Source organism: Haliotis rubra, unplaced genomic scaffold (genome assembly GCF_003918875.1).
Source record: "Haliotis rubra isolate DU_JTF1 unplaced genomic scaffold, ASM391887v1 Scf1185, whole genome shotgun sequence".
In the NCBI taxonomy this organism is placed as follows: Eukaryota; Metazoa; Mollusca; class Gastropoda; order Lepetellida; family Haliotidae; genus Haliotis; species Haliotis rubra.
Window position 1 is genome coordinate 88,340 of NW_025765098.1, and position 107,104 is coordinate 195,443.

The following is a 107,104-nucleotide window of genomic DNA, read 5'->3' on the forward strand; positions in this document are numbered from 1 at the left end:
ACATCGTATTAAATGTCTCAAAATATATAGGTGACATGACCACCCGAAGATCGACAGGACTGGATATTATTTGTAAATTGTTATGACATGCCGATTACTTCCCCAGTTTAATTCCCCTAAAGGGTTATCTCATCTTAGCGGATATCACTATCCCCAAGCCCGACCCCAACCGCCGTCTGCGACACCCGTCCTGGTTTTGTTTTTGAGACGACCCCTCCTACCTGTTTCTTTTTATAGTGATAGTGAGACTCCGTGGTAGCTGCATCCTTAATAGTTTCAGTCTTAAAGTTATTATTTTTTACGTCAGCTATCGTTTATAATGAACTATAACTATCTGTTATAGTTTAACAGATATTTCACATTTTCACATATTAACTACATAAATTGTAGATATAAATGCGAAAAAAAAACGTTTTTTCTACTTCCGACAGTACTTTAACACCTGTTATCGTCACTATCTGATACTGATTCATAAACACATTCTTATGTGATAATGACAGATTTCCTGTGGATATGGAAAGGGTTTTTATCGCTTATATATCTTATAACATACATCAAGACAGGTGGTATTTCGTGATTGGATGGCATGGGCACACATCACGTGCAGCATGGCCGACGGTCACTTGTGTTATGTAAATACATGTATGTTTAATAGCTGTGTACAATATAAACTGTTAACTGTTATCTCACAGCTGGTTGGAGGTCTAGATGTGTGCTATGTATCATGTTTACTCCGAATGCTTTGTATGCAGGCTCCTCACTATCTGTAATAAAGTGTTATGAATTAACGAGATTATCCAGTATCATCCGAGATTACTTTATGATGTCCGAGAGCGCAAGGGGTGAGCAAAATTATCTCACTTAATAATGGACTGACAGCGCCACAAATAAAAGATAATTCTGTGAAAATTTAGACATTGATGAAGAATGTCACTCAGATGTTTCATGCTTTTATATTCTCTTTTAATTTCGACTGTGCTGCCTGTCTAAAAAGTACACTGACTTTCCTCGTACTGTCTTGAGGAGTTGAGGTCTCTAACGTAGCTCTTGAAATAGGAGGTTATGATTAGCTGAGCTTTCATGTGAGCTTAGCAGTGTGCTACATTGTGTAACAATGCTCTAGGTGTACGAGACTGTACGGAGATGGGTGGATGGGAATGGTCTTCTGGTTTAGCCAGAATTCTGGAAGATACTACATCTCTGTAGGCCTTTCTTCTCTATTCTAACCTAGGATGTTGGAGCATCTTCTAGAGCCTTTTTCTTGGGCATATAAGGGAGCTACTTCATGCCTCATTTCGCATTACATCTCAACCTACAAGAACACCAGTAATCGTGCTGTTATTGTATCTTATACTCAGGATATTTTTGGAAACTTGACCATTGTTTCAGTGAGCTGAATATTGCCATATCTCTCATTATTGCTATAATCATTGCTTTTGTATTATACAGCGTTTGAATTTATGCTGGCACTTTTATGCCTTTGTAGTGAATCTATTGATTTGTAAACTTTGAATGTATAATACAACTATTAATTATATCACCTTGTTTTGTTGTTTGCTGTGTTGACTCCGAGTTCGTTTTCAGACTGCTTCTCGGTTAACGTTTAGTCCCAACTTTTGGATCAACACGTATACCTGTAAAACACAGTCTGATCCACTGGTTAAAAGCAAAAGCGAAAGTATATCTTTTTAAAACCACGTTACATGCACTTTCATTACTCCGTTGCTGTACTAGATAGTTTGTAGGCAGCGGAATGTGCCGAACGGATCTGAATGGCTGGATGTTAGACCTTGATTTCAAGGATACTCAACTTCCGATAGCGAGCGTCCTGTATACCAGTAAATTCATATAAATGTCATAAGAGGTCCATGTGTACATTCTATGTCTGGAGGGCGACCTTTCTGATAAAGACAAACGAGTCTGCCAGACATCAGCCCTACTCACGGTCATGAGACATCCATTCACAGATCTTGAAGATAAACGCTCAACAATGTAACACTTAACACAGCCCTATCTCTCAATGACTGTGTGTGTTCCTGGTAGTTGACACACTCGACCGTCGTGTTTGATTTACTTTCAGTCTCCCTAAAATGAAAGTGGGGTCAATATGACAGGGCATTGTGTTCATAAGTGAAAGAGTTTAGAAGGATCGGTGGTGTGGCCTGCTATAAATATATGCATTATGACACCATATAATCGCTGGGGTGAAATATCTTTTTGAAATGTTCACGTTTTGTAACAACTATTTTATTGGATTACACTTTCTCAGTAAAATACAGATTCTAGTACTTTATTGGGTTGCGTCCTGTCCGGGATTTGAACCCACACTCTCAGAGTCAGGCACATAATCGTCAGCACACAAAATCAGCGATCTAGCCCAGTCAGCCACCGCTGCTTCATCTACATTGCTGAGAATCCCAAATATTGCGTATGTTACGACCACTTTCTAAAACGTCATTCTAAAACAAAGCTATAGCGTAGGATGTCAATCAGCTGTGATGGACCTGTTCAGAAAAGCTACAGCATAAGATGACGTACCTGCATACAACGTAGGATGACGTACCTGCAATCAACTGTGAACCTGTTCAGAAAAGCTACAGCATAGGATGACGTACCTGCAATCAACTGAGATGGACCTGTTCAGAAAAGCTACAACGTAGGATGACGTACCTGCAATCAACTGTGATGCACCTGTTCAGAAAAGCTACAGCATAGGATGACGTACCTACAATCAACTGAGATGGACCTGTTCAGAAAAGCTACAGCATAGGATGACGTACCTGCAATCAACTGAGATGGACCTGTTCAGAAAAGCTACAACGTAGGATGACGTACCTGCAATCAACTGTGATGCACCTGTTCAGAAAAGCTACAGCATAGGATGACGTACCTGCAATCAACTGAGATGAACCTGTTCAGAAAAGCTACAGCATGGGATGGCGTACCTGCAATCAACTGAGATGGACATGTTCAGAAAAGCTACAACGTAGGATGACGTACCTGCAATCAACAGTGATGCACCTGTTCAGAAAAGCTACAGCATAGGATGACGTACCTACAATCAGCTGTGATGGACCTGTTCAGAAAAGCTACAGCATGGGATGACGTACCTGCAATCAACTGAGATGAACCTGTTCAGAAAAGCTACAGCATGGGATGACGTACCTGCAATCAACTGAGATGGACCTGTTCAGAAAAGCTACAACGTAGGATGACGTACCTGCAATCGACTGTGATGCACCTGTTCAGAAAAGCTACAACGTAGGATGACGTACCTACAATCAGCTGTGATGGACCTCTTCAGAAAAGCTACAAAGTGGAATGTCGTACCTACAATCAGCTGTGATGGATCTCTTCAGAAAAGCTACAAAGTGGAATGTCGTACCTACAATCAGCTGTGATAGACCTCTTCAGAAAAGCTACAACGTGGAATGCCGTACCTACAATCAGCTGTGATGGACCTGTTCAGAACAGCTACAACGTGGAATGTCGTACCTACAATCAGCTGTGATGGACCTGTTCAGAAAAAGCTACAACGTGGAATGTCGTACCTACAATCAGCTGTGATGGACCTCTTCAGAATAGCTACAACGTAGGATGTCGTACCTACAATCAGCTGTGATTGATCTGTTCAGAACAGCTACAACGTAGGATGTCGTACCTACAATCAGCTGTGATTGATATGTTCAGAAAAGCTACAACGTAGGATGTCGTACCTACAATCAGCTGTGATGGACCTGTTCAGAAAAGCTACAACGTAGAATGTCGTACCTACAATCAGCTGTGATTGATATGTTCAGAAAAGCTACAAAGTCTGATGTCGTACCTACAATCAGCTGTGATGGACCTGTTCAGAAAAGCTACAACGTAGAATGTCGTACCTACAATCAGCTGTGATGGACCTGTTCAGGAAAGGAAAGCTACAACGTAGGATGTCGTACCTACAATCAGCTGTGAAGGACCTGTTCAGAAAAGCTACAACGTAGGATGTCGTACCTACAATCAGCTGTGATGGACCTGTTCAGAAAAGATACAACGTAGGATGTCGTACCTACAATCAGCTGTGATTGACCTGTTCAGAAAAGCTACAACGTAGGATGTCGTACCTACAATCAGCTGTGATGGACCTGTTCAGAAAAGCTACAACGTAGGATGTCGTACCTACAATCAGCTGTGATGGACCTGTTCAGAACTATTATAGAGGTTTTTACCAGCAACTAAATGTGCTAGACTTACCTTGAAAAGCTAAAACGAGCTTCTTGCCCAACCAACTGTAATGTACCTATTTAAAACACCTACAGCATGCCACCCATTGCCTGCATTCAGATTTGATGGACCTGTTCAAAACCATACAGCGTGATGTCCTTTACCTGTAGTAAGAAAACCAGGACATCACTGCATGTCACAATGTCTCTTACTTGCTACCAGCATCGCCAAGGGAGGACAACGTTCTGTGTCCTTGAGTTACTTCATATAGCTGCATTGAGTTTTGATTCAGAGTGCAGCCTTGTCCTTTCCTTTAATCTAGAGGTTCGTTCTTGGAACTGAATATACGTCACCTTTGGTTTACCTGGGACCTAACTACAGAAGCTGTAATGTGCATCAATAGTTCCACCTGTAACTACCAAACCGATAAACCATCCACTCACATCGCTGTACCCTCAAGAAGTGTAGTTGATGTCACGCTGCTCTGCACTTATTTTATAACGCTGTTGACACCCACGAACACTGGTTGGTGCTGAAAGACCTTCAACCATCATTACGGCCAATCTGGGATTCGAACCAGTGACCAGAGGCTTCTAGCATGATCCTGCACAGCGAATCTTCCTTCCTTCCACAGTTAGATTACATATCACACTGATGTCAAATACTGATGACTAGGCCAAAAATATACTCATTAGATCAAGATCAAGATCAAGATGGTTTATTGTACATAAGGCCTCTGGCCCGTATACATAGTATTGTAATGACAGGCAAGGTATGGACATTGCAAACAGTGGAAAGCATCATAACATTGTTAGATTAGTTGACAGGAGAAATTAGACTCTTCCTTAAAGACAGCGAATGTGTTAAAAACAGGGCTAATTTTACATGGACAGATTCGTCTTTTGATGATAAAATTCATTAGGACATTAGGGGCGGCGGGCTAGCCTTATGGTGATAGCGTTCCCTCGTCACGCCGAAGATCCGGGTTCGACTCCTCACATGGGTACAATTAAATGTGTGAAGCCCATTTCTAGTGCTCCTGCCGTGATACTGCTGGAATATTGCTAAGGTCGCGTAAAGACTCTCACTCACCAACTTACTTATTCACTCACTTACACACTCACTGATACACTAATCTACATATCCCACCAATTAACGCCAGACACTGAGGGCTATTATATACGCTGGGTAACTTCCCGACTGAGGGAGGGGATAAGCGAGGTAAAGGGGTAATGTCAACGCGTCGCGTGCTCGAGCCGCTCGGGACTGCCTGGCTACTTTGACAGGATCATCGGGAACGTCGGAACACATATTTTGATCTTTTTTTTTCTAACGGTAGATTGCTGATTCATGTGTTCATAATCTCTTTGATTCTTTCTTATTTGACAGGCGATAAGCCTTTAAGCAAACATGTACGAAGAACGAGTGTTTTAAAATGGAACAGCGATTTAAACCTTGTTATTTCAACACCTCAGTCTTACTTTGTAGTATGACGGATTGGGATGTAGGTCCCCCATTGAGGGTCCCGGCGTTCAAACATTAACGCGGGGGTAAAGATCACGGTGCTGCCCCCATGATATGTGTCTCACATGTTTATTTCTGTCACCAGTATCACGTATGGGATTTGGGAAATTAATTTTAGATAAAAAAAATCCGGATTGTGCAAATCCTTAATTCGATCATATCTGCGTCCGATGACAGTTTCCTGTTGACTGAGTTTGAATAGGGAACTCTTGGGATAATTTCTTGGAATACAGAGCCCTTTCTAAACAATGATAGATATATTACCTGTACCGTGTGTTATGTTTTGGATATTGTGGATTCGTTAATAAGGGTACTTTACCTATTGGGGATACTTCACTAAGAGTGTGTAATCCCGAATACAACATAGGTTACATTTGACCACTATCTTAAAGGCACTGTCTATTGACCTACGTGATATACACAGATTCAGGGCTGAAGATCAGTCATCATACACTTCCTTCAAAGTCACTGTCAATCTGCTACGCTGCCATTGACCTAACCATTTCACCCCGACCCGTAACTAATACGTACTGTGGTACTATTCAGTCAACACATACCGGTATTAATTGGTTACATATCTACAATTTGCTGCGTTTGTGATATTGACAGTGTTGAACTGGGTAGAACATAACCGGCGCAGAACTTTCAATAACCCTAACTTGAGATAAAATTCACACACAAACACACACACACACTCTGTCTGTCTCTCTCTCTCTCTCTCTCTCTCTCTCTCTCTCTCTCTCTCTCTCTCTCTCTCTCTCTCTCTCTCTCTCTCTCTCTCTCTCTCTCTCTCTCACGCATGCACACACGCAACACACAGCTTTGTGAAAGGCTTTTTCACACATGTATAAAACACACACACGCTCGCACAAACGCACACACACATGAGCTTATTACGGGAAGAGGAACATATTTACATGAGCATGTTTTGCTTTTTCACCGATCGGAATGCACGCACATACACCGCCGTCATGAGTAATTCTACGAAATTAAACAACTAACGACTAATTTTAAGTCTTATATATACCAGACTTTATTATTTGTATACTTAAACATTGAGTTTGATAATTCAGGGTGGCCAAATCAAAGCGTTGTGTAAGAGAACATCTATCAAATAAAGCGGGTACAGGAAGACACCATTGCCTACCGCCTGTCGTTAACTACAAGTTGTCCGTGTTAATCGGACAGGTCAAGAATGTGGACTGAAAAGAGAGATTAACTTGAAGTTGTCAGTGACGTATTAGTGTATCTGACACCTTGGTATAATATCTGCCAGCAGCACAGATGATTAAGTTGATAGTGAGTGTGGTACGTGACATCAGCAATGCAATTAATATCGCCAGTGTATTTGTTTTCTAACGCTATAAGACGGCGTAAACAGTAGAGACCTTTAAGAAAAATCATAAAATCACAAAGTCTGAAAGGGTTTGTATATATTATAATTTAAACAATGTCGAAGATCTGTACCATTTCACCCTGATATGTCCGTCCATCCTTAAAGACTGACTGACTGAGTTTGGTTTTTACGCCGCTTTTAGCAATATTCCAGCAATATCACGGCGGGGGACACCAGAAATGGGCTTCACACATTGTACCCATGTGGGGATTCGAACCCGGGTCTTCGGCGTGACGAGCCAACGCTTTACCCATTAGGCTACCCCACCGCCCCCCATCCTTAAAGAACATTCGATAGCAAAGCATACAAAATAAATATTTAATTCGACCTTTAGTACAATTCGTTCGCCTTATGGCAACCACAAACTATCAAGATATAAAATGTGTTATGTTATACTTCAAATATGCCTTCAAGAGTAGAAATGAAATGTGCACCTTTTGTTTACTTGATCCTATACTGATCCTATACTGTACCATGGGCGTATGGCCTTTCACACAATAAACATTTGAATTTGAAAATGCAGTGATTGACAACAACGTTGCAACAACTGCAGTCTTAGAGATAAAAGTGTGGGAAACAACTCTGTCATTAATTTTCTTGTCAGCCAATATCAGTTGTCCTGTCTATATTTAACGGTACATTTAAAGTCTTACACATTTCATAACAGAATCGATATGACACAATGTCTTTGTATAACAGTTTCAATGCAACACAGATCAGTTTAAAAAACACAGCGAGTCGAGCGGACGCTTTAACCATTAGGCTACCCCACCGCCACTAATCTGAGCAAAACACAATATACTCGAAAATTGGCTATTATATAGTACGCATCTGACTAATATTTACTCAATGGACACAGATCCTGGTGTAGTATATACACAAAGAAAGGTGTTACAGGGGCTGATAAAAACACGTGTAAACAACCCTTCAAAAGAAAGTATACACAAGAAAAGTGGATTTGACAAAAAATATAAACTGAGTTTACAAAACGTTACCAGACTGAAAACAGTTGCCGAAAAACAGAAACATTAGGCCCAAACACAACCATGACGCCTGTATCAAACACACCACCACTGAATAATCAGTACATGTTTGATTAATTTTAGGTACCTTCAAATATGGCTATACATACTCTTAGTTCAGATCTGGGTATAACAAATTTCACATAGCAAAGTTCAAATTTTATCACACATTTACTGATAGTGTCACAAGTTTATGTTGCCCACGTCAGTAATTTGACGTACTTGAAAGTTTCATATTTATTCCTTCAAAACAGTTTCTTTGGTTTCAACTTTGATATTTCAAACGCGGGGAATTAGGACCATATCCAACCTTGTCAATCAAATGAGTTATCTCCCTTCGCTTTAAGTCCGAGGTGACTGTGATGATAGTACTTCATTCCTTGATCTATTGTGTTCCTTAACCTGGGGACTATAGACAGAATTAAGCAAATGTCAAACAGTATGTGATATGCTGGTATTCCCCTGAGATAGCATGGATTAGATGAAGTGTCCCCATGGACATCAGTTGTGAGATCCGGGTTAGGATCTTAGCAACCCATGCTTGGCTCCCCGTGAAGATCCGGGTTAGGATAGATCTAAGCTACCCATGCTTGGCTCCCCGTGAAGATCCGGGTTAGGATCTTAGCAACCCATGCTTGGCTCCCCGTGAAGATCCGGGTTAGGATATATCTTAGCAATCCACACTTGGCTTCCCGTGAAGATCCGGGTTAGGATAGATCTTCGTAGCCCATGCTTGTCTCCCCGCGAAGATCCGGGTTAGAATTTCTCTTCAGCCACCCATGCTTGGCTCCCCGTGAAGATATTGGTTAGAATTGCTCTTCAGCAACCCATGTCTGGCTCCCCGTGAAAATCCGGGTTGGGATAGATCTTAGCAGACCATGCTTGGCTCCCCGTGAAGATCCGGGTTAGAATTAGTCTTCAGTCACCCATGCTTGGCTCCCCGCGGAGATCCGGGTTAGAATTGGCCTTCAGCAGCCCATGCTTGTCTCCCGGTGAAGATCCGGGTAAGAATTGCTCTTCAGCAACCCATGCTTGGCTCCCCGTGAAGATCCGGATTAGGATAGATCTTAGCAACCCATGCATGGCTCCCCGTTAAGATCCGGGTTAGAATTGCTCTTCAGCAACCCATGCATGGCTCCCCGTGAAGATCCGGGTTAGGATAGATCTTAGCAACCTATGCTTGTCTCCCGTGAAGATCCGAGTCAGAATTGGTCTTCAGTAACCCATACTTGGCTCCCCGTGAAGATCCGGGTCAGAATTGGTCTTCAGTAACCCGGGGATCTTGTGGCCAGGCTCACTGACTTGGTTCATACATGTCATCGTATCCTAATTGCGTTAATCGATGCTCATGCTGTTGATCGCTGGATTGTCTGGTGCAGATTATGTAGAGACCGCCGTCATATAGCTGGAATATCGCTGAGAGCAGCGTTAAGCAACAAACCAACAACATCAGTTGTGCTCCCGTTCTTGTTGAGTGAGTGAGTGAGTGAGTTTGATTTTACGCCGCTTTTAGCAATATTCCAGCAATATCACGGCGGGGGACACGAGAAATGAGCTTCACACATTTTGCCCATGTAGGGAATCGAACCCGGGTCTTCGGCGTGACGAGCGAACGCTTTAACCACTAGGCTACCCCACCGCCCCGTTCTTGTTGATCTCGCGTTGACAAAACATTGGAATTTGGCCATGAAGTTAAACATAAGCCTCAGGTATTTAGAGAATCTTTTACTGATGTAACCTTGGCTTCCTCTGATGTACCCACCTGGACTGATAACAAAATAAACCAGTGACACCTATCTCTATTTCATATTTATATCATAAGGGTTTTGTTGATAAAAACAGAAACCTCTGTACAAGGCTGTATGGTAGGAGGGATAAATTCGACATTCCAGTTGCTAACTTTCTCTTTATATCGAGCAATATTCAAACAGCTATGGCCTGTAATTTCAAAACAGTTAATGCACAATCGACGTCGCTGTTTCTACGAAGATTTCAAAGATGGTCTTGTTAAAAACTGTTCGGGGTTACGGCATTCAAAACATCAACCAGGTTGTAAAATAAAACCATTCTAAACATGTGAATAACTTTTAAATCTTTCACTCATCCGTGACCCAAAAGGATGCAGTTTCCTAATTTAGTGATACTTCCTATTTATTTCATGTGTTTTTAAGATGAACAACTGTCTTCATGGCGGTTAGTACAACTCGATCATCTTCTTGTGAACACCTGGTGTCATCCCTATTTGATAACGACTGATAAACACCTGCTCGTGACATAGTCAGAGTTGCACAATGAACTTTGACAACAGATTTTTTAGGATTATGTTTTTCATAGCTATTACGTTATTGTTAAACTGCTTTTTAAAGTACATACCTCCAAACTCCTTACAGGTGAGTTAAAATTGCAGTTGTTTAATATGGGTGAAGATATACCTCAAGAATATCGAAAGCAAAATTCAACAATGTTTCTAAATTCATTTAAATTGCAGTTGTTTGATATGGATGAAGATAGACCCCATGAATATCGAAAGCTAAATTCAACAAAATTCAACAATGTTTCTAAATTCATTTAAAGATTATGTAAGATGTAAGTTACAATTACGGATATGCCCAGTCTTCAAAGTAGACAGACAGACGAATAGAGGTTTGAGGTGTTATTTCCAGTTTGACGGGGCGGTGGAGTAGCCTAGTGGTTAAAGCGTTCGCTCGTCACGCCGAAGACCCGGGTTCGATTCCCCACATGAGTACAATGTGTAAAGTCCATTTCTGGTGTCCCCCGCCGTGATATTGCTGGAATATTGCTAAAAGCGGCGTAAAACTGACTCACTCACTCCAGTTTGATCTATGTTTTGGGTGGGTATCCTAGCCAAATATATAGCTATGTAGCGAAACCACTACTAAAACCAAAGGGGGCGGTGGGGTAGCCTAATGGTTATAGCGTTCGCTCGTCACGCCGAAGACCCGGGTTCGATACCGCACATGGTGAAGCCCATTTCTGGTGTCCCCCACCGTCATGTTGCTGCATTATAAAAAGCGGCAGAAAACATTATTCCCACAAAACATCTGGCTGCCAAGCTCTTATCTCTCTATTCTAAAATGGACTCGTCTTGCGCTATACACATACGAAAACACAATTGTTTAAGGAGGTTAAAAAGGAGGTTTGGAGTCCTGAAAACCAAACAGATAATTACAATAGTCATCATAATTATTAATGGTAATCAATAGCAGTCTATTTATATGTTGCAACTTATTAAGGGTGAAAATACAAATGGAGAAGATATTTTTTCATAAATGTTACGTGTGACGTTTCTCCACTCCCACACTGCACGAGAAGCCATCCTAATAACATTATCTCAGAGAGGGTCAAGTGAAGCCTTGATGTCAGAAACACTCTTCAGTTTTATCTCAAGATTCGACAACGCACAAAAAAGTTCATTCACCTCTATAGTCGGTACAGCGTTCGCTCGACACACAGGCCTGATTTGCTCTGAGGCGGTGGGGTAGCCCAGTGGTTAAAGTGCTCGCTCAATCACGCCGAAGACCCGGGTTCGATTCCCCGCATGGGTTCAATGTGTGAAGCCCATTTCTGGTGCTAAAAGCGGCGTAAAACCATACTCACTCTGATTTGCTTCCGTACTCAAACTGAAAGCATTTATGACATTCAAGTATTATTTTACATTTGGTAGAAAGCTGAAAGATTCTATCAATAACACTAAGTATTTAAGTATATGGCTCACTGACGCATTGATGCCAGATCGATGCTCATTACGTCTGGTCCAGGTCGATTGTTTAAAAATGCTGACAAACAAAATGGCCGAATGACACTGCTTATACCATCAGACACCAGTTTATCTGTCTCTGTGTTATTTTTTACAGTTCGTCGTTTTATTGTTTATGTTCATAGATTACCAAGAATTACCTTAACCGCATCAAAACTATTATAACCCCTCCCCCAACATCTCCCCATCCTTTCGTCTCCATCACCTTCAACAGACCCTAATGAAATGTATCGTAGAGTTGCTAAACTTACAAACCCTCATTCACGAGCTTCAACACAAAAAATTATCAACCTTTGAGAGGTACATTCTTGTCGGAAGGTTTGAATGATTTAAATCCCCGTTTCATCTTTCACAAATATACAACTATATACATACACTTGAAGCGGTGTGTTTGTTAATTGCAGTAAAAGCCATGTCAGTTACACTTGAAGTATTTTGATTGACACATGTCAAACAACATTGGGCTTGTGATAGACTACACAAAAAACAGGACTAGCTTTCACACGAAAACGGAGTGTAGTTGAGCGTTATGCAGTGTCATCAAAAATGTCATCCGCTGGATTTGTTATATGAACAGTTGAGATGAAGATGATTTGTGGAATAGGTTCAAATGACATCATTATTTCATTTCATGTTATATTCACCGCTTTACCAAACATCCCGTAAACTGTCTGCAAGCGACCACCCAGGAGACATCTCAACTCCGGACCTGTAAATTCTTATGGCAGATCAATTACCTTAACAATAATAATCAGACCCTGGCTCTCGCACAACAGTTACAGAATGAAACAACAATTTTGTTATTTTCATATTCACATACAATTTCATATGATAAACATGTTTATAAGATAAGAAACTGCGATTGAAATACATGGTTCTGGTTGAACAACACAATAACACCCAATAACACCCAATGTGAAGAAACAGTATTACAGAGTGGACAATGTGCGTGGTAAACAATGCTAAGACAATAATACTAAGTGTTAAATCCACTTGTGTTGTTTCATTGGTCCCCAAACCGCCTCCGTGGTGTAGTGGTTAGAGCGTCCGCCCGGAGAGCGGAAGGTCGCGGGTTCGATCCCCGATCGCGTCATACCAAAAGACGTTTAAATATGGTACTTGTTTGTCCCTGCCTGGCGCTCGGCGTTAATGGGTACAACAAGGACTGGTCGGCTCGGAGTCAGTATAATGTGTCTGAGTGGGGTATTCATGCTTCACTGCGGCATGGGCTAGCACTATAAAACCAGCTTAAGTCTGGGCTAGTACAAGCAGCCGCACATACACATACACACGCATGCACGTCGTCATATGAGCGAAATATTCTCAAGCACGACGTAAAACCCAATTTCACCTCACCTCACCTCACCTCATTGGTCCCAAAGAATATTAAGCAAAATGGCTACCTCCTAAGGTGACAGGCAGCCCGTGTTATTGGAGTCTGTTCAGACCGAGTTAGACTAACAACTAGTCTCTGAAATGAACATATTTTACAGAAAAAAAGTTCATAGTGAAAAAAAAATATATAATGAAAAGGAGCCCTGAGACTTTCTTCATTTTCAGAAGCTGAGGAAATCTAGACTTGCCACATTTTCTAGACTTGTGTGGGCTTTCTTGGATATATTTGCTTCAGGGTCTGTACGAGAGACTAAGACCGAGTGAGTGAGTGAGTTTTTACGCCATTTTCAGTAATATTCCAGCAATATCACGGCGGGTACACCAGAAAAGGGCTTCACACATTGTACCCATGTGGGGATTCGACAATCCAGTGATTGACGTCATGAACATCGGTCTGGGTAAATGGAATACGATGACATGCCCCAACTATGTCAGCCCCAGGGCCATATATAGTTTCCACTGCATGCACTGACCAGATCAGAACCTACCACAATGGATGGCCGTGTTTCTTTGTTTGTTTTTATAAGCCACACTCAGCAGTATTCCAGCTATATGACGGTGGGCTGTAAATAATCAACAATCCAGTTGCCGAGGCCAACCGCCCTATCCTATTAGTTGACTCTTGCGACAAGCATGCGCTGCTGAAGATCTATCGTAACCCTGATTTTGACGGATTACGATGCTGTTCTGTTTCACACTTCCCAGTGTTCTGTGTGCCAAAGGGGCGGTGGGGTAGCCTAGTGGTTAAAGCGTTGGCTCGTCACGCCGAAGACCCGGGTTCGGATCCCCACATGGGTACAATGTGTGAAGCCCATTTCTGGTGTTCCCCCGCCGTGATGTTGCTGGAATATTGCTAAAAGCGGCGTAAAACCAAACTCAGTCAGTCAGTCAGTCAGTGTGCCAAAGGAATCAAACATGGAACCTTTTGGGTTTTTCTTCAAGAAATGGTACCAAACTGTGATACAGAGCCCCCTGCCAACGCCCCCATATCTCGTTACGTCACCTCCAGGAGGTCATGTTGTCTTGCAATAAATTGTTTACTTCGATGTTCGATATATTTTATTGCTTTTTGCTATTGGTGTAAGAAAATGAAACCCGAACATTTAAATATAAATTTAATTTGACATGCAGCTACATGTACTTGAAACATGGGCGCGGTCACCTCCCACGCAGACTTACCTTCAACTGAATTGCCTACTAACTTGACACGACAGATAGTAAACTGGGCATTTACAGTGAAGGGTGTAACTCCCAATCTGCTAAAAAGGCAGTTGCCTGCACATGATTTTGTTAAAAATAACAACAGTAAGTTTTGTGTGAAGAAAACTTCATGCACATTTTATTGTGATGTTTCGATCTTCCCGCCATCCTGTAATCCGCTTGATGTCTGTAATCTACTATCACATGTGTAACCCTTTCCGTGTTTGCTTTATCAACAACATTTTAAGAATCTGCATTGAAATATGGCATGAGAATATACAGGACATTGCCATCCATAAAACATTCTCTTTAATTGAACACAGTACCAAATCCAGCCCAAAACAGACAATATGTTTGGGGACTTCTTTGAGAGGCATTTAGACTGACTGACTGACTGAGTTTGGTTTTACGCCGCTTTTAGCAATATTCCAGCAATATCACGGCGGGGGACGCCTGAAATGGGATTCACTCATTGTACCCATGTGGGGATTCGAACCCGGGTCTTCGGCGTGACGAGCCAACGCTTTAGCCACTAGACTACCCCACCGCCCCGAGAGGCATTTAGAAGTTGGAACAGTAAGGAAGGATAACAATATATGGACGAACAACTTCTTTATTGCTGTGAGAGCGATGTTTCGGTGTAGGTTATAACACCATTATCAAGGAAGTGATTCAGTTGTTCATCGATAATTGTTATCCTTCCTCAATATTTTGGGGTACTAATATTTTAAAGCGTTCGCTCGTCACGCCGATGATCCGGATTCGACTCCTCACATGGGTACAATGTGTGAAGCCCATTTCTGGCGTCCCCCGCCGTGATACTGCTGGAATATTGCTGAAGGCGGCTTAAAACCATACTTACTCACATTGAAGTTGTCATGGAGAACCATGGTCACTTATGTTTGGCATGAAATTAGCCAGGGATGCATATTGTGTGTATGTTACGAAAAGAATCAAATTCGGTTAAATTTGAACGTTTGTAGCGGCCATCTTCAAACATGTATCACACCAGATTTTTTTAATCGTTAACAAATACGATTGTAATTTTGAGTTATGTGTTCCTAAAAACTGTCTTAATATCATTCCACGTGCGGCGTGTTTATGAAATATGTCCTACCTGGGTATACAGTTATATATTATTTGATAAACCAACACGTATTCTGACATCCATGAACAGTTTATCTCATCAGCAAACAGTTTCACAGTATCCTCTATCTAATCGCCTGCAACGACTTGAATATTTATCTTGCTGGAATTGCGTAATCATCTCGTGAAATTTAACCGTTACACAAGTGCGCTGTTATGTTTGATCGCAATTCATTCACCTGGCCAGCATTGAAGCGTCTGATCAGATTTGTGAATGTAGCCACTCAGCCAATGAAACGCCGATACCAAAAATAGCAGCCAATCAGCTTGAGGCAATTACTAAGCACAACCGCAAGCAATGCAGACGACTTAGATATCAAACAGGTAGTCGATCGGTTCCCAACTTTAGCCGTGGAGGAAGCAATCTGACCGATTACCTATGTAGCTATGAAGTGGAGCTGCTTTGGGGGAATTACCCTTCTTCTGGGAGTAATTGGAGTAATTTCGGACACTCAACACATCCTCTGGGGCCAGTGTTACTCGAACTGTCTCTCCCAACATTTGGATATCGCACAGGTGAGTCCCGAATACACTCGTTATCACAAAACGACCGTTCGAGTCTAACTTTCGGTTTCCAACACGTGTTAAGGGCCGTCAGTTTATTATATGCGTTGTGTTTTCAAAACAAGGACGTTTGGTCGTGCTTGTATTGTCATAGGGGTTTGACAGCTCTATATAAACGTTGCGAGCGATCTCGCTTTAGGTACTTCCTGCCCTAAAATTGTTTATTGTGGACAAGCGTCTGCTAGCACGCTGCGAGATAGCCTGTTGACAAGCTTGGTCCGGGAAGGTTGGTTGTAAAGTCACATGAGAGAAGCTAGACCGCATTACGCATCAAAGGACATGAACAGTCGGCTGGAATGTATGTTTATTGCAACAAACAATACATCTTGCATTTGACAGTGTGGCGGTAAATTATCCAATCGACATAATGGAGACAGCAATGAATGAAATATTTACACACTTTTTATTTCACTTGAAAATCTACACTGTCACTTCTGCAAGAACCTTTGTGGGCTAATTACTTTATTTCATGCATGGAACCGATCACCACCCTCATCTAAGATTTAATTTTTATTTGAATGAGAGACGGATACAATTGCCTATCAAGTGTCTCGCCATGACATGGTCACGTCTTATATTCTTCAGCATTTTTATGAATGTGACATTTTCAATTTGGAATCTAATCACATTCTGTCAGACGAGCTACACTCCACGGTCCAGATCGCAAGGACATTGCCTGAATCGTAATAGCGTCTCAGCACGGATGTCGCCAAGCATGCCTAAGTGGTGTAAAATTTCAAGAATCAAGCACTTTTCGATTGTCGGCCATACATTTGTATGTATCGCATGCGTTCCTTCCCAGAAATAATGTTTCTCCTGTTGCCATGACTTGCATCTCTTTACACAGCCCGTAAATTGTTACAAAAGAATATCACTTTGTGTTGAAAACCCATCTGGCTAGGTCACTCATACAGAACAAACACTTCAGCCTAGCTGTCTTTTCCTTAGGCGGAATTTAGTGTTGACCTCGTGACCCCTGGCGTGCCACACAACAGCATACTGCTATCGTGGAGACAATCTAAATGCATCGCTGATGTAATTAAAGATATAGATAATTATTTGTAAATTTAGCTGACAACGCAGATGAGATTAACACACCTATTCCGGCGAAACTTTATTATCGACTATCACTATCGTCATCTCTAGGACAGAGTCTAATCCGTGTCGGTGTGATTACTGTTGATAGTGGGCCACGGTTATATGGAAGTTATACAAGTACCAGCCAATGTGCTGTCGGAGAGATACCTATTTACACCAGGGCCTAGATTTTCGAAGCTCTCTTAGCGTTAAGATAGTCGTAAGTTAATGTTAATGTATGGCACTTACGACTATCTTAGCGCTAAGAGAGCTTCGAAAATCTGTGCCCAGTCCTGCAAGAGCCAAGTAACGTTAAAAACAATGGCATGTATTTTACAAGGTTAAACTATTCTGGGAGATATGAAATTGATGTTTTGTGCAATGTTACAGATTAGTTTTGTAAAGAAAACTTCACGATTGACAGGGTATTATTCAATATATGAAACAATGAAATCAGTAAGAGATACAAATATTTCATCAGTTTCCATGGATTTGTCTAGACTTGCTTGAGGACGACATTCAGCCCAATGTCTGCAGCAAAGGCCATTAAAAATTCACAAAATGGATATAAAGTTTCCCAATTTAAGTTACCATGTATAACAAATAGTTAGATTTAATGATTTGTAGAAATAACCAGTATTTCACCGATAACAGGAAGAACAAATAGAAGTTGAAATCCGTATATCATTGCTTTGAATGTAGTCTCATGCAATACAAGCCTACCTCTGTATGTAAGAAAACAAGAACAAGTAATCCCAATTCTGAACAATATATGGAGTTTTCTTCCAGTTTCCTGTCAGGGGCACTTAAATTAGAATCCTGGATAAATCTCTGGTTTCTATTCTCTAAGTTACAAGATAGTTGCTTGTCAAACCAATCTTTGTGTACTATATATTCAATTCAGACGATGTATTTGCCAGATATTGAAAATTCGATGAAGATCAAACTGTCAACAGTTGATGTAAGTTCTGTTTAAGCAATCATTTTGGCTATTCTAGTGTCAATGACAGATGTATAACTGTTGACGTAATTCTGACATCATCAAGTAATATAAACCTAAGAATTTCTTTGAGAGGCATTTTAGAAGTTGTATAGATGAAGGAAAACCAAGTTCTATGTATAGTCAACTTCTTTATTGCAATGAGTGCGACGTTTCGGTGTAGGTTCTAGGTACTAACATCGCTTGCTTGATAACGGTGTTAGTACCTACACCGAAACGTCGCACTCATTGCAATAAAGAAGTTGACTATCCATAGAACTTGGTTATCCTTCAGCCTAAGAATTAATAATGGAGCAGTAGTGTAGATGTATTTAATTATTACGTGGCCAGAACACTTAATCCTATGGTAAAATAAGGCTACAAATACATTGAGATGATCGTGCTTATGGCAGATTTCTTAACATATATCCATTGACAGTTATTGATTGCGTATGTCGCTATTTAATATTCGGCTGAAATAACACATGAACTCTAGTGTTCTGGACCAACAGATCTAACTGCCACTGCCTTGCACGAAACATGATGACATTCACACCTCCCCATAGTCCAACAACCTTCCACATAAGGATTACATTGACTGAAGCATGTCCTTCTGCAATGGTACCTAAGATCGTGAACACACGCTGGTGATCAAATGACGTGTTCTCGGTCCCCACCCGTAATGTATACAGGTGCTTCTTCTCTACATTGAACACAAATCTAACCATTTCAACAGAACTATAAGAGCCTTTAACTGTAACAAATCTATAGATAGCTTACTGAGGATACCGACATATGCTGGGAGTAGGATTGTAAGATTCTTAAGTAGCTGTACCACATACTTCCACCCGCCTGACTGATCTGGGAATGTGGTTGTGCGTGTACCAACTCTATAACATTGAGAGTTGGACATCGTCCCTATTGCCCAAAGGCATTAGTATAAAGCGTGTCTCTATTGACACGTTTGCGGTTTGTGCCTAATGCGATTGCTGGTTATTGTTTGGCATATATAAACAAATCTCATACATGATAAATTGTGAAGGTTTAGTGTAGTTTGTTGCCAGGTCAGCACATTGTGTGACCTTGCTGGGTGACCCTGGTGTGTATGACAGGAACAATCAGTGTCACCTTAAAGGGGCACTGCCGTCATCATGATCGCCCTATCCAGGATCGAGTTAAATATAGGCTGTACCTCATTGAAAGATATGGAAATAATATCAATGGTGGAAATATTCTTAATATAAGCCTGGCTAATAAGATCGATATTGGGAAATATCGTTAAGAATTATTAACGATTTTCGATGTGATAATTGTGGCATCGATAATATCGTACTTAAACTCTTCTGATGAAATATAGTTTTAGTTTACTCACACAAGTTTAACAGCAGTTTTGAAGGTTAATGTTTTGCGCAAAACGGTGGGTGATTAATCAACCATTAATCACTAAGTATTAGGCAGCAGTGTTTTATTAAAGGAGAATATAAGAAAATGGTATATAATTTCCTGGTATTACTCATCACTCCATAGTCACAGTCTCGTCACAATCATTAGTCATAACCTGACCATAGGGTGCTTGTTGTCTAACAACATGCAACTGGATTACTGTAAGGGGTGGTGGGGGACCGTAGTGGTTAAAGCGCTCGCGGAAGACCCAGGCTCGATTCCCCACATGGGTACAATGTTTGAAGCCCTTTTCTGGTGTTTCCCTCCGTAATATTGCTGAAATATTGCTAAACTAAACTCACTCAAGAAATATAATATGGTAATGTGCAATTAGGTTAATTCTTGAGTGTTAGGCAGTTACATAATAATACGCTCCTTTCTCCGCGGTTAACAAAAGATAGAACTACCTCCTTCCCACTTAAATACAGTTCCATTTGGCGTTTTCAGATGTATATGTAGCCTTGGGTAAATAATTTAAGTGTTTCTTATCTATCATGTGTACGTACATTAGGCATATATATTTCATTGTTTGCAGAGTGAGTGAAGTTGTAATGTTGTTTGTGAGTGTGTGTGTAAAAAATGCATTTGTTCAGATTGCCTTTCAAGATGCTCTAAACATGTACCTTATTATTTCTACACAATACGGTCGTAGATAACACGGATATGAACATGATTCGGTTTCCGGAAGACAGTAGAGCAGTCTTTGACACATTGGGAATAAGGTTTTGTTTGTTTGTGCTCATTGTGAAAAGACATTAATATGATATATTTGGGCGGGACCGTTCTGTAAGAGGTTCAGAAAGTTTGACCTTACGCTTCTTCTGAGAGTTGCTGATGCGCAAGAATTCTCACGCTTGACTGGAGAATAAGAGAGAGGTCTTTGTACTTGTGTTCCTCAATGGCCTCCCAACATTATAAAATATTTACTCCTTTATATGTTATTCCATTTTAGTTACGAGCCCAGAATACGTAATTATTTAAGTAATAGAAATACTACAATCTGTTTGTCTTTGTGGGGGAGACCACAATAGAATGACACAAAGGCTTGCCTGGTTTGCACTTGTGGGCGCTGTTTGATGTGAACTCTAGAACAATGCTATCAGGAATTGCTTGGGAATTATTTTCAGCACTCATGCCAGTGTTCAATGGGTGAAACTGTTGAGAATGTTTTGAATTATGCATTTGCCTCATTTTGTCCTACTGAGACAAGTACAATCAATGGAACCAAAGATAGAACAAAACCAACTTTCAGGTATCAGTTACTCCACTCATCTGAGACATGAGAGCCAATCGGAAACAAGCATTGGTGTTGTGTTAAATACTGGACTGGAAGTCAGTTGACTGTGAAACACGGAGGTAGTCGTCATCCTTGGATTTTTGGTTTGCTTGTTGTTTAACACTGCACTCAGCAATATTCCAGTTATATGGCGGTAAATAATCGAACCTGGACCAGAAAATCCATTGATCAACAGCAGTTGGGATACGATGACATGTGTCAAACAAATCAGCGAGTCTGAATACCCGATCCCGTTAGTCGCCTCTTACGACAAGCATTGGTTGCTGAACACCAATTCTAACCGGGATCTTCAAAGATTTGAACTTTGGAAAACGACAGCACAATGTTGAACACCCAGGCCATGTTGTGTAGTGACTACATGGCCTACACTAACTGGTCATGGTGGACAACAGACTCATCGAAATCCGAAATGATGATCAGAGGAGCCGTTTTCAAAAATACCCTGTCGTTACAATTTGCTGAATGTTTTAATCGTCAAATTTAAAATATTCCCTGACTCTTTTATGGTTCTTTATCAATAATCAGGGTCTATCAAAAGGTTCATATTATTTCGTTTCACATTACATGGTCTTCATTTAAATACCTATCACACAATACTGATGTGTTTTCGCATATTCCACCTTTGATGTTTACGGTAAATATACAGTTGATCCAACGATAGTTTTTCCCAGCGTCTGTTGAAAACTGTATTATGCACCATCCGCTTTTCAAACTTAAATTCTCCTTATTCGCCTCAGCAATTAGTATCCCGAAAAAACAACCTGTCTCGATGGCTTTTAGGCTCCTTTACCCAATAGTTTCGGGTCTAGACCCTTCATTGTTAGGGAGTAGGTACCCTAACACGGTCCGCCCCGCACCCCTCGCCCCTGACTCCGAGGCAACTAGTACTGGGCGCCTATTGACTGCCTGGCATGCACCCTCTGCCTTCCGAGTTACGCATTCTTCAGATGTCCTTTATACTAAAACATAGGCAACTGAGAGTCCCTGTCGACACTTGAAACGTTTGACAGCATGGCCAAGGAGACCACGGTCGCCTGACAGCGACGGAAGCTATTCAGCGACTGGGACCCCTCGTTAAAACCACATAACTCTCGTTATGAAATCCTCATTTAAATCGGGGTGTGTTTCTTCCTAAGATAAACATGAAAAGGTGAAAGCTAGCGCCACCTGCAGTTACACGCATATAATTCTTTTGGTAGTCGTATTTCCATAAATGCTTATCATTGCGTGAGCTTTCATATTCAATCCGTAATTTATCTGTATACGTGGAGGAGGAAGGCTTCTATGGGTCCATTAATGTTTTTTGCTTATTTGAATGATGTCCAGAGAAAGCCACCCAGTTATATATTTCTAGTTGTATGTTGGAAAGAAAATCTGCATTATGTATACGTTGCGTGTTTGAATCTGCATGGGAGATCCGTATCTCACATTGTGGTTGCTGTGTCTCGTCCTTGTTTGATGCTAGTTTATATCCGCGAATTATTCAGATGAAATTCATTGCTTTTAGATCAACCCTCGGTCACACCCATTAAATCGCCCTTAGAACGTATGCCAAACGCTTGGGAGAACATTTGTGTCACGTCCTGTGCTGGACAGATGGTTTAATTCCTGGGATGCTGGAACTAGCAGGGAACCAGGTTTTCCCCCAGCCGATGTTTTGTGTGTTTAAGTAGAGATATCACAGGACATGTGTATGAAATAAGCCAAAAACCCAGCCAGACATCTGGGCTGGTAACTTCAAAAACCTACCAGCCCAGAAGAGATTTAACCAGTCCATCTTAAGTACTAAATAGACAGTGCCAGTGGACACGTTATCAGAAATTTTTTTGCACCCGTCCATCGGGCAGGCTGGCTGTATAATTAGACCGTCGGGCAGAAATCTGCGGTCTCGGGCGGTCGGACGGGCCTTATTTCATACACTGACAAGACACTGTGTGTGAAATACAGGGCTTCCTGATGTTCTCTATTCGCCCACATCCCATCTCGCCCACAGTTTTAAAACAACATATTGGTTAGGGATTACATAATGATCAACTTGTGTCATACCTATGACTGAAGAATGGACTCTCCTATTTTGAAGATGTGGGCGAATTGAGATGTGGGCAAATGAACAAAAGTAATTTACATTTTGTTTTTATTTCTGTAACAAAGTTTCATAATGTTCAGTTCAACTTGATCAGGTGTCCAGCCGCGTCCAGAAACTGTAGCGGTGATCTTCTGCCAGTTTCCAGTTGCTGCTGCAGTCTGTGCAGGCGGCTGTCAGGTTCTTGTAGAGTCTGGATCTTGGGCGGACAGCTGCTCCATGCTCAATCTGTCTTCTGGCCACTCTGTTTGTTGTCTCGAGCTTCTTCATTGTGATCACAAACTCGTAAATGTTCGGGTGGTGCTTCTGAACCAGCTTCTTAAATCAAGGTGGAATCCTCCAAGTGATTGTTTGTTCTTGGCCCAGTGTTTCCATGTTGATTCCAAATGCGAGGTGGGAATCTTGCGTCGTAGTCAACCCATGTAGATGTGATGTAGTCGTTGAACTGGCCGATTCCGTCAACGTCGGGAGACTGGTTCAATACTTCCATCCAGGCATCTTGGATCTGATCCACTGGGAGGAGGGGGAGTGCTGCAGCACGTCGCACGTGGGTGTTGAAGGCACGGTTGTCCTTGTAGGTTTTCACAAGGCCTTTCTCTGAAACCTGCCGCCAAACCGCCTGGGTGAAGTGGAAGTAGCATCCACGGACTTCTGCATCGGGGAAGACTCTCTCAGTGGCTCCAATAGCAGCAGCTTCGTAGTCAGTCTGTACAACGGAGGAGAAAGTTCAACGCCGACAATAGCAAGCACAGAGTCCTTCAAGTAGTTAAACAATCTAATGTATGTATCACGAGACTTGCTTGGCAGCAGGGGAGAAGGCGACTGGGAACATCTGTCCATCCACAAGGCAGTGCACAATGTAGACTTGTTGCCACAGGCTGGGACACACAAAAAATGTTCCGTCCATGTAGATGGTTTCTGCATTGGCGAGGATGTCCAGCATCTCTGCGGTACTGAAGATCAGGATCCTGTCTTCATCTTCGCTGTCTACAACCAGGAACTGTTGTCCGTCTGTTGTCTCAGTCCAGGAACCTTAAAAACAAGCAAGTGTGTTAGACGTTGTTTTGATGAATGAATGAATGAATGAAGTACACTGTCAAGAAATCAATTGAGCATTATGCAAATATCAGTAGATAAGTTAATACTTAAAAAGGTACCTGTGAGGTCTACATCAGCACGGGTACGTGGGACTGGTGGAAGAACCTTGGCACGCTGACGGTAGAGTCCAGACTTGATACTGTAGAAGGAAGCAACAGTAGCAGCAGCTTCTTCGTCTAGGTTCTGGGTCTCTTCATTGTAGATTTGCTGGACAGGCTTGATCTCTTCTTGAACGCGTTGTCTAAGTCTGGTGAGAAGTCGACTCTCTTCTTCATTCACTAGTGGAGGATGGTTGTGTTCTGATACTGAAGTGATGTGATCCCCAATGGTGCTGCATCTACCCTTGCACTTGTCGATGATACACTTCCAGTGAGTGGCTACCTGTCTGTCAACGTGCAGTCGATACTTGTGACCTCCGTGTAGAACCTGTTTTCCTCCTCTCTGCGACAACGTGAACTCTGCTTTCTGTAGGTTAGCCATTGCGACTGCCCATACTTTGCAAACTACCATACTTATAGGGTTGCAGTGAGTTACTAAATTGAAAGGAGAGAGAAGTTATTTCCGATTAGTAGATACATTAATTAATAATACTCTCTACTTTATTTAGACAAAATTGAAATATACTTTAAATCTTCTCTAAGTTTCCTTCTCCATCCTGTATAACTACCACAACACTGAAACAAGAGCACTTTGTCAAGTAACTCAGAGATGTATGTGATTTTAGACTAATCCCCCCCTTGTCAGGACACCCCATTATGAGAGTAGGGGTGCATTGTCTGACCCTAATTAACCTCTGATGTTTTTGTGGGCCAATTGGGATGTGGGCAATTAGGGATGTGGGCGAATAGAGACTAAGCCAGCCAGCCCGACCACATGATCCTGTTGGTCACCTCTTAGAGAAGCGTGGTTCTTCAGAAGCATCTGGTTTTGAGATTTGTACATGAGACCATTTGAGACAATCTTTTATTCTACCTTTTCACGATATATATTATATATACATATATTGAACTCACACCAGACAAAAAAACCCAAAAAAAATCCCTCATTAATATCCTGTTGGATCCTGTGAAGTTTGTTGGAAGTGAATACAATGTGGACATTGTCCTTTAACCAGGCACACCCACACAGACACCTGAATATCAAAGGGTGTATTCCAAAGCTCAGAAAATCGTGCTAATTATGAATCTGACTTGTTAACCCGTGCAAATTGGAAGCAGACAATGAGCTGTAGACAGTGGATTAGGACAGAAACAGTATATAATTCTGTTGTCCTAAACTACTTATACCCACCCAAGTCTGGTAAGATACAAGATAGTGAGAGTGAGTATTGCCCCTCCCCTCTCAGCCTAACCTTAACCTTTGTTTTTTACATGGAAATCTCCAACCTCCGTTTGTTCATTCATACTTACGTGCTTCTGTTCAGTCATGGGCCTTTTTGTGTCTATTTTCTTTGTCAAGCACGTCGCGTGTATTTGTTTTACTCGCTCATTTAGGAACAAAAGCACACCTCGCTTGCAGATAATTGTTTCGAACTTGATCCCAGCGTAGGTAGAAGGGAATTGGAACCTTTTATTTCCAGCCCTCATTCAGCTGCAGGTCTGGTCCTGTCATTATTAGGCGTAATCTCCTCACAAGACCTGAAGTTTTAACAAAAGGACAATGGATGTTTAAAAAAGTGTCTGTCTGTCGGGTTTCATTCACAGGTTTGGTCCAACTAGCTTCAAGGGAAGCGAAAACTATGTGCATGTGTTTCGTTGAGTCAGCGTTGGTCCTTCATCTATCGTCTAGCCCCCTGAAACAGATGAAAGACTTCCGGATAGAGTGACTGTTCTTTGTTTTACTGAACGCGCAGACAGTTTGATAAGTTTTTAATGTTCGTAGTTGTTGTTTCTATAAATTATGCCCGGAAAGGTAGTGGTTAAAGTGTTCCCTCGTCAGACCGAAGACCCGGGTTCGATTCTCCACAGGGGCACAATGTGTGAAGCCCATGTCTGGTGTCCATCGACGTGATATTGTAGGAATATTGCTAAAGGCGGCGTAAAACCTTACTCACTCATTTCTGTAAACTCATTTCGTATAAAACCTCGACAGTAACCGATTCTGACTAAATGTGCCTGCAGAGATAAAGAATATGCAAAAGGAATCCTTTGCCTGTCAAGCGATGGGAGTGTCTTTGCATACGTGGGTCGACAGAATGCTATTTTACATTTGAGAACAGTTTTGTAAAGATGCATGTGTAAATGTGAAAGTGTTATGTTAAGAATGTACAAGCACTGGATGTTAACTGAAGTCACTCTGTCCTGCATCGTGTCATGAATGCTCAGGACTCGTATAATATACTTGGCATTACCGAGAAGATGACTATACGATAATTGTGCCAACAACGGCGAAGTCAAACTGACTGGACTGCTCTACTGTTTAGTGTTCAGTAGAATCACATCGTCCTGCACCGTAAAAGGCGACAAACGGGATCGGGTGGTCAGGCTCGCTGACTTGGCTGCACATGTCATCGTATCCCAATTGTGTAGATCGATGCTCATGCTGTTGATCACTGGATTGTCTGGCCCAGATTCGAGGATGTACAGACCGCCGCCATATAGCTGTAATGTTACCGATTGCAATGGTAAACAACAAGCAAACAAAGCAACTGTGAAAACTTTCGCCATTCTTTGCATCGGAATAGTCTCTTTAAACGATCTCTGACAAACAACCAAACAAATTTCGTGGTTTTCGGGCATTGGCCAATAGTTCATCTTTGTTACATGCCGTTAGCAATATACTTGACCCATCGCTTCAACTCGTGGGCTATACAAGGGGAAAAGTGGATCCACTACAAACAAACCTGCCTAACAACAGACTATACGTGGAGGCTGCTGTCAGGTTAAAGCTTTTTTGTTCCACTTGAACTTCAACAGACACGAGGATCCGTGTCAAGAAGTGTGTCGTAAATTAATAAAACATTTGTGGAAACACTGTTGAAAATTCGGGGAAAATCACAGTTGATATTCAAACCTACGTTATCGATTAGAATAATGTTAACTTTGGTCAAATTTGAATTTTCTTTCAATGTTTTAGGTTTAATAATATAGCATATTTTCATTTTGACACTGACCCCAGCATCACCCAAGGGCATATGAAGCCCAAACAGTTCCCGCCCAGCAATACATCACCAGCAGGCCGATCTAGGACTGGCATTAATCATTCATGCGACAGAAGAAACTTGGTATAGGTACAGACACAGCAGGACGTTAGTGGAGAAACATTCGCACAGGTGTTGGACGTAGAAGGGTCGTGGCTCCTATCGAGGAAACAGCGTTATGACTGTCGAAATACTTCACTGCATTATTACCGATAATGTTAGAACTAGTGACGGGTAGTGTTAACAAAGATAGCTGGAAAATTGCTGAGTGATGCAGCAAACCAACTTATACTGTGAAATATCGCCATGTTTTGCATTGCAATAGTACATGTTTGAGTTAAAATTGGTCTTCAGCAACCCGTGCTTGTCGTAATAGGAGGCCAAGGGTGGCAGGGGTGGAAATAACCCATTGCCCGAGGTCCGAGTCCAGTGTTTTTTCCCTGTCGGGCAAGCAAATTTGTATATCACACTGTACCGGTGTCCAGTTGACTTTCCAATGTTAATTATGTTGTTTATTTTAAAAAATCAAAAAGAAAACAGCCGGTATAGTGGAAAAATTATCAGGGCAAGTGATTGTACATGTGTCACTGTTCCGGAGTACACTAGCAATTTTAAAGGTATTTCCATCCCTGGGTGGTCAGGCTCGCTGATTTGGTTGACACATGCTACCATATACCAGTTAGGTGCTCATGCTGTTGATCACTGGATTGCCTGGTCCACACTCGATTATTTACAGACCGCCCTCTATAGCTGGAATATTGTAGAGTGTGGCGTTAAACAACAAACAAACAAACAACCCAAAACGTTATGTATTTACACGGGAGAGAATATATGTGTAAGTGAATGCACACTTGTGTGTAACGGTGATATACAACCTAGAACTTGCTGGTGAATACATGTTTGTGTGTGACACTGGTTAAAAACGAAAAACAACTTGTGTCATCTATATGTGTCATTGACATACACATACACATTTGAGCGCTACATTGACATACAAACGATATCCACTTGCTGGTGAATACACATTTGAGCCTTACATTGACATACAAACGATATGCACTTGCTGGTGAATACACATTTGAGCGCTACATTGACATACAAACGATATCCACTTGCTGGTGAATACACATTTGAGCGTTACATTGACATACAAACGAGATCCACTTGCTGGTGAATACACATTTGAATGTTACATTGATATACAAACGATATCCATTTGCTGGTGAATACACATTTGAATGTTACATTGATATACAAACGATATCCACTTGCTGGTGAATACACATTTGAATGTTACATTGATATACAAACGAGATCCACTTGCTGGTGAATACACACTTGTATGTAACACGGATATACAAACGAGATCCATTTGCTGGTGAATACACATTTGAGCGCTACATTGACATACAAACGATATCCACTTGCTGGTGAATACACATTTGAGCGTTACATTGACATACAAACGAAAAACACTTGCTGGTGAATACACACTTGTATGTAACACGGATATACAAACGAGATCCATTTGCTGGTGAATACACATTTGAATGTTACATTGATATACAAACGATATCCACTTGCTGGTGAATACACATTTGAATGTTACATTGATATACAAACGATATCCACTTGCTGGTGAATACACACTTGTATGTAACACGGATATACAAACGAGATCCATTTGCTGGCGAATACACATTTGAATGTTACATTGATATACAAACGATATCCACTTGCTGGTGAATACACATTTGAATGTTACATTGATATACAAACGATATCCACTTGCTGGTGAATACACATTTGAATGTTACATTGATATAGAAACGATATCCACTTGCTGGTGAATACACATTTGAATGTTACATTGATATACAAACGAGGTCCCCTTGCTGGTGAATACACACTAGAATATAGCACTGACATACATACAAGATCCTCTGTCTTGTGTGACACTGATATATATGGTAAGTTAAACTTCCATGTCAACGAGGCCAGAAAGGTTATAATTATAGAAGAGGACTGCCTGCCAAGGAATACATGAACATACCTCGCCATCACAGTTTCTCTCTGGCCGACATAACTCACGGTATCTCAGACAAAGTCCTATCACCGATTATGTGTGTAACGATTAAAGCTCTTCTTATTCTCAGTGGTCTTCCTATGTTGAGTCAGAAGACACCAGGGTCCCAATCCACAAAGCCTTCGCAGCCCTGCGTAATTTGTAAACGCATGATAAACTAAAGTTACGATAGCGCGTAACTCTTCGAACGTTTCGTGGACCAGGGCCTCCTTTCACAAAGCACTAATGTGATCGTAAGTCACTAAGGTAACCTTAGTGCAATGTTAAAGAATTCCTAGTACAGATTGCTTCGTGAAAGGAGTCCCTGGACTCAGGACCGTTTCTCCGAGAAAGGTATTCTTTTCATGATATGCTTGAGTTTCGTGACGCAGCGCTGCGTTGTCGTAAGCTTGAGATAAACTATGGAGTATATACGACAGTACGTAACTCTACGAACGCTTTGTGGATTTGGACCCAGGACCTTCTCTCGGAGAAAGGTATTCTTTTTATGATATGCTTGAGTTGGGTTGTACATTTTATCTCCTTTACTATTCAGCACTTTTCACGTTGACATTTAGTAAATTTGCAAGATGTTTAATTTCTGTTGTAATATCAGTGTTATTACATATCTACTGGAGAATGTTCAAAGCGGTGTTAAATCCACTTCACTCACTCATGTGGAAGACATGCAATCAACACTTTGAATCACTGTACAGGTGGAAGTGTAACCTTTCAAAATCATCTCTTAACTGAATGCAGTAGAATGTTAGTTCTGTCTTAATCCTTCCAGGTGCGCTCCCAATTTGCTATCTGGATGCCCTTTGCACCGGATTTCAGGAAAAAAATGCTTCGTCATCAGTTTAGCATTTTTTTGCAGTGGCCACGTAGGTTACGTCTCTTGAGATAAATTCCTTGAAGTTTTATCACTGTTTTTTGTCCACGCGTCGATAAAAGTAATATACGGCACGCGTCTCTACGCCATAGCGTTTGTTCTAAGCTCCCTGCTCGACATTGCCGTTGTAAATATGTCTAAGCCTGGCCTATGAGTCATCACCCTTGAAGATTTCAAAACACTTCGTACAACTTTTGAATAAATCCACTCCAATCTTCCTGGGTAATAGCAACCCGGAATTTTGCCCCCCTCCTGTTGCTCTTAAGGGCCTCGTCTCCTGATAAGGCAAAGCCAAACCAAGAAACAATTTGATAAATTCATGCTATCGGCGAACTGGGGACTAGGGCGATACAGGGATGTGTTCTGAGCCCTTGTTGATTACACCAAGGTGGCCACAACATAGATTACAGATCTTGTACAGATTTGCCGTGGGGTCGAACTCTCTAGATTAGGTTCACTTGGAATTTTTGAAGGTAATCTTGCGGTTTAAGTTCTCACCCCACATGGACTGATCAGGGGGCCCTTTTGTTGTTTATCTTTGTCTTTGAAACCGTTCAATTTCCTGACTTGGGCCTCGGGAACAACTGTGGTGTATGAAAACAAGGCACCAATAGATCTGTATCGTCGACCCCCGCAGCGATTTAAGGAAACAAATTTATTGAAAGGTCAGAAAACCTCCCTAGACATAATTCTTCTTGACTTGATTTCTTGATCACTAACACAGTACCGCATTGTACCGCGGGCTTCTGGACGGTCGACATCCGTGCAAAATCCGAGGCTTTCGTTCCAATAAGTCATAGCAAAATTACATAAATACAAATCAGCTCATGTTTATGCTCCACGTTGCCTTGAATTAATTAATGTGGAGTTCGCCATGTTGGGATACGAAGGTATGTGCTGTGATACCTGATTTGCAATGACAATGCAGTGTTGTGTGGACGTTTTCCTTTGTTTGAAGGATGGGCGGGGTGTGTGTACATTCATATTGATAACCATTGCATAATATATTCATTCTGAAGCGAACACAAGAACCTGGTTGTATGAAGTAAAAGCGTGGGCAGATTCAATCGTGAGTTCAGACCGGGAGTCAGGTGGATTTGCCGTGTCTCTTAGACTACACAATGCCATCAAAGTTGCGTGTGTGTCTCCATTTGTGGACGTATTTCACCACAACACGACTCTTGTATCTTACATAACTCGGGTCAGAGAAACGACAGAGCATCAAGGGTTTTCAAACTGTTCGGGGAATGTGGGAGTGTTCCCTGTATGTCTGTAAGTGCACATGTCAGGGGGAGTCTGCAAATCACGATGTTGTGCATGACTGTAGACGTGGTTTCTTTTCGAATATAACGAAGAGTGAGTGAGTTAAGGATTTTAATTATTTTTGACCTCGTATTGGCATACATATAGCGACGATATGTATGACAAAGAGTAAAGTTTTACACCGCTTTTAACAATATTGTAGAAATATCAAAGCGGGGACACCAGAAATGGACTTCATACATTGTACCCAGGTAGGGAATCAGATCTTCAGTGTGACGAGCGAACGCTTTCACCACTAGGCCATCCCACAATCCCCGGAATAAATAAAGCAAAACTGATACATGGCAGACATTTTAGCTGTGTCCACGAGCAGGTGAGCGCGCGTTTTCTTAAGAATAATTGCAACACACGATATGCATAGGTTGCAGTGACGTATCTTTCAGTTGTTCCTTTGGATTGTTTGTTATCATTTAAGACAGGCAAATATAGAACTGATTACTGTGGAAGCCGCGGTGGCTGAGCGGTCTAGGCGTCTGACTTTGTGTGCTGGCGATTAGGTGCCTGACTCTGTTACATTTCACCACTTTCTAAAATAGCATTGTGTATTTTCATGGTTACTGACAGTAATTTCCTAATCTACAAACAGATAGAAATATATCAACATTTAAAGAACGAGCGGCAAGTTGTTGCCGGTTGCGCATATGTTGGTGTATTTGTAGACACATTCCAGGGTCGATAGGAACGAAGGTGTAAAGTTTAATTTGATGACGAAAAATAGCAGAACTTTGATTCGTTTTGGGTGAGGTGAGGTGAAATTGGGTTTAACGTCGTGCTTGAGAATAATTTTGCTCATATCACGACGTGCATGCGTGTGTATGTGTATGTGCGGCTGCTTGGACTAGCCCAGACTGAAGCTGGTTTTATAGTGCTAGCTCACTGAGATACCATGCCGCAGTGAAGCATGAATACCCCACTCAGACACATTATACTGACTCCGAGCCGACCAGTCCTTGTTGTACCCATTAATAATAATAATAATGATTAATGCCGAGCGCCAGGCAGGGACCAACAAGTACCATATTTTAACGTGTTTTGGTATGACGCGGTCGGGTATCGAACCCGCGACCTTCCGCTCTCTGGGCGGACGCTGATTCGTTTTGGGGTTGAAGGGGGGGGTGACGTTTGGGTGTTTCAAGGTTCAAGTTGTCAACTCCGCGACGTGGTATGCGCGGTATTGTGACGTTGCACACGTCGGGTTTAAAGTTTATTGAGATGAATTATTCATACATAACATAAAGAACGAACTAGGGTTATTTGTCACCAAGAGAGAGTGTATGGCAGTAGAACACGTGAAGGATTATAGCTCAGCAAAAATGCTATAGTGAGACTTGGCTTTTCAGGAGAGGGTGTCACGGTGGTTTATCTGGATGTGTATTGGATTCAAACCATGAATTGTATTACTGGGATAGAATTTCAGTTGGCCAATGTGAAACTGGTAATCCTGTTTGCCGCCTGTTTTCATAATTCCTCAGGAAACTTGGAGGAAAAGATAGAATACTCTTGAACATTTGATTTGACCAAAAACTTTCAATCGTTTTTAAAAAAGTTAAAAGGCAGAATTGTTGAGAGATTCTTGTTGATTTTAAGCATGTAGCAGTGAGTGAGTGAGTGGGTGGGTGGGTGATTGAATGAGTGAGTTTAAGTTTTACTTCTCATCTGCATTTTATCAGCCATATAGGGACAGACCAAGTTTGCACACCTACAAATTACAAAGTCTAAATGAGTTTCTTAAAATAGATATTCCTTTATTAAATTGTTATCTACAAAGGGAAAATGGCATAGCACCAAAGTTAAAAGCAAACAATTTATCATACACATTACCTAGTCACAATTTAGCATATAGCATTGATCAAGATACCTGTAGCATGTACATCATGGAGCACTCACATTAATCAATACCTGTAGCATGTACATCATGGAGCACTCACATTAATCAATACCTGTAGCATGTACATCATGGAGCACTCACATTAATCAATACCTGTAGCATGTACATCATGGAGCACTCACATTAATCAATACCTGTAGCATGTACATCATGGAGCACTCACATTAATCAATACCTGTAGCATGTACATCATGGAGCACTCACATTAATCAATACCTGTAGCATGTACATCATGGAGCACTCACATGATAGACCAAGTTCTCTTTCTTTCACTTTTATCCACCATGATACATGGGTGTACCTTTTTCCATGCCATATACTTAAAGAGTGAGACTGTGTAGAGTGATTACAGCTATGGTTTCAGTAAACATTGTGGTGGCAGAGTTACTGTGGGCAAAGTTCTGTATACCCAGGGGTGGAAATAACCCATTGCCCGACGTCCGAGTCCAGTGATTTTTTCTGTCGGGCAAGCAAATTTGTATATCACACTGTACCGGTGTCCAGTTGACTTTCCAATGTTAATTATGTTGTTTTTTTTAAAACTCAGCAAGAAAACATCCGTTATAGTGGGAAAATTATCAGGGCAAGTGACTTTACATGTGCCACTGTACCGGAGTACACTATCAATTTTAAAGTTATTTCCACCCCTGATACCAGTTTTAGGAATATTCCAACAATATCAGGTGAGGACACCAGAAATTGGCCTCACACATTCTACCACGTGGGGAATCAAACTGGATTTTTGGCCTGATAAGTCGACACTATAACCACTATGCTACCCCTAATGACCACATATTTAACAGAACATCTTCAGCACCACCAGATAATATTTATCCTGTTGTGTGTCTGCTATAAAATCAGGATTAAAGCTACAGATATACAGATTTCTGGAGTGTTGTACAGTGAAATATGTTATAACAAACTCAACCCACCGGTTTTGTGTTTGATAAAACAGGAATTTTGACTAAATTATACAGCAAATGGCTGGGACCAAAAAATACATTTAGCTATTTTTGCTACCAGCATATGTGTTATAAAGGATGTTTACTGCAAATTCTTTTGTTAGATCTTTTTTTATGAACTATATTCCTAACACCAGTCCCTTTTCATTTGATGAATCCCGCAAATGTAATGCACACCTGGATACTGCACATTAAAGTATGTAACATTACTATGTCATAAAATGTGGTAATGTAACTCAGGTGAATAGATTTTCACAAAACTTATTCACAATAATTGATTTTTGGCAAATAGGAGAAATTATGCACATAAATTGAAATTTATGTTCATGGGGTGACTGATACAGAACTAAGGTTGTGTTGGTGATGAATAAATTTGACAGATATTAGCTTTGAGTGGAATGATTTTACACTTAAATATCAAAATAATGGTGATCCATGATTGAGATTCTGTTCACTTCAAACATCACTGCAGGGGGTGTACAACAAGGTCCCACAACTCTCCCTATTTAATTTATTCATGAATTACAAAAACATTATCAGCACCTCATACATAGTTGAATGACAGAGCATAAACTAGAAATTATTAAACTTAACGTGACATTGGATGTGGTTGAAAGTTCCTGGCTGTGTGAATAGTTCTTGGACGATAACTCACTGCCAGCACCTCAGCATTGTTTGAATGTACATAATTGTCAAGATGTGCTTGAAAAAGAGAAGATATGTAGTCTCTCTCGTTTCACATTCTTTTCTCAAAAGAAATTATTCATAAAATATGCACCAAGCTCTCATAATAAAATCAGAGCGTGACTGCTGTGCTGATAAAAGTGGGGCCTTAAGCCTGGACAGGTATGCACAAACAGGTGTGTGGAAATGAATAAACTTGCTAGAGAGCATGGTTTCTGGATGATGCATCACAGAAGCCAGATTATCCCCTTGTTAGATCGTCATGGTAACATTGATTATTTGTATTACTTGTGCCAATAATAAGACCATTTCTCACAAGGCTCTGACTTTTTTTGTTTTCAGACTTTTCGTTGGGAAGGATTCTGTTTGGTTTGTTGGGGAAAAATTAGAGTAACTTTTCATAGTTTGTGAAAACTTTTCTGAATGAATAAATGTGTGTAAGCTTGTCTCTTCACAAGTGTGGAGGGGCGGTGGGGTAGCCTAATGGTTAAAGTGTTCGCTCATCACACTGAAGACTCTAGTTCAATTCCCCACATGGGTACAATGTATGATGCCCGTTTCTAGTGTTCCCTGCCGTGATATTGCTGGAATATTGCTAAAAGCATAAACCAATACTCACAAATGTGGAGTGGTAGGTGTTATAGTTTGGATGGTGAGTTTAGACTGGAGTTCGAAACCTGATATTGTAAGGAACACATCCATTTTTTGACACCTGTCAGCAAGGATACATACCAGGGTTACTGGTCTTAGAGTTTGAGGTTGGTGTGTAGTTCAGTGTTTGCCTGACTGCCACATGTCTGCCCAACCTGAACACAGAGGGAACAATAATCATGTGTGTGTTCTGCGATTGATCCTGAGCTTCCGTGATGTGTGATAGTGCTGATTGTCCATAGGACAGTCACCGGACAGTACGACATAACAAAAAACTGGCACCTGTCATGCTGCTGTCATGTTTCTCTGGCCAGTGGTTTCCCTTCCAAGATGACAGTGAATGTCCACAAACAGCGGTATACTGTCAGAAGTTAAACATCACCACATTAGCGTTGCTGAGTGCCAATATTTCCCACTGGGCAGGTGATCATTGGGAGATGTCTCTATTGATATGAACTGCCCCGGGACATGAACTAGACTTTGAGACAGGATATTTCAGTCAGCCAATGGATAGATGGATAGTTGAATGATCATTGAAGTGCCATTTACCAGTGAACAGGGGCGGTGGGTTAGCCTAGTGGTTTAAACATTTGCTTGTCACACCGAAGACCTGGGTTTCATTCTCCACATGGGTACAATGAGTGAATCCCATTTCTGGTGTTCTGGTGGATTAAAACTCACTCACTTACTCACTTACTCACTCACTCACTCATTCACTCACTCACTCACCAGTGAATACTCATGCAACATGAATTTTTCAAAATGAACCCTTAGTGAAATAATCATCCTTCTTTGTTATAATTAGTATCAGGATTATCTGCGTACATACGGGTCAGATCTGATGTCGTTTATTTATATTCTCTACATTTTTTAATTAGCATATTTTAGACACTCATGTAAAACATATTCTCTTTTTTTCATGTCAGCAGATATATTTTGTGAAACATTTCTCAGAATAGGATATTTCAACAGATAAATGCAAAACATATACAGAGATTACATAGATTGTCACCTGGAAATATTCCCACATCATAGATAGACTTTTTCAAAAAGTTGCCAAGGTCCTTAGTAAAAGCTGAGGTTGAAGTGTGTTCCCCCCATCCGTGTGACAGCTAACCTGATACCCATCAACCTACCTGCCCCCTATCTTACTACATAATAGATTTCTCAATGAAGGTGAAATTGAATCTTCCCCGAGCAGCAAGCACCTTCTTGAATCAAACAATCCTCTTCCTCAATCCCCGTAATTGTATGTAAAAGCAGTCCCCTACATAAAAGCACCATGTAACAAATATTCAGACATAATTTGTCCTTTTAAAGCACATTTTCGGCCTCCTTGTTCTCCTGTTTGCCTACTTAGGGTTTGTTAGCTTATCTTCCCTGGGACCTTGGACAAGGGCAAACACTTCTGACCTCGCTGATGAGCAAGACCAGAAAGCAAGACCAAAGCTATTGTCAGCGAGTCTCTCCATCTACACAATATTACTTATTGCCTGCCAAAATCAGTAATTTTACACCTGTTAATACTTCAGCTGAAAGGCATTTCTGGGTATAGAAACCACAGCAGACGTCAACCCTCAGGATCTTGGAATACACTGCAGACTCACTTGGGGGTTAAACAGTTTTGGGACTTTCACCCTTCTGTCTTCTCTGTGCATTCATAGTCTTTGAATAGGAACATTACTGGGAGATATGTATAATGTTGTAAGATACAGAGGTCATTGTTCTCCCCATGTATGTCACTTTGTTCGCTGTTCATATACAGGGCCAGAGGTTACTTCAAAATTTTGTCATGTTAGAAATATTTCATCCCTCAAGTGTATCAGCATAATTGTCAGTAGCATGTGTTTAGAAAAGAAAATATACCTCTAAGCATATATTTGTGGTTTGAAATGTTTGACTAAAATCACATGAAAACAGCTTCACCATTTCTGATGGAGTTTGTGATGTGGGACAGGGTGATAAGTGGCATACTGTCATGAATTTTTACGTCATAATCAGTCAGTGATCATCTAGTGTTATGTTTTTATTTCACTTACACCTGTTGTTTTCAAGGCCAAATAAAAAAATGTCAGGTAGGTAGGATCTTTTTTTTTTAACATTTTTTTTAGAAGTAAAGTATAAACTAATAATACATTTATCAATGTATAATTGTTTATTCAATCAAGGTTTCGGCCATCATGTCGATTTTCTCTATCAGAATGTCCAATGTCCGTCGATGCCGAGAAAAGACAATGGTATCGAAAAGCTTATTTCATTTTATACCGCTTTAAAAAATTAGGGTCGGCACCAGAATTCAAGGGTCAGTCGGGTAATTGGAACCACAAAAAAAAAAATTTAAGGCCTAATGAAACTTGTATTCATTTCAAAATTAAAAGTTAAATGCTGACACTTGCCATTTGAATACAAGATGTATGCAATGCAAACTAAGGATTTAAGATGGTTATAGAGTCCCGGGCTATTACCAGTGTTGCAAATATTTGATGTAAATCTGATATTTTCTTGAATTGTAAATATTATCTTGTTCCTTGTGGGTTTTATTCCCAGATGTACACAGATTATGATTTGCCTCTACCATAGCCGGTACTCATGATTGTGTGTTTCTCTCAAATGGTTAAGGCGGCATCCTAGCGATGATTTCGGTTTCCTTCCGAATAAAGCTGATGCATGATGATAGAAATGAAACATTGTTCAAAACCGTAATACCAGCATTGCTTTGGTGGGTTGGTTGGTTGGAGTTTAACGCCAATACAGTGATTGGTTGGTTGGAGTTTAACGCCAATACAGTGATTGGTTGGTTGGAGTTTAACGCCAATACAGTGATTGGTTGGTTGGAGTTTAACGCCAATACAGTGATTGGTTGGTTGGTGTTTAATGCCACACTCAGCAATATTCCAGCAATATGGCAGCGGCCTGTAAATAATTAAGTCTGGACCAGACAATACAGTGAACAACTGCATGAACATTGGGATACGATGACATGTGTCAACCAAGTCAGCGAGCCTGATCACCCGAACCTGTTAGTTGCCCTTTACAACAAGCATGGGTTGCTGAAGATCAATTCTAACCTAATGAATGAAGTGCTTACAACTAAGTATATGGTGTACTATAGGTATCCATTAGGTTAGAATTGATCTTCAGTAACCCATGCTTGTCGTAAGAGGTGACTAACAGGAATTGATGATCAGGCTCGCTAACTTGGTTGACACATGTCATCGTATCCCAATTTCGTAGATAAATGTTCATGCAGTTGATCCCTGGATTGTCTGGTCCAGACTGGATTATTTACAGATTGCCACCATATAGCTGGAATATTGTTGAGTAACACTAAACTCACTCACTCACTCACATTTAAGTTCAACATCAAATGATTTCTCAGTGTGCCGATGATCATAACATCCACCTGGTCGTGTCTCCAAGCAGTGTAGGTACAAGCTGTAGATATAAACAATAGGCTAACCTTGAACCATGTACAAATAGTGTTAAGAAAACAGGCAGGTGTCCCATCTTATGCTGATTCATCTCTGCTTGACACTTAACGATAAAATATGCTACAAATACTTGATACTTTTTTCTTTACACGGTGGCGCTCTTCCTATTGATGATACACATCCTATTTCGTGAGATAAGAATCGGACTGTCACTTCATTCACAGCTTATCTTTAATATCGATGAGTCACTCGGCAGGCATGTTGGAATTAAAGCAGCATATCTTTAAGGTGGTCAGGGCTTTATCTTATGGAATAAATATGGTAATTGATGGGACATTTGCATAATAATGATGAAATGAGGATTTGATTGAGTTACACCTTCTTGTTGGGTTTGTGATGTTATCAAGGCTATGTAAAGTTCAGTAGTTTTATACGGTGATTGATGTTCTTCCAGGTGTCAGGCATGGCATATAGGTTATCTATCACTACAATCATCCATAACGTGGAGGTTTTGCTTGTTTATAGCCGAACTTGCACATATGTGTTGATCCCAAAGGGTGGAGAATGGCTCCAGATATACGATATGATCAACTCTCATGACAGGATACCAGGCTGGAGATTCACCATATTACTAAACCTTAAAATAAAATATTTATTTAGAAGTGATAGTTGTCAAATGATTTACATAAAATAACTGTTTTATATACTATTACATATATTTTCAGTGCCTCAATATGTGAGATCTGCTGGTAGGATCATCTTCACTCTCTAACAAACACTTTATCTCCTTAAATATCACGAAACGTGGTGGTGGTGGAATTGGGTTTAACGTCGTGCTTGAGAATATTTCGCTCATATGACGACGTGCATGCGTATGTGCGGCTGCTTGTACTAGCCCAGACTGAAACTGGTTTAATAGTGCTAGCCCACTGAGATACCATGCCACAGTGAAGCATGAATACCCCACTCAGACACATTATACTGACTCCAAGACGACCAGTCCTTGTTGTACCCATTAATGCCGAGCGCCAGGCATGGACTAACAAGTACCATATTTTAACGTCTTTTGGTATGACGCGGTCGGGGATCGAACTCGCGACCTTCCGCTCTCCGGGCGGACGCTCTAACCACTACACCACGGGGGCGGTCTCACGATACGTACCACCATATGGTACATGAATTGCAATTCATTACAATGCAGTTCAGTTGCCAGTGCACAACCCTAAACAAAGTACATGACCTTATGGATAACAAATTCTTGTTTATTGCACAAGGAAATGTTTTAATCTCACAATAAGTTGTTCTACATGAAGTTGTATGCTCAGTCAAAACAAACTCAGTCAACAACCTATGATGTTTTGTTTACTTTTAACTCAACACATTAATCAGTGAGACAAAATATAGTTTTAATGTTTTTCAGCGAGGGCCTTGTCAGTGATGTTCTCACCAAACACCAAATGCCCCTGCATCCTTTATGACACACATTTATCAACCTTGTATACTTTAGTCCACATCCTAATCCAAATCCTCTCACTTCGGTATAAAGTTTATTGAAAATTTTAATCAAAACAGGATTACTCCAGGATATCCAACATCATGAAATTTCCCCTTACCACACACATGGTCCTCATCGAGCTTAGTAGTCTGTCCCACAGTCCCTGATCCGCATTATTTTCCCTTCTAACCAGCCCTTTCTGTAATGCTTTAGCAAGCCCCAGAGCTGTGAATCTCCCCTGTCACTAGGGCTCGTTTTCAATGTAAAAGGAACTGTTTGTTTTCATAAAAATTATATATATTCAGAGACTAAGCATTAGTTACTGTAATGCTAAAGCCCTAAATGAAGCAAGCCCCAGATTTCTGATTCTGATTAGGACTCGTTTTCAATGTAAAGGGAATTGTTTGTTTCCATCAAAATTATATATATATTCAGAGACTAAGCATTAGTCTGAGGTGTAGGAGAAGTTAAAACTATTACAATTCAATTTCCTTTGTAACATATTCACAGTCATACAGCTAAAAGCGCCATATAGCTGGAATATTGCTGAGTGTGGCGTAAAACTAAACTCACTCACTCACTCATACAGCTAAGGAAATGTGTTGTTCATCCATCGCTGGTATGGAGAAGGCAATTCTCATCCAGCTCATGATTCAGCAAAGTGTAAGGGCCAGTGTCCTTGTGTCTGTTTGCAATCTGACACTCTGTATACAGCAAATCTCTCTCAATCCTGCAACGCTTGGATGACTTGTACCTCCCACAGCTGATAAACTAGATCAAATGTTTGGGTTTGAGAGCACGGAGATAGCCCAGCTTAGAGCGTTGAGGATCCGTTGCATAGTTAGAAAAGTCAGGGTGTCTGCTGATAATGTTGGCATTTGTGATTAAAGGTATATGAATTAGGTTGCTTTGAAATTATTTTTTTTGAATTTTCTATGGCCTTCTTTTTATGCACCGTATTTCTAATTCCGATTTGGCCATCCATCCCCTTTCATTACATGGTGACAATCATGCCTCACATTTCTTTGTAGGCAAGCAAGTCCCTAGCTGTGTGATATGACTGCATTCTCTACAGAGGACCTAATGACTGTATTACACGCTGCAATGAAGTCTCAGGCATTGACTGCTTCCAGACCGCTAGTCTGTCTCACAGTCCCTGAACCACATTAGTTAACCTTCTGTCCTGCCCTTTCTGCAAAGCTCCGCAATATAGCTGGAATATTGCTGAGTGCGGCGTAAAACTAAACTCACTAAACTCTGCAAAGCTAATACCGTAAATGAAGCAAGTCTAGTTTCCCTCAGGTGCGTAATCTTCGTTCTCACTGTGGCTCTTTTCCAAATTAAAAGGAATTGTTTGTTTCTGTCAAACTTATATATATATACAGCGACAAGTAGTTAGCCTACCAGACTGCTTTTGCAGACCTCTTCCCTCATTTTATGTTAGTTTTCTTTTCTTTCCAACACTCAAACCATCCCCGGCTTTGTAGTAACAGGTCAGACTGACATTTAGTCCCAGAAATACTCTTATTTTATTTTATTATTTTAATAATTTTTTTATTTACAGTTATTTTAAAGTTCTTTTAGTGTTTTTTTGGTTAACAGTTATTTATTAAAACAGATGTCTATCTAAAACACAAATCAAAAGGGTGCCCAGAACAATACTTAATATCTGAAGTAATCTAAACTTGACAAGACTCATTCAAGACTTGAAAAGGATTATTATTCAATGTTTTCTTAAATCTGGATGACAGTTTTGTTTGTTTATTTATTGAACAACACCACACTCAGTAATAAGCCAGGTATATGGCGTCAGTCTGTAAATAATCGAGTCTGGACCAGACAGGCTAGTGATCAACAGAATGAGCATTGATCTACGCAATTGGGATACAAATCTCTGGGTGACAGATAAGTAGATTTGATGGTTAGACTTCATTCCATGTCATCTTACTCCAATAGTGTGGTAATTTCTCACAATATCAAAGCATCATCAGGTCCACTTCTTATTATTTACAGGCAGCTGCCATACTGCTTGAATATTGGTGGGGGGCAGTGGGGTAGCCTAGTGGTTAAAGCGTTGGCTTGTCACGCCGAAGACCCGGGTTCGAATCCCCACATGGGTACAATGTGTGAAGCCCATTTCTGGTGTCCCCCGCCGTGATGTTGCTGGAATATTGCTAAAAGCGGCGTAAAACCAAACTCAGTCAGTTGAATATTGGTGACTGGTGTGTTAAAATTCAACAAGTCAAAGTAATGGGAACAAATGAAAAACATTCAGGACAGAGGGCATGATGGGAATATGTAGGATGCAGCAGAGGCCACCATGTAGCCCTGGAAGCAGTTAGGACTATGCATTTTTTAATAAAAGTTAGACTAGTACTATACATTGTATTGTGATTAATGTTATATATTTTATATAGGAATATAATGCAATATAATTATCATAAGGCCACGTAAAATTAATTTCTTGTTTCTCATACCTTTTAAAAAAAAGAAATGAGTAGGTAGGGCGGATTATATGTTTATTTTTTAATAATATTTTTTCTGATTTTCTATACAATGTTAGTCGCAAACTTGGAATGCTGGAAGCTGAGGTGGATTTCAGAAGTCTGCCGGCTTTATACACGCAAATTTACCAGTGCCAAAAATATATAAATAATTAGGGTGGGGCAGTAATGAGAAACACGAAATTATTTTTATGTGGCCTAATATAAATTGCAATATAATCAGATGTTTGCTCAATGCGGAGTCTATTGTGCAGGGGGGAATTGTGTCATAAGAATGTGTTTACGAATCAGTGTCAAATAGTGATGATAACAGGTGTTCACGATCAGGTGAGCGTATCCAGACCTACCAGTGCCACCAGTTGCACCAAAGTAGGAAAAAGAATCTCTATAAAGTTTTCTCATAAAGATCATGATGAAAGCAAATCTCGCCTAAGTTACCCCATAAAGACAAGCTGGGAAGACCAGCTCCCAGAGTAGTGACCTCGTGACCTGATTCAGGCCCAGTGACAGGTGACACACTCTGCTTGAATGAGTTGATTGTCACAAAGGTGACCTGGGGTCACAGGCAAACATGCAGAGGTCTGTTGGTGGGTGGGGTCACTGTCGAACTGACACAGGCCTGTGGGTGGGTCACAGGGGATAATGGCAAACTGACAGCCTACTGGTGTGGGGGGTCAGGGTGAGCACAGATCTTTTGTTGGGTGGGTCACAAGGAAATAGACATGGGTCTGCATGTGGGTATTGGGTGGTTGGGTCACAAGCAAACAGGCACAGGTCTGTGGGTGGATCACATGCAAATAGGCACATGTCTGTGGGTGGGTGGATCATAAGCAAACAGGCACAGGTCTGTGGGTGGGTGGGTCACATTAGCAAAGAGGCACAGGTCTGTGGGTGAGTGGGTCACAAGCAAAGAGGCACAGGTCTGTTGGTGGGTAAGGTGGATCATAAGCAAACAGGCACAGGTCTGTGGGTGGATCATAAGGAAACAGGCACAGGTCTGTGGGTTGGTGGGTGGATCACAAGCCAACAGGCACAGGTCTGTGAGTACCGGTAGATCACAAGCAAACAAGCACAGGTGTGTGGGTGGTTGGGTCACAAGCAAACAGGCACAGGTCTGTGGGTGGGTGGGCCACAAGCAAACAGGCACAGGTCTGTGGGTCGGTGGATCACAAGCAAACAGGCACAGGTCTGTGGGTCGGTGGTTCACAAGCAAACAGGCATAGGTCTGTGGGTGGGTGGGTCACAAGCAAACAGGTACAGGTCTGTGGGTGGATGGGTCACAACCACAGGTCTGTGGGTGGGTGAGGTAACAGGTCAACTTGTGGGTAGGGCAACAGGTCTGCTGGTGGGTGAGGTAACAGGTCAATTTGTGGGTAGGGCAACAGGTCTGCTGGTGGGTGAGGTAACAGGTCAACTTGTGGGTAGGCAACAGGTCTGCTGGTGGGTGAGGTAACAGGTCAACTTGTGGGTAGGGCAACAGGTCTGCTGGTGGGTGAGGTAACAAGTCAACTTGTGGGTAGGGCAACAGGTCTGCTGGTGGGTGAGGTAACAGGTCAACTTGTGGGTAGGGCAACAGGTCTGCTGGTGGGTGAGGTAACAGGTCAACTTGTGGGTAGGGCAACAGGTCTGCTGGTGGGTGAGGTAACAGGTCAACTTGTGGGTAGGGCAACAGGTCTACTAGTGGGTGAGGCATGGTTCTGCAGAGGATACTTGGTACACTGAAGTCCTACTCTCCTGGCAACCAATATTGTTTATGATGATAGAACATACACATCATACTTGAAACCAGCTGTGTTTGGTGTGGAGTTCAGGATTGTTTTGTTGCTATGGCAACTATCTTACCACATGTATCTAGATATGTTGAATACCAGTTTCAAAGTTTCTCAGAGCATGTTTAAAGTATGACAGTTTTCAACTGTCGATTACTTCCTGACAGCAATTTACAAGTAAGACAGCAGGTCTTTCTCCAATGGTGTGTGTAATAGAACATATGAATTTGGTTTGAATGCTAAAACTGGATATCAGATATTAAGAATTTATATTAGTTAAGTTCGTCAAGTCAGGTTTGATTTTCAGAAGTATGAATACCTTGAATAATCGTGCAATAACGATTTAGTCGATAAGTGATGGAACTGACTTTATACTGTTATTATTCCAACCATATTGTACAGTGTTGATATTTGTTCACACATTGTTTCCAGGCAGAAAATCAAACCCATCTTAAGGCACAGTGTAGCAACAATCTAACCTCTGTGCCGCCCTTCTGTTTGCAACAATTAATGTTGCTGCAGGTGCTCTGTACTGACAACATTTGATGTTCAGCGAGGCGGGTTAATGCAGATTGGAGATTATTGATTCAGCGCAGTTTGTATAATTTCAATAATATACGCCTTGAATGTGTTCCCAGAGATTAATCAGTACTGACTAACCATTGCCACCCTATTGAATAATTCAGCATCTTTCAGTTATTGTGCGCCGTTTGTTCAGGGAATTAATTAAAATAAAAATGGTGATATTGATTGCTTTGAAACTAGGTGAAGATCTGAGTGGTATGTGGATAGGTTGGAAAGTGATTTTCTTTTTTGTCCTAATTGACAATCCTTTCACTATCATCAGCTACAAAAGTTCCAATGTGGGTTTGGAAAATAAAGCCAGGTGCAAAAAAATGTATTAAAATTGTTCTCATTAGTTGAAATGTGAATTATGCACAAAATCAATATATGTGAAATCTCATTAGTTCAGCACTGATAACCCTGACAATTAATGCTTGGTATTCTTCCATGCTTCATATTTTATTTCTTGTTTTACAGATTTTTGTCCTAAAAAAACCTAAAGGCAGGAGGGGAAAAAAATAAAAATAAATAAATACTAAAAGTATTTTACTTTGGGCAATTTATGAAGTGTATATGGGGCAAAACACAATTTAAAAAAAAAAATCTTGAAAATTTACATGTTTGACCAATAAAACATTCGGATTTTATTTTTTGAGCGGGGAAAATTAACTTGTATTGTGTTTCTTATTCTTGAAAAAATATGACAGGTGGATCCGTAAAACAAGAAATAAAATTGGTCTGGCCTCACATTAATGATATCTCCAAATTGTGAATCTGAAATATTTTAGTAGCAAGGCCAACATCCAGCTTGATAAATATTAACAAGCTCTTAATGTAAATATTAATAAAGATAAATGAGTTTTGATATATTGCACATCTTTTGATAAAATGCAGGAAATTTCAGGAAATTAAAATAAATATATATTCAGAAAAAATATTCCTGTTCTTGAAGTGTAAAAAAGTGCTACAAGAGGTGTCCTTGATTTCCTTTTCCACTCAGTAAATTTCAGGAATTTAAAAAGTATATACTGTATATTCATAAAAATATTTCTGTTCTTGAAGCGTAAAAAGGCACTACAAGAGGTGTCCAAGATTTCCTTTATCACTCAGTAAATTTCAAGAAAATAAAATTCATATATATTCCCAAAAAATATTCCTTTCCCAGAAGTGTAAAAAGGTGTTACAAGAAGTGTCCTAGATTACCTTTGTCACTCAGGAAGTGTGACACACACAAAGCAGAACAGTCAGTATATCACAGAAGATACTTCCAACGATTTATATCTACCAGTGTGTACACAGCACTTCAAACATTTGTGGTTGTCAGGATTGAAAACCACAAGACCTAAAAACGTGTACGTGTAATAGGACCCACGTGTGGTTGAGTGTTGTTGACCGCTACCCATGTCATAGCTGGCGTGGTGACCACAGAATAAGGCTGCTGTTTGTTGACCTCAAAATACCTTGAATAGACCAGGGTATTTTTAGAACCATGACACGATCTCCAGTATTGAAGGTCTGTTACAAAGGGGGTAGGTACTTGCAAAATGTTGTGTGTGAAGGGGTAATTATCGTTTCAGAATATTCTATAACTATGGTAATTTGGTTTGGGGTTTAGTACCCACGGTGTGTTATGATCATGGCAGTTCATTCAGAAGAAGTAATGAAAATGCCTCAACTGTTGTTTATAGCCTGTGATTGATTAGGGGTGGAAATCTTCTTTCATAGGGGTGGTGTTGTGTTGAAGTGTTAGCTGTTCACACTGTGGAGAGAGATTTTATTCACTATACATGTACTGCATGAGGAGATTAGTCGTAGAGTCCTGGAATTGTCCCATATTGCTCTGATACTGTTGAGACTTGTCATACAGACCCCTACTATGATGGCTAGTGCAAGCAGCCGCACATACACATACACACGCATGCACGTCGTCATATAAGCGAAATATTCTCAAGCACGACGTTAAACCCAATTTCACCTCACCTCACCCTACTGTGATGTTGCCAGAATACTGCTAAAAGCATAAAAAACATACACAATCACCATGACGATTTACAAAAAATAACATTTCTCATCACTTTTGAAAAATATAGGTAGGTTGAAATTTGACCTTTATTCTATTTTAATTTTCTTAGCAACTCATAAAATCAGAATTGTAACATAACACCTCTTTAATTAAGGCTTTAAGTCTCTGATTTACAAACTCTTACACTCATCAGAATGGTTACATCAAAAAGTGGAACTTGGGAAATCAAAAATAACTTTAAAAATGCAGAAATAGAACTGGATTTAGCATGCAAAACTATGTGGTCACTGTGGTTACAAGGGTTGGTCAGTGATGAAAAACAACTCAAATATTTCTTAATTGGCTTAAAACTAAAGCACTCAATCTCTTCTGAATTACCCCCTTCTAATAGGTCAGGGCTCGATTTAGTGCTTTGTTGCTTGCACTGGTACAATCCAATATTACAAAGTGCAACCTATTTATTAGTCTAACGTGCACCAGGTGCAAGTCAATTTTTGAGTGGGTAAACTTCTAAATACATGTACAACATCTAAATAATTCAATAGCATATTTCTTTCATTACATATTGCAATAAAAGGAGTGCAACTGGAATTTGGAAGGTGCAACTAGGTTTTTATCTTAGGTTGCACCAGGTGCAAGTAGGTTAACATCTCTTAAATCGAGCCCTGTATGTACATGGGAAGCATTTTTGCTACCTACTTTTGTGTCCAGGGCCCCGTTACTCAAAGTGATCGTAGCGCAAAGTTGATCGTAACTCCCATACTTTAACATAGACGTACGACTGTTGTAGCGCTACGATCGCTTTGAGGAACGGGGCCCTGATTCCAATGCCTAATGTTAAAATTAACTCAAGTCAAATCACTGTGTCAAGTAACTGTGTTAGGAATTTCTGTACTGAGTAAGATATGGCAAGATGGACTTGGTGACATCCTAAACGTCGCTATAGTGGCAAATAGACCCAGGGGTATTATCGTAATAGAGTGGTGCAGTGGGGTAGCCTAGTGATTAAAGTGTTTGTCTTGTGAGAGATGTAGTTTCGATTACCCACATGGGGACAATGTGTGAAGCACATTTCTGGTGTCCTCTGAGTGGTGTTGCGGTAATATTGCTAAAAATGGCTCCAACAAATGCTCACTCACTCATAACAGAGTGACGATTAAAGGAAACTATGCAACGACAAGTGTATGAGTGACCAACACATGACGATACAGTGAGTTAGTGAGTGAGTTTAGTTTTACACTGCTTTTAGCAATATTCCAGCAATATCACGGCGGGGGACACCAGAAATGGGCTTCCCACATTGTACCCATGTGGGGAATCGAACCAGGTCTTTGGCGTGACGAGTGAACACTTTAACCACTACACTACCCCACCTCCCTCATGATGTTACAAACTGGCAGATTGTACTTTGTACCCCGTATCGGTCAGAGAATTCTTTCATTAATAGCTTCATTGCTCTATTAAAATTTGGTATTCCTCCTCCAAGCTTGCATGTATTTCTTTAGTCCAATAGTCTATATGTTCCCTTAAGTGAGTTTGTTCAACATTGCCTCTGTTCACCCAGCAGAAAATGGGTACCCAGTGGTATAAGTCATATGACAATTAACCTTCTAGAGCCTCACAGGCAGCTTGGGTTATCCAGGGTAATAATGTCCATCATGTTGTATGAGCTTACAGCATGTCCCTGTGATGTGGTGTCCTACGCTATGTAAGTGGCCAAATTTTTTTTTATTATTAAACAGAACTTTACTTTTTTACTGTCTCATTGATTTGGGGATTTGGATTTTGTGGTTGAGTTTTAGAAATATCTATCATTTTTTAACGACAAATCAAACCAGACGAGGAATGTCAAAAGCATTCCTTCCAGTGCAGATAGTTACCTGTACAGAGCATGCTGGGATACCGGACTATGCATGTATGAAAGCACCAACTCTGGAGTGTGACAGGTTTTAATTTAACTGTTCTGTCACCCTCTCTGACCTGATTAACATTCCTCGGTTGATATATCCATGGCATATGTCGTAGCTCAAACTTATTGAAATTCTAAGCATTCTTTCTTACATGAGTTCTCATTTTGACATTTTAAATGCTACTTGTTTTAAAACTAATTTCAGCATTGTGGCAGTTGTGGGGTATCTGTAGGATGCATAAAAAAGGGGAGAATTAATGGTTATAAATGTATATTGGAATATGTCAAACAAGATTATTCAATTTAAATAACAAAGGATGTTAAGGAACTGTTTACATACTGCATTACATGACATATTTCCTTAGAGATTGTAACTATAGAGTTCAAACACATGGTTCTATAGTGGCAAAGACTTGAAATGACAATAGAATGGTTAAAATATCTGGTTTCTGAAGGCACACCTTAAAGTATTATTTTCATTACATTGATATATTTGTTTGATATTCTTGTGTGAAAGAAGTGACAAATATATTTAGCATTACCTTCTGGCAATATAATGGCAGAGACACCAGAAATGGGCTTAAACATTGTATTTATGTTGGGAATCGAACCCAGATCTTCGGTTTGATGAGCGTATGCTAGACCACTAGACCACCCAATCTTCACACAAGTTAACTGGACAAGGGCATGGTATAGTCTTTTTCACCAGGGGGAGTGGGATAGCCAAGTGGTTAAAACGTTCACTCATCATGCCGAAAGACCCTGGTCGAATCCCCACATGGGTACAATGTGTGAAGCCCATTTCAAGTGTCCCCAACCGTGATATTGCTGGAATGTAGTAAAAGTGGTGTAAAACATAGTAAAACATTCACCTTCTCAAAACGACATATACTGAATATAACAAGTTAGGGAGCATGATATTTTGGGAGGTATTTTTCAGCAAATAATTTCTCATCACGAAAATAGTCATGATCCCTGTTGTTTTGTTCAGTATGCTGAAGCATTATTTGCAGGCACTATTAAACTCAGGACAGGACAAATCCAGTTTTTCTGCTCCTAAGAACAGCAGAACTAACATGTTCTTCATATCATTCTTCATAATTTCAGTTCTGACGTGAACAATCTAAAAAAAAGATGGATTGTGTAATTGCCCCAGATGAAAAAAATAACAAAACTGAAGGTCACTGATTCTATATATAGCAGACGACCTGTGGGTCTATTTCCAGCAACCCAGATATGACATTGCCCATTAATTTCTTTTGTAAACAGGTTCTTGAAATGCTTTTGAAAGCGGACATTGCCACATAGTTGCTGAGCATGGCTTTTCTTCACAGTTTTGTAGTAAAGATGTCAATGGTTTAGAAGGTATGAGTTGAGGGCTATTTTCAGACTTGATGGTTGAAAACTTTCCTTTATCACCAACAGATCAGACATTTTCAATCTTTGACAAATCTGGGTTTTGTATTTTTGGCTTTGATGGTTTCACTAGACATACTTTTACTATCAGCACACAACAAAGTTTGGATAATTTCTTTTGATGTTGGCTATTTATGTCACATAAGGTTCCTGTTCGCCATCAATTTAACCACAATCAGATAACTAGGACAGCCCTGTACTCATTCATTTACATCTTGAAATACGTACTTTATAATACTGCATCCATTGATTGATCACTGAGATTAACCTTGATGCATTGTCGTCGGATTATATTGAGGAAGGCACAACTATTAATAAATGGTTCAGCAACTTAACTGAACTTTTCTGAAAAGGCTAAAGATATTTATAATAACTGTATACTTATATACTTATTAGTGTGTATTTGTGTGTGTGTGTCTCTCTCTTTCTTTCTTTTTCTTTCTGTGTCAAAAAATAGAAAAATACTTTGTTAATGTGTGCAGAACCACAGTCTCTAAATTACTATTATAGTGTGGAGGTTGTGACGTGGTAAGCAAGAAATAATGCAAGATGAATGTATTTAAAATATCTAATTATGTATATGTTTAATATGGTAGTAAAATATGCTCTTTTCGGCCTGATTGATGCTCTAAGAAACATTATGTTAAATTCTGCTTTGTGTTGCTTAGTTTTAGCTTCCTTACACAAAATATGCAATCTGTCTTAAGAATATATGCAACAGTATTTCAAACCACAGTATTCACAATTATGTACATGGAGGACAATATTCATGCCAAATAATTTGAAGCCATATTTATGTGCAGCCTCACATTAAAATATATATGAATTTGGCGGATTTTATGCAATTCCTTATTGAGTAAGGTTGAGTAAGCAGAGAGTGCATAGTGAGTGAGTAAGTTTAGTTTTACGCCGCACTCAGCAATATTCCAGCTATATGGAGGCGGTCTGTAAATATTCGAGTCTGGACCAGACAATCCAGTGATCAACAGCATTAGCATCGATCTGCGCAGTCGGGAACCGATGACATGTGTCAACCAAGTCAGCGAGCCTGACCACCCGATCCCCTTAGTCGCCTCATACAACAAGCATAGGCTACTGAAGATCAATTCTAACCTGGACCTTCACGGGTAGAGAGTGCATAGCTGCCTGGAGATGATTAAAAGTACTTGTTGCTTCGGTACCTCATTTGCATATTCATCAGATTGTAATATGAAGTTTATCAGATTTGTTTATCACATCAATATCACTGTCCATTACGTGGTATATTCAAGTATGTCCTTCGATTCCCCAGGACAACATGAAAAACTGAGTACAATATTAGTAATGCGTCTAATGGGAAGGGACTGACAAATATTAAATAGTAAATTGATAGTTATACCCTCCTCTCATTGTGTGTGGAAACATAGCCTCTATCAATCATTGTGTACCCAGATAACTAAAAAATGCATGATCATCCAACAGTCTTTCAGACTCTTTCTCCGCATCTGAATCAAATTGTTATAAGTAGTTATTAAACCATTTGAAATCATGTACACAGTTCATGGGAAAATACTTTCCTCTCATTGAGCAGGTGAGTTTGAGTCCACACGCTGGGCAAGCGAGACAGATCGCAATGGCTGAGTATCAAGTGTACTGACTCACTGGAGGGGAAAATCTGCAAGTCATGTTCAAATGCAAAGCTGTAATTCTGTAAAATGTTGGCAACATTTAAAGATTTACATATGTGAAAGGAACATTAAAACTTCACATACAGTCAAAGCTGTTGTCATTTGATGTTGCGTAAATGTTGCTATTGCTAATGTTTCATACAAAGTTGAGTCAGTTCTGCAAGAATTTACAATTATGGAAACCGTGAATAAGTTTGAGGAATTTGATTTTACACAATAGTTTGTGGTGTTTTGACACAGATTGTTGATGAGAAGTATGTAACAGTTTAAAGGATGTCAAGAAAACATGGCCAGTCACACTTGGGTGACTTCAATGTAGTAGATGTATTTCAATGCCTGTTCTTGAAGACACTTTGTACTGTATGATTTTATGGTCTTCTGGGGATAAAGGTGGTTTTAAGAAGCATTGTCAGATCACTTTGATAGACTTCAGTGGGCGTGTCATCTTGGTAACGTGTGCTCAACATATTAAATGCATTATTCCTTTCTTTATATCTGTACATGAAATGCCAGTGTGATTAAGGTCCATATAACAGCAGGATCGAACATAAGTGAGTTGCACAATTATGTCACAAAATTCACTGTCATGAAAAGGCCAACTTTCCTTTCCACTTGCCTTACAGAAATACTGAGGAAAAGTCTGTTTTTGAAATTGTGAAAATATTAGTGAAATAGCTTGACATACTTGCTTGACAATGATACAAGAATGTGTATCGAAACGTCGCATCATCCGAATAAAGAACTTGTTCATCCATAAAGTTTGTCCTTATCTGATTCACCAACTTCTAAATATTTCACTCAAAGAAAATATAATAGCCATCAACAACATTATTTACATGTGGGATTCTGATTGGATGGGAACCATTTTGTTGTTTTGTTAGGCCTTTTGTCAGCATAATTTGATAGTTATCAAATTAATAGTCAGAAGAGTAGTCAGACAGGGTGCCTAGGGAGAAGAGTACAACACCCAGACACCCTCATGTAACATAGTCTTGGAGCATCTAAAAAGCTAATTTAAACACAAGAATCTATACATCATTATGAAGGACAGGTAAACTGTTTATTTTAATAAAAACAATGCTTCCTGCTTTATGTGTTTTTTAAGTTATTTGCATCCAGACGTCTGGACATAATAATGATAAATAATAGGCCATTTCTATAGAGCCTTTCCATGTCACAGGGATATGCTCAAAGAGCTGTTATTATTACTCGATAACCAATAAGCTGAGGTGCTAGAAGGTTAATAGTCTAGAAGGTTAATAGTCACATGACTTATCCCACCGGGTACCCATTTCGGACAAGAAGAAATGAGATGTACTGACTGTAATTTACATTAAGGATGTGAAAGTCTGCTCTTTTAAAACTATACTCAGAAGAATATCCTATACTCCTGTGAACCTAAAGTAAATACAAAATGAGCATTTAGTTGTCTTTTGTAATGAATTACATCCTCAAGACATCTGACAGAGTTTGAAATATTGCCATGAGGTCACGTACACTCTGTGGCATGTCAGATCAGACATTCTGATATGCTCTTTTACACAGTATTGCAGTGATATTGCATTGACGAACTCTCAAGAATAGGCCTTAGAAATTGCTTCGATTGAATTGTTCTGTTTGAATCAGGGCACCCACCAATAGGAACTAGCCACCCCTTGCAGAGCAGATGTGTTATCAAATACTGTTGTGCTTTAATCTCAGACAGGGTGTTGTAGGATTTTACTGAAGATTAATGTCATATCTTTTTGTGCCCTCTGAATACATGAGTCTTTCGGTATTATGTTCAAAATAGTACATTATTAACAGACCCCAAAGAGTGAGTAACTGACATGGGGTTTACACAGCTTTAAACGGTATTTCTGGTGTATTAAAACATATCATGTTGATTTGGAAAGATTTGATTTTGCCAACCTCTGCAAAGTTATCATAGTTGCTAGTCGTAGCCTCAAACTACGCCAATACGATTGCACTAGAAATTCTACTAAATTTGAAGAAAATTCATTAGAAATCGAATGTATAGACAAAAACATATATTTTCGTCGATTAAATACATTTTCAGATTTCACCTACCTTCCTTTCATCAAATTTAATGACATATCATCTGGAATCATTGCAAGTAACAAACGTAATTTTAGCAAAATTGTGTATCAGAAATCTGAAGCTGATTTCAATACCTTTGCGATTTTAAGTATTTAGTTGACTACTAATTTTATGGTCAAACTACTAATTGTGATCCTTGAAACTACTGTTTGCAACACATTGGGATTGGCATCTCTGGGTGCTGGAAAAATTAGAATCATAAACAAGGTGAATTTCGGATTCAGACCTTGATAACAGGATCCTGGCATATCTAAGGGCATGTAACTCTGTGCCCTGACTTGAGTGGATTTAGCAGCAATTTTGATCCCACACATCAGGAACATGTTTCGGTGATTGTGAAATGTGGGTTTGCTTAAATGCCAAACATTATTTCAAATACATGAACATGTTTCTATCTTTATGGTGATTCTAACTTTAAGGCATTAAACACTGAGACATTGAAACCTACATCCAGTGATTGTGATGTTAATAAACCAGAAATCCTGTGTAGATCTGGGTTAGAATTGATCCCTATACTCACTATGGCTCATCTTATGCACACACATTTGATTTAAAATTGAGTGAGTGAGTGAGTTGGGTTTTATGCCACTTTTAGCAATATTCCAGCAATATCACGGCGGAGGACACCATAAATGGGCGTCACACATTGTGCCCATGTGGGGATTCGAACCCGGCATTAGGCTACACCACTGCCCCTGATTTAAAATTGAGGTGAGGTGAGGTGAAATTGGGTTTAACGTCGTGCTTGAGAATATTTCGCACATACACATACACACGCATGCACGTCGTCATATGAGCGAAATATTCTCAAGCACGACATTAAACCCAATTTCAGTCATATGACGACGTGCATGCGTGTGTATGTGTATGTGCGGCTGCTAATACTAGCCCAGACTTAAGCTAGTTTTTTTATAGTGCTAGCCCACTGAGATACCATGCTACAGTGAAGCATGAATACCCCACTCAGACACATTATACTGACTCTGAGCTGACCAGTCCTTGTACCCATTAATGCCGAGCGCCAGGCAGGGACCAACAAGTACCATATTTTAACGTCTTTTGGTATGACGCGGTCCGGGATCGAACCCGCGACCTTCCGCTCTCCGGGCGGACGCTCTAACCACTACACCACGGAGGCGGTCTTAAAATTGAGATTTGAACATCAAAGTACATATAAACATGATGCATGAGACGACAAGACTCTCCTAAGAACTAGAAGACTTACGACATGACAACAACTTGCGACAAAACTCTACTAAGAACTAGAAGACTTACGACATGACAACAACTTGCTACTCAAAAAATGTTGGACTTTATGAATGATCTGCATGAGGTTGATCAAGGCACCTCCATAAAGCTAGTTCCACCAGCTGACTCCATTGACTGGACTCAATGTTGCAGCAAGTCCGTCACCACTCGGATGGAAAGAGAAGTTTTGTTGGTGATCATTACCCTGTGGCAGCTGTATAGTAAACATGGTGGCACACATTAGTCATGTTTGTGTAGTGAAGGCTTGGTTCAGGGTATGGGAGTTTGTTGGTGATGAGTCCCATGTGTCCTTGAACAAGGAAAGTGAGTGAGTTTACTTTTATGCCGCTTTTAGCAATATTTCAGCAATATTGTGGGGACATCAGAAATGGGCTTCACACATTGTACCCATGCGGGCTATTGAACTCAGCATAGGCAGATCCAGAAGGGGGGTGCAGGGGTGCGCACACACACACACACACACCCTTTTGTCCTGAAAGTTTATTAAATGACCAGGGGTGGAAATAACTTTAAAATTGATAGTGTACTCTGGTATAGTGGCAAATGTAAAGTTACTTGGTCTGATAATTTTTCCACTATACCGACCGTTTTCTTGCTGATTTTTTAAATAAACAACATAATTAACATTGGAAAGTCAACTGGACACTGGTACAGTGTGATATACAAATTTGCTTGCCCGACAGAAAAATGCACTGGACTCGGAGGTCGGGCAATGGGTTATTTCCATCACTGATGACCATTTAAACTCGTGAAAATGAAAGTGTGCAGGTGCCCTCCTTTCTCAATAGTGTGCAACCCCCCCAACCCCCTTTCTCAAAAAGCTGTATCCGGCCTTGCTCAGATATTCCATCTGATGAGCAAATGCTTTAACCACTAGGCTACCCCAATTGAACAAAGATCATGGGGTACATATGGATATGAAATCCCCTTTTATACAACACTTTGAGGATAGTGTTTATTTATAAATTCACATGTAAACATTAAGAAATGGCTTCAGGGCTTTCTACAACAGGGATACCTTTCTTTTACCATTTGTACTAATTAGCATGTGCCTCGTCATGCTCCAACGCACACAGTGACTTGGTTCGTTCCCAGCGCAACTTCGGCTGCGTTTAACAGTACTTCAGCCAGTTTATTGTATCAGTCGGAATTTTACAATGAATGAATGAATGAATTAAGAGCAAGAATTATATGTGAATGAATGAAAAAAAAAAAAAAAAAGAACAAAAGAAAGAAATACATATGTGAATGAATGAAATAATAAATGATACACCACGGCCATCCCTCCCCAAACATGTTAAAGAACACAAAACTATCGCTAGAACACATGTGTTAACATCAGCTGTCCTTTTTTTAAAATTCTATTTTGAGACATTTTGTACATTAGTAATTAATTCAGATATCTTATTGCATGTGTGGAATGGCATGGACATTGACAGAATGTTAACTGACACTGTCACACACCCCTCAAAAACAGAAAGTTTAGAACTATCACAAAGCGTTGTAAACACCTTTCCAGTTTTGTCAAATACTAAGATCAACAAGAAAGAAAGAAGTTTTAGAACTATAACACTCAAGCATCACAAGCATCAATGGCGGATCAGAACAGATCGGCGATATGTCATATTTTTCACACACCTCAAATACACCCTAACAAATTTTTTTAAATTATAAAATTATCACTATTACTTGCAAACACCTTTCACCTGATGGTATATTCCCCTCATAAAAATTAAAGGTGAATGTGAAAGATGTTTTAGAACAATAACTAGAAACATTCAAACAACGCCCTGTAGTATTTCAATGGCAGATCTGCGATATGTCATATTTTTCACACCTCAAATAGACCCTAACATTTTGTTTTAGTTATAAAACTATCACTATTACTTGCAAACACCTTTCAACTAAAGGTATATTTCCCTTCTAAAAATTAAACGAATATGTGAAAGAAGTTTTGAGTGATAGAATTTAGTCTTTCTTCACTGTGTACTGATAATTGAAGCCAGTGAGCTGCAACATGCCGACTTGAAACTTTACTACAAATCTACTGTACTAATACTGACACTAATAACAATTATATGACTTAAAATGAAGTGAAAGAATAGGTAACTTATCTTCTACATGTAGGTTTACAGTTGTCACAACACTCAGCGAATGTAATCAGCTGTTAAAAAATAAACCGTGCTCAATCTTAAAAACTTTACATATTAACTTTGTGAAATGGCAATAGGTATTATGTTATTTGAAAATCAACATATAATCTTTTAGAAAAGGCAATAGCTGTATTGTGTAGTTAATCCAATGATGTCAGATGTCAGCAACTATACTTTCCATTACTGTAAGTCAGTTCACCTGTATTTATACTCTGATCTTGCGCGGACATCTGAATGAAAATAATCAATACCCTGACGCAAGACTTAAGCTAATGTTGTTTGCAGTGTTGCGGTTTCTACCTTGTGTTTGATCAACACAAACTTGTCATATCGGCTTTCACTTTTATACATATTGATTCTTGAGACTGTATCGATACAAAAGAAGAAACATTGTTCATTGTGTTGTGGCCCCAAGTCCTGGATGATTCATGGAAATCCTACTGTTTCACCTGGCCAAATGTTTAACTTTCATGCTTTAATTATAGTTCATGAATTGCTTAGTCAATATTGACAAACGTTTTATTGATTCTGGACTGAACAAGCTTTTTAGAAGGCTTTTTAAACTATTTTGAATACTTGCAGGAATTCTGCAGTGCAAAATAAGTTGGAGCTCATATGATTGCTTTTACAAATGTTATTAAATTAGGGTAAAGGAATTGCCAAAAACTTTTTTTTTCTAATAGGAAATTTACTGCAAAAGGAATTGTCAAATTCTAAATCCATTTATGATTTTATTTTTCAAATGAAGAATGAAGGGATGAAAGGGATAAGTAAACTGATGGGTGTTTCTTGATTTTGTCTTTGCAAATAACTTTCCCTTTTCTTAATGTACTGCTAAGGGATATAAAGGAGAGTTCTGAGCTAGATTGTTATTGCAGGCAGTGAAGGGAAAGGTTAAGATTGTTTGTTAGAATGAAAAAGTAAATGTTTAGCAACAAAACATTTGATGTTCTGGGGAGCCAGGGGCATTTTTTTCAAAAGAAATCTTTGTGAAAATTAGACAAAATACACTTGCCCCACAGGTTTACCAATCAAAGTAGATTGTTTGCTGGACATGCTGGTTGTCTTGAAAAGAGTGTGTTGAAGAAACTGAAGTTGTTTAGCTACTCTTTTCACAATTGATTGATTGATTGGTTGTTGTTTAACACCACCCTCAGCAGTATTCCAGCTATATGGCAGCGGTCTGTAAATAAGAGTGCTGACCAGACAATCCAGTGATCAACAGCATGAGCATCAATCTATGCAATTGGGACACGATGACATGTTGTCAACCAAGTCAGCGAGCCTGGCTGCCCAATCCCATTAGTCGCCTCTTACAATAAGCATGGGTTACTGAAGACAGAAGCATTGATAAAAAATATGGTGATGCTAACATAATAACAGGGTTTTGGTCCATTCATCAGACAAATGTGTGCCTGGGGATGGTTATATGTACATGCACTGAGCATGTATGGAGTGAAGGAATGAACTGCTTTGTATCTGTTGTTGTTTTTGAGTTTCTCATCCCCATTCAAGCTGCATCTTTGCACCTATTCTATCACAGACTTCCTTAAGGTCTGACAAGTGTAGATTACATGCGTAGGTTCCTGGAATCTATTCTCTCCTCACTCCTCAGATGTGATGAAGGCAGATGGCAACATGTCACAGGTTCATGGCACCTCTTCTCTCCACACACTCCTCAGATGTGATGAAGGCAGATGGCAACATGTCACAGGTTCCTGGTACCACTTCTCTCCACACACTCCACAGATGTGATGAAGGCAAATGGCACCATCACAGGTTCCTGGTACCTCTTCTCTCCACACACTCCACAGACGTGATGAAAGCAGATGGCAAGATGTCACAGGTTCCTGGTACCTCTTCTCTCCACACACTCCACAGATGTGATGAAGGCAGATGGCAAGATGTCACAGGTTCCTGGTACCACTTCTCTCCACACACTCCACAGATGTGATGAAGGCAGATGGCAACATGCACAGGTTCCTGGTACCTCTTCTCTCCATACACTCCTCAGATGTGATGAAAGCAGATGGAAACATGTCACATGTTCCTGGTACCTCTTCTCTCCACACACTCCACAGATGTGATGAAGGCAGATGGCAACATGTCACATGTTCCTGGTACCTCTTCTCTCCACACACTCCACAGATGTGATGAAGGTAGATGGCACCATCACAGGTTCATGGCACCTCTTCTCTCATCACACTCCTCAGATGTGATGAAGGCAGATGGCAACATGTCACAGGTTCCTGGTACCTCTTCTCTCCACACACTCCACAGATGTGATGAAGGCAGATGGCAATATGTCACATGTTCCTGGTACCTCTTCTCTCCACACACTCCACAGATGTGATGAAGGCAGATGGCAACATGTCACATGTTCCTGGTACCTCTTCTCTCCACACACTCCACAGATGTGATGAAGGTAGATGGCACCATCACAGGTTCATGGCACCTCTTCTCTCCACACACTCCACAGATGTGATGAAGGCAAATGGCAACATGTCACATGTTCCTGGTACCTCTTCTCTCCACACACTCCACAGATGTGATGAAGGTAGATGGCACCATCACAGGTTCATGGCACCTCTTCTCTCATCACACTCCTCAGATGTGATGAAGGCAGATGGCAACATGTCACAGGTTCCTGGTACCTCTTCTCTCCACACACTCCACAGATGTGATGAAGGCAGATGGCACCATGTCACAGGTTCCTGGTACCTCTTCTATCCACACACTCCACAGATGTGATGAAAGCAGATGGCAACATGCATAGGTTCCTGGTACCTCTTCTCTCCACACACTCCTCAGATGTGATGAAAGCAGATGGCAACATGCATAGGTTCCTGGTACCTCTTCTCTCCACACACTCCACAGATGTGATGAAAGCAGATGGCAACATGCATAGGTTCCTGGTACCTCTTCTCTCCACACACTCCTCAGATGTGATGAAAGCAGATGGCAACATGCATAGGTTCCTGGTACCTCTTCTCTCCACACACTCCTCAGATGTGATGAAAGCAGATGGCAACATGCATAGGTTCCTGGCACCTCTTCTCTCCACACGCTCCTCAGATGTGATGAAAGCAGATGGCAACATGTCACAGCTTCCTGGTACCTCTTCTCTCCACACTCCACAGATGTGATGAAGGCAGATGGCAACATGTCACAGGTTCCTGGTACCACTTCTCTCCACACGCCACAGATGTGATGAAGGCAGATGGTACCATCACAGGTTCCTGGTACCTCTTCTCTCCACACGCTCCTCAGATGTGATGAAGGCAGATGGCAACATGTCACAAGTTCCTGGTACCACTTCTCTCCACACTCCTCAGATGTGATGAAGGCAGATGGCAACATGTCACAGGTTCCTGGTACCTCTTCTCTCCACACTCCTCAGATGTGATGAAAGCAGATGGCAACATGTACAGGTTCCTGGTACCTCTTCTCTCCACACACTCCTCAGATGTGATGAAGGCAGATGGCAACATGTCACAAGTTCCTGGTACCACTTCTCTCCACACTCCTCAGATGTGATGAAAGCAAATGGCAACATGTTACAGGTTCCTGGTACCTCTTCTCTCCACACGCTCCACAGATGTGATGAAGGCAGATGGCAACATGTCATAGGTTCTTGGTACCTCTTCTCTCCACACACTCCTCAGATGTGTTGAAAGCAAATGGCAACATGTCACAGGTTCCTGGTACCTCTTCTCTCCACGCTCCACAGATGTGTTGAAAGCAAATGGCAACATGTCACAGGTTCCTGGTACCTCTTCTCTCCACACTCCACAGATGTGATGAAGGCAGATGGCAACATGTCACGGGTTCCTGGTACCTCTTCTCTCCACACACTCCACAGATGTGTTGAAGGCAGATGGCAACATGTCACATGTTCCTGGTACCTCTTCTCTCCACATACTCCACAGATGTGATGAAAGCAAATGGCAACATGTCACAGGTTCCTGGTACCTCTTCTCTCCACACACTTCTCAGATGTGATGAAAGCAAATGGCAACATATTACAGGTTCCTGGTACCTCTTCTCTCCACACTCCACAGATGTGATGAAAGCAGATGGCAACATGCATAGGTTCCTGGTACCTCTTCGCTCCACACACTCCTCAGATATGATGAAAGCAAATGGCAACATGCACAGGTCCCTGGTACCTCTTCTCTCCACACGCTCCTCAGATGTGATGAAAGCAGATGGCTCCAGGTACCTGTTTATTCCCAACACCTGCCACAGTTGATGAGGGTAAAGGGCAGCATATATGTGTTCCTGGAACCTGTTCTACCCCTGACACCTGCTACATGGGATGAGGAGGGGGCCAACATTCACACTTCACCTGCCTGCCATATTTGCCTCGTCATGGAACACTCGTCCATGTCAGTGAACTGCTCAAGTATTGCCTCGCAACTCCAGTGTTTATCATGAGTATGTACCATCCTTCATATGCCCCGGGCTTATGGCAACAGAGACACGCTTTAAATAAATATTGATTGAAGATGAGGGGGATGTACAAATTGTGTTTATATTCATGTGTGTAAATAGCTAAGGGATAAATCATACTCTCTTGTCAGAAGAGTTAATGTGTTTTGCGTCAGAAGCTCCACAGTCTAGGAATGTAAAGGGAGGGTGATTATTGATGGTGTAAGATTTCCGAAAATATGCACTTGAAACAACACAATGCGACAAGATGACTTGCAAATCGCAGTTGCATTCATCCACAGTGTAACTCCTTGGGTGTTGTCATGTGAATAAGCTTGCCCATTTCACTGTAACTCTTTCATGTAAATTTATGTAGGTGGTGAAGAGCGCTTTCACTTTTTTGCCAATTTTGTTGAATAAATAGAACTTCTCTTCTTAACTTCTTAGGTGTCAGTTACGCTCCGTGTTCAATGTGCTTGTTACATGGACCATAGAGAGGACACAATACACCCTCTGATAGATCATAATCACGACATCATCTCATTCTTCTAAAGCTACAGTGATGTATAGTTAAATGTTTATCTGGTAAAAATGCAGTGAAAAGAAAGAATTTATTGTGTTTTGTTCCAAAATCTGCAAGTCATTGGCTCTCTTTGTGTGAATATTTTTAAACACCTTGTTTGTGAAGGCTGTCAAGGAAGAGGATATTTCCTTTGCTAGAGATCCACACTGCTAGATTACCCATGTTCAGCACTGGTTTAATTGACATTTAGCAGCTTTTAAAAGCACATACAGGCAGATTTTCCACTTTATTACATCTTTTGTGCAGTGTTGGTATGAAAATAGAAAGAGGAAAACCCTTCCCTTGTCCATATTGTGGTGCAGGTTGTGTAGATAGCTGTGACATTTGTAGCTTCTGTCGGCCATGTTGTTCTGTAGAGGTGGTGAAATATCATCACCTAAACTATGACTGGCACCGTATAATATTGTGTCAGTGACAAGTTGGGCACACTTACGTCTAAAAGCAAATGCCTTAACAACTTGCATCTAAAAGCAAATACCTTTACATCTTACATCTAAAAGCAGATACCTTAACATCTAAAAGCAACTATCTTACATCTAAAAGCAAATACCTTTACATCTTACATCTAAAATCATATACCTTAACATCTTGCATCTAAAAGCAGATACCTTAACATCTTGCATCTAAAAGCAACTATCTTACATCTAAAAGCAACCCTTAACATCTTATATCTAAAATCATATACCTTAACATCTTGCATCTAAAAGCAGATACCTTAACATCTTGCATCTAAAAGCAACTATCTTACATCTAAAAGCAAATACCTTTACATTTTACATCTAAAATCATATACCTTAACATCTTACATCTAAAAGCAACAATCTTACATCTAAAAGCAACTATCTTAACATCTTACATCTAAAATCATATACCTTAACATCTTGCATCTAAAAGCAACTATCTTACATCTAAAAGCAACTACCTTAAAGGTCACATGCAACCAAAAAATCAAACATAATTAAAACACAATTATCACTTATTCGTGACATATAATATACATTGCTGGTTATGAAAAAACATATAAACAAAATTATAAGCATACAATCGCAAATCAAAAGTGCAATATTGTGTACTTGGGTTTACTTCCCAAGAAACGAAGCAGCCGGGATACCGAACCCAGTCAGAGCGGGTGGGTGTGCACTCAAGTGTAACGGCTGGTTCATTTGCGTATGCCCTCACGGCTTATTGTGTGTGTATATGTAGAGATGTTGGGTTTTGTAAATACATGCTCATTTTTTGTGTATAACATTTTGCAATCAACAGACATCATAACATGTCAAGTGTTCAACTATCACACCTGCCTGTCTGTGTAATTACATAATGTGACAGAGACCGAACTCGGGCCATAAATCAATGCATTTTGTTTATGGTGTATAGCCTGATTGGTGTTAAGTTCAAATTGCATGTGGTCAGTGATCGCAGTTGTGTATTGAATATTGTCATTAGCAGACAGGCAGGCAGACACACAGGTGTCAATAAAACAAGACATTGAGTTTTGTCTGTGACAACGACATATCTATATCACAGTTAGAAATTCTGTCAACGCTAAATAATGACATTGCTTTTAAGTATCGAACTGAGAAAGTGACTCGGTAAGAAGAACGTGTGGTGAAATTATATAAACAGTTAATTTACTGTCATAACATATAAAAAGCTCGTGCCTGTGAGATATCAACGAAACATTAGAAAAATAGCTCACACCAAAGCCTTCACCGAGTATTCACCGGACAACCCGCTTCCAAGCTGCGCGAACCTATTTCACTGCGCACGTGCTATGAGCGCAGCCCAGCTGTTGAAACCCGTTTTCCCCAGAAAAGTCTGGGGAAAATTAGTGAAACGTATGAACTCCGATTTCGCGCGGTTTTTTTCATCACGTTATTTTTCAACTTTATAAGTTGAATTTGCATTTTTGATGATTTGTTTCGGTAAGTCCATACCGAAAGGTATCAGAATCTGCAAAGTTGTGTTTTATGTTGCATGTGACCTTTAACATCTTACATCTAAAATCATATACCTTAACATCTTACATCTAAAATCATATACCTTAACATCTTACATCTAAAATCATATACCTTAACATCTTACATCTAAAATAATATACCTTAACATCTTACATCTAAAATCATATACCTTAACATCTTGCATCTAAAATCATATACCTTAACATCTTGCATCTAAAATCATATACCTTAACATCTTACATCTAAAATCATATACCTTAACATCTTGCATCTAAATCATATACCTTAACATCTTGCATCTAAAATCATATACCTTAACATCTTGCATCTAAAATCATATACCTTAACATCTTACATCTAAAATCATATACCTTAACATCTTGCATCTAAAATCATATACCTTAACATCTTACATCTAAAATCATATACCTTAACATCTTGCATCTAAAATCATATACCTTAACATCTTACATCTAAAATCATATACCTTAACATCTTGCATCTAAAATCATATACCTTAACATCTTGCATCTAAAATCATATACCTTAACATCTTGCATCTAAAAGCAACTATCTTACATCTAAAAGCAACTACCTAAACATCTTACATCTAAAATCATATACCTTAACATCTTACATCTAAAATCATATACCTTAACATCTTGCATCTAAAATCATATACCTTAACATCTTGCATCTAAAATCATATACCTTAACATCTTGCATCTAAAAGCACCTATCTTACATCTAAAATCATATACCTTAACATCTTGCATCTAAAATCATATACCTTAACATCTTGCATCTAAAAGCAACTACCTTAACATCTTACATCTAAAATCATATACCTTAACATCTTGCATCTAAAAGCAACTACCTTAACATCTTACATCTAAAATCATATACCTTAACATCTTGCATCTAAAAGCAACTACCTAAACATCTTACATCTAAAATCATATACCTTAACATCTTACATCTAAAATCATATACCTTAACATCTTGCATCTAAAATCATATACCTTAACATCTTGCATCTAAAAGCAACTACCTAAACATCTTACATCTAAAATCATATACCTTAACATCTTGCATCTAAAATCATATACCTTAACGTCTTACATCTAAAAGCAACTACATAAACATCTTACATCTAAAATCATATACCTTAACATCTTGCATCTAAAATCATATACCTTAACATCTTGCATCTAAAAGCAGATACCTTAACATCTTGCATCTAAAAGCAACTATCTTACATCTAAAAGCAACTACCTAAACATCTTACATCTAAAATCATATACCTTAACATCTTGCGTCTAAAAGCAACTATCTTACATCTAAAAGCAACTACCTTAACATCTTACATCTAAAATCATATACCTTAACATCTTGCATCTAAAAGCAGATACCTTAACATCTTGCATCTAAAAGCAACTATCTTACATCTAAAAGCAAATACCTTTACATTTTACATCTAAAATCATATACCTTAACATCTTGCATCTAAAAGCAACTATCGTACATCTAAAAGCAGATACCTTTACATCTTACATCTAAAAGCAGATACCTTAACATCTTAATAAGTGTCCCCTGGCATACATGGAAATGGCATTGTACAGTGAAGATGATAATTGTAGTCAGTTTGAATTTCCTTCTTATCAGCTCTAGTAGTTTAATGGTCATTCTTAATGCTTACAGCCATGTAACAAAACACTCACTGAGTTTTGTGAGGAAATTTGATAAAAGTTATTGCAAGTAAATCACTAGGTCTATCACATGCATGTACTGTACTGCTTGAAATTGTAGAACAAACAATATATAATACCCCATTTGGTGTATAATACTCCATAACATCTTGAAGAAAGAGTGTCCAAGAACTTTAGCATGCTGTCCAGTGAGTATGGCATATATTTACCTTCCAGCTGTTACTAGGCATGGGATATTAGGGTAAGAGTATTGTTTGCATCTGGAGGAGGTTGTTGGTGACACTTGTGGCGCTGTTTGCCACAGCTCTCTCAAATATACAATCAGGACAGCGCACCAGTGTATACATTGTCTTTATTCACTATAAACATACAGGGTTTTTGCATCTGTAATGCACCAGAGTCATAGACTTTTGATTACAAGCACTTGAGGTTATGCTTGGTGCAGATTGGTGGTGTATTTAGGGATTTCAGAAGGCTGTTGTTATAGTGTGCTCTTGACATGATGTAATTTACTTTTTCAAACATATCCATTTGAATACTTAGGTACAGGGAGTATGGCAAGGGTGTCTTTTGTCTTGGCTGTCTTTATGTGTCAAATGTACATTTCACGTATATCAGGGTATAAGCTGATTGGCTTGTTGTGGGAATGAAGGTTTTGTCAACATCTTGAGGTTCATGATTGTCATTTTCAAAATGTTCAATTTGTTTTGAAAGTATGTAATAAATGGAACCATTGTCAAGAAATGCTGTCAATAAATTTATTATTTAATCAAAAATGTCTCTTGGTTTCAAAAGTCTATTACATCTTTACTTTTGTAACTACTAGTAGCTGAACATGGATTTTTGTGTCTTTTCTTTAAATCTAACATGTTGACATTCACACAATTATCTTTAAGTGTCCAACTTTCGGTTTCAGAACCCAAACAGGACAAGGACTGGATCTTCAAATTTGATAAGAAATTGCCAGAAAATCAGAGACTGCAAAACTGTAAGTAATACCCAGCAGTTGGGACACCTGTGTGTAAAAATGTTATGATTCATCATAATGTTGGTGATTATATTGGATACGATTTCATGCATATACAGAAGAATGCATAAACATGCAAAGGACAATACAGTTCCTGTGTAGAATGTGCATAAACATGCAATAGAAATATAGTTCCTGTATAGAATGTACATAAACATGCAAAGGACAATATAGCTCCTGTATAGAATGTGCAAAAACGTGCAAAGGACAATACAGTTCCTGTATAGAATGTACATAAACATGCAAAGGACAATACAAACCTGTGTAGAATGTGCATAAACATGCAAAGGACAATACAGTTCCTATATAGAATGTGCATAAACATGCAAAGGACAATACAGTTCCTATATAGAATGTACATAAACATGCAAAGGACAATACAGTTCCTGTATAGAATGTGCATAAACATGCAAAGGACAATACAGTTTCTGTATAGAATGTACATAAACATGCAATAGAAATATAGTTCCTGTATAGAATGTGCAAAAACATGCAAAGGACAATACAGTTTCTGTATAGAATGTGCAAAAACATGCAAAGGACAATATAGCTCCTGTATAGAAAGTGCATAAACATGCAAAGGACAATACAGTTCCTGATTAGAATGTGCATAAACATGCAATAGAAATATAGTTCCTGTATAGAATGTGCAAAAACATGCAAAGGACAATACAGTTCCTGTATAGAATGTGCATAAACATGCAAAGGACAATACAGTTCCCGTATAGAATGTACATAAACATGCAATAGAAATATAGTTCCAGAATAGAATGTGCATAAACATCCAAAGGACAATACAGTTCCTGTATAGAATGTACATAAGCATGCAAAGAACAATACAGTTCCTATATAGAATGTACATAAACATGCAAAGGACAATACAGTTCCTGTATAGAATGTGCATAAACATGCAAAGGACAATACAGTTCCTGTATAGAATGTACATAAACATGCAAAGGACAATACAGTTCCTGTATAGAATGTGCATAAACATGCAAAGGACAATACAGTTCCCGTATAGAATGTGCATAAACATGCAATAGAAATATAGTTCCAGAATAGAATGTGCATAAAGATCCAAAGGACAATACAGTTCCTGTATAGAATGTACATAAGCATGCAAAGAACAATACAGTTCCTATATAGAATGTACATAAACATGCAAAGGACAATACAGTTCCTATATAGAATGTACATCAACATGCAAAGGACAATACAGTTCCTGTATAGAATGTGCATAAACATGCAAAGGACAATACAGTTTCTGTATAGAATGTACATAAACATGCAATAGAAATATAGTTCCTGTATAGAATGTGCAAAAACATGCAAAGGACAATACAGTTCCTGTATAGAATGTGCAAAAACATGCAAAGGACAATACAGTTCCTGTGTAGAATGTGCATAAACATGCAAAGGACAATACAGTTCCCGTATAGAATGTGCATAAACATGCAATAGAAATATAGTTCCAGAATAGAATGTGCATAAACATCCAAAGGACAATACAGTTCCTGTATAGAATGTGCATAAACATGCAAAGGACAATACAGTTTCTGTATAGAATGTACATAAACATGCAATAGAAATATAGTTCCTGTATAGAATGTGCAAAAACATGCAAAGGACAATACAGTTCCTGTATAGAATGTGCATAAACATGCAAAGGACAATACAGTTCCCGTATAGAATGTACATAAACATGCAATAGAAATATAGTTCCAGAATAGAATGTGCATAAACATCCAAAGGACAATACAGTTCCTGTATAGAATGTACATAAGCATGCAAAGAACAATACAGTTCCTATATAGAATGTACATAAACATGCAAAGGACAATACAGTTCCTATATAGAATGTACATAAACATGCAAAGGACAATACAGTTCCTGTATAGAATGTGCATAAACATGCAAAGGACAATACAGTTCCCGTATAGAATGTGCATAAACATGCAATAGAAATATAGTTCCAGAATAGAATGTGCATAAAGATCCAAAGGACAATACAGTTCCTGTATAGAATGTACATAAGCATGCAAAGAACAATACAGTTCCTATATAGAATGTACATAAACATGCAAAGGACAATACAGTTCCTATATAGAATGTACATAAACATGCAAAGGACAATACAGTTCCTGTATAGAATGTGCATAAACATGCAAAGGACAATACAGTTTCTGTATAGAATGTACATAAACATGCAATAGAAATATAGTTCCTGTATAGAATGTGCAAAAACATGCAAAGGACAATACAGTTCCTATATAGAATGTGCAAAAACATGCAAAGGACAATACAGTTCCTGTGTAGAATGTGCATAAACATGCAAAGGACAATACAGTTCCCGTATAGAATGTGCATAAACATGCAATAGAAATATAGTTCCAGAATAGAATGTACATAAACATCCAAAGGACAATACAGTTCCTGTATAGAATGTACATAAGCATGCAAAGAACAATACAGTTCCTATATAGAATGTACATAAACATGCAAAGGACAATACATTTCCTGTATAGAATGTACAGAGGACAATACAGTTCCTGTATAGAATGTACATAAGCATGCAAAGGACAATAAAGTTCCTGTATAGAATGTACAGAGGACAATACAGTTCCTGTGTAGAATGTACATAAACATGCAAAGGACAATACAGTTCCTGTATAGAATGTACAGAGGACAATACAGTTCCTGTATAGAATGTACATAAACATGCAAAGGACAATACAGTTCCTGTATAGAATGTACAGAGGACAATACAGTTCCTGTATAGAATGTACATAAACATGCAAAGGACAATACAGTTCCTGTATAGAATGTACAGAGGACAATACAGTTCCTGTATAGAATGTACAGAGAACAATACAGTTCCTGTATAGAATGTACATAAACATGCAAAGGACAATACAGTTCCTGTATAGAATGTACAGAGGACAACACAGTTCCTGTATAGAATGTACAGAGGACAATACAGTTCCTGTATAGAATGTACAGAGGACAATACAATTCCTGTATAGAATGTACAGAGGACAATACAATTCCTGTATAGAATGTACAGAGGACAATACAGTTCCTGTATAAAATGTACAGAGGACAATACAATTCCTGTATAGAATGTACAGAGGACAATACAGTTCCTGTATAGAATGTACAGAGGACAATACAATTCCTGTATAGAATGTACAGAGGACAATACAGTTCCTGTATAGAATGTACAGAGGACAATACAATTCCTGTATAGAATGTACAGAGGACAATACAGTTCCTGTATAGAATGTACATAAACATGCAAAGGACAATACAGTTCCTGTATAGAATGTACAGAGGACAATACAGTTCCTGTGTAGAATGTACATAAACATGCAAAGGACAATACAGTTCCTGTATAGAATGTACAGAGGACAATACAGTTCCTGTATAGAATGTACATAAACATGCAAAGGACAATACAGTTCCTGTATAGAATGTACAGAGGACAATACAGTTCCTGTATAGAATGTACATAAACATGCAAAGGACAATACAGTTCCTGTATAGAATGTACAGAGGACAATACAGTTCCTGTATAGAATGTACAGAGAACAATACAGTTCCTGTATAGAATGTACATAAACATGCAAAGGACAATACAGTTCCTGTATAGAATGTACAGAGGACAATACAGTTCCTGTATAGAATGTACATAAACATGCAAAGGACAATACAGTTCCTGTATAGAATGTACAGAGGACAATACAGTTCCTGTGTAGAATGTACATAAACATGCAAAGGACAATACAGTTCCTGTATAGAATGTACAGAGGACAATACAGTTCCTGTATAGAATGTACATAAACATGCAAAGGACAATACAGTTCCTGTATAGAATGTACAGAGGACAATACAGTTCCTGTATAGAATGTACAGAGAACAATACAGTTCCTGTATAGAATGTACATAAACATGCAAAGGACAATACAGTTCCTGTATAGAATGTACAGAGGACAACACAGTTCCTGTATAGAATGTACAGAGGACAATACAGTTCCTGTATAGAATGTACAGAGGACAATACAATTCCTGTATAGAATGTACAGAGGACAATACAATTCCTGTATAGAATGTACAGAGGACAATACAGTTCCTGTATAAAATGTACAGAGGACAATACAATTCCTGTATAGAATGTACAGAGGACAATACAGTTCCTGTATAGAATGTACAGAGGACAATACAATTCCTGTATAGAATGTACAGAGGACAATACAGTTCCTGTATAGAATGTACAGAGGACAATACAATTCCTGTATAGAATGTACAGAGGACAATACAGTTCCTGTATAGAATGTACAGAGGACAACACAATTCCTGTATAGAATGTACAGAGGACAATACAATTCCTGTATAGAATGTACAGAGGACAATATAGTTCCTGTATAGAACGTACAGAGGACAATATAGTTCCTGTATAGAATGTACATAAACATGCAAAGGACAATACAGTTCCTGTATAGAATGTACAGAGAACAATACAGTTCCTGTATAGAATGTACATAAACATGCAAAGGACAATACAGTTCCTGTATAGAATGTACAGAGGACAACACAGTTCCTGTGTAGAATGTACAGAGGACAACACAATTCCTGTATAGAATGTACAGAGGACAATATAGTTCCTGTATAGAATGTACATAAACATGCAAAGGACAATACAGTTCCTGTATAGAATGTACAGAGGACAATACAGTTCCTGTATAGAATGTACAGAGGACAATACAGTTCCTGTATAGAATGTACATAAACATGCAAAGGACAATACAGTTCCTGTATAGAATGTACAGAGGACAATACAGTTCCTGTAAAGAATGTACATAAACATGCAAAGGACAATACAGTTCCTGTATAGAATGTACAGAGGACAATATAGTTCCTGTATAGAATGTACATAAACATGCAAAGGACAATACAGTTCCTGTATAGAATGTACGGAGGACAACACAGTTCCTGTATAGAATGTACAGAGGACAATATAGTTCCTGTATAGAATGTACATAAACATGCAAAGGACAATACAGTTCCTGTATAGAATGTACAGAGGACAACACAGTTCCTGTATAGAATGTACAGAGGACAATACAGTTCCTGTATAGAATGTACATAAACATGCAAAGGACAATACAGTTCCTGTATAGAATGTACAGAGGACAATACAGTTCCTGTATAGAATGTACAGAGGACAATATAGTTCCTGTATAGAATGTACAGAGGACAATACAGTTCCTGTATAGAATGTACATAAACATGCAAAGGACAATACAGTTCCTGTATAGAATGTACAGAGGACAACACAATTCCTGTATAGAATGTACAGAGGACAATATAGTTCCTGTATAGAATGTACATAAACATGCAAAGGACAATACAATTCCTGTATAGAATGTACAGAGGACAATACAGTTCCTGTATAGAATGTACAGAGGACAATACAATTCCTGTATAGAATGTACAGAGGACAATACAATTCCTGTATAGAATGTACAGAGGACAATACAGTTCCTGTATAGAATGTACAGAGGACAATACAATTCCTGTATAGAATGTACAGAGGACAATACAATTCCTGTATAGAATGTACAGAGGACAATACAGTTCCTGTATAGAATGTATAGAGGACAACACAATTCCTGTGTAGACTGTACAGAGGACAACACAGTTCCTGTATAGAATGTACAGAGGACAATACAGTTCCTGTATAGAATGTACAGAGGACAATACAGTTCCTGTATAGAATGTACAGAGGACAACACAATTCCTGTATAGAATGTACAGAGGACAATACAGTTCCTGTATAGAATATGCATAAACTATTGCTATTAACAACATACATGTACATGCAAAAGACCACACAATCTATGTATGGGCATGAATGCCAAAATCACCACATTCCAACCGTCAACGCAGTTTCTGGTGACTACTGAGAAATGCTACACAGTGACCAATTTAAGCTGTAGATGGAAGTTGATCAAACCTGTTTTCACCGAACATGAAGAAACACCCTCACTTAAAGTGACTAGTTTCACTCTTGATTTGTAACGCAAAAGGACATCACAAGCTTTTGCATAATTCAACCCAACATTGTAGGTATGAAATTGCACAGTAAATGCATTGTTAGGATACATGAATGGCTTTTATATCTCTGATATATTTGTATCTCCAGCTTGGAGAAAAACAGCCATCTTCATAGATCAGAGTACAGCTGTTTGAATAGAGGACATTTTGAGGTTATGAGATAGTACAATACCTGCTCCAGTTTTATTCCGATTAAGGTGCATCACTGTTAAAGAGGACTTTGTTCCTAGGATTTTACCGAGGAATCTCATGTGGATAAGGATAACCATTTATTCCATTACAAAAGTAATTCAAGCTACGAATTAAATGATAATTGATTTGTATAGCACCTCATTTGCAGATTAAATATGACTGCTGAACGGCGCTGAATGAATCCCAGTGGACTGAAAAGTGTAATTTCAGAGATGTCATATGAAATTGACAGTCATATTATGCTTAAGACTATTTGAAAGTAAATTTGACAATAATAGGATTGGACTTTAATTTACAGATACTGTAAATCATGAAATTAATGCGAGCATTTTATCAATGCGAAAAATGCGTCTGTGCTCTTCTCGCATTATTATAATGACGCCATTTCAGTCTGACCATGTCTACTTAATAAAAGACAGAAAACGTAAATCTGTTGGCAAGCCACATGTAATTATCACTGGTTACAATCACTGGTCATTGTTTAAAGTCACTCAAGCACATCAGCCAGACCGGACATTCTCCAGCCACGTGTTTGTTGTACCTTGGTCGATGACTTGTGTCTTTCAAGTTGGATTACGTTTTACATGTTGTCATAAGACAAGTAGTAGCAAGCAATCACGTGATCAAACTTGGCAGCGTAATCAAAACATCGCCAGCTCATTTCCATTCATTGCTTTACAAGCTCAATTCATTTTATCATCAACACAGATTCCTGAGCTCGCATTAATTTCGTGACGCATTTTAGACTAGACCCTTGCACTCGAATTAAATTTGTGACGCATTAATTTCATGATTTACAGTATTGGTCAGTGTAACATATAATCCATAAATTTAACCCTCATGACTCAAGTACGTCTTGGTACATTGTTTACGTGCAGTGTCACAGGTATTTGATAAGCAAGTAGTCCTTGAATATGTAGATTTTTTTCAGTCAGAACAGTGTGGGCTGCTGTATCTATAGATTAAACATGATCACTTTAAATACCATTGTTATCAGGCAAGAACACCACAAGGAAACTGTCCCTTGCTGAGACATTTTTTACCAAGTGTCCATGAGTGCACATGACTTCACCTTACAGTGATGCACTCACTGAGTACACGAATGAGCGAGTGACCAAATAGTGAGTGAGGTTTTATGCCTCTTTCCCAAATATTCCAGCAATATCACGACAGGAAATGCTAGAAATGGACTTCACACATTGTATCCATGTGGGGCGTCTCCCCAAATAGAGTTTATTATCTACAAGTTTGAATTGAGCAGTTGGCTTGTTGAAGTTAACTTTTCATGTCAAACTTTGTAGAAATGATCCTATGTGCCAGATGAAGATAGGTCTTTCCTATTTATAGGAATTTAAAATGATGGGGACTGATATATTTTGCTTATTGGTGAAATACGCAGGATTTTGAGAAAACCGCTTACAGTTTACTGTGCACAATGGACCTTTCTTCATCCGTTGGCAGCCTATGGCTAAACAAAATAGTTCAGGTGTCAAAACATGGTTGTAATAGGCAATAAACCCCTTAAGACGGTGATTTCCCTTTTTTGGCAGTCTGTTGTGCACTGGACCATGCAGTTGTTGTATCTCACTGCCAAAACTGGGACAACTGGTGTGAACAATTAAGATCAATTAGTTCTCGTCAGTAAGGTGGTAACTAATTTGCTACTGGGACAATTAGGATCAATTAGGCACTGATGAGGTTTGTAAAAGTAAAGAGGTTAGAGGTAGGGAAGTTCATCTCACATACTAGAAAAGAAGGATGTTTTATGTAGACAGAGTATATATAGATTTGAACTGAATTTCTTGTTACACTTATGCTCACTATGGAAGAGAAAGGACAGAGCCAAGTCGCTACCCCAAACACCCCATCACCAATGCTTGAGGCAGTCTGCTGGCTGGTGTGATTGAACATTAGAAATACTTTGCAAATGTATTGTGAACAAAATAATCATCACCTATAAAATTATTTGTTATTCTGTTCTCTTCTTCACTCTACATAGGAGTTGATTAAATCAATTAAGACTCATTAACGAGGTGTCAAAGGGCTAATTATGAGGTATTAAATACACAATGCCATTTTAGAAAGTGGTGAAATGTAACATATGTTTTACTAAGAAAGTGTAATCCCAAATATAACATATGTTAATTATGAGGTGTGAGTCATAAACTGCCAAAATCAGGACAACAGTTCTAGCTTGTTAACCAGGTGTGAAATATAACTGCCAAAAGTGGGACTGCCAAAAGTGGGAATAAATCCCTTAAGACTTATGTGTCTGTAATATGTTGTTTTTGTTCCATTCATATCCCTGACAATCCATATTTTGGTAATCTTAGAAACACACTGCCAAACACACTAGGTAAGCATAATTGTTTTATAATCTAAAGGTAATTTAGGCAAAATATAGCAAAAATGAAATTGCAGTTACTCCAACTTTCAATTTTATGAAGCTAGTTTTCATCATTCATTGACAGTTTAAGCCAGCCTTCTTTGTCACCATAATATTATGTTGGTGGAAACTCTAACTACATTGTTGTAACTGCCATGGCCTGTCATATTTAATGTTGTTATTTATGTTTCAGTGTCTGTTTGTATGTGATCGATCACCTGGCAAGAACTACACCTCCCTAGACAACTGCAAATATGACTGTGATGTAAGTATTGGTGTAAGTATTCCACTGACAGCTTTCCTTCTTCACCTTCAGTTTCAACCTTGAGCTCTTTTCCAATGGTGACTGCCGTGGTTCACAAGTCATCATAGTCATATCAATTAATTTATTACTTGTCTTAAGATTCCATGTTAAGTTATTCTCAGAAACACAACATGCACTATGACGTGAAGCCTTGCACATTTGAAAGCATTGCCCTTTTCTGTGATTCACTCATTTTTGTTTCTGTTAATATTTAGTCTTAGCTGTCTTTCCATCCCTTAGTAGAATTAATTCTTTTAATAATTATAAAGCATATAGTTATTTTATGGTGTAACCTGTGTTCTGAAATTCCATAATCTTTTAAGCATCAGTACTGCATGAAAAATATTAAAATTCCGATATTGGTTTACCCAAATATTGACAAGATCAATATGCTTCGGTCTACATATATTACCATACTGAAGTTTGGTAAATATGTGCACTACAGTTTAACCATACCATCTTCACAAGGTATGTATTGCACAGTGGGTGAAATTCTGGAAATAAATAAAGGAACATGGGTACTTTCATGTGTTCCCTTATTTGTTTCCATGAGTATAACATGAAAAGTGAGTGTGCAGTCATACAACAAAGATTTGGACAGACTTTATTCAGATTTGCCAGGACAGGCAACTAACTGAAGCATGTGCACACACACGCACGCACACCTTTAACTATGCTGTTGCAGGGCTCCAGATAAGGGCCGTATCGGCGTATATACGGATAAAAAATATGCACTTAGAAAATAGTTTAGAAAACGTAGCAGATACGCACCACAACATTGGTGTACGGTCTTAGAATTATTTACAGACTTATTTATCTGAAAAATTATTGTTTTATTGTTTATTGACGTGTTTACACAAGAGTAGCAATGTTGTGGTGCATATAATTGAAACGAAACACAAGATTACTGATACTCCATTACATTCCATTCAGTACTCTAAACGTACTCTTAAGGTTTTCCAGTACTCCTGTATTGAAAAAATAAGGAGTACATACTCCTGATGTTGAAAAATTATCTGGAGCCCTGCTGTTGCACTGTAGAACTTCACGATAAATATTTTTTTGTAAGAACTAGGATTGCAGTGAATCCACTATGAAGCCCAAATGTTGGGTAATGAATAGGAATATTAGGTATAAATACAAAAACAAATTGAAGCAGTTGTTTAAATACTCATTATATTCAGTGAACCAATTTCAAAAAAATTGTTTGACCATGTTGACAATGTTAATGTATCATGACAATGACCAGTGACCACCTTACTGTCAAACTGAGTGTTGGCTAGTATACCGCCTCGCTTGGATATTTTTCATTTTGCACATCTCATTTACATAAATAGCACCCAATTTCAAGTAAAAACACTCCTTTTCAAACGATTCATGAATATTGATTCTAATGATCACAAACTAAAACTTGAATTCAGGCAGTGATATGGTCCAGTTCACTGAATATGTGAGTGAGTCATAACAACCCATTAAGAACTGGAATGTGATTATTATTTAAAAGATCAACAAGAAAATCGGCCGGTATAGTTGAAAAATTATCAGGGCAAGTGATTTTATATGTGCCACTGTACCAGAGTACACTAGCAATTTTAAAGTTATTTCCATCCCTGGATGTTTCAGGTGAAGTATCCCAACTATGCCAGCTGCAGGAGGAGCTGTTCATTCCTGGCTAAAGCAGCTGAGTCCAAGGTGGGCAGCTGTCCCAGCAAGAAGACCATGTCCGGCTTCAAGGCAGCGTGTGTTCCAGAGTGCAACCATGATGGAGACTGTGCAGGCAGCAACAAGTGCTGTGGCAATGGCTGTGGCTTCACCTGCCAGGAACCCACGAGCGATCAAGGTCAGTGTTGCTTAAAGAGAGACACATTTCACTCAGCTATAACAAGGTAGGGTGGCTCAGGGGTTCGTCTCTCCTCTCATTTTGCAGGAGGTTTGGGTTTAAATCCTTTTTGATAAAATTTTCTGAGCCATGGCTTTAATACCAGTGGTAGAGTTAAAAAGACCTGTGAAGATCCAGGTTAGAATTAGTCTTCAGCAACCCACTTGTAGTAAGAGGTGACTAATGGGATCGGGTGGTCAGGCTCTCAGACTTGGTTGTCACATGTCATTGTATCCCAGTTGCATAGATTGATGCTCATGATGTCAATCACTGGATTGTCTGGTCCAGACTCGTTTATTTACAGACCACAGCCACAGAGCTGGAATAGTGCTGATTGTGGCGTTAATCGACAAACTGTTTCACATACCATTTTAACTTCATGGACATTGTTGTTACTGTGAAAACACATGTTGCAGGTTTGCCCAGGAAGCCAAGCAACATCGTGTTTGAAACCAGGAAAGATGGCAGCGTTGTGATCAGCTGGGACCTGCCCCAAGGGAGATGGATGCGACATGTTGCACAACCCTTTGTCTACGTTGTTCGGTGGCGGACTCTGTCTGGCAAAGGAGTCAACTACAAAGTGGTGAGTGCAGTCAGCAGGACCTCTTTGGTTAATACTGACCAAATGGGATCTTCAGAAGATCTCTGTGGTCGATTCAGACTGACTGACTGAGTTTGGTTTTACGCCGCTTTTAGCAATATTCCAGCAATATCACGGCGGGGGACACCAGAAATGGGCTTCACTCATTGTACCCATGTGGGGATTTGAACCCCGGGTCTTCGGCGTGACGAGCCAACGCTTTAACCACTAGACTACCCCACCGCCCCGGTCGATTCAGAGCAAATTGTTCTTTTAGCATACCTCTGCAGATTCTTCAGATCTCTGTGATTGATAATAAGCAGATAGATTCTTCAGAATCTCTCTGTGGTCAATGCTGAGCAGACCGCCTCCGTGGTGTAGTGGTCAGAGCGTCCGCCCGGAGAGCGGAAGGTCGCGGGTTCGATCCCCGACCGCGTCATACCAAAAGACGTTAAAATATGGTACATGAGCCTGGCGCTCGGCATTAATGGGTACAACAAGGACTGGTCGGCTTGGAGTCAGTATAATGTGTCTGAGTGGGCTATTCATGCTTCACTGCGGCATGGTATCTCAGTGGGCTAGCACTATAAAACCAGCTTCAGTCTGGGCTAGTACAAGCAGCCGCACCTACACATACAAATGCATGCACGTCGTCATATGAGCGAAATATTCTCCAGCGCAACGTTAAACCCAATTTCACCTCACCTCACCAATGCTGAGCAGGTGCACTCTTTGGCATATCTCTGTGATTGATGCTGAAAAGATGGCTCCTTAGCTTATCTCTGTGGCAATGCTGTGATAGTGCCTGTAATTGGTTCCACCTACACAGTCTTAGAGCTAGGATTTTTCTTCCATTATGATGAACTTAAAATTGTTGTGAGAAATTCAAATTAGATTGCCTCATGATTTAACGAGTATTGTTTTGCGATGCTTTTAGCAATATTATCTTTCAGCAATATCTCAGCGTGGGTTACCAGAAATAGGCTTCAACACATTGTACCCAGCTGAGAAATCAAACCCAGGTCTTTGGTGTGAAAAGCTGTTTGTATAGGGTGGGGACCCTTGTGGCTGACTGAAACGCTAATCATCTGAGTTTCAATTCCTTACATGGGTGTTCAGCCCATTTTTGACGTTTGATACATTTTTATTGCTGAAACATGTATAAAAGCTGTAAAGTATAGCCTCACAAATTCACTTACACCCTTTTTACCCAGACTGACCGGAAGTTCGTGAAGCTGCGAGGGATCGTGCCGGCCAGTACGCTGAACGTCATAATAGCAGCAGTCAACATACACGGATCCAAGGGATTCACTTCAGTATCCAAACATACCAAAGGTGAGTGAGTGAGTGAGTTGAGTTTTATGCCGCAATATTCCAGCTATATGGCTTTGGTCTGTAAATTATCAAGTCTGGACCAGTCAATCCAGTGATCAACAGCATGAGCATCGATCTGTGCAATTGGGAACCGATGACATGTGTCAACCATCAGCGAGCCTGACCACCCGATCCGGTTAGTGGCCTCTTACAACAAGCATGGTTTACTGAGATCATTATTCTAACCCGGACCTTCACAGGTAACATACCAAAGGTACATCAAGAAGTTGACAATAAGTTAACTTCATGCATGTCTCCTATGTACAGTTTTCGCCTGTGTGCAGGGTTTCATGTTCATGTATCTACAGTCAATTGTCATGTATCATGATAGTAAATGTTTGTTGTTTGGTCACCATTCTAGAAGTTGGTGAGTCAGTAATGAAGCATTCAACTTTATGGATAACAACTTCTTGTTTATTGCATTGAGTGAAGTTTCAGTGTAGATCGTTAATCGTTATCAATCTAAGGGTGACTACAACCAAGTGATGAGAAGAATATATACATAGTATGTTATGACAAACAGCACGAAGCTCGTGCTGTTGTTCACTGGATTGTCTGGTCCAGACTCGATTATTTACAGACCGCCATCATATAGCTGGAATATTGCTGAGTGCGACGTAAAACTCAACTTCTCACTCACTAATTCACAAACAGAAGATAAACTTTGACAACAGTATGTACTCTATGTAATAAACAAAAAGTTGTTATCCATGATATTCTATGCTTCATTATGCTTCTTTATGCTTCATTAGTAAATGGTGGATTCCTTTTCACAAAAGAGTACTATGTTTTGAACTATGATATGCCATTTTTGAAACACCTGAGACTTGAATCAAATCAGTTACTCCAACCTGAGTTGCCTCCCTTTAATTTGATTTCTCTTTTATAATTTGTTTTATCATTTACATGATTAAACTAAGAGTATCAAGACATATTTATAAATTCTTTGTCATTATACAACATGTTTCATTAAATAATTGTATGAAATGTTATTTTTCAGAATTTACGAAGCCTTCCCCTCCAGCCAACTTTGAGGAAGGCGATTCCACTGTGCATGATGGGAAGGTAGATGTTGAGATATTGTGGCAGCCACCCCATCGCACCGATGGACTTCCCATCAACAGATATATTGTAAGTTGACCTTTCCACTCTACAGTAAACTCACCTTACTTGCTATCAACCAATAAGGATCCATGTTAGAATTTGTCTTAAGTAACCCATGCTTGTTGTAAGAGGCGACTAACGGGATCAGGCGTTCAGACTCGCTGACTTGGTTGACACATGTCATTGTATCCCAACTGCGGAGAGCAATGCTCATGATGTCAATCACTGGATAATCTGGTCCAGACTCAGTTATTTACAGACTGCTCTCATATAGCTGAAATATTGCTGAGTGCTGCATTAAGCAACAAAAAAAGTTATAAAATTTTCAACAAATCTTTAAGCCATGATTCAGGGTAGGCCTTGTCATTAAGCTGAGAGACTGCAGGCAGATACTTAACATTTACAGTATTCGCTGAGGTTAGCAACCAAAGTTGAAACAAAATTTAACAACAGATCTTTTGATCATAAATATATTTACAAAGAAAGTATTATTTTTTCTGATTTTTATTTTTGTGGCCAAATTTCTAGTTTCAAAAAATATATTGACAAGGGCTTGATTCTCACTTAGTTGTTTCCTCCCACAGGTGATGCGTAGTGAAGGACTGCCCCAGTCCAGTGCTAATTATCAAAGAGTGAATATGTTAAAGTACAAGTTACAGCCGGTAAGTTGCTACAGGCACTGATTTGATGTGTAATATTGTGAAATCAACAACCTTCCATGCTATTTTGCCTATGTACAACTCTTCTACTTTAGGACATACTTTGGACAGATACTAGAAGTTTAAGCATACAGAACATATGTGAACTGATAAAATGCTCACACATATTGTACATTTTCAGGGAGTTAAGGTTTTTAATTAACTCTATATATCACCTAATATGAACTGAACTTTATAGGTAACTTTGGCAGAATATTTTATCATCTTTCTTTCATCCATCACAGATGATGTGTTTTTGGTTTTAAAAATTCAAAGTTTTATGTGTTACCTTAACCCTGACTGTGCAGTGATGTTCTTTCAGAATAAACACAAGTTTTTGCTGAGAAATCTTGAACCAGGAAGCAGATACTTTGTACAGGTATGTATGAAATTTAGCTGGTTCATATTGCTCACAGTTAGAGTATCCAATGTAACCTGGACAGTAAGTCTTCGTTTTAGACTGACTGAGTTTAGTTTAACGCCGCTTTTAGCAATATTCCAGCAATATCACGGCGGGGGACACCAGAAATGGGCTTAACACATTTTGCCCATGTGGGGAATCGAACCCGGGTTTTCGACGTGCTTCCTTTTGGAAGGTGAAAGATGAAGATGTGTATAGCCTCTGTCTTGTCCATTGTTTTACTTTAGTCTTAACTACTGTCACACAGTAAGTACAGTCGAGTGAGTGAGTGAGTTTAGTTTTACGCAGCACACAGCAATATTCCTGCTATATGGCGGCGGTCTGTAAATAATCGAGTCTGGACCAGACAATCCAGTGATCAACAGCACCAGCATCGATCTGCGAAATTGGGAGCCGATGACATGTGTCAAAGAAGTCAGCGAGCCCGACCACCTGATCGCCTCTTACGACAAGCATGGGTTACAGAAGGCTCATTCTAACCCGGACCTTCATGGGTAGTACAGTCGAGCCCTGTTTGCATGGACATTTTAGTAACGTCCAGATAGCTAGTTGTCCGGCTATTTGAATTTACCAAGAAACATGTTCGGGAGTTGCACAATGAAGATTTAATGTTTCCGATTTACGTATTTAGCACACACATAATAATAAACAGGTGATAAACAACAACAACCATCAGTAATAGGATTGGTAAACATAAACATGTAAACTGCACTTAGCACTAGAATCCATGCTGTAGATAAACGTACAATGTACGTTCATGTGCCTTTATGAAGTAAAGAAGTCCCTGAGCCTAGTCTGTTTTGTTGGTTTAATTCCGCTTTTTCAACAATCATCGCATCATTTACTGCTGCATGTTTACAATTCATATCGATAATCCAAAGATACAGGGCTTCTTCCAAATTTTGATAGCAGTGAACACAATAATCAGTTGTCAGGTAAGCATTAACTCACACACATGCTCCTTACTGTCAGTAAGTAAGCCTTCTGGGTAATTGGGTCAACTCTCAATGGAAGTAATAGGGACTGAAAAATCATCGTCCGGGTCCAGAAGCGCGGGGTCCGAGTATGTCAGTATATTTAAAGAAGAAAAGGTTTGTTTCACTAAAATGCCGTATGGAAGGCCATGTAAACAGGGCTCGACTGTAGTTAGTACAATACCTTAAAGAATATTTATATGCAGTTAAACCTATGAATACACAATGCTCTTTGGAAGTGATCAAATGAAACATATGTTATATTTTGGATTACGAAGTTCAGATTCTAGTACTTGTTTTTTAGTTGAGGCTCAATCTGAGTGGGATGGATCGCTGACTTCACTTCATGTGATTTGGAGCTTCACTCTGAAAGTGTGGGTTGATTCTCGAGAGGGAATCAACTAAAAACAAGTTCAAGAATCTATTCTTTATATAAACAAATATAACACTTCTTCAACTTATCGCCTGTCAACACACTGTTTGTTTCAGGTATACGCCACTGTGCGCTGGCGGAACAGGATACAGAAGGGAAGAATGGCATCAATGTATATTGTCACATACTCTCCACCAACGCAGGCATGCTGTGGTAAGTTGCAGTTTCGCTAACCAGTTTGCTTTGTTAGGTCTAAATATACTTAAAACATTATTTATAAACTGGTTATATGGTGAGGTGGGGGCTAGTGTGGGAAAACAAGGTAAAGTCTGTTTTTTAAGTGTAGAATATTTAATATTTTCACAGTAATTTGTAAAAGTATTTAATTATTTCATATAAGTTATAATTATTTCTCATTGCAGTGGTGTGGACATTATATATCCTTTCATCCATTATCTGATGAGATATATGTTTTATATTTTTATACTAAGGCCAGACCAATTTTATTTCTCGTTTTACGGATATTTTTTCCTCAGAAAACCCTAATGGCAGGAGGGAATGCAAAAAATCCTTTAAAATGCTAAAAGTATTTTACTTTTGGCAATTTATGAGGTGTATATGGGACAAAAAAACAATCTAAAAAAAGTTTCTTGTAAGTTTATACTTTTGGCCAATAAAAACATTAGGATTTTATTTTTTGAGCGGGGAAAATTAATTAATTTTTTTTCTCTTATTCTTGAAAAAATACGACCGGTGGATCCGTAAAACAAGAAATAGAATTGGTCTGGCCTAATAGTGATAAAGTTTTCCCTTGTCAGTTATCTATAAAAAAATCAGGACAATTATTAAAAGAGTTAAGTTATTTTCTGAACCGTACAGCCAGTTCCTTAAACTCAAAAATATAAGAGTATTTCTTTGGAACATATTCCATGCAAGATTTCGTCATAACAATAAGCTTATCCCTGTTGTGCAGGTTAAGTAATATACGATGTTCCCTTCTTGCAGACCATGTGACCCGGAAGCCGTGGGTATCAGATAACTCTGTTGTGTACAACATCACAGTGGACCAGAGTTTCTACTACAGTGGCGTCTTGAAGACCAGGATCGAATGGAGGACTGTCACAGGTTGGAGGATTTTTCTAGACTTTGATGGATGAAAAGTGTTGCTTCGTACACACTCAATAGAAATGTCACCGTCAGAACCCTTTCCATATCCGTAAAGAAATCACTGATAAAAGCAGAGTCCATTGCACACTCGGAGTGAGTGTCATGCGTATGCGTTTATTTGATGCCACACTCAGCAGTATTGCAACAGTAAGATGTAATCGGAGAAAGACTCAGGCCGAAATATAGCAATGTTGATGGTATTACTAAGACTGAATGACTGAATGACTGAGTTGGGTTTTACGCCGTTTTTAGCAATATTCCAGCAATATCACAGCAGGAGACACCAGAAATGGGCTTCACAAATTGTACCCATGTGGGGAATCAAACCCGGGCCTTCGGCGTGACGAGCGAACGCTTTAACCACTAGGCTACCCCACCGCCCCGTATTACTAAGAGAGTAAGAAGTCCAATTATGACATAGACTAGTATAAGGCTATGATACACATTGCCATTTAGAAAGTGGTCAAATGTAACACATGTAACACATGAGCCAGGACTCAACCTAATAAAAGTACTAGAATCTGTACTTTACTGAGAAAGTGGATTCTCATATACATGCATAACATTTGTTTTAGTATAAGGCTGATCTGTTCCAGATTTATGAACAAGCGTTTGTCTTTCAGAGGAGAGACTGGAGAAGTATATTGTGTACGGGCAGTGAGCTGTGACCGCCTTGGTGACAGAAGGAACTTCCACCATCCAGAATTGAGTGCCACCACGCATGTACGTACCTGCTGCTTGATGTTTCCTTTTTGTTTTGAACAACAAAAATGTTTAATTTTATTTGCCTTATGTTGGAAGTATGGGACAAAGACACCAGATTTTCCTGTTTACCTTGGATTTGTGAGCTATAAACATGCAAACCGTCAGTTTATCATGGACGTCATGGAGTCTGTGTATCAGGGTACCCGTGAAGGTCCGGGTTAGAATTGATCTTCAGTAACCCATATGCTTGTCGTAAGAGGCGACTAACAGGACCGGGTGGTCAGGCTCGCTGACTTGGTTGACACATGTCATTGGTTCCCAATTGCGTAGATCGATGCTCATGCTGTTGGTCACTGGATTGTCTGGTCCAGACTCAATTATTTACAGACCGACACAGTATAGCTGGAATATTGCTGAATCAGGAACTAAACTCACTCACCGTGTGTCAGGGACAAAGGACGAAGCTTTAGATATATTGTCCATGGAATAAGTTACGAGGGATGGATTGTCACATTGTGAATGTGAAGATCATATTGGTAGTAATACCAATCCATGGGGTGTCAACAAAAATAAATAAGGAAATAGCAATAAGATAAATCCATTTGTTCTTGGAGCTATTGACCATTCATCTAAAATATACTGATGGAAATAAATTAGGTAACAAATAAAAGTACAAGTGTTCCTTTATTTTTTTCCAGTGTTTTTCACATACTTTGTGTTGCACTGTGGGTGAAAATCTGAGAATAAATAAATGAACACTTCTATTTTCATATCCCCATTCGTTCCATCAGTATATTTGGAGATGAAGCGGAAATACGAGGTGTAGAATGTTTTGTTGATACGGTATTACAGCCATGATGTAACTGTTCCCAGGATCAGGAGTTCAACCTCTACAACCTACACTACAGCTGCAACTACACCGTCCAAGTCCGACCAATCAATGCATTTGGGGAGGAGCTGGCAGCATCAGTAGCCAGTTTCTCCACCCCCCACTGTGTTGACATCAAGGTCAAAGGGAACGTCAGGCCGCAGTGCCCCAAGAAAGGTACAAGCTAATCATACATAGAGTTATGGCATCTCAGATAGAGTTAGGGAAATATAAGATATATGGATGAATAACTTCTATATTATCACTTGCTATCATCCATGTATATCACTATTATTATTTAGTATTATTATAGGATATTTATATAGAGCTGTTATTATTCCCCTCGATCATTGGATGTCAATCTCAACGGCTCATCGTATTATCAATCTCAACTCCCTGGGGAGTATACAACTCTTGCTGCCTCAAGGCGCACCGAGTTATTGTGGCTTTCTCATCCTGACGAGGTACCCATTCACAGCTGGGTGGACTGGGACACATAGTCACAGTACTTTGTCCAGGTTTACTACACGTTGCTGTACCCGCAACTAGGTGTTTGCACGTATTCATGTGGCCACCATCTGGTCATATACCAACGGATTCGTGGGTTCTTTTAAGTGCACAGGGTTGTGTACTGTACATCCATATATCTTATCCTTCCTAACTACTCCAAATTTTAAAAAAGCCTCTCGAAGAAGTTATTCGTCATCTCCATGGAGACGTGGCATTCACAACCATCAACAGACTCATCACTTGCTTGATGACGGTGTTAGAACCTACACTGAAACATTGCTCCTATTGTAATAAAAACGTTGTCCATCCATATGTTATTGCCTGAGTAATCCAACTTCTATGCGCTTCTCAAAGAAGTCAAATAAGGTTCCTTATGCCTCAGTTTCAATGTTGGAATTATTGTATTTGCTGAATTAATGCCCGTCTTGAGTAAGTGACTCTGAACAATGTTTCATCAGTCTGCAAGGATTCTTTGTAAACAACCTGTTGGCCTGAAAGTTTGCATGACAGTCCATAATTTGTGTTGCAGATTTTTCACAAAAACCACAGGCTTCTATTATAAATTACCAAGCCACATTCATCGACATTGGAGCAAAGTTTATTCTCAGTAATCAATAAAAGTAAAGAAAATGTATATTGAATACAGTGTATATATTAAGGATAAAATATTGAATACTGATTGGGGGTGTTGGGGGGGCAGCATATGGTTCAATTACCAATGCAAATAAATAACCGGTTTTCAGACAGATTTTGCTTCAATACATATAGCCTTGAAGACACCAGCAAACAACTCTATTCCTTGTAGTTGGAGTAGGTGAGCTGATATAAGACTGGGTTCACATTTAACTGCATTTCCTTGTGTACTTGACCACCTCAGTCTGTCTCACAGTCCCTGAACCACATCATTTTCCCTACTGCCTAGCCCTCACTGCAATGCTAAAGCCTTAAATGAAGCAAGTCTAGATTTCATCAGAATCTCCCATCTCACTGGGGCTCCTTTTCAATTTAAATAGGTTTATTTGCTTCTATCAAAATTGTACATATTGAGAGACTAAGCATTAGTCTGTGGACCACGTGTGCAGATCTCACTACTGGAGTTACTCATATTTGTGGCCAGTAATGATCAGTCCTTTATACATTGTGTCATATTTGTATATTCCAGTTACCATTATACCTGGCCGGCCACCAGACATCCAGATCCATCCACTTGTTGACCGGTGCAGCGTCGATGTTGCGATAGTGTGGAAGGAGGCGGTGTGGAGTGGGGTCACCACGGGGTACAGAGTGTTGTGGGGGAAGAGTCAGGTTGTTCCGCCGACATCACGACAAGTTGTATATAGCAAAAATCCAGAGGAAAGAATCATCTCAGGGGTGAGTTCATGTCTACATCTAAGCAGACATACTCAAGTAAATGTGTATCTTGAATGGAGACTGTTCAGCCATCAGTAACATTAGCAATTTAATGCTCTCTCTCTCTCTCTCTCTCTCTCTCTCTCTCTCTCTCTCTCTCTCTCTCTCTCTCTCTCTCTCTCTCTCTCTCTCTCTCTCTCTCTCTCTCTCTCTCTCTCTCTCTCTCTCTCTCTCTCTCTCTCTCTCTCTCTCTCTCTCTCTCTCTCTCTCTCTCTCTCTCCTACCCTAGAAGAGACTCAAGACCTAGGTGTTCAGTGTATGCACCAAATCTAGGTTAAACCTTGCTTTTACTCTCTAAAAGTCTTAATTATTTCAATCGTACATAACTCTAATGTTTCAGAATATAACAGAGTTGATATTGACTGGGCTGAGCGAGGGGAGACACTACAGCGTTCAGATCAGCGCCCGCAGCAGTGACAGGGAGGGGGACAAATCTGTCCAACACTTCACCACACTACGCAAAGACCAATACTGCATGCACACATCAACACAGTCTACACACTCAGGTCAGTGAGACTTTGTGTAGTTCGTAATTCCCTGCCATTATGCCCCTTCATATGGTATTACTTAGGTCACAGCAGATTGCACTTACCCAAAACATACCTGTCTAATAAACTACTGTTTTACACTGACAAAGTTTTTTTTCACTAATGCAATGCATTTCTTTCAGTCATTGCATGAAAATTTTGGAAGTTATAACCAAATGTAGATAAATGCTTATGATATCACTGGATTGTCTGGACCAGACTCAATTATTTACAGACAGCTGTCATAGCTGGAATATTGCTGAATGAGGCGTTAAACAATAAACAAAACAAAAGCAAACAAACGTATCCCACCCACTCACCAACACCACCTATCCTTTAAACTAAAGGTGAAACTATATGTGCGGAAAAACCAAGAACGAGAATTGAGGAGAATCTGGGATTTGGACATGTGGGATACCAAATGGACTCACTCTGCACAGAGAGCAGTATTTATGATATAAGTCTAAATCCAACAATCAGCAGTTATCCATGCCATCCAAGTGGCCCAGATCAGAAGTTATAACCACTCACTTATCAGTGCAATCTTGACGCTAAGATGATCATAACTATTATCCCTTAACTGACTGACTGACTGAGTTTGGTTTTACGCTGCTTTTAGCAACATTCCAGCAACATCACGGCGGGGGACACCAGAAATGGGCTTCACACATTGTACCCATATGGGGATTCGAACCCGGGTCTTCAGCGTGATGAGCCAACGCTTTAACCACTAGGCTACCCCACCACACCTTATCCCTTAACACACAGTCATAGCAAAGCTTGTACAATGGTACCCTGACTCTAAACACTGAACATGGAGTGAACATATCTTGATAATTAGACACTTTGTTATATATAATGTTTGGGTTTTTTTTCCCATTTCTATATATTTGTACATTTAATTGCACTCAGGAAGAAAGTTCTGTTATATATTTCTTCTTCTTTTTTTCAATCCTAATTTTACACATTTAAAAAAAAAATAATTTAAATGTCATAGTCATAATATGTTGTTGTTTCCACAGACTCAAGTACGACAGTACCCAGCAGTGATACCATAATTCCCACACATGCAGCTGTAGCCTGTCGTCCCGCAGGAACTACAGCAAGAGAGTCATCACTTCCAACATGCTCTGGAAGCAGGGCCCTGATTGGCTGGAGCTTTGTCCTATCACTGATCTTGTCATTTATGCTGCTGTAAACACAACAGTTGTTATGGAAACATCCTCTTCATTTATTATGTAATAACACTTGAAGAGTTTAGAGAATTCGTAATATTTTCGATTTCACGATTCTGGATGTTTCCATGGCAACAGAGCAGGATAAACATTTGCCATTATTGCCACTGGTGCTGCTATTCATTAGATATTTATGTACAACCTGATCATGCCACTTTTGTGGCATTCTTCAATATAGGGGATGTAGTTTCAGACTTAAAAACGAAATTCAGTATTAAGCAAATTACATACAAGTATATATGGCTGAAATATTGCCGATGTGACATTAAATCTTAACTCACTCACTCACATACAAGTATAATCATAATGAGACAAAACAAATATATAAATACAATTTATGTTTTGGAAAAGAATTTAAATGTTTACAAGTATTTGAATACAAGGTCATGTGAAATAATTGTTTTTATAGGCTGTACATATATTTTTATCTTTCCCATCTCCAATCTGCCCTGATTATTTATTCAAATAATACAATGTTCTAATCTCAGTTTTCCATGTTGTGGAAATTTATGCCCCATGGAAAACAAAAATCCTCTTACCATTGTATACTTCCGAAAAAAGACAAATTGTATTTTTTTCCAGCAAAATCTGTAAATATTTTCGGAAGAGACGTGGGTTCGATTTCTCACATGGGTACAATGTGTGAAGCCCATTTCTGGTGTTCCCTGTCATAATGTTGCACGAATATTGCTAAAAGCAGCTAAAACTGGACCCACTCACTCATCCTGAAAAAGCTCCTATATTTTGAAGAATGATTGTCATTAAATGACATGATCAGGTTAAATTGCCTCACCTCATCTCACTTGCCAAAGACTTAACGTGAACAGGTAAGATATGGAGAACTTAACACTGGAATATGTCACAATGTGCCAACGTTCGCAACTTATTTCACATAATTACACAAAAATAGTTTCAAGGAAAGTAGTATTTGGCATGTGCACAGAGAGCTAATCATAGACTGTTGGGTTTATGTCTGTGTGTTAAGATAGAAACTGCTGCTCATTGTACAATGATGCAAGTCAACAATAACCCAATTCAAATTTCAAATAAGTTGTCAATTTTATGCTGACATTGTGATTTTTCTGTTTCTCTGACCGGTTCAAGTGATATATTTAAATAATCGCAATAAATAACATCTGATCGATGTTTTAACAATGCAACTTTGTTATGGATACTCATTAGCACTGAGTTGTCTGTCCATATATATACGGGTACCTAACATTGCAATGCATGCTGCTGTAATGAGCCGGTATTATGCGATATTTATACTTAATATGAATAACAATTGCGAAGATCGATACTCACGTTGATGATCACAGGATTGTCTGGTCCAGACTCGATTATTTAAAGACCACCGCCATATAGCTGGAATATTGCTGAGTGCGGCGTAAAACTAAACTCACTCACTCATAATATGAATAAATCTATATATTAACTCCTTTTGATAAGGCCACAAAAAGTTGTTATTAGTTCTTTTGAATGTTTATAAAACTTTTCAACATGACTTATTTTTGCTGTTTAAAAAAGGTTGAAATAGATCAGATACTGTTTTTAGTTTTTGACAAATTTGACCGCTTCTGTACCTAAGTATCAAGCTTCCCATTCAATCATTTGCAAGAGAGGTAAACTGTTTTGATAAACGAAAACCTATCAGGGAAAAAATTAAGATTTCAAGGAATACAAAAACAACTTTGTTGTATCACAGTTGCCGACAACGTTGACACATTGTGAGTGTTAAAACAGTGTTAGGTTTCTCAATGATTGGACCTACCAATGCAATGGGTATCACAACTGTAGCTCCACTGAAGGGAGAGCTCTTTGAGATAGACAATACTCCAATAGTCCTACCAGGTTATGAATGAAAGTTGACCCTGCTACGTCCAGAGTGTATGTATTCATCATGCTTCATCATGTGTATAGTGATCATCATCACCTAATACTGTTGATACAAATCTGGAGATGAACGTACATGTACCTTATTTCCAGTGCAACATGTGCTAGTTCATTTCAACCACCTCCCAAGCCTGTTTATCAATAGCTTGTGTCCTATAAAATGACTAAATAGATATTTTCTAATAATGAGTATTTTAACAGATTATTTCTATATTGCAACCTGAAGTTACAGTAAGTTCATTATCATCATGCAGTTTTTATCAGGGGAAATATGGTATTTATCTTGAACATAAGTTTAGCAACTATATCTGTCCTAAGATGATTGTCAGAGAAACTTGTATTGTGATCATGACTGTATGTTACAAATGATAAAAAATCTTGAATCATATTCAAGGTGTACACACACTTGCAAAGGTGCTGATTTCGGCAGTTGGGTCTTGGAAAGGATTTTTAATTTTTAATCTGTTATTTGATAAAAATGCATTGAGAAGTTCTTGAAACCGGAAATCATGATTAACTCAGATCATTATTAATATTTAACTAATATCAAATTAAAGTACGGATTTCCAAATAAGGCTGATATTGACTTTGGAAGTTCTGTTGATTACTAAACAAGGGTATAGTTTTGCCAGAAATTTCTTGGTTTTAAGAGTAAAATATATTTGTTTTGCCATGACTGGATCAAGCTCAACATGCAAGAACACAAACAGTATTTCTTTTAACTGAGGTTGACTATTAATTTAAACTATTCACAAGGGTAGGGCTGTAACCAATGAACTGATTGAAAATTGATATCTTCCCCAGGTTTCTAACAATTATGACTCAACAAACTGCATTTGAAATGTTTTGATATTATATACGTAGATCTATCTACCTCTGTAAGTACCATAATGACTCGACTTGACTGACTCTAACTGTACAATAACTGAGATTGTTGTCAGCGAACAGTTTCATTCCTGACCCTCAAATTGTTTGACATGAAACCTCAATATGATCAGATTAGTTGTAACCTACCTGCACTTCAGGGTAAGCAAGAGCTTGGAACATAGATAGGCGTGGTCTGCTGACAAGGTTTCGTACCGCTATTAAATAGTTTCGTATCTGATTAGTTTAGACCTGACATTAAATGACTGACAAAGTTGTTTCCAACTGAGGGCTTTTCAAAATGTCGTTTTCATTCTGCATTCCAAAAATGGTTTCCTGTGTGTTTCATGTTCAGAATATAAAGAACTATGTTTAACAACATTAGTTTCATTAGAATGTTAGATGAATTGGGCTTTTTTCCACAAACAAAGTTTGAGAGGTTGTTTTCTCTCCATGCAGTGAAAATCCTGTAGCTCTGGGGGTGGTTGGGTAGCCTAGTGGTTAAAGCGTTGCTCGTCACACCAAAGACCCAGTTTGATCCCCCACATGAGTACAAGCGCTCAAACACACAAAACCGACTGGTCATCCCATCCTACAAACTGAAATCCTTTGGACACCGATCATTCTCTTACTCCACGCCTGTGCTTTGGAACTCTCTCCCATGTGCCCTTAAAAGTTCTGCCACAATTGACATTTTTAAGTTCAGACTTAAAACCCACCTTTTCTCAGTATATTATGTATAACTTCATCTGTAAATACTCCAGTGTAAATATTCTGTAGCGCTTTGAGCATGCCTTAGGGTGTGGAAGGGGCGCATTATAAATATGCATTTATTATTATTATTATTAATGTGTGGAGCCAATTTCTTGTGTCCCCCGCCGTGATATTGCTTGAATATTGCTAAAAGCGGCGTAAAACTAAACTTACCTACTGTAGCTATGGAAACCACACATTCCAGTGGAGCTTACTGAAGACATCAGTATGGATTTGCACCATACTCAACAACGTGCTTTATCAACCTAGAAGGTACTGATGAGGACCAATTCCACCGGGACGGGTACCAGAGTAAGTGTAAGTGAGTGAGTTGGGTTTTACGCTGCTTTTAGCAATATTAAAGCAATATCACAGCGGTGGACACACATTGTACCAATGTGAGGAATCGAACCCAGGTCTTCAGCATGACGAGCAATGTTTTAATCACTAGGCTACCCCACCGCCCCCACCAGAGAAAGAAGGTTTAACTGCAATGGCTTAAGAAACCCTAATCACTGGAGAACATGTATTTAAATACATTAACATATCTTAAGGCCTGTGACTGTAAAATTGCAGGATTTGGTTACAGTGTACCACAATATTGAAATTGAAATTACTTAATTTACATTTTTAATAATTAATATATGAATGGGTGTGTAATATACAATTCTGTCATTTTCTTATTTTATTCTGGTAAAATGTCTTCTCCTCATTCCATTGATTATACTTTAAATGATATTCTATTTACAACAAAGACAAAATTTACATAACTGTAAACTCATGAAAACTTTCATATATATTTTCACAAACAATCAAAATAAATATACATATTTACATCAATGTACATATTCATTAAGACTAAATAGGACAAAAAGGTGTATTTATTTTACCTACTGTTGTACACAAGTTCTATCATAAAATTACACGTACAACATGAAAATTATGTAGCTTTAATATTTACAAATGGCATTTTAACATTATCGTATACACATGTACATAGATGTACATTGCATTGTACATTGCAAATAACCATACAGGTTGACCAGGAGCTACTAACACACATTGCTGTCAATTAAGTATTGGTGCCGTCCACTACCCGTGATTTATTCACAATACTTCAAGCTGTATACTGTAGTTCACAATAATCTCTGATCTGATTGGTCGATGAGACTTTAATGACAAGAGGCATGCGTGTTATCAACTCATGCCAAATATGGTTGTCATCCAATTTTCATGTTTATGAGTAGTAATATAAGTAATATTGAAAGGCAACATGATACATATGTGTTTATTTTCTAATGCTATGCTAGTCATTTCCTTTTTATACAGTATGTGATTTGCTAACAGGCACCACTGAACCAGTTAATAATCTTTGCATGACAGCCTGTTGTGTTGTCATGAGATACAAAAATTAAACACAAAGGGGATTATATCCTGGCTTGCTCACAGGTCTATATTCAGCCCAAAAGCCTGCAGTACTGTGTCAGTAAATATTCACAAACTGGAATAAAATATTTCCCATCTATTGTGAACTTATGTCTTTGCAGGGGTCTTATGTATTTTAACCAAACCATCAAAAGAATGAGGCTCTAATCCTGACTTTTCCATTATTCCAGTGATGGAAATGTCAAAATATCTCTGTAAGAAAAGAATAACTTTATGGTGGGAAGTCCTTGTTTTGGTATATGGATTCAAAGTAACAAAATAATGCTATTTTCCCAATATAGAGATCAAGCACATTTTGTTTCCATGCATTACATCTTGTTGTACTACATTTCGGTTGTTTCAAAGTCTGTGTCTTGGAACTAACTTTTTCTGTTTGCTCATTGTCACCATAGAATTCAAGAATGGACCATTGTGTAGCTATACTGACAGGCAAAAGAAAGTATACATTTGAAAATTGTGTAAATTGGGTTTGACCAAAGAATGAAATCATTATCATACATTATTGGCTGAAAACATATAAACAAACACAGCAATGTTACGTCCAAAATACTACAAAATCCTATCAAATACATCAACACCAATTAACTATATCTCATTTGTTTTATTTTTAGCTGCCATAAAAAACTTGGTGTATACTTCTTTTACCTTTCAGTATATGGGCTTATCCGAGACTTTTCTCTGAAATACCAAAATTTGAATAGAATGAGATTTTCAGGTTAATTATGGTATTGTTAAACATTTGAAAATTCAAACCAATTTTATGTAACTGTGATTTTATAATGTACACTCTTGCTTGGAAACTGTGAGAATAGGAAATATGAAATACTTGTAATAAATAAGTTTCATGTTCGAGTGCACAAGGACTTAAAAGGGATCATGCTCAAATATGAACAGTATTGAAACTGAATCTTAAGATTGTGATTATATTTCAACACTGTGTTTGTGGTTGTTTAATTGAGAATATTATGTGATGTATATGTATATTGCTGAATAAGCATCTCAGGGTTGATTTCCATTATTGTTATTAATTGATTACATTGTAGTTAGGTTTTTAGATAAGTAAGAATTCGACCTGCGAGATTAAGTTCTCAAATGCTTTCAGAAAGGAGGTGTTTACTACTCAGAGCCAAGCTTTTCATTTAGGGTGCTGCTGTTTAACCCTGTAAATGGCAGCGAAGAAAGTAACACTTAGTTACAAAGACTACAAAGTTGGTTACCATGGTGACATTATGACGTTTCCGTGGTAACATCAAATATATCACATGAATGACTCAGTGTTTGAAATAAGCACCCGCCAGGCTCATAGTTTCCAAACTAGATAGGTTTTTATAACTGCAGTCTATTTATGTGTCGATATATTTGTCACAGAAAGCTGTAGTGTTTATAAAATGAGTGCCTGACCAGTTAAGTCAGGGCTCACAGCTTCTAAAGTCCAAGGACCTAATGGTCTGGCCCTTTTTCCTATTTCAAACACTGCTTTGTCTCCATCCTCACTTGTCAATACCATACCAATCAAGTGCTCTGTAAATAATAATATTGTTGTTAATATGTTAATATTTTGTACATGAAATAAAAAAAAGCTTTAAGCAGAAATAAGAACTTTGTTGTTTATGTTCATCAGTTTGGAAGTCAATCAATCATAAGTGTGCAACGATTTGAAAAGGAAAGAAATGCAATGGAAGAAAGTCTAACTCAACATTCTGCCAGCAATAACTTTTGGGTTTAGTGAGTGAGTATATTTTGAAGAATATTCAATAGTAATAGTGAAAATATTTATAACGCCCCTTTTTCAGGCTAGATATCCTGCTCAAAGCGCACAATCTGATGATTATTACCCCAGATAACCCAAGCTGCCTGTTAGGCTAGGACGTTAATAGTCTCACGACTTATTTCACCAGGTGCCCATTTTCTGCTGGGTGAAAAGAGGCAAGTTTGAACAAACTTGCTTGCCTAAGGTGAGACCACATGTATTACATGTGCTTCGTTGTGGGTCCTAGAAACTCTCAAGAGTCGCGTTGTCACACACGGTCACCCATCCAAGGACTCTCCGCTCCCAACGTTGCTTAACTTCAACTGATTTGTGACCTGAGCTCTATGCACAGGACCACACTCCACCACAAGAAATATCACGGGGACACCCGAAATGGGCTTCACTTAGAATTTTTAAAAATTGGCTGCATGAACTGTAACACACAGAGATAGAGAAGCATACTGACACCACCATGCCAAATGTGTGATTATCTATGTGAAATTTGGGACCACATTTACACAGAAGGAAGGCACGAACATTGCCACCAGTTGTGTCCTCCTCCTTGCAGATCTGTTTCAAATACCTAACAACCAGAATTTTTGTTCTGATTGGCAAAGTCGTAAGAAGGAATTCTGGCTAAAAAGTTTGAATGAAGCTTCCTATAAAGTGGTTCGATTTCTTCAATAATTGTGAAAGAACTAGTTCCTGTCAATTCAGCCACCTGAACTAGCAGGAACAGAAACCACTGACAACGCCTCCTGTGTTGTATATTTAGATCTATACATACTAGTGTTGGGAATTGGTTGAAATCTCACAATTGATGATTGGTTCAATACCAACCACCAATCATCGAAAATAAATTGGTTAGCGTCATTTTTAGATTTTCCTATTCAGGTTGTAGTTGCAGATAAGTATAAAGAAAAAAACATTTGGTTCTCTGTTGTTTTTGGCAGAAACAGCACAAATTACATTTGCAGATTTCACATCCAGTGTAAAATGATTCAGTTCCAGTGTAACATTAACTTCCCAGATTCTTCAAGAAATATTCAGTCATGACTTTTCAGAAAGTGAAGTGAGTTTTCTTAGAAATAAACACGTTTTCAGGCCCTGACAACGTCCTATATATCTTCCATCATCAAGTATTTCAAACTCTATTACAGCGGTTCCAAAATCGTTTGTGTTCGATTATGAGAAAATGTGATGATTGCTTGGTCGCTTGGCCACTGCGACCAATCTTCGATTATTTCAATTAATCGGACCACCACTAATACATACTGATTCAGAGTGACAGTGCATTCAGAAGACTGTTTCAACCATCAACTCATCCCAAACCTCAAACAAATATTCCACCAACTCCAGTCCATGGGCTCTACTTTTCACAACTTCTGAGATGGAGTCCAGTATTATCTTTCTACCAAGATTTCAAAGAGCATCATGTGACCCTTGCTCAAAGGCTTCTGGATTATATATATGCAGAGACTAAGCGTTAGTCTAGGGGTACACAACCACACCCTGTAATACGCGCCGTGACGTGATTGTTACTGGAATTCCGGAGTGTTGTAGGGAATACAACGGGTTGTTATGGGAATTCAATAAGCATGCGTGTTTCAAATTTGTCTCCTTTTATTGACATTGTATTGACATTTCACCAAGTGATGTGTTTAGATAATCGTTACATGAAAATATGCATTTTCTAGGATATGAATTTGTAATGGAGCAAGGAAAACATTGCAAACTTTCAAAATGCTACCTTTTAAATCTTTTCTTGACTCAATAAAGCGACAATTATTTTCTATTCAAATAATCTTAATAAAAGTTGTACATACTTTGATTTGCAAAAATCATTCTATTAAATGAAAAGTCAAAAATAAATGAAATACTGTCATTGGTTAATGCGTAAATACATGTTTTCTGAGAGAGGGGTGCATTTTAGATACAACGGATTGTTACATGGCATTTTCCGGGTTCTTACTGAGCGAGCACATTTTTATACGGATTGTTATGAGATATTTGATTGATTTAAGTATACTGATGAGGTGAAATTCAAATGTTTATACCATCATATCATGTTCTTTGATAGCAAAAAACAGGAGGATAACTTTGAAGATATCATCACACACAGCTGTTCAACTCACCCATCCGACAAACTAAAGGTGCGAATCAGAAAGCTATGTGAAGAAAAGGGTAAAATAAAATATATTATCAAGAACTTTAGAGTTATTCCAAAGGAAATCGAAGATGCCGGAAAAGCAATAAGTGTTAGTCCACTTCATGAAGAGATTCTAATAAAACTGAAAGCAACTGAATCTGATGCGTCTGCAGAGGTATCCAGAACAACACGTAAAACCAATCTGGAATCTATACAGTCAAACAATTCAAATTCTTCTGACGATTCAAATGACAGTGGCAGTGAACATGAAAGTGAAGGTAAAAGCAATTCTTTTCGTGGGGCCAAATTGAAGCCCTCCAACGGAATCCTTTACCGCATTTCTTACAAAATAGCGGCAGGCATCTGATCTGAAAGCTCATCTCGTCGGGAAAAAATACTCTGGGATTGTGAGCACGTGAATGAAGGGGACTCCTTGGTGTACATGTGTAACTGTGCCGTTTTAGATTTTCTTTGGAAAAGAAATCTTTTTCACATTCCTTACATTCGTGGAACTTGAATTTGTTTTTGAAAGTAGGTTTTGAAAGTAGGCTTTCCTCTCAAACATGCGATCACATAACGCACATGTATATTTTCCCTTTTTTCCATGCTTGGCGACTTGATGGTAGGTAAGCCCTTGATATGAATGAAACCCAAGTGCGCGCTCGTCGCACATGTACTGTTCTCCTTGAATAATACATCCATGCTGCCTCGTGAAGATCCGGGGTAGAATAGGTCTTCAGCAACCCATGCTTGCCACAAAAGGCGACTATGCTTGTCGTAATAGGCGACTAACGGGATCGGGTGGCCAGGCCCGCTGACTTGGTTGACACGTCATCGGTTCCCAATTGCGCAGATCGATGCCCATGCTGTTGATCACTGGATGGTCTGGTCCAGACTCGATTATTTACAGACCGCCGCAATATAGCTGGAATATTGCTGAGTGCGGTGTAAAACTAAACTCACTCACAATGCTTCAAGGCATTTTCATCAAGGAAAGTGCGTTTGCAGAGTTCGCATTCTGGTTTGTCACCCGTATGTTGGCATGGTGCCGTTTAATGTTACACAATCGTTTGCTGGTATAACTGCACTCAGAACACGAGAATACCTTGGGTTCACTTTGGACTCTTTGTCGCCTCTGGGCGTGCTCGTCGTCTTTGTGGCCATCTCGCCAGTGTCCTGTGGGTGTGATAATGGATCTATTGACAGTTGAATATTATTTATCCACTCTAAAGGATCGCGAATATAGAAGGCTTTTAAGATCTGGGGAATTGCCTTTAATGATTAACGTCGGTAGACGTTGTGTATTGTTCGCGATGAACGATTTTGTACTTTATGTATGAATGGATGGATAGAAGATGAATACCATTTTCTGTTAATATGTAAAGTTTATTCCATTTTAAGACAAAAGTATATTCCTGAAAATGTCTGGAAACATCCCTCTATTTATTAATTAAACATGTTATTATGTTGTGACAAAGTGAATATCCTAATTAACTTAGCAAAATTTGTAAAAGAAGCTTTAAGGTTAAGAAGTGCTTAAAAGGTGTATCTAACCATTTTGTCACTTGCATTATTATTTTGTGAGTTTTTGTACTTGGGCCTATGGCCTTTATACTGAATAAAAGTTTGAAGTTTGAATAATGGATTTAAGTTTAGGTTCATGTGCAGAGAAAGTTTCACTAATTGCAGGAAACTAGCTGCAAGAGCTACATGTACATAGCTAATGGAGTTTTGAAAAAGTTCATTTCAATAGTTTCATTCTTAAATTACTTTGAAATTTGTTAAGATTTAATATTAAGCTATATAGCTGTTATACCATCATGCAAACATCACAACGATACATGTTTCTCACCTCTAGAGATTACACTAACGATTCATCCAACATGGATGTATCCACCCCTGACTCCTCCAATCCCGAAAGGGTGGTGGGGTAGCCTAGTGGTTAAAGCGTTGGCTCGTCACGCCGAAGACCCGGGTTCGAATCCCCACATGGGCACATTGTGTGAAGCCCATTTCTTGTGTCCCCGGCCGTGATGTTGTTGGAATATTGCTAAAAGCGGCGTAAAACCATATTCACTCACTCACTCACTCCAATCCCGATAGCTCCTCAGTGTCAATGGTTTCGAGCGCTGTCTCTGACATATTGACGAATCTGTAACTGTTTGTTGTCAAAACGTTAAATGTTTAAGTGCTAAAGACATTTTTTATGGTTAACGTTACTTGCTGTGACAACAACCCAAACCATGCACATTCACAATCCGGAACACGGTTAAACTTAACGTAGTAACAATCCGTTACCAAACAATTACACCCTCCCCTACTCAACATCAGTTATCAAAAACTAAAACAATCATAAATGTTAGTCTGATATGAAATTTTCAAAGAATATTGATTAAAGTTTTCGATGGTATAAGATTCAATTGATTATTTTGTTCACATTAGGATATTTTAAGTTTTCTTTTCATTGAGAGACATTGAGCCTAAACAACTCAGCAACGATTTTGTCTAAAACATAAAATTGTCATGATTAATGACAGCAAAAACGACCATTCCGTAAAGATGTACCATCATGTTTACACCAAAGTGCATTTTCACGACTATAAAAAGTGAAATAAACTTTTCCTGAGCTAAAGTAAATACCTACCCAACACGGAAGTTCCCATAATATTCCGTTGTATTCCCCACAACACTCCGGTATTCCAGTAACAATCACGTCACCAACGGCGCGTATTACAGGTTCATTCGTCACCACTCGCCCCTTTCCGTAAACTCGGCTTGTCCCGGAATAACACGAGTTGGTCACGAATGTTACAGGGTGTGACAACGTACGTTGTCTGGACTACCAGTTGTCAGACTTCCATTTTTACTGAAGACGCGGTGGCTGAGTTGGTTACAGTGAATTGGCAATTTGTCTTTCGGGACAACATCGCAATTACAGCATCCATAGAATGTCGTTGCCACCAGTGAGTCCAGACTTCCCCCCTACTGAACTTGTCTGGTACATCATAGGAAGACGTGTGCGTCAACATCATAGCTGCAAGAGGAGTTGGACAGACTCTCTCAAATTGCCATTGAGAGATTCAGTTTACCTTATTGAGTGAAATAATGTTCGACAAATCGTGGTGGTATTCCTCACTACTGATGCAAAAACGTCAATGTTTAAATTTCCCATCTTACCTCAATCGCCTTTCAAGATCGTTGGCGGTCATAACGTCGACTTTCATACCTCACTAACGCTTGTAATGCGTTTCCAAATGGTTCATTATTATCAAACAACTATAACAAAAAAATCGCTTATGTCAATTTTGAACATTTTAGGTTATTTCCGAGGTGTCATGCCGATACATTTTTTTCAGAGGTACATTTTCATAACTTTGATTCAACGACATATTGATGTTGAATTGCGTCGCGTGGTCCTGGATCTACGTACGGCTATAAGTGAATTACACAGAAATGTAGAAATATTAATGTTTCCTATCCGTTGGTATAAATATAAGTGCAACTACCTCGGCGGTTTGAGAAATAGACACTGCTAAATGTTGTCCAAGTTTTTTTGTTATGCGTTAAAAAACAGTAAATTTCTCCGCTTTTTATCGCGCACCGATAAAAGCACTGTGCTACGAATTTTTTAATTTGGCATCTTTACGGAAAGTGTGAGCGAAGAAAATACAGCCTGATATCTGAACGACATAAGTGTATATGAATTGGGTTTATGTGCTTATGCATAACGTTATACGCTCAACATTAAAAATGACTCGCAATAAATGTCAAAAATGGATTTTCTTCTATGACGTCAAACGACGACAGAGAGGTCATACACGTATAATGATAAGGGGGCATAACTCCGTTATGCTTAACACTAGGTCAATGTAACTCAGATCACATGGAGAGAATTTGTTGTGGATACGGACGCTATATTTTCGTTATTTTTTGTTCACGGTGAACCAAACTATTCCAATTCAAAGTTCCCCAATGTGAGCGGATACGCTTTGGTAGTTTCACAATTTATAAGAAAAGATGACAACGTACTACATGTGAAAGCACGTAATAGCGATTTGGATGGCCCTATCCGATATATAAGTTAGTTCTTAGATTCCCATATTCTCCTGTTTGTGTAGATGTATTTTGACTAATTTTGCATCGTTATTACCAGAGTACTAGCCATATCTTCAAATGTAATGAAATTGCTGAAAATAATACAACATTTTAGTTGACGTCATTGCTTGTTTTATGCATTTTGCGACGTCGGAAAAAGACGACATTGGTATGCTGATTAGTATATATCTCACCTAATTTCCATTAATTGTATAAAAGGTCTCGGCTTCTATGTCAGAATTTAACACTCTTTAGACAAAACATAAAATGACTGATTTTTCCATTTAAATAGTGTCCTGAATATATCAACAATTAGACGGTTTGACTGTGTATCTTATTGTGAGCAACACGCGCACCTGTTTGGCATCAATTTAACGTAAATGAAAAATAATATTTCACAACACCCGAATATTTTGTTTAGGATAAGAATTTTCTTTGTTTATGATTATGTAGCTATTTCTCTTCATAAGTATGCAATGAAAGATGCAAAAGATAACTTTTTATATATGGAACTATATATTAGAATATGGATGTAAGATTTGTCCAAATTAAGACATGACATGGTTTATATATTTTAAACAATTTTCGTATAAATATAGTTAGAGTTTGATATCCTGTCATCACAATATTTTTAATCGAATATGAATTGATTATATTATCGAAAACAATGATAGTGAATCATAAAACGTTTCCGACAAACGCGCACCTGGCCAATCAATATACATCATTGTTTTGTCTATAAAAAGAGACAATAAATGCAATGAACAAGACAATTCATTTAAATATGTGTGCATATCATTTCATAATATATATAAATCATTTTCATTAATATTATCAGTTTTACTTATAAGTTTGAATTAAATCGCTTTTCATTAACCTGTTCATATGAAAATGCAATATTAGTCCAAATGCATTGAATATTGTACATCATAGGAATTAAAGCAGTTGCAGTTATGGCTACGTTTGATCTTCTAACACTTGTGTAAAGCTTTAGAATATGGTGTACTGCACTAAATGTGTCAAATTCTTATGTAAATATTTTTCAAACAATCAAAACTTTCAAGGAATAAAACACCCTATATGCACGTATGATATGATATTGAACAAGGCTAAATGTAGATGCTGAAGTCAGTTTCATGAAAAAGTATGAACTATAAGCAAAATATACATCATAAGACTGGCAGTGTAATCGAAAGGATTGGGCGATTGTGTTTGCTCTTGTACAACCGACCTTCACCTCAAAGAAATTGCCTAATATGTAGAACAATGTTGACGTATGACATCACTACCGCTGACCGATTTGTAACAAAATGGCTGCTTTGCTGACAAGGGTTCAGAGGATTTTGCGAGGACCCTTCCATTGATTCAGAGATCGTTTGTACATAAATATGAGATGTAAGTAATCAGAATGATTCTGACTTTCTGTGTATTGTTATATGTTTTTATCGTTTTCATTATAACTAAGAGAAGAAGCCAGAAATGCAGATAATGACCGTTGTCGTTCTGCGTGATTTTGCGTCAGTCATGGCGTCACGCTGCACGGAAACTTTGACAATTTCTTATGAATTATCAAATCATTGCATTGTATCTATTTATAATTTCCTATTTCTTGCTACGATACTCTTCCCATTAATATTACAAAGGTATTGAGCCATTGCATGCAATGAATAGACAGATGAATGTTGGAAAATTTCAGAAAATGCTACCCAGTGTAAAATTCGAAATTTGTCTTTGTTTACATTTCAAACAAGCGCAGTCATTCGAGCAGAGCGTTCGTTTTCACACCCAATATGTTTCGTCTCATTTTATCTAGACAGTTGGTATTGGTGACAAAGACGGTTGCAGTTTGATTCTAAAATGTATAGGGAATTCAGTGATGCATTTTTCGAAGCTGAATATGAAATATACATGATGTAATAGGCGTCTCAATACCGGCCTTCGCGAAACGTGATTTTGTAAACACTATCCTATATGGCGTCAAGCGCTCTACGGCGTTCGTGTTAGTGTATTTTCGAAACATCCCAACCGATTCTAGATTCATCGGTAACGTTTAAGAATATCATGAGCGATTTCATGTAAAACTGAAATCAGTGATCATGAATATGTTATTTTTGAAATCCAATACTCCCAATAATTATCCGATTTTCACATTTCAAAACATGCAGCAAATAACGCTGTGAATCGCTATTTCGTACTGTGTCAAAAATGGCGACATTTTCGATGAAGCCTATTTTGAAAGGTCATTTTCAGCACTTGAGCTTTGTCTAAAATAATAGTGGATGGTATCAAGAAACAGGAAATTTCCCACAGAATTCGAAACTGTGAAGTGTATTTGCGATTATGTACTGTGGACATATGAAGCCTATTTTGAAAGGTCATTTTCAGCATGAGCTTTGTCTAAAATTAGTGGGAAACAGGAAATTTCCCGCAGAATTCGAAACTGTGAAGTGTATTTGTGTGCGTGGGATATTTTGACCTTTTTATTGGACAGTTAAAAATTTGTGATTTTGGGTTGCCACAAGAGGTCAAAGGACATATATAATCCCTCATAGATAATATTTTATAGTATGACAAGAAATTATTGAGAATTTTAGGAATATGTTTAATTGGATTTCTAGTATAAACAACCTTGACCAGCTATCAAGTGCTTGGTTACATTCAAGAGAGACAACTCCGTTAATCCTTTTTCATTAGTTTGTGAAGAGTTATCCCCCTTTGTTTACTTGCTAGCAGACGACATTTTCAGTGATCCTCAGTATGGATGATTTAGAGAAGAGGAAGTTGATTTTAGAGTATTATAACAAGGACATCAGATCAGTTAAAGTGATTTCAAGTAGAACAGGCATCCCTTTGTCCCCTGTTTATCGTGTTTTGAAAAATATTGCAAATGGATATGGCACTGAGCACCGGGGAGGCGCAGGTAGGCCCAGAAAATTGAGTGTCGGTGACAGGAGCTTGATATTCTTGTTTCTAAAAACAAACGAAGGAGTTTAGATATCTTAAGGCTGGATATGATTGATAGAGGAACTGTGGCTGTCTGTAAGGAGACAATTAGAACTGTGCTGCACGCAATGGGTTGGCAGAAAAGTCGAGGAATTCCATCACCGATCATGAAGCCTGAACAAAAAGAGCTAAGGTTGAACTGATGCTTTCAGCATAGAAATTTTAACTGGGACAATGTGATTTTCTCAGATGAAAGTTCTGTGTGGCTGTTTCCTAATACAGTGAAATTTGGACCAAACAAACTGAAAAACCTTTGTATCAGCGCCCAAAGTACATTGCCCCGCCGCATTGAAGCCTGCATTGCTGCTCATGGTGACTGGACAAAATACTAACTGTTCGTCTGTCTTTGAAGCTGGAGTTATGTTCTGCTAATATTCACATTTAATACGTGAGTAATGAGTGAAAAATAAAAAAATACAATCTTGAAATTCTCAATAATTTCTGGTTGTACTGTACCTCTATTGCAACTGGGCGGGAGTCCAAATGCTTGTAAGATGCGGCTAAAGG

General features: G+C 39.0%; 1 protein-coding gene across 2 annotated transcripts; it reads left to right on the forward strand.

The window, feature by feature from the left end:
- Nucleotides 1-15,962: 15,962 nt before the first annotated feature.
- LOC124259926 (anosmin-1-like) lies at nucleotides 15,963-87,095 on the forward strand. Of its 2 annotated transcripts, none has more exons than XM_046694155.1 (13): nucleotides 15,963-16,183; nucleotides 67,713-67,784; nucleotides 76,709-76,792; nucleotides 78,443-78,659; nucleotides 79,115-79,281; nucleotides 80,493-80,613; nucleotides 81,653-81,783; nucleotides 82,341-82,418; nucleotides 82,777-82,833; nucleotides 84,339-84,435; nucleotides 85,228-85,347; nucleotides 86,013-86,112; nucleotides 86,968-87,095. In XM_046694155.1, the coding sequence occupies exons 1-12, from the start codon at nucleotides 16,055-16,057 to the stop codon at nucleotides 86,048-86,050; spliced, it is 1,311 nt and encodes a 436-aa protein (XP_046550111.1). In that variant the 5' UTR covers nucleotides 15,963-16,054; the 3' UTR covers nucleotides 86,051-86,112; nucleotides 86,968-87,095. The 2 variants fall into 2 exon arrangements, with proteins under 2 accessions (XP_046550111.1, XP_046550115.1); XM_046694159.1 differs by having other exon boundaries at nucleotides 76,709-76,780.
- The last annotated feature ends 20,009 nt before the right edge of the window (nucleotides 87,096-107,104 follow it).

Coding starts and splice junctions, on each gene's coding strand:
- LOC124259926 (XM_046694155.1), top strand. CDS start 16,055: ATGAAGTGGAGCTGCTTTGGGGGAATTACCCTTCTTCTGGGAGTAATT. Junction 82,419..82,776: donor TAAAGTACAAGTTACAGCCG/GTAAGTTGCTAC, acceptor ATGTTCTTTCAG/AATAAACACAAGTTTTTGCT. Junction 82,834..84,338: donor GAAGCAGATACTTTGTACAG/GTATGTATGAAA, acceptor TGTTTGTTTCAG/GTATACGCCACTGTGCGCTG.